Here is a 139911-nt window from a genome sequence, read left to right as displayed (position 1 = left end):
CTGGTCACACTTCCATCCTGTGATGCTGTAAAGATCATACTTGTTTTAATCCTGCACCAACCATAATTTTAAACTTGTATATATTTATTTTTTCGGTTTTGTTGATTACAAACCAGCATCAGCGTGGTGGTATTTTACCGTTGCGGTTTATCGAAAGAATAGGAAGAAGAAATGATATAAATCGGACATCAATTTGCTATTTTTTCATTAATCTCTTCCTTTATGTAAGTTTCAACTACCACATTCTTTATTTTATTATATTTAGATATTTTTCACAGAAACCCATTGATTTAGACATTTTAACTTTTTTTTTCAAATGGACGTCAAGTAGTTATCAAAGATACCAGGATTATAATTTAGTACGCCAGACGCGCGTTTCGTCTACATAAGACTCATCAGTGACACTCATATCAAAATATTTATAAAGCCAAACAAGTACAAAGTTGAAGAGCATTGAGGATCTAAAATTTCAAAAAGTTGTGTCAAATACGGCTTAGGTTATCTATGCCTGGTATAAGAAAATCCTTAGTTTTTCGAAAAATTAAAAGTTTTGTAAACAGGAAATTTATAAAAATGACCACAATTTATTAATATTCATTTCAACACCGAAGTGTTAAATACTGGGCTGGTGATACCCTCTGGGACGAAATGTCCACCAGAAGTGGCATCGACCCAGTGGTGTAAGTAGTTATCAAAGATTACAGGACTATAATTTAGTACGCCAGACGCGCGTTTCGTCTACATAAGACTCATCAATGACGCTCATATCAAAATATTTATAAAGCCAAACGAGTACAAAGTTGAAGAGTATTTAGGATCTACAATTCCAAAAAGTTGTGCCAAATATGGCTAAGGTAATTTATGCCTGGGATAAGAAAATCCTTATTTTTTTCGAAAAATTAAAAGTTTTGTAAACCGGAAATTTATAAAAATGACCACATAATTGATATTCATGTCAACACCGAAATGTTGATTACTTGGCTGGTGATACCCTCTGGGACGAAACGTTCACCAGCAAGTTACGAGAGACTTCGCGGCCGAGATACTGAGGTATACAAATATTTATACTAATATCGGGATTTCTTCACCTCCTTTATAGGAGATCGGTATATAACATTTAGTAGTAAATCGTGATAACAATCGGAAGCACTCGGACATGTACATTACTTACATCTTAAATGAACAATGAGTTAGATTATGAATTTGTATTGACCTAGGGTCATGTGCATCAGCTCCCAAAATCCATTGTACCTTACTTTTTCTCGTGGATCACATTAAAATCTTTCAAAATGAAAGTTGAAATGTCCGAATCAATGGGTCACTGTGAGAACTGTCTAAATATGAGGAAAATAAAAAGATTAATGAAAAATGAACAAATTGATGCCAAATTTATATAATTTCAAGGCCGTCATTCGGCTCCAGAAGCACCGAAGCAGCGCATCTATTCTGGACGGACAAATATCCACTAGTTGATAAGAGACTAGCTCTGAAGTCCCCCTTCCCTAGCTTGTCTGACAAAACAGCCGATGGACGTCAGACAGTGGGACAACCGGAGTCGCCTGAGTAAGGATTTCGGTGCTCGGTGATACGGTTCACTAGACGACGATGTCAACACGTAATGACGGCCATTATTTGACGTTGGAAATTTGCATAATTTTTTCACGCTGAAAAGTTGCATTTATGACATTCTTGGATGCTTAAAATTTTTGCTAAACAACACAAAAGGTAAAGGTTTATTTCAGATATTTAGGTAGTTATTATCAAATAAGTCGGATCCAAAGAAATGATTTAAACGGCAAAAATCAAGTGTAAAATAATATAAAAAACATAAAAATTGAAAACCAATATTTCATCATTCCCTTTTCATATATACTATTATTGAATCAACTATTTACTGGTGAATTACATTCGAACTTTGGTCTAAGGTATCCGCCGATGTCTCCGGAAAAAATTATACCTACACAAGTTGTCAACATCGGATTCCGTTTTCAAACTGGGCAAGGTGTTCATCACGATTTCCATGGAAAATATTCACGCTCTCACTTTTTGCTCTGATAATAGAACATTGTAAACCTCTAACTAGAAATACGGACCAAAATGAATCATATTTGAAAGCACGTATGATCACGTTTCATGCCGATTGTAAGTTCTCTAAAACGATGGTAAATTCAAGGCCCTAAAAGATAGGCTACTGAGGCTACACGAATTTTGCTGAACGTCTCATGTTCAACTCAAATGTCCATGTACGAAATCATTGGAATGTAAGACATATTCACTTTGACTGTTGGCTATTTTATACCTGGTATAATAATTCATTTGGAAAAAAAATATTTGTTTCCCTGATTTTATATACACCAAAATTTGATATTCATAAAAATTAAATCATTCATGAACATAAAAAACAAAGACAAAGCGATTATAGGCACTTGTTTCATTATCCATACTCCTCTTTCCCATATAAAAATAAATAAATTAGATAGCCATCTTATACATGCTCTAAATTCATATCTCTGAAATTTTAAAAGAAATTTTAACACATTGAAATTAACCACTGAATCACCCACTAATTTGAGAGCTTGCACATGCATTAACATGCATCCCCAGAAACTATTACAAATTTAAAATGCCTGTACAATTTACTTATATCCTTCATGTTATATTATTCCTATAGGTTATAGTCATATATATATATATATATATATATATATATATATATATATATATATATATATATATATATATATATATATATATATATATATATATATATATATATATAGTACGTCTGAGTCAGTGACAACTCTACAACAGATGTATCCATCGGATCGCCATCAATGATGGTGATACATGGCTGTGTACATAATGTATATACAACTCGTCTAAACATCAACCCAACAATGTTAGATCTGTAAATTTGCTTTCGCAAATATATATATAAACTAATTAGAAATGATAATCCATTGACAATATTAATTATTTCCAAAAAATGTACTCCAACTTTATCAATATCATAATATTATCAAATTAATGGTGTCATGACAGTGGTGGTTAATGAATTTAAATAAAAACTAGGTTGTGAGTGCCCCCAAAATATATAAAATTTCAGCTTGCATTGTACAATGGACATGTAAGATATTTATGTACACTATTATAATATGTTTTCTATGCCTGTAACTTTTATGTATTGAGTAGAAATGGTAGAAGCATGATTATTTATAATACAATAAATATATAACATTGAGAATGAAAATGAGTATAAATGTGTCAAAGAGACAGCAACCCAACCAGAGAGCAGAAAACAGTCGACGGCCACCAATGGGTCTTCATAACAGAAAGAAAATATGTATTTTCTTGGTAATTTATTTGGCAAATTTGTTTTCCTGTGTTGATAATAACAATGCAAAGTTTGATTTTGCCTATAATAATTTAGTATATTCAAATGATTTAGTAATTGTATGTACATTTGCTTTATGTTTCCCGGATGGAAAAGGATGCTCACTATGAATCAAAAATTCAAAACAGAGGACTTTAATATATCAACAAAACACTTGCAGTACATGATATACATACAGCAAGAAAACAGTAATCAAATGGAATGTCAACGACGAGTAATGTTGAAAGCAAAATTTTTTTATACAGAAAACAATACTAGAATATATTCAGGGTAAGTAATCCAAATGTGTCTGTTCAGGGTAACAACAGTGGATTATTTACAATCAGTTATGATTTCAATCCCACAAATATGAAACAAAAACATAATAGAAATGGTACTAAAACTATTTTCATAAAGAAATAGACTGAAAATATTCTAATTTAACAGTCAATCAAAAATTGCCATGGGAGTAAATTTGAAATGGAAGTTAAAATTTATAGTTTATAGGTCAAAGAATCATACACAGACTTTAAGGCTAAATGGTATACGTTTAATAATTTAAAGATTTCATTCAATTATCTATGCTGTATAATTTGAAGAAAATTTCATTTGGATTTAAAACCGAATTTCAAGAATGAAGGGTACAGTAATTTAAAATTAATTTATAAGATAAAAAAAAAAGAATATAAGGGAACTCACTCTTTTATGATGTGCATCATATCCATGAGAATGAAGTGTTTTTATAAACTTGACAATTTTTCCAGATTAGAGAATGAGTTAAGCAAACCGTGTTGGGATCATAGTTTGCAAAAACAATGAAATATAATATATTATAATTATCATTCATCATTACTTTTTGATTTAATAAACAAACTTAATTTAATAACAATTTATTTTTTTAATTTTTAGTACAAAACATATCCTGTCAGAAGAATGTTTTTCTGGAGGATGAACATTTTGATACCTGGAATCAGCTATTTATATGACATTTGTTACGAGAGATATATTCATGTACAGAACGGTAACCGATGTGGTTCAAATGTATATTAGCAGACATTTTTGTTGAACTTATGCAGGATTGAATAAATGAAACTTAAGCTGACTATGGGCTTAATATTTAGTAAAAAGAGGATTTTTAAATATGCAAGACTCATCAACATTAAAATGTGCACATATATGATGCACAAGGCTAAATTTGATCAAATAAGCTCACTTTTGTTCATTATGACACATCACATACTTGAATAATCTATAAAATTGAAAATGGAAATGGGAAATGTGTCAAAGAGAAGACAACCAAACTAAAGAGCAGAAAACATGAACAGAACCAGAAGTGTGCTTAGATTGAGTTCCTTCATTTTTGCCCTGTTGTTGAGATTTAGTGAAAGAATTTAATTATTTTATTCCCTATCAATTTAGGTAGAGGGGAACCAGTATTTAACACTGCATTACTACATGTATATCCTATCACCAGTTACAAATGTATGATACAGCCAACCATACAACATAGCCCCTGTGGCTGAAAGGAGAAACGAGATGCACAACATACAAAAAAAATTTCCATATGGCTAGCTACATTGTATCATTTGAAATATTTAATTGATTTTTTTTTTGGAACAGTTTTTTTGTAAGAAGTTATTTATTAAAGGTTCTACAGTTCCCTTTCAATTTGCCTGCTTAATGCTTGATAACAGTTCAAATATGCTCAACATTTAGCAGAACCAATAACGTATAGTAAGCTACATGTACAAAAGACCCTCAAATAACATGACACAAGAGAGGCTGCAAAGGAATATTCTGCATCTGTATGCAAAAGTGGAATATATTTAGAAATAAAAGCATATAGAGCAATGGATTCAAATTAACAAATAGTCAATACAGAGAAAAAAAATCCTACTATAGATCTCCAATGTTATGGTTTACGGTTTATTAAAAAAAATGGCCACAAACGTTTCCATACTTCATTCAAATAATTAACTTTAAATAAAATAACAAAATAAAAAAAAGAACAGGTACCGTTGAATGGGTATAAAGGTAAAGCACCAAGTACTAGTACGATCATACCAGGATATTCTTCGAGTTCCCACCACCTAATCCTACCTAGAATATCAAATTGTCGCCCCCTTTGCATAGATATATTACTATATATGTAAGGCCAACTAAAATTAGTTAGTAGATTTTCATCCAAATTTTTGAAAAAAATGGGGCGGTTGGGGGGATTTTATTTTTTTAATTTTATTTCACATGAAACCCTCGTCATGAGTTCTCCATACCGCGGGGTATATGCTAGTGGAAAGCAAGCTTGTATAATGTATATACATGCTGTATAAGGAATCCTGCACATTTTTTTAAAACTTTTAAATAAAAATCCCTGATTGGCAACCACTGTTATACATGTAATTACCGCTTTAGAAACCTATTTATAGTATACATCAAAAAGAAGAGAAATGCTTCTCTTCAGTTGGACTATATCTACACCAAATTTATTTTGCTTTCTAATCAATGGTTTGTAGTCCCCATAAAATCAATAAAAATGTATTGGTACAATTGTATGCAACACAAGTATTATGAGTACAGAATAAAATGTAAACTCAGTGTTGAAAGTAAATTATGATGGTAAACATGAACTTAACCAAAAAAGAAGTTGTTGTTTAATGACTAAATTTAGGGTATTGGGACAGTTACAGAGGGTATTTGCTGTTTTTCAACAAAAACAACAACTATGTGAAAATATAAGGGCTTGTTATAATTAAAATGCGTGTTTGTCAACTTTTTTTATCAATATACGGTCATATAAAATCAAACAAGTTCGTGCTTGTGTCAATTTCTTTAATCCAGTTATATTTTTTGTACCAAATTGTTCTACGATTCTTGCGCTCTGGATTTCATTCACAGTCCAAATTTCCTGACACAAAGTCAGTGTATAAATAAAGAAAAAAACACGGTTTTCGATTCACTTGTGACTACCGCAATTTGCGTTCAAGGACAAGGCGTTTTACTCGTACTCGAATATTTCATGCCCTTCTCGTTATCAATCTCTATTCTCGGTAGATGATGTTGTCATCATAGAGAGCAGCAGAATATGTCGACTTAATCATTTTCGTTAGATTACTCGGAAGAAATACAAAAACGAAATTTGAAACAGGAAGTTTTGAATGAAACGAAAGTATCGATGGTTCCCGGTAACGGACATGAACAAAATCCGGAAATGTTAAATAAAAAAAATCGGGGCGGGACGATTATAGAGGGGCGGGCGGGGATGAAAATCTAGCAATTAATTTTAATTGGCCTAATACTAAATATAGTAATTATATCAATGCCCTAAGAAAATGCAAATTTTAAATAAGTAAAGTTATCAAGAGTTTGAACCTTCACTGCAAACCAGAAATTGAGAACCATGAGCCCTAAAAATGACCTAAAAATGACGCATGCCTTTGACAAAATTAAAAGAGCCGCTCCCCCTCCCCATTTTTTGTTTAAAAAAAAGAAACAAAATAAAACAAAACACATAACGATAATTGTATTAACGAAAGGAAAATTATGAAAAGAAATCGATATGACCTTATCAGATGGTTGTTCATTCACTCAGCGGCCGGTTACAATTTCAGCTATAAAAACGATGTCAACAAGTCAATATGATGATGATGATGATGATGATGATGGAGGCCTACATCTGTTAGTTTACCAAGTAAGGCCTGTTTTGGTATAACGTTGATATGGATTCAACATATCGCATGGCTTTCTACACATTAAGATAAACAAAATTGCTACAAAGAAGAAAAGAACTTTTAATAATTTTTTTTGTTGACATTTTTGGCGCCGGAAAATGACAACGTTGATCTATGTATTGACACAACATCGGATGTTGTCGATTCCGGCATATTCTGTTAAAAAAATTTGTAGCACTTAAAATTTATTGATCTTTTAAAATATATTAAATACAATATTTCAATGATATTAAGTTGATAATCAATTTCGAGAGATGAAAAGCTATCGTGTAATTCAGGAACGAGATTAAAGGACGACGTTCCTATAATTCGTCATTCCCAGGGTCACCAAATTGATATGAATTAGCGACGCCTTGGAACTGACTATGCATACCAGTCAAATCTCTGTGAAATAATGAAAATAAAAATACATATCGGGTATGTTTTATGAGTAGATACATGTATCCTGACCATTTTCGACATATTGGAACAAATTCAAATGACAGGGGTTGCATTCCCCTTGAAATGTACCCTGAATGCCATTGAAATAATCGTGGCATGACAAAAACGAGTGAACATGGTTTAGGGGTGGTGGTTGATACCATTTACAAGATATAAGAATATGGGGGGGGGGGGGGGCGGGTCTCCTGGGTAATGACCCTATATATTATTCAAATCTTCAAAACATGACGAACAGGAATATATATGATATAGGGATGAGGATGTAAATAATTTAAGACAATATTATAACATTGAGGGGTGGGGAAAACATGTTGAATATTCCTATGCATCATAACGATATTCATGACAGGCCGAATATTACCGTTAACATATATATATGATTTAGGTGTGGAGATCATGAACATAAGCAAGATATTTGAACATATTCAGATGACAGGGAGTGGGGATTACCATGTATATCAGTTATAGCATCTTGACATGACTCACCAGAATATATATGGTTCAGGGAGATCTTAACCACTTGCAATATATTACAATTTTTCTCAAATGGCAAGGGTCCCTGACGACTAGCCCTTATATCATTCAAATCATCTTGGCATGATAAACCAGAATAAATAGGGTTAAGGGTTAGGATCTTGACAACTAACAAGATATAAGAACTTTCTAAAATGACAGGGTTGGGGTTACCAGTAGGGACAAACCTTTAATTTAATTTGATGTGCTTTATTATAAAAGATGTTTTTTATTTTAACTTTCTCAATTAAAAAAACTGTATATATATATAATTAAAACTCGTCTAAACATCAACCAAAGGGGAGCTTGACGGCAGGCCGAGTGAACTTCTAGATTTAACTTTAAAATATCAAGAACTCTCAAAAACAAACATTTCTCAAGCCAAAGGATATATTTGAAATTACTAATTAATACATACATGTAGATTAAAAAAATCGCAAGTTTTAATATCCCGCGAGACGAGATTCTGAAGACTGTCCTGTGTGTTTGCGTTCTTTTTTGTATTAATCAAGGTAAAGTGCTTTTAAAATTGTGAACGCGTTGCACGAGAGAGTGCAGGCAGGCGATATTGTCACAAACTGCTCGATATCTTTTATGAATTAATTTCAGATGTCGGGTATAATCCCCAATTTTATCTAAGGAAATGCCTGAACCAAGTCAGGAGTACGACAGTTGTTTTCAGTTTAATTGTTTAATGGGTTTGGGCTTGGGTTTGATAAGGGAATTTCTGCTATACATTTTCATTGGATCTCTGTATTTTTGTTAGGCCTATTTTACCCTTTGGTATGTTGTATTAACCCTTGGGTTGCTCTTTAATAATGTCATTCACAAGCAAAGGATAGATTTGAATGGTATATTACGAACAAACAAAATCGAAATTGATAAAGAAAATGAAATCAATTCCGCTTTTCACAGACTAAATTGTAAGGTCGTCCGCCAGGGTCAGACGGTATCATTCTGAAACAAAAAATATAAAACTGTAATTATTGATGAATGACGGAAACTGTTTCAGGGGTTGAACATGTTAGTTTTGGTGTCATGTAAAATAAAGTCCTGGCTCTGAGATTACAGAAACGCATATATGGATTGTATTTTACACGGTTAAATAATTCAAATACGAAATATTCATGTTGTTTTGGTTTTGTTAATTCATGTATTGCCTCAATTTATATTTGTTTCTTGTTAATCTTCATCTTTATCATTCTTTATATACTGTTCTGAGACCAACAGTTATCACTTGAACCCACGATAATGATAATATACAAAAAGAATAAAAGAAATTACCAAAATTATTGGACAGCAAAACAAACCACACCAACTACACGTACTGCCACTCGACTCCTTGAATTTAACTTTTTTTAAAAGACAAGCAGCAATGAAGAACACACGGTATGAATAACCTGTCACAATAAGTATACATTTTTTTTTTTTATAAAATTCACCATTCAAGGACAGCAACCCTATTTAATGGTTTTACTTTTATAAATTGTGACTTGGATGGAAAGTTGTCTCGAGCATTGACACTCATACCACATCTTCCTATATCTATTAGAATGTCGTCTTACAGTTCTGACATATATGAACAATAGGTAGAGCACATGTTTGCCCGTGACCGATTTTCTCTATTTGTACAGATTTTTAAAATAATAGGCAACACGTGTAATTTACTCTATGTTCTTTTTCAAGCCATGTTAGGCATCTGAGTTGGCAGGTGAGGTCTTTGGAATCATTTTTAAAACAAGATATCCCAATGATGATTGTGGCCATTTTTGGCTAAACTAGGCCCGGTAGTTTCAAAGTAAAAGATTTTTTAAAAAGTTAACAGACAGCGACCGATGTGATTAGAAACGTTCACTTATCCTTTAAGTCCAAGCGAGCTAAAACACCGAAATAAAACACACTATAGGTTTTATTTGTGTCATTTAAAAAAATGCGAAAAGAGTTTTTGAATATAATTTTTATTGTAGTTCTCTAAGTGGAATAATATGCAAATAATAAAGCAATTACAGATACATGTTATTAACAAATTAAGATGTGTAATGACCAATAGATTAATTTACATTGCACAAATTATTAACATAACATAATCAACCAATGATTATAAAGGGGAACTAACTGGCAAAATCTTGTTCACTGATTATCCATAGTATAAACAATCTATAATAACCAATTAACAGGGCACGGGCTCGAGAATATGTAAATTAGCCTCTTGTGTATCTTAGTCATGACGCCATCTAATTAACTATCATGTTGAACTCCGAAGACCTCCGATGGTCGTATAAGCGATATACACATTATAAATACAAATAGAACATGAACTTGTGCAATTGGATATTTCTAGGTAAGTTTAATTTTATATTATAGATTAAAAATATATGTTAATAATCGTTTTTACCTGTCTAAATTGATGTTTTGTGGATTGCATCAGTCAATCAAATTATTTACCTTGGTTAATCTTTCAATGTTGGCATTACTTTTTTTTTAAATAAATCAACACGCACAATGTATGCTTTATTTATCTCTAACTAAGTGGTTGAATTGAAGTTCACATGAATACAGATTCAATGAGGTCGAATCATTCACATGGAAGTGAATAATTCATCATCAATGTTTCATGGCTTATTTAAAAAAAAAAAATAATCATATAAGTCGCTAAAAGCGAATTATTATTTCACTATTTCACTTTCATTTAATGATTAAACAACACAATCTTATTTTTATATATATCTCGTAGCTTTTGTTTATTCGTTGCGGTCACATGTTTGGTTTTAGAGAAAGACGGAGTACCAGAAAAGAAGCACGCAGTCTCATTCGTGGAGGATAACTAAAAAAAAATTCTAGTCAATTTAGATTGAAATGTGGGATTCTAACTCGCCCTGTATGCTAACATTGCCCATGTGAAATTTTTAAATTGTTTGTATATACATTGAACGACAAATGTATGTGACGTGTAAAATTTTCTGACGTCAGACACGCAAATCAATGAATGTCTTGATGATAGATGTTTTTGTGGTCTGTTAAATTGTTCTTTTTAAAATTGTTACACGATGATGACGGCTGTACCCATATTTTGACTATTTTATTTATTATGTCTGTTTATTTCACTTATCATTGTAAATATAACTGAATTTGATGAGATTTTCCTCTAAGTTCAGTGATTTTTGTGATATTACTTTTCACAACCTTAGTGTTAATAGGCTACTTATACAGTATTTGAACAACTTAGTAGACCAGTCAATCATTCATGCTCCTTCAGGTTCATAAAGAAAAAGAAAAAAAAGTTTTGCACCATATTTTTTTCATTTTGATTAAAAAATTAGAAGATAGAAGCTTAAAACTATGCAGTTTTATATAGAAATTAAAACGATCTAAATTGACAATTTAACAACTGTTCACAAGCGAACAAAATGCTTAGAAGAGGGACAAGAGATACCGGTAACGATGAAGTGTTGAGCCTCATAAGTCGAAAAAAAATATACTTTTAATACCCCAGTCCCACTAGGCCACGATCGCACTACGATCTGTGAAAAAAATGCAAATTTTGATGATCGTAGTGCGGTCGTGTAGATCGCAGTAAAGTCGTATCACGGTCGTGGTGAGGTCTTCAAGATCGTGAAGAGCGTGGCCAACTTTGAACATGTTCAAAACAATCGTGGTGCGGTCGTGGCGAAATCAGATCGTAGTAGAAGCGAAGTGAGAGCGCACTAAGATCGTAGTAAGATCGCAAAGGTCGCTGTACAATCGTAGCGAGAGCGTAGCGAAAGCGTGATCCTATTCTGAAAATCTGTGCTACGACCTCACTACGACCATCACGTTCTCACTGCGACCCAACTACGCTTCCACTACGACTATAACACGCTGTTCACGACCATAGTACGATTCTAGCACGCCCTTGCCGTCCTCATCACGCTCTTCTTACGACCTGACTACGTTCACACTACGACCATCATTCTCATTGTCATTTTCACATAAAATATATAAAAAAGCTCCCTAGATTTTGTTTGTTTGAATGTATTTATCCATTTGCTCTAACGGCTCAACCATGCTTCTCGTTTTTATATAGATTAGACCGTTGGTTTCCCCGTTTAAATGGTTTAACACTAGTAATATTTTGGGTCCTTTATAGCGTGCTGATTGAAGTGAGCCAAGGCTCCGTGTTGAAGGCCGTACCTTGGCCTATAATGGTTTACTTTTATATATTGTTACTTGGATGGAGAGTTGTCTCATTGGCACTCATACCACATCTTTCTATATATATATTGATACATCTATGTCATCTCTGCTATCGTTCACTAAAATATCGTCATTGAGCTTTATGGACCAGCAATAGGTTGTAATTTAAGTTGGATTGGTCGGTCCGACATCTCTGCTTGATCAGGATTTGTTACTTTGCTCCCTCTGCCTCTACATAAACTCCTACCACCATGCCCACGTGTTCTGGTAGATTTTGGTTGCATGACTGTATTGTTTCCGAGAAATCTACGATTTAATCAGAAATAGAAGGAATTGAACTGATATGGAACACGATGTTGACGTTATTGCTGAGAACGTAGTAAGATCGCGCTATGAACGTAGTATAATCGTGGTAAGAACGTGTTATAATCGCAGTAAGATCTTGTTGCAATCGGATAACTTGTGGTATGGTCGTAGTGAGAACGTGAAGAGCGTAGAAAGATCTTGATAAGCGTAGTGAGGTCGCAGAATAAGCACGGCGAGAACGTGGTATAATCGTAGCGGGATCTTTGTAGAAGCGTAGAGAGGACGCAGTAGCATCGTGAAAGCAACGAAAATTTACATTTTCATGCCACTCATACCGCGACCTCACCACGATCTAAATTTATCTTAGATCGCGGTGAGCGTGGTGCGATCGTGATCTAGTGGGACTGGGGCTTTAATGGCAAACACACGAAGTTGTTAATAATAGGTAACGGTAAGGCCTTCAAAGATGAGTAGAACCAATACCACAAAGCAAGCTAAAAAAAAGTCCGGGAAATGGCAAATGTAAAACAATTCAAAATTTTTAAAATTTCTAACGTCTTGATTACATACAAACAATAACACGAATGAACGAAAAAACAAGGTTGTTTTCGTCAAAAATTGTAAAGAATTAATCTTATAGAAAGTTTTGTTACGTTTTTTCATTCAGCTGCATTATTTTTCAATCTGCAACAATAATTCATAAAATGCTAAAACAATGATGAATATAAGAACAAACAATAGTAACGTTGATTGAATCGACGATCATGTCAAAAGTCGCGAAAATTAGCGCGGTTAGTCTATATAAGACTCGTCAGTGGTACAAGAACAGTTAAAAGACAAATGAAATAAGAAGTTTCAGAACATTGAGTCGATACAAGGATATATTGACCTGAAAGAAGTATATGGACTGAGGACGAAGTCCGAGGTCGATATACTTCTTTGGGTCGATATATCCTGTATTGACCTCATACAAAGGCTATAGTTGTTATATTATTAATTTAAGACCATTATGCATATTTGTATCAAAATCGTCATTTGATTTTGTTTGAAAGATGTCATATTGTCTCCTTGACAATAACCACATATTAGTTGCTTTTTATTTATTTGTTTTTGTTTGTTTGACATCTTATGTATTTGAAGATTTTTTTCGACAAATAATCGATCACAGATATCATTTGTTTCAAAACGTTTAACGATATCCTGAAATTCATTACATGACGTCAAAAGTAAATCAGTTTTTCAATATTCTAAAAATAACCGTGCAATATGCTCTGTGCAATATGCTTTTTGCTATTCGCCGTTTTCTCTCTACCTTCGAAAATAAAGTTTAACATGTGACTATCACTAAACGAATCAATTTTGTTAAAATATACGAATTAATGATATACATAAATATACATATTGTTATGCGTTTAATTTTCTACATTGGCTAGAGGTATAGGGGGAGGGTAGATCTCATAAACATGTTTAACCCCGCCGCATTTTTGCGCCTGTCCCAAGTCAGGAGCCTCTGGCCTTTGTTAGTCTTGTATTATTTTAATTTTAGTTTCTTGTGTACAATTTGGAAATTAGTATGGCGTTCATTATCACTGAACTAGTATATATTTGTTTAGGGGCCAGTTGAAGGACGCCTCCGGGTGCGAGAATTTCTCGCTACATTGAAGACCTGTTGGTGACCTTCTGCTGTTGTTTTTTTTCTATGGTCGGGTTGTTGTCTCTTTGGCACATTCCCCATTTCCATTCTCAATTTTATACATATTATATATATATACAAATGTTATTAGTTCTAATATCAATGCGATACTTTTAAATAAACTTATCATAGATACCAGGACTAAATTACAAAAGACTCATCAGTGACGCTCGAATCCAAAAAAGTTAAAAAGGCCAAATAAAGTACGAATTTGAAGAGCATTAAGGACCAAAATTCCTAAAAGTTATGCCAAATACAGCTAAGGTAATATATGCCTGAGGTAGAAAAGCCTTAGTTTTTCAAAAATTCAAAATTTTGTAAACCGTTAATTTATAAATATAACCATATCAATGATAATTCAGTGCTGACTACTGGGCTGGTGATACCCTTGGAGAAATAAACCTCCACCAGCAGTGGCATCGACCCAGTGAGTGTAAATAAACTCATCATAGATACCAGGACTAAATTTTATACGCCAGACGCGCGTTTCGTCTACAAAAGACTCATCAGTGACACCCAAATCCAAAAAAAGTTAAAAAGGCCAAATAAAGTACGAAGTTGAAGAGCATTAAGGACCAAAATTCTAAAATATCATAGCGGTGTTTTTGTTATATCAATATTAGTACTTATTAGTATAAATATTTGACTGCTGTATCCATATTTTGACAATTTTACCTATTATGTCTGTTTTGTTTACGCATCGTTGTAAATATATGACAGAATTTTATGAGACTGTCATACACGTGAGAGAATTAGCGCTATAAAACCAGGTTCAATCCACCATTTTCAAAATTTAAAAATGCCAGTACCGATGGGGTTTAATAAACAATGTCGTATTCAAAACGCTAAGTATCAAAATTGTTGTTCACATATATAAAATTTAGCAAATTTTATAATTTAAGTTTTTAAGAACTTAACCTGAATAAAAGTTCGTCGATGTGTTCATAAAAGTTTTCGTCTCCAAATTTCAACTTTTGATTTTCAAGTAACCTTCCTGGAGAAAAACACAATATATTTAAACCCCCCTTTTTGATGATAAAACGTTATTAGTTTGTATATACCGACTGATAAATAATTTAGTATTCAGTTTCCGTTAAATGTGTTAATTCCGTAAACTAAGTTATCAATTAAGTACTAGTTCGGTAAAGTTTTCATCTACGTTGTTTACCTATTATCTCATTTTTTTATATACTTTTCGCATAAACAAAGGGGGGATTCCGAGATTTAGACCGGATATGGATCAACCATTCTTTTATTTTTTCTCTAGATTTATTCATTTTTTGGTTATCCAATATCTAGTTTCTTTATTCCATCCCAGAACATTGATTAAAAATTAAATCATTTGTTTTATTTTCTATGTTGAATTAATGTTGATTTCTTTTTTAGATAGAAGATCAAGATAGAATAACGTGTGGACCAATTAATGATCAAATATCTATCTTATCTGCCTACAAACAGTTAAATATGATACACAAGATGATTTGAGGAAGATAAATACCACTAATGGACCTCTTTGTCTTCTTTATAAGGTCTCTTTTGGTCAATTTATACCTCTTATTTCCTCAAATTTCAACTTTTCAGGCCAATAAATAAAAATAATAGGATAACTTTCACTCATTTATGGTAGAAAATACATAAATAACATCAGACTACTAGCAGTTAACTGATATGCCAGCTCCAGACTTCAATTAAAATGATTGAAAGATTATGTCTTCATCATATGAATATCAGGCACAATCCTTCCCGTGAGGGGTTTAGTATCATACCATCATAAAATATATGAGAAGAACATAACCCGTGTCCTGCTATATCCCTTCTTAATAAGTCTATTGAAAGGTTTTGTTAGCTTCTGAGGTGAATGTTGACATATTTGTGCTTTATAAAGAATATTTCCATAACATATTGGATGTGAAATACCTGAAAGTATAAGAAGTCTGCATGTTGAGCTATATTTACGAATGATGTCCTTATACTGATGATAACATTTAGTAAATGTTTTGACTAGTTTGTGATATCGAAAACCCTGGTGTAATAATTTTTCAGTAATACATAAATTTCTCTCGTTAAAATCTAAAACATTGTTACATACACGAGCGAATCGTACAAGTTGAGATATATAAACACCGTAAGATGGTGACAAGGGAACGTCACCATCTAAAAATGGATAATTAACGATAGGAAATGAGAAATCATATCTTTTATCATAAATTTTAGTATTAAGCTTTCCGTTAATGATATAGATATCAAGATTGAGGAAAGGGCAGTGGTCATTGTTAGTATTCGCTTTATCTTAAGTAGGTTCAACGGGGTAAATTTCTATAGTATACATACTGAAGTCGTCATTATTGAGAGCCAAAATATCATCTAAATATCTAAAAGTATTATTGAATTTGTGAATCAGATGTTGTTCGGATGGGTCTTTGCTTATTTTGTCATAATTTTTAACTCATAACTATACAAAAACATGTTTTCCTTTTTGTATTTATCTAATTAGTTAGGCCTTTTTCAACTGATTTTTATAGTTTGTTCTTACATTATACTGTTACATCAATGTCCAATGTTAGGGGAGGAATTTGCACCAAGAACTGTTTTAAACCCAACACATTCTGTATGTAACACCACTGTCCCAGGTTATGGGTGGTTGAGCTCCACATTATGTATGTGCTTGTCGTAAGAAGCATGCAGAGCAGCGGTTGTCGTTGGTTCATATCTGTCATTTCTTTTTCGTAAATTGTTTATTTATAGATAAGCCTCTAGTGTCTTAATTGAATGGTTAGATTTTTTTTTCATTTACAGAAAACAAGCAAATCACTTCTGTGAAAACATTTTACTGCACATGAACTATAGCACATATGACATTAGAATATAGGTCCTTGCTTATAAAAAAAGGACGATGTGGTATGATTGCCAAATGTGAAAACTCTCCACAAAAGACGACACGACACTAAAACTAACAACCATAGGTCACCGGACGGCTTCAATAATCCTTGTACCTTTGATAAATATTTACACCACTGGGTCGATGCTACTGCTGGTGGACTTTTCGTCCCCGAGGGTATCACCAGCCCAGTAGTCAACACTTCGGTGTTGATATGAATATCAATAATGTGGTCATTTTTACAAACTTCATGTTTGCAAAACTTTGAATTTTTCGAAAAAGTAAGGATTTTCTTATCCCAGGTATAGATTACCTTAGCCGTTTTGGCACAACATTTTGGAATTTGGATCCTAAATGCTCTTCAACTTTTTACTTGTTTGGCTGAATAAATTTTTTAATATGAGCGTCACTGATGAGTCTTATGTAGAAGAAACGCGCGTCTGGCGTACTAAATTATAGTCTTTGTACCTTTGATAACTATTCAACCATGAACAAATCCCATACCGCATTGTCAGCTATAACAGACCCCGAAATGACAAATGTAAAACAATTCAATCAAGAAAACTAACGGCCTTATTTATGTTTAAAAAATATGAACCGGAAACAAATGTGTAACACATCAATAAACGACTACCCCTGAATTATAGGCTCCTTACTTGGGACAGGCACATAATTACAGAATGTGGCGGGGTTAAACATGTTATTGGGATCCCAAAAAACCCCCTTACCTGAGACAGTGGTGGAACAATACAATATAAAACGAACTTTGCAAATCCGTTCAAAATGCATATTGTTTCAAATAAGGTTACAGGTTTGGTACCATTAAAACGTTTAAACCCGCTGCAATTATTTGCACCTGTCCTTATATAATTGGTCAGAAATATGATGTTCAGTAGTTGTCGGTAGTTGATGTGGTTCATAAGGGTTTCTCGTTTCTCGTTTTTCATACATATTGGACTGTTGGTTTTCCCTTTTGAATGGCTTTACACTATTTTTTTTGTCGGGCCCGTTATCAGTTGTCTTTGATTGACTTAGATCAACTTCATTTAATCTCTGCGAGATACTTTTTTCATTGTCAATCATGCAAAATATCCTTATTTCATAATGATGTGTTTTGTCGTTTGAAAAAAACATACACATATAGGAGAACGATTTAGATTAAAACAAAAACTGTTATAATGCTGAGAAAAGACATGTTTTTTTTCCTGCGTTTGATGTGTTTGAGTTTTTGCATTTGCCATTTAATAAAGGACTTTCCATTTTGAATTTTCCTTAGAGTTTGGTATTTTCATTTTTTCTATTTCAATTAAAACAGACGTACCAAGAAATTGTGTAAATACGTCGTGTTTGAAATAACGTACTATATCATCAATGCTTATAAAGCCATCTTTGGTAGATATGCCTTTCTGAAATAGAAAATAAAAACATAATACATGTTCAAACTATGTTTAAATCTTAAAATTTTCAGACTGTCACAGTTAGTGTTATAGCCAACCCAGCTAAGTTATACGACAGGCATTATTAAACGTGTTGTTTTCATTTTTTATATAGTATTAGAAGTGGGATATTTAAAGACGTATCGTATCCGCTTCTGATACGTTGACGGATCTGAGACAATATATATGTGTTATTGTGTAATAGATTATTTTCATGTTTAAATATGTGTTTTTCTATGTTAAATATCCTTCTGTCATTGATACCTATTGATCCGCTCTTTTTATTACATGATAGTATTCACTTTATGAATACTCGTTTATTTCTAAACACTCGATATCTAAACCATCACCACTTTTCCGTCATGAATTTAAGATTAATGTGTCCTTCTGTAGCCATGTGTAATATGAAATTGTGCAATCAAATCAAAACAGCAATAGTACAATATAGATTTGCCATATTATGCATATATACAAGGAAAACTTTATTTAGAAAACCGGTACTTTGTGGCAAATATAGTTAAAATCTACAGACTTTAATAAAGACATTTTTATTATTAAATTTAAAACCTAGTTCACTCACTTCTTATTGTGCTAGTGTTTATTGTTAACAAAAGTTCATTAACAACTATATTCAAAAACAAAACTCGTATAAGTATTAAGTCAATAAAGTCGGGTGCACCATAGAATGTGTACTTTGTTACATATTTGAAAAATGATTGCCTGCTTATTTATAAATTTATTATTATTGGTATCAGTAATCAATTCGACTTATATGATGCGGATGGTTCAATTCCTTTTAATTAGCAAATTTAGAGTACGTGTATGGATCTAGTTAACGATAACTTTATTTGTTTTATAATTCAACTTCACGTCTGGGTAGTTCTAATGATTTAAATATCAAGTTTTAAAACATAATTATACAAACATATATGTTAGCTTCTGTTGTCGTCCATGCAATGTTTTCATAAGTGTATTATAAGGACTTAAAAAAAATGAGGAACGTCACGTTAAGGGCAATAAATTCATATAGTACAGTCCAGATTTTGACATACAAGAAGCAAGTAACTATGTAAACACAAATAATACATAAATTAAACAATAATTCAACATTATTAAACGAATAGTTTATACATTAAAAATGAAATCGATCAAAAATGTGCATCGCCCTTTCCTTTTCCCCTTCTCTTTTCACTTTTCTCGATTAATATTTAGCACGCAAATAATCATTTGAATAATAACCAATATATACGTTTAGATACGTCAACGTATCGGATACGATACGTCTTTAAATATCCACTTCTTATAGGTCATCGATATAAGTGCTTGGTAAGATAACAATATGTTATGTTAGAAAATATTTATAAATGTTTACTCATCCAAAGAAAATTAAACCCCTACCATGGAAAATATACCCCCTATAGACCTCAGATTTTCAAATTGTCATGATTTTTATTTTTGTTTTATAATATAGTAATGATGCATTAATATGTACATGATTAAAAGAAGACACGTTTGAATACAAAACATCCCATATACAAAATGATATAGTAGATAATCCGACTTGTCCAATTTTTAATATTTTATATTGATTGTATGTTTTTTGTGTGCTGTTGCCGTTTGAGATATAATGGCATATAAGACACAATACGTGATATGTTAAATCTGTGTTCATATGAATGAAATTTTTGAACGCAATTACATGTAGCTTCACCTCATTTCCGTGACTCATAATTACACAAATAAAGCAATGGTACTCTGATGAATCCCTGCTCAGATAGGTATGTCGCACATGTTCAAAATACATTTTGAGTTCATCTGTTGTCAAATCACTTCGGCAATGAATGTCATACTTCAGCTTGGTCAACAATTTACACAAGTTCCCGACGTCTTCATCTGAACCTTTAAAGAAAAAAGTTCATAATTATTTTCAGTGAAGTTGTTGTATAAAGACAAAAGAGAATCGTCAAAAAGAAGATATTGATGAAATTGTGTTTCGTTTCTTTTGATATTGAAAAATATTCTATGTAAAATTATACACATCTGAAAAATAGTTATTTTCTCATTTGTTCGATATATATGTCGTGTACATGTTATTATTTTGTACAGGTTATTACTTGTACAAACATTTTATACGAGGTATTACTTGTATGAAGCCATCATACAAGTTATCACTTGTACAAATATAATTGTACAAGTAATTACTAGTACAATTTTTACTGTGAAAAAGATAATAACTTGTACAAATCATTATATTTGATGTTCTCAAGAAATCGTTTCCCTTTATGACTTAGACATAAAGGTATAAACTTTCAACATGTGTGTACTTTTTGAATAACAAATACATAAGAAAAATTAAAAAGTGTAGAAAAAATATCAAGAAATAATTTACTCTAAAAATTCGCTTTCACACGCGTAAGATAGTACAGGGAGAATATTAGTAATGTAAAAGAAGCCAAATTAAGTTCCGAAAAGACAGCACTTCAAAGATATTTCTTACGGCAGAATGGTGTTTTGAATGTAGCAGTAATTGAAAAACACATTCGTAAAGGAGACAAATTGTTTATAGTGTGCAGTTGATGAACTTTATCCTTTGATAAGAACAGCATATGACAAAAGATGAGTAAAAGATTCAAAAATTCGAGACAATGTTACAGTGAAATAGAAGATTGAACTATTCAAACGAGAAAACTAACGGCCTTATTTATGTACAAAAATGAGGGAAAAAAATGTAACAGAACGACAAGCGACAACCACTGAATAACAGGCTCTTGACTTGGGTCAGACACATATATAATGTGGCGGGGTTAAACTTGTAAGCGAAATCCCAACCCTCCCTTTTCCTGAGACAGTGGTGTAACATTACAACGTAAGAACTAACTATAAAAAACTGTTTAAAAAGGCTTAACTAATTAGATGGATACAATCAGAAATACTACCTAGGATGGACGTGGCCGGGTACTTGTATATTCAATGCAACAACCAAAACAAAACCCCACTAAGATCAGAATACACATTTGAAATAAGAAAAGAAAAACAAACACAATATAGATTTCAAAAATACCTACGCTCTATGACAAGAAAAAATAAACAAACAAATGAATAAATACGAGAAAGCAGTAAAAGAAAAATACTACCAGACAATTGACAAACAAATCTTAGACTCAAAGAAAGGAGTTTTTAAATAAAACATTTTTTGTTTAAAGAAAAGTAGACGTACATACAACTCAAAAGTATTATGTTTTACAAGTTATTATCTTTTTCTCAACAAAAAATGTACAAGTAATTACTGGTACAATAATATTTGTACAGGTTATAACTGGTACCATTTAAACGTTTAATCCCGCTGCAAATGTTTACACCTGTCCTAAGTCAGGAATCCGTTTGTTTATGTAATTTATACGTGTTTCTCGTTTCTCTTTTTATATAGATTAGACCATTGGTTTTCCCGTTTGAATGGTTTTAAACTAGTAATTTGGGGGCCCTTTATAGCTTGTTGTTCGGTATGAGTCAATGCTCCGTGTTGAAGGCCGTAGATTGACCTATAATAGTTTACTTTTTTAAATTGTTATTTAGATGGAGAGTTGTCTCATTTGCGCTCACACCACATCTTCCTATATCTACTCATACAAAGTTTTTGTACCAGTAATAACCTGGACAAAATAATAAAAGGTACACGGCATATATAACACATTTATATCTGAGTACGTTAACGTGAACTTGAGGAGGCTCGCGGGTACAAAAATGTCGGCAAAAAAATAAACATTTGTTTTTTCATTACAAATTTTATTTATTATAGTTATAACTTTATGATATGGTACAAAAATCAACCCACAAAATCGATTCGGTTTGGCCCCAGATGACTTTAAAATGTTATATTATTGAAAAAGCTCCAAATTATCCCCCTTTGGTGCAAAAATGCCATTTTTGGGCATTAAAATTGAAATATCCTTTTTAAGTTATCGGTGACCTAAATTTTTATTTTTGTTTTTAAAAAAAGCTTTACATAAACTAAATAATTGTAAAATTTTAACGATTTCTGTAATTAGCTTGTGTTTTTATTTAGATATTACCTTTATTCCTCCTATTAGATCAATAGAAAACAAGGAAATTAACAAAAATGTATGCTTCTTTCGGGGGCAGATTGTGAGCTTAAATGAACGGGGACCCCATACTTTTATTTCATTTTTCTATTAAGTATATGATAAAGTTCATTTATGAAAAAATATAGGACATCCTGTATCAGGAAAAAAATATTGATTTTGTCCCGCGAGCCCCCCTTACTTGAGAGTTTTTTTTCTTCATTATTTCATTATAATTAGGAGCTCTTTTATATATAAATATTTTCAGATTAATAGTAAGGAGATTGAAAAGAGAGACAACAACCCAACCAATAAGCAAAAAAACAGCTCAAGGATACTTAAAGGGAAACAATTGAGAAAATTCCTCACCTGGAGACAAGTTTCAACTAGGAACGGAACTAGTTCATAAAATTAGATAACAGACGAAACTCCGAACCATACAAATGAAAAAATTGACTTACATAGGCAAGAGATTCCTGACTTGAGACAGGCTTAAAAGTGCGGCTGTAGTAAACATGTTTTGCGAGATTTCAACCCTTCTCTCTCACCTCAAGCCTGTGTGGAATACACAGATATACATCAATACGTACAGGCAAGTTTAAAAGAAATCCAAGTCCGATGTTAGAATAGGTTACAGAAAAAAAATTAAACAAAATGATAAGAATCAATACGGATTAACAAAGGACTAATAGCAGTTACTATTATGACAAATCCGTGATTGCTTTTTATATGATGAAGACATCACTCAGTTTAATTGAGGCTGGCATGTAAGTAACTGCTACTAGTCCTTTGTTAGTGTATATACTATTGTCGTTTTTGTTAGTTTTGTCTCGTACCTTTCCTGACATCAGACTTTTTTTGAACTAAGTTTTACTGTACGTATTGTTTTGTTTTGTTTATTAACATTGGCTAAGGGTAATGTTGAGGGTTGAGGTCTCACGAAAAATGTTTAATCTCACTGCATTTTTTACGACTGTCTCAAGTCAGGAGCCCCGGTATTTGATAGTTGTGTGGTTTATTTAAGTTTTAATTAAGGTATATGTTTCAGAGTTTAGTGTGACATTCGTTTTCACTTCAATTTTTGGTATAAAGCGCAAGCTGAACCCTACCTCCAGGTGCGATATTTTTGGGCTGTGTTGAACACCTATAGGTGGCAGTTTCTGCACTTGGGTCAAATTATTGTGTCTCTGACATTTTCTCAATTTCCATTCTAAATTTTTTGAGTCGTAACTACATCCCTTCTGAATAAGTCTGTTTAAAGGTTTTACCAGCTTTTTTGTCGAATGACGACATTTTTCCCTTTGTAAAGAATGTTTTCATACAAGATTGATATGATTTTTTTGCATAAAATGTTCGATTACTGATGAAACAAGAATGTGTCCAAAGTACACGGATGCCCCACTCGCACTATCATTTTCCATGTTCAATGGACCGTGAAATTGTGTAAAAAAAATCTAGTTGGGCATTAAAATCAGAAAGATCATATCATAGGGAACATATGTGTACTAAGTTTCAAGTTGTTTGGACTTCAACTTCATCAAACACTACCTGAACAAATTACTTTAACCTGAAACTCACACTTTCATTTTTAAGTTCAGTTCAGTAAAATTAGGGTCTAAAGTCTAATTTGGCTTACAAAATTAGAAAGATCATATCATAAGGAACATGTGTACTAAGTTTCAAATTGATTGGACTTCACCTTCATCAAAAACTACCTTGAACAAAAAATTTAAACCTGAAGCGGGACAGACGGACGAACGAGCGGACGAACGAACGGACACACATACCAGGAAACATAATGCCTCTCTTCTATCGTAGGAAGTCTATATAAAAAAAAAACATTTAGTGAATTAGAAAGTAGACGATTTGTTTTACTTCATTTTTAACACATCTCTGGTCAAGGTTTAGTTTGAGTTGCCTTTTAATTTACTTTAAACACGTTTTAAATGTTTTATAAGTCACTCAGTACATATGGAAGCACGACCTCTGTTGGCCAAAAAATACTACAAAGGGCAAGTTCTCACTTTCACCATTTTTTTGGCAAATCGGTAGAATCATGTTGTAACACACAATATCTCAGTTGATAGTTGTTGTTCTGGTTCGAAAGGAATACTTGTATCATAGTATTTCAACCAAAATATTTACAAAGATTCGAATGAAACTTCGCTTGGAAGCAATATCATGTAAAGGAACATCATTAAAATAAGTTGGTGTAAACTAAAAACAACAATTGAATTTCAAAATATATATCATCTTAATTATGAAAACAGATTAAGTTCATTGGATTTGCCAACCTTGGAATATCGTTGGGATAGGAATGATATGATACAAGTCTACAAAGCGTTGCATGGTATAGATGAAACTAACTGGATGAGCCTTTTTACTTTTTCACCATCTGATAATACTAAAGGTCACTCATTAAAACTTAAAAAACAGCGAAAGACGACTCTCAGACTAAATAAGTTTTCAATTAGAGTAGTGGATCTGTCAGATATAACTGTGACGAAAAAGACTTTGAATTCTTTTAAGTCTGCATAAAATTAGAAACCCTATAAATTCATATGTTCGTGTTAAGTGTTCAGCTGCGCACACCTAAATATGTTTTTAATACGATTCAGTAAACTCTCATTCTTCAAAATGAACCAACAAAAAAAGTTCAGTACAGAGGATATTTCTCCTTTCAGCTATGTTTTACGCAGTTTATTGTCAGAATGCAGTTTTTTGTTTCTCTCATTAATTAGGAGCACATTAAATACTCAAAATTAAGTTATGTCAGTGAGATTTGTATTACAAATCCTTTGGTTTTGAATGAAGTGAATTTGACTTTCTTTTCGTAGCTATTGTGGTATCAACTACTTTTCGTCTTTTACATTTTGTAACCCATAACTTATTTTTACATATCATATGGCTAATTGAAATAAAGCATAGATTACATACCTTTTCGTTCATTTTCATCCGAAAACATGAAGTTAATGATCAGTAGGAATCCTCTTTTATTGAGTTTGTCGAATTCCAATATTGCCTATAAGACAAAAATAATTTATAATAGTTATTGCAAATTCGTTTGACGTGTTTTAGCTTTTGATTTTACCATTTGATTATAGGGACTGTCCGTTTTGTATTTTCCTCGGAGTTCTGTATTTTTGTGATTTTATTTTTTAGAATATATCCAGTCGGATATTGCGTTATTTTGAAATATGCACTACTATTATTGTAATGAAATGACAACTAATTTTACGTATGACGTATTTAGAAATAGTTGGTAAGTAGTTCTATGCTATGCTACAGTTGATCATTTTGTCTGTGTTATTTTATAAATATATTGACTATTATTTCACCTCAATTATTAAATTCCGTGAAAGTAGCGACAACTAAGAAAAATCCCCGGTGATTTTTATAATACTCAAACGGTACCAATTCTAATGGAATAGATGCGCGTTTCGATGGTTTTCAAGACTATATATTTTGTAGTTCCCTCCCTTCCTAAGTGATGAGTGTTTTGTTGACACGTATATCTGATGCACATAATGACAAGTTAAACTACTCCAGTGGGTGTTTATATCGACCAAGACCAAAACTATTCTGATCAAAACAAGTTTGTTCAAATTAGCTTAAAGACAATAACAATCAAACTTCGAGCGCTAATTTAGAACAAATAAAACGTGCATTCACGGCGGTTCCAAAACAGCTTTGTAAAAGAATCAAGTTTAAGCTTAAGTGCAGAGCTGTTTACTTACCCGTTCCCTTTCTGTCATGAATGCCCCTATTTAAGAAATAAGTTGGATTTTAACTTACATAATAACAAACTAAATATAACATGTTAAAATTACCTTTATCTTTGTATCATATAACGTGATTAACTAAATAAAAAAGACTAGTACATTTGTATTTGTAATGAGCTTCATTGGTTTTTAGAAGAAGTATTTATTTGCGCCCAAAAAATGTATATGTACTCAAACTAGCCACAGTTTTAACCAATAGTAATGATATTTTGTTTTTATTTTTTTCAAATCATTTCCCTGTCTTAGAAGAATCCAGTTTTGATAGATTGAAATTTAGGTTCATAATTTAAGTTATAAAAATCTGCAACGAGCTTGAAACAAAGTATGACACGTATATAGATAGGTACGCATACCAGCTTAAAAAAATAATTATAGGATAATTTTTTATTTTGATATAAACATATATGCGTTTAAATCTTACTCACTAGGTCTATCTACTCTTTGACGTTTCAATAATCGGTAAGTATTCGTAGAAGCAACCTGTAAAAGAATAAATGAAAAGAATAAAGTTCTCTTTCATGTCTATTTTAATTTTTTTATAAACCACAAAAATAATAATAAAAGTATAATATTTATCAGAAGATAATGCATCTTTACTTACAAAAATCAATCTGAAGATAAATAAAAAAAAATATGCGTCAATTTGTGATAAAGTCAAAATGAAAAGCATACCTAACGTCAAAAACAGTGTTTCAGGGGTGTTTTAATTATTGTAGATTAGAAAATGCTTTATTGGGTCGATATAAAGATTTCATTAACTGAGCAAAGCGTTTACATTTTATATTTTTTTTACTTCTGTTGCTTTGTTCTTTCAAGATTGGAAAAAGGCTCCATCAGGATAACCAAAAAAAAGCTAATCCGGGATATAACATCAACATTCATGTGCAGACACCCTTCCCTGGCAGCAAACACAAGCAAAAACACTACAGTTGATTTCCATTCGTTACTTTTGTCTTGTTACAATATAAAGTTATGATGGCAATGGTGTAAGTTGACCGTTGAGTATTTCGGTATTTACCGTATGCTTATTTTATGTTTTATGTTAGTGGCATCAATATCAATGTATAGTCTTCAAACATTATCAACTATACCAAATAGAACTTGAACCAGTTACTTTTAAGTCGAGAAGTTTTATATAGTTGTAGGATTTGCTAATAAGCTTTCGACTTACTGGTTGAGCGTTGACAATTCCCAAATTTGCATTTAGTCGTTCGACATCTCCAGTTAACCTACCTGAAGAAATGTTCAACACATACACTGACAAGTTTGATTCTATGCATGTAACAAGTGATTCAAAATATATGCGATAAAACAACTATTCTTTAAAATAGATACTAGATGTTTTCTAAACTGATTTTTACTTTACGTGTGTTGAAAACAAATTTCATTCAGATTGGTACTTTAGTTTTATGTACATTTACTGTAAAATGAATTTATTAAAAACACTTAGGTTTTTCTTCTCTGATATGTAGAAAATTTTAGAAAAACTTTGCGCAGTTTGTGTAATGATTGGTCACAGTGTTCTTGAACTTCGTAATTAATTTTAAATTTTCTCTTGTTTTGATCCAAGTGCTTCATTTTAGCTGCGTAACTAGCATACGTGTATTCAAACATCTGAATAATTTTGGCATTAGTTTAGCCTTTTGGATAACTTTTCTCATTGATAAATATTTCAGCAAAAACGTTTATTTCAATAATGATATTCAAGCGATACTCAAATGAAGAGTATCACATATTCATAATATGAAATATATAGGTTTTAAAAGGTCGCTGGTTAGTTTCAATCTTTATCGCAAGAAAACATGGAAAAGAAGCAATAATTCACTAATTGTCAAAATATGCATGATATGTAAAATTAGTATATGAATATACCGAAAAAAAAAATTCTATGTAAGTCTGATAATTGCAAATAATCGATGTTTGTTGAAAGATGAAAATAAACTAATTACATGAAAATTGTTGTTAATCTGAAAATAAACACAAGGACTTACCATGACTATTTCGTTTACGAAGGTTAGGTTTTTTTACTATTACTAGCTGATGTTACCTGTCAAATAATCAATAAACATCAACATGTTATGAAAATGTCCATTACTAATTTCCAAAGATACAATTAAATTCATATATGCAGACGTCTTCTGTGGAGATATTGTCTTAACAGGATAATACACTTGAACAATAATTTTTGTCAGTTTGTTTCAATAAATTGTACATGTTGTAATACCATAAATTATTATACTTATTCACAGCTGTAATAGGTATGACACTAAATGCGGCATATTTTCGACATTTGATTGAGTTTGATATTTTGCTTTTACCATTTGATTAGGAGTTAACTTGCCATTTTGAATTTTCATCGAAGTTTTGTATTTTTGCAATTTTACTTTTTTAAAACTGCAATTTCATAATTTTGAAATCACGTGATCCTATATCTAACTGTACATAGATGTATTACAGACATTCACGCATCATTGTAAATAAAACGGAATTTGATGAGACTGTCAACAAAGTGAGAGGTTTAGCGCTATAAAACTAGGATAAATACACCATTTTCTACCTTTAAAAATGTCTGTACCAAGTCAGGAATATGACAATTCTTGCCCATTCTTTTTTTATGTATTTTTGTCATTTGATTTTGCCATGTCATTATGGACTTTTTCGACTTGATTTTCCTCTGAGGTCAGTATTTTTGTTTTTACAGTTTTGATCAGGACATGGTATTCAAAAGATGTTTTGAAAACAATAAAACACTTTTACAGCAATGTTCTAAACAAACTCTGCCTTATATAAATCTCCAACAATATGAGAAAGATATCTAGTATGTGAAAAAAGTAATGCTATTTGATGCAATTACTTGGAAAATGTAATGCATTACCATGCATTACAATTACAAATTTGCACTACCCCGGCCCATACCTGTTATCTTAGACTTTAAATAAATGTCTTTAGACATTAATTCCTCATTAAGAAAGATATTTTGCTGAAATGAAATGGATATAAGGCTTTATTCCCACCCCGAACCACGATGGTCCATATCTGTTAGATCCATTCTCATTTAAGTCTATTAAGGTTGAACTGTCCAATATGCTTGGACTCTGAAAAAAAGTATCTGACTTAAAGAAGGGCCTTTCAATTTAAATACATTTGACAAGTTGTCCTTGTTATCACTTTTAAATATATCCTGGCGATTTTTTTGTAAGTTTTCTTCACGCGTCGTTGTAAATATAATGTAATTGATGCGATTGTCATACAAGTTAGCAGTTAAACGCTATTGAACCAGGTTCAATCCACCATTTTCTACATTTGAAAATGTCTGTACAAAGTCATGGAATATTGTATTTGTTGTCCATTCGTGTGATGTGTTCTATCATTTGATTTTACCATTTGATTAGGGACTTTCCGTTTTGAATTTTCCTCGGAGTTCGGAGTTCAGTATTTTTGTGATTCTACTTGTTTTTATAAAGACTTTAGAAATAAAGAAAATTATTAATTTACCTAATCTCATCCTTCCATTAATCCTCTTGTTTAATCGTTGTCTCATAAGCTTGTCTTTCACATCTCCGATTTTATTTTGTCATACCTGTATTAGGTTGTACTATTTTTAGGCGGTTTATAAACTCAGAGTATAAAAATTATTAAAAGGACTGTAAAGATAGCATTCCTGATAAATTAAAAAAAATATCAGGCTAAAATATAGACTTATCAAATATGTTAACGGTTTCGACTATCAAAAAAGATGCGTTGAGGAAGAAAACAACAAGAGTATAACGTTTCAATATTCATATTCAAATGCAATCCAAAAAAAAGTTAATGATAACAGATGCTAACCTTCATTAAAATTAATTTTATTACTGTTTATCAAGTAAAACAGAAAACTCACCGATAGCCTTGATGACGTCTCGTTTTGCCTTATATAGTCACTTTCGTTTGTGTCTGGTGGACGGTTTCTTGTCCGTGTGGTGTGTGCTGCATTTTCCTTTAGTATATTGCTCATCTAAATGAAGCGTTCAAAATATAAACAATGTGTATCATTAAACTTAACTTGAAACGTTTTTATCCTTATCTGATTCATAAATATGATGGATGATTAAGAAGAGTTCAAAATCCATAAATGAGAAAAATGATTATATTTTGTTATTCTTATATCTTTTACCACTCAGATATATTCACTCATTTTTGTCTTTCTTCTCATCTTCAAATACTTAAACATAAAAGTTGAAATTTGGTAAGTACATTTAGATTTAAGCAAAAACGTTATTTATACCATATAGAATGTATACAAACTCCCCTGAAATTCCAGCTCCGATCCGCATACAACTCTCGAAAATAGTTCCATTACGGGATACTATCACTCCTCAGAGGTTTGGATGTATTTGAATAGATATATGAATATCATATGTTGGGTAAATATAATAAATTGTACTTGCATTTGGCATTTGATATTATCCAATTGTACCAAAAACTGTAAGATAGTTGAATATGAAAATTGTAAACTGTATTGGATGTATAAGATATCTGAAGGTCAGTCACTATAAAGGATAACAAAACAAGAATACAAAGCATAACGCAATAAAAGTAGCTTTTAATCAACAACAAAACATGCAAAAATCAATACGCCAACGCGAGAGCATTCCAAGTCAGCAACAAATGTGTACTGAGTTGTTTTTAAAAATTATAAAACAAATGGCTTTGATTAACATGAAAAACAGGACTAGTAATTACACCTTCATTGTATTTAGGGCTTAAGAAATCCTTGAGATGTTGGATGATGAAACCATTTATAATTGTCAGTAATTAAGAGGTACTTATAAAGTTATGTTGTTACATTCTCTCATGAACAAAAAATCGACACCTTCTAATAAATTGGTTCTTATTCGAATTCATCTAAGCTACTTCTATCATGAGCTGTCAGTCATTTAAACAAAAGAAAAAAATTAAAATGTGGTAAAATAGCCAATAAGATAACTCGTCTTCACAGACTGTATGACACGAATGTTCACCAAGATATATACTGTTGTTTAACATTGCCTTTAAATTGGGAGGTTTGGCATGCCACAAACCAGGTTCACTCTACCATTTTTATCTTTCAAAAATGTTCTGTATCAAGTCAGGAATATTGCCATTGTTATATTATGGTTTCTTTCTGTGTGTGTTACATTTTAACGTTGTGTTTCTTTTGTGTCGTTTGTTTCCTTTTATATTTGAGTGTGAATTCACATTACTATAAGACGTGTCACGGTACTTTTCTATCACAAATTCATGTATTTAGTTTTGATGTTATATTTGTTATTCTCAACGGATTTTGTCTAATGCTTAGTTCGTGTCTGTGTGTGTTACATTTTAATGTTGTATCGTTCTTCTCCTCTTTTAATTAATGCGTTTCCCTCAGTTTTAATTTGTAACCCGGATTTGTTTTTTCTATCTATTTATGAGTTTTGAACAGCGGTATATTACTGTTGCCTTTATTTATGTATCATATGAACCGAAAATATAAGAGACCGATTTAAGAAAAATTGGGTCAAAGTTATGGGGTTTTTTTTTTTAATTTTCACATTTGCTTTTGTTAGTATTTTATATTAGACTTTTAAGATACATCATTCGTGTAGTATCTGGTATAAAATTTTTAAAAAAATATAGATTTTAGCTGAAATGATTGGACACGTTTGGAGTGGGAACTCACTTTTGTCCACTGACTGTGCATTTGGTCTAAAACAATTTAATATCATCTGATATGATTATTCACTGTTGAACAATTTAAATCTGAGGTTCATAGATTATTACTTCAATCTTGTATATAATAAACTTTTATGGTGTTTTGTAAAATATGCGGCAAAATATTTTATTATACTTCATGTTAAAATGTCAGATTTTGATTCGCTGATTCGAGGACAATTAAAGAGATACAGCCTCTTTATGTGGTCACCTAAATACTAGTATACAACGAGGCTGGGCTTCACATATTGAAAGGCGCTCAATTCCTTTGAATATCTTTGAATATTAAATTTTCTACCATTTACACCAGCAAGAACAGCGTTATACTACTATTGGCTTTATTTGTGATGTTACAATTTTCGCTTAAAACAAGGGATTACAAATCAATATATATAATGGAGGATGCGGTATAAAGTTCGTATTCAACCAGGTACTTACTATGTGTTTTTGCTCTTCAAACTATAAACTATTCTTTACCTCTGAGGAATAAAACAGTTTGCTTTACCTTCTGAAAAACAATGAATAACCATGAAAAAATCAAATAACAATACTAGTTAACATTTTAATGAAATGCAAAATTGAAAAAAAACCATTAAGGGTTGGATGACAATACCTGACCGCTATCCTTACATGCCTTAATTGAAGTAAAACTACTGATTAATAAATCTTTGATATCAGCGTTGCCAATATATTCATAAATTCAGAGAAAACATTAAAAAGGGTATTACTTTGGTGGCCAAAAACTATTCCATTTCATTCAGTGAGATTATTAATCTATACAAACACAATCAATTATCTTTTTTTCCTTTTTAGAAATCGTTGTTTCATCCCCCTTTTTCGATCTGAAGACTCGCATGTTTGAACTTGTTCACTATGCTCGTGTCTTTAATGATGATAGTTACAACACATTAAGTCGTGGATTCAGTTTGAGAGTTGTATCGCTTTAAAACCAGGTCCAATCTACCCTTTCTATAAGTAAATGCCTATACGAAGTCAGGAATATGGCAGTTGTCTATACGTTTGATGTGTTTGTGCTTTTGATTTTGCCATTTGCATAGGGACTTTCCGTTTTGAATTTTCCTCGGAGATCAGTATTTTTGTGATTTACTTTTTTACTACAAATCACTGAAAAAACTGTAAGGAAGTTCGCTTCTCAGTTTCAAAATAATTAGGTTTGTCAAAACACTTGTTTATATTGATAGGGAATTAATAAGGGAATCAAATGAGCAAAACAAATATATAGGTCAGTGTGCTTGTTTTCGAGATATAAGCCATTGAAATTTTGGCGGGATAATATTTCTCTTGGCTTTTCATAGCTTTATTATTTACAAGTATAAGTTTCTCAAAAACTATTAAAAAAAAATAAAACTTTATAAGACTTTTACAGAAGGCTTATCATAATACACGTAAAAGATTTATAAAAAGATAAATAAAGGTCAATTGGCAAATATTTGTTAGTCATTTAAATGGGTAAAACCAATGGATTCCAAAAAACTGACAAAAATTCCAAAAAATGAGAAGCGAACTTCCTTAACTGAGCATTTTTATAGATGGAAAGCTGTGAAAATTTGGATGTGAATACCTGTATTAAACATAGCATGACACACAGTATTTTCCAAAGGGTACTATTTAAACTTTATTTTTAAAACTATTTTGTTCAAGTGAAAAAAATAACAATTGCAATTAACTCCTTACATTGATAATGATACCATGGCAAATTTCATGACAGCAAGACCGACGTCGGAACAATATAAGCTTTTTTTCTCTTCAAAACATACGTTTTTCCCCTACTTAATACACTCAACATCAAGGATATATCCTACATTTTTTACTATGAACTGATAAACTGGGTTGCAGATAAGTTCGTTTTATGTTTTTGTATTAGATAGAAAATATGTCAACTTCAGAAATAGGTTAAGAGTCAAGAGATAAAAGTCCCGTTATAGTAAGAATTTAAGCGGTTAAATTGTACGATATCGACAGTTGCCCTTCACTAAGGCTAAACAAATAAGAAAGGATATAAAAAAACTCATCATACATACCCGGTATGAAATTTTGTATTTGTCAGGCGCGCGTTGTATCAAAAGACAGTCGAATAAAAAACGTTAAAAAGACGAAACAACGTACGAACTTAAAAGCATTGAGGACCAAAAATTCCTAAATGTTTTTCCAAATACAGCTCAGATAACAATTGTTCGAGAACTTCAATAAAAACATACCTTCAGATTATTAATTATTACTCCAGAGCCAACGATAGTTATCGAACATTGGCGGATACCAATTTCTGATATGTCTATACTAAATTTCATTTCAGCAAGTTTAGTTATGAAGAAAATATTAATGTAATATGGTGCTTTATTTTAAAAGATATTAACAATTTTATCTACATAATGACGTACATTCATAGACACTGAGTTTAAATCTCAGTTCATTACAATTTCCATACTAATAAATCAAAATGGTTTAGCATTTTTCATAAATTACCTCTTTCTCGTTTTGTCTTTAAAAATATTGTCTTGTTATATAGAATTAATTATTACGTTGAATATAAGTCTCTAAAAAACAGATTATAAAACAAAAAAGATAGCTTCAGTAAATTGAATCAATGATACTCACACACAGTATAGTTGCATAAATAAATTTCAGTTCCCTTTTTTAATTAATACCGCCGCTTAATTTTGAATATTCCTTTCAATAATTTCAACCAAATATTATTAGTGAAAATAAGTCTTTAGCAATATGTTATTTAAGACGACTCCTTATTTGAAAACTGATAAAATTTTAAATTCCGTCACTGTCATTGGTGTAAACCTGATTGTATAACGTATTTCTTGAGCCAAACTTTACGTTATCATAACAAGTTTACAACCTACAACATTTTGTGTGTCCAAAAATATTTCCCTCTCAAACTGGTTACATTTAACATTCGAATAAGCACTATAATTGTTCGTTGGCTAACCAGAAACATTATCGATAGAATGTGGATGTTTCGTCATCTTTGTCATGTATAATGTGTTATTATTAAACATATTTAACAATAATAAATGTGGTTTTGGTTTGACAATGTCGATATAAATTTTTTAACGTTTGTGGTTTTGAACATTTATTTGACTGTAGGTATTTATTTTTGAATTTGTTTAAAAAAATATATAAGTAAAACTGCCAACCATCCAGGTATCACCAAAAATGAAAAGAATACAATTGACATTGATGAAAAACTAAAAGTAGGAAATGCGACTATCGATGGCATATTAGAAGAATTATATATAAGGAAAGGTTTTTCTCTTTTGTATTCCACAATCTCTGGAAGGTATATTCTACTCCAAAACTGACATATGGGTTGGAGGTCATGCTATTAGGAAAAAAAATATATCCAAATGAAACCATGCAACGGAAAATTTTAAAGCAGCGGCTGTCCTCTCAGTCAGGTAGCCAAAACATATATTTGTTTTTCGTTCAATTTTTGTACATAAGGTATGCCTTTAGTTTTCTCGTTCGAATTGTGTTACGTTGTCATTTCTGGGTCTTTTACAGCTGACTTTGCGATAGTTAGATATCACCAAAACAGATACTTGTATGAAGTATTCCTTGAAAACTTGTCCAGAAAAAGGAAATTTTTATACCCTCAAATGAAGAAAACCCATCATTTATACCGCATAATATCTGTCATTGTACAGGAAACAACCCAACAAATTTTAAAGCATGAAAAATAAAGAGCAGACTACTGACACAGATATAAATGAAACAAATAGTTAGGTCTTGACAAGTTCAAAATATATCAACAATATGAACAATGTGTAATACAGCAAATGAAGACCGAGAACAATTCATACTATCTTGCCTGGTAGAGCAATATCGCATAAGTGATAATCGTGATCTATATTTTTAGTTACATGCCAATCGAACTCTTATCTAACGGTCAATACAATAGATAAGTTATGTAATAGAGGCCGTCTGTGATTAATGTGTGGGAAATTTGAATCGCCTCAAGAAAACTAGTACTCATTTGAAAGAGTCAGACCTTGTAACGGAACACCCACAGATTTACGAGAGTTACTGCAGAGTGCTTAACGTGCAAACTATCGTGGTTCTGTATCAACACGAGGCATATAAATCAAGAGTGAAAATATTTCTGTTTACCCGGAAACCTTTTTTATTTTTTATTTTGAGGGGGGGAGTTATAACAAGAACTGTCCAATACTCAAATATTATTTCATGATGTAGGACCAAAATGTTCGTGATTGTATACAGTATAGCAATTTGTAAATTAGCAGTTGTAACAACCCAGAGTCAGTAAACAATTATAACACCATATCCGTTTTAGGCGTTTATTTGTATCATATCAAGAACATCGTAAAGTCATTTTAAATAACCTCCAAAATGGCAACTTGTGACAAAACAAAAATCTAAATCACGACAAAATTATTTTTAACGAAGAACAAATATTAAATATATTAACCAAGAACAATCAAAGCGTTACAAGCTGTTGACTATGGTCGTTAACATATACAAAAAGCGGGGTTAGACATATGTTTGTGGAATCTCCATCCATTTTCTCATAACCTGAACTTTTTTGACTATACACCTTTCTACCATTAAGATCAGCAAGAAATGTAATGAACAACGGTATACTACTATAAACAGTATTTATGATGCTGAAATTAACGCTCTGATATCTATTACCTGTAAGGGATTACGAATAAATCGATCTAAAGGAGTATGTGGTATAAAGTTGATATTAAAACGGGAACTTACTACATATACGTATATCTGCTCTTTAAACTATTCTTTACTTCTTAGGACTAAAATAATTTGCTTAACCATCAAAAAAACAATGACCATGAGCAAAATCAAACGTCAATGATAGTTCATCTTTTTCAGTAATTGCATTGTGATGTAATGTACATTCAAATTAATATAAATTGTCGGATAACAATACCAGACAGATAGAAGTAAAACTATTGCTTCCTAATTCTTTGATATATACGTTGCCAATATATTCCCATTCAACTAAATTCAGAGAAGTCAAAAATAAAATGTATTACTTTGACAACCAAAAAAAAAAATAGTTCATTTCTTTTAGTACGAAAAAAGTTTCTCCTTTTGTTTTTCCTACCCTTTTTTGATCTGTACACATGTATCTTTTTACTATGCGCGTAATAAATCAAGTCAATAGCATCATTATAAAGTCATGGATTCAGTTACTACAGATCTCTGAAAAAATCTTTACTGAGTTTTTCATGTAAAGATTAAGATCTGAAATTTGGATGTGAGTACCTGTTTCAGTAATTGCATTTAAATGGAATGTAAAATATATTTTTTTACGACAGGCGTATGAATTTTCCAGTTCAGGTAGCGGGCTAATTGTAATAACAATAGAGTAAGAAGTTCCGTTAGTATTTAAAGTCGTGCGTGCACGAGAAAAGTTATCCACAAGGGTGGAGACCATCTAACGAGTAGTGTATTTGTGTATAGGAAGATTTGTAATGTCCGACACTGAAGTACCCATACCAAGTAAGGAGTCTGTTGAACCAGATAGAAATTCCGACGAAGACGTTAGTAATGCCGATTTGTTCTCATTGTTCACGACTTACATGAACACCAAGTTGGCAGGTATCGAGAGAAACTTGGACGACAAAACCCACAGCCTTGCTAAGAAGGTGAAGAAAATGGAGACCACGTTCCGCTTTAAAGGTAACCAAATACAGTTCGAGTTAAATTCTGACACTAGAGACAGTATTGACAGAGCCGTAGAATACATTGACAGTAAAAGGCCCGCTAGAGCTACGAAGCTTCTTGAAGAGTCCAGTAGAGTACTTAAGAAGCGTAACAAGCTGATCCGCATAGCCGATAAGTCGGTGGGTGGCTGGAACACAGTGCAAGGGTATTTATCAGATGATGTTGCCAGTAATTCTGAGGATGAAAAGCGTATTAGAGCGGCGGAAAGTAGAGCAGTTAGCACAATTAAGACGACAAAGACAGAAAAAAACAAGGCCGTAAAAGACTCGCTGAAGCAGCAGGAGCACCCAGTCAAGGTACACATAATGGCGGGAGCTTTATTCCTACTATTTCTAGACAACAGCCCTTTCGTGGTAGCCAGGGCCAAGCTGGCCCGAGTAGACAAGCCAAGGCCGGAGACATGTTCTATTCATGTGCCAACTTTGGGCACTGGGTTACAGATTGCCGAGCTAAGGACAAAAAATCTGGATACAGAGGAGGTGCCGTTTAAACAGTTTGGACCACACAGTGACATTTTTCAGGTACATGATAATTGAAACTCTTATTGTGATTATGAAGAGGGTTTCAAAAATATTCATGTAAAAGGTAGATTACAAAAATCTCTTACTTTTTGGAAAAATATTGGAGCGTCTAATTTTATTCTTGATGTAATTGAAAACGGGTATAAAATTCCAATGAGAAATGAACCAGATAGTGTAATTTTACAAAATAATAAATCTGCTTCCATGCATGAAAAATTTGTTGATTCGGCAATTGAAGATCTTGTTATTTCAGGGTCAGCTGAGGTTGTTACCGTTAGACCACATGTAATAAACCCGCTAACGGTATCTGTCAGTTCGAAAAGTAAAGAAAGGTTAATATTGGATTTACGTCATGTTAATGAACATGTAGTTTTGAGTAGAATTAAATTTGAAGATTTGAAAACAGTCAGTCAATATATTAAGTCTGAGAGTTTTGGGTTTATTTTTGATTTAAAGTCGGGCTATCATCACGTAGACGTCTTCTTTGCACACAGACAATATTTAGGTTTTCAATGGAAAAACAAGTTTTATGTTTTTACAGTACTTCCATTTGGTCTGAAAACAAGCGGTTATATATTTACTAAAGTAATAAGACCGTTAGTTAAAAATTGGCGGAAAGACGGGATAAAAGTAGTTGTTTATTTAGACGACGGGTTCGGTGTAGCTGCAACGTCTGATATATGTACTTTACATTCTCAAAAAGTGAAAACAGATCTTATTAATTCGGGATTTGTACCTAACAAAGATAAGTGCAAATGGAACTCATTGCAAGATTTAAACTGGTTAGGTTTTCACTGGGACTTGAAATTGGGAAAACTTTCAGTTCCAGACAAAAAATTAAGTGATATTGTTCAGTTATATAATTTATTACAAACAGGTTCACGAGTTAAAATCAGAGATTTAGCCGGATTTTGCGGTAAGATTATCTCATTGAAGCCTGCTATTGGTAATGTCACACAGATTATGACGAGAAATATTTTCTCGATGATCAATCAACGTGAGCATTGGGATCAATTTGTAAATATTTTTACCTTCCCAGATTGTATTGAAGAGTTGAGATTTTGGCAAGAGAATATTTTATCGCTAAAACCTTCTGATTTGTTTAATATTTATTCAGATTTTCATGTATTTAAGGACGCGAGTGACACAGGCGCTGGTGGCTTTGTCTCCGATACAGCTTATGTTTTTCACAAGATGTGGTTAAATCATGAGAAATTTAGAAGCTCCACATGGAGAGAGATAAAAGCGATTCAAATATGCTTAAAAGCTCTTAATAAAGTACTTAGGAATAGTACGGTTACTGTACACACAGATAATCAGAATGCTGTGAGTATAGTGTGGAAAGGCAGTAAGGTGACCGAGTTACAGAACTTAGCTTTAGACATTTTTAATATTTGTGTTTTACATAAAATTTCTTTACACGTCCTTTGGGTCCCTCGGGAGCAAAACGAAAAAGCTGATTTATTAAATAGAATAGTAGATGTAGATGATTGGGGTGTTTCCCCTGAATTTTTTTAGATTTGTGGATTTGATATGGGGCCCACACAGTTTTGATAGATTTGCGAATACTGAAAACGCAAAAACTAAAAGATTTAGTTCGATTTATTGGAACCCTGGTACATCAGGTGTAGATGCTTTCACAAGTAGTTGGTCTTGTGAAAACAATTGGTTAGTACCTCCAGTTTCGCTAGCATCTAAGACAATCAACCATTTAGTTAAGTGCAGAGCAAAAGGCACTTTGGTTGTCCCTAGATGGCCTTCGGCACCATTTTGGCCTTTAATGTTTAACGAGAATTTATGTTACAAGGAATACGTGGAAGACGTATTAGAATTTTATGAGAACGAGAGAATTTTTGTACCTGGACATAACTTGAATTCAATATTTGCAAACGGGAAATTTTCCGGTACAGTTCTAGCAGTAAAACTAAATGCTAATGTTTAAAAACTTTTTTGTAGAAAACGTTCGTCACTGGACATGGTATTATTTGGTCATCGGACTATGTTTGTACAGATGTACTTTGTCACCGGACCTACACTGGTAGTGTACTTGCCTACTTGGTCACTGGACCCCTGAGAAGTATTTTATTTGGTCATTGGACCTTTTTTGTGTTCACCACTGGGTGGTAGTTGGTCACTGGGCCACATCTGGCCATTAGAGGTAATTATATTTATATATTTAAGTTGATTCAATGCTTTCCCTTTAAATAATGTTAAAAGAAGGTTTTGTTTGCCGAAAATCTTTTCATCCGGATTTTGGAATGACAGTGACCGTGTACAAAGTTCAAAATTGAAAAGACTTTTATTTCATTTACGTTCCACAGTACTTGATTCGAGAGCAAAGCCTACCGTTTCCAAGTATGCTAACGGTTTTAAAAGATTTTTAGCATGGGCACAAAAATATCCAGAAATAGATTTAATCCTACCGGCAAGTGAATTGTACGTAAGCCTTTATTTACAACATCTCATGCAGACAGTAAAGCATAATAGTTCAGTTGAAACGGCTTTCTATAGTATAAAGTGGGCACACAAGTTAGCAACTTTAGTTGATCCTTGCGAATCTGATTTAGTTCGTAGTATAGTAGAATCTTCGAAACGGATTTTGAATAGGCCTGTACAGAAGAAAGAACCAATAGATGCTACTATTATAAAAACTTTGTTTAATAGATTTTGTAATCCCAGGACACTTAGAGATTTGCGATTATTATCTATTTGTACGGTTTCATACGCAAGATTCTTGAGGTATAGCGAACTTTGTTCAATTAAGGCCAATAATCTTACTTTCAAACTAGAATATTTAGAAATTTTTATCTCTAGCAGCAACAGACTGTTACAGGAAAGGAAAAAGGGTTGTTATAGCTAAAACGAGTACACCATTTTGTCCTGTAGCAATTTTGTTACATTACATAAAAGCAGGTGATATTGTTTTGACTTCTGATATGTATATTTCTTTTAAGAAAAAATAATGCAAAACTGTCATATACACGTGCAAGAGAAATTGTTAAGGCAGCACTTTCTTTCATTGGTCTAGATGCCAAATTATTTGGCCTCCATAGTTTCAGATCAGGAGGTGTTTCTGCAGCCGCAAATAATGGAATTTGACAGACTCTTAAACGCACGGTCGTTGGAAAACCGAAAACGCAAAAGATGGATATATTGCTGATAACCTTGATAAACGTTTGTCTGTTTCTAGAAAACTCGGCATCTGACATGCTGTCTTTGTACACTCGAAGATGGTCACCGCACCTGACAGTCTCTATATGATGTTTTTCTTTATTAATACAGAAACAATTTCACTGCAAATAATTGAGACATGGGTATTATTTTTCGTCGTTGGTATTAGGATGTCGTTAGAAAATAAGGAGCCTAGAGTATATAAATAATTTATTTTCGGTTGAACAGAGTGAATTGAGAAACTAAATATATCTATTTACGACAGGCGTATGAATTTTCCAGTTCAGGTAGCGGGCTAATTGTAATAACAATAGAGTAAGAAGTTCCGTTAGTATATAAAGTCGTGCGTGCACGAGAAAAGTTATCGACAAGGGTGGAGACCATCCAACGAGTAGTGTATTTGTGTATAGGAAGATTAATCTTCAGTATAACAGTTCAAGCCTTATATATATGTAGAGTTCATATTTTAATTATGCGCTTTTCTTTTGTGGATCGTTTGTTAATTGAATGAACTGATGCGATTGTTTATTATTTGAATGAACTGTCTGATACCATTAGTTGGGAAAACTATTTGAGGACATTTGTCTTGTGTTTTATGTGTTTAATAAATTATGCAGATGATCACCGCACCTGACTGTCTCTATATGGTGTTTTTCTTTATTAATACAGAAACAATTTCACTGCAAATAATTTAGACATGGGTATTATTTTACGTCGTTGGTATTAGGATGTCGTTAGAAAATAAGGAGCCTAGAGTATATAAATAATTTATTTTCGGTTGAACAGAGTGAATTGAGAAAATAATTCAATATAACATAAATTGTCGGATGACAATTCCAGATAGTTGTCCTACATGGAAGGACTACAAATATTAAAAAATCTTTTAATATCAACATTGAATGTATGTTCCTATACAACTAAGCAAAAAGAAACATTAAAAAGGGTATTACTTTGATGGCCAAAAAATAGTCCATTTCTGTCAGTAGGATAAATAAATCAATACAAACAACATCAATTATTATTTTTTAAACTCCTTATAATGATACCATGTTGTATTCATAACAATAAAACATACAGGGAATTTCCCTTTGCGTGTTTTTTTTAATGCAATGTCCTTTCTTTTACTAGTAATAGATAAACATTGTTCTATCTTATTGTATTAGATAGAACCTATGTCAGTTAAGAGCAATAAATGAATCTCCAGAGATAGATTTCCCCTTATCCTTATCCACTTCTCTAGACGCAATGCTTATTTAAGCGCTTGTATTGCACGATATCGAAAATTGGTCTTTGCAAAGGCTAAATAAATAAGATGGGTATAAATAAACCCATCATATATACCCATAATACAATTTCTTTTTGCGTCAGACGCGCATTTCGTCTACAAAAAACGCCCAATGTAAAAACAAATAAAAAAGGCGAAATAAAGTTCTAAGTTAAAGAGCACTGATGACCCAAAATTTGCTAACAATAAAAACTGGTTTGAAATTTTCATAAATAAAACACAGGAGTAGGTCCAGTTTGACCCTTTTTTGGCCGCAAAATATATCAGATTTCCAAATTTGTTAAAATGTAAACTTTTATTTATTTATTGGAAATTAGAATGCTTCTGCTACATAAGTATAGTCTGTTTTTGACAATACAATGTACATATATCGGTAACTAGCATCATTAAGTCATTCTAAATTACTGAAATCTTATTATTTTTTTACATTTTTTTCAAATTTTAGACGGTTTCCGTCTTGAATGAAAGTGGCTGCATTTGTGCTCATTCTTGATATTGAAACATAAGTTGTATTTGATGATAACACATAACATTTATAAAGGTTGAGGATGAAGACGGGTGCGGCCACTTTCATTTTTGACAATAACCATCTGAAAAGTGACATTTTCTGGCAGATTTGATAGATTTTTAATATTTAAACTAAAATCGGAACGTTTTTCGAGTGAATCAGTTGACATCCTTAACATAAACTAATTGTATCAATTGAAATAGACACTTAAGTGTTTAAAAAGTGTCAAAATCTTTCGTCAGATGAACCTGAAATTTGAGGTCAGAATCGGCCCTTATCGGACCTACTCCTTTCCTGCTTTTTATTTGTATTTAAAAATATTATCTTGTTTTTTCACACATTGTAACTTTACAGTTCCTTTTCCAAAACCAGCAAAGTTTCGTTAAATAGACATACAATAATATTACATTAAAGATAGGCTAATTTCTAAAGGCTTTCGAATCAATAATACTTACAGAAAGTTATCAATATATTTGCATACATAAATGTCAGTTAACCTCAAAATTAACACGTCGTCTGAATTGTTATACATTCTATTGAATAATTTCAACCAAATTATGTTAGTTAAAAACAGTTTTTCGTCAAACTTTTACGTTATCCCAACTAGATAATTTTTTAATGATTACAACCTAAACTTGCGTGACCAAAAATATTGATCACGTAAAACTATCGTTTATGATGACTTTCAAAATTCAATGACAAATAACTGAACTCATGTCATATAACATTTGTGAAAAGCACATTCCATTTCGATTGCCCCATCCTGTCCATCTCAATGGCTAATTATAACAAAATATCTTGAAAACGATTACTTTAACACTCTCTGTCAGCAGCCTACAATTTTATATTTTTGTAGTCTTTTTTTTTCTTTTTTTCTCAAACTTGTCACATTAAAACTTATTATAATTGGTTATTGCCTCACCTGGAACATCATCAAAAGTCTGACATGTCGACCATGTTTGATATGTTTATACATGTATTTAAAAACAATATGTCCATAAGGTATTTCAAGAACAGTGCAATAGTTTTTGAACTAAAATCAAGACTATATCATAATCAAAATCATATCTTTCTTTTTGTTAAAAGATGAAACACAATCAGGACAAAACTTTTCATGCAGTAGTTTTAATTTGTGCATTTTGTTTGTTCGTCGCTTGTTGTTTTTACCTAAATTTAACAATTTATTTGTTTGACATTTAAAGCAAGTTATCATTAGACTCCTTTACTAAATAATGTTTGACCGTTTCGTTACGCCAAATACCATGTCACTTAAAAAGACAGAGCACACCGCAGTCCTGAAATTGTGCAACATCAGGAACATAGGCTTGAAAATGTTTATAAAAGATCACGCAGCTTAGACTATGATAACAGTGTAACTAATAATAAAATATTAGGGACAAACATTACACTTGTTTGTTTGCTTTTTGGCCTTGAATGTTTGTCCCTATAATATTTCATTAACTGTATATGGTACGATAACCTTTACTAATATAGCTTTAGACGGCGAAGTGCCTTTGGCTCCATCATACGGTGTTTATATATCCCAACTCGTTCGGTTTGCCCGTGTGTGTTCGGATGTTCGGATGTCATGGATTTTAACGAACGTCATCAATGCATCACTGGGAAAATGCTGTGTAAGGGATTTCGCTACCATAAATTACTTAAAACTATTACTAAATTCTTTTATAGATACAAATATTTGATTAGTAAATTTGGCTATACCTGTAGAAAACTTATTAAAAATGGTATTTCACATCCTAAATTTTATGATAATATTGTACTTAAAGCAAGGAAATCACTATGTGAACCGTGTTAACTCATCGAACCTTTAAACAAACTTATAAGTAAAGGTTATCGTACCAATATTGTAATTAGATCTCTGAATATAGTTTACATTGGCACTAATATCGATTTTGTCATTAGCAAATTAAAACATAACTAAAATGTATCTTCTTTTCAGGCGGGATGTATAGAGACACAGACACTTTATTTTTTGTTATCTCTATAGAAGTCGCTTCTCACTATCCTACTACCTGTCGATATATTCATTTTTGGCATTGCACAAGTCATTCTTCTCTGACTGTTCATGACCTTAAAGTACTAAATCCCTGTGATGTGTTTTAGTTGATTCAAGTCTCTGATGCATGATTTTTTTTTATTATTAATTGGTTTTGGCTTTCAACTAGCTGTCAGTAACTGCGAGTACTCTCAAATCGTGTTTACTTGTTAATTCGACCTGTTGATACTGTATATAATGCTTTTTTGTTATTCTATATTTATATGGATCTTGTCTATATACCAGCTTTGATTATTTGGAATATATTCTAAGTTTCACTTCTTCTTACTACATTTGTATAAACTTCAAGATTTACCTGTATTATTTTAAAACCGTTTTTTTTTCTAAAGTGAATATTTTCGAAGGGTTAAATATTTCGCAGTGGTGACTTGCCATGGCTTTGTTTGGACTTGTTTGTTTGCTTTTTGGCCTTGAATGTTTGTTACTAATATTTTATTAACTGTGCATTTGCATTCTGATATCGCAGATGAATTTATTCGTTTATAGTGTATTAATATACGTTTTTTGATGGAGTTAAGCCTGCCAATTGATATTTTAATGTGTGTTTTAATATGTTGTGATGTTATGCTATTGTTTCAGAAAAAGGGAGAAGGTTTGGATCCATTAAAACGTTTAATCCCGCTGCAAATGTTTGCACCTGTCCTAAGTCAGGAATCTGATGTACAGTAGTTGTCGTTTGTTTATGTAATGTATACGTGTTTCTCGTTTTGTTTTAATTTTATATAGATTTGACCGTTGGTTTTCCCGTTTGAATGGTGTAACACTAGTAATTTTGGGGCCCTTTATAGCTTGTTGTTCGGTGTGAGCCAAGGCTCCGTGTTGAAGGCCGTACATTGACCTATAATGATTTAATTTTTTTTTATTGTTATTTGGATGGAGAGTTGTCTCATTGGCACTCACACCACATCTTCCTATATCTATCTAGATACTGATAGTATTTCTGGAAGTTAATTCACTTTGCTATCTATCGAAACAGGTCAAATTTCAACTGAAAATCTCACTGATTTTTTTTTTAAATTCTTGGAACGCTGATATTATATATCAAGAGAGCAAGATATATCTATAAAAATGTTAAAATCAACATAGCAAAATATGGCCCTACTATTAGTTATATATGCGTTTTTGTAAGCGAGAAGATATATACAATTTGTCACCTCAGAAATGATATACTATATAGGACAAAGCATTGGCAAATAACTGGCAGAGGACTAGTAAGGTAAAACTACAGTAACGACAGTCTTACCCTGCTGCATATACTTAATAAGCGTGGGTTGAAATAAACCGGTGGAACGAACAACGCGTTGATTCCTCGCCAGTCAACAACTGATGAATTAACATTAAAAAAGTAGAATAAAAAAAACTATCATTTCAAAATTGTTATAAGAGGCAAACCAATCAACCTCATGAGGTCCTAAATGGAATCAATTATCTAAATTAACACTTCAGAAATAGCCCAACCAATAGAATCCACAACCTGACTAAGATAATCTGCTCTCGCATTCTCAGTACTGTTAATTAGTCTGTCTCATATCTTGACTTATATTTAGAAATTGACAATGACTGATGAGGGTCGGTTAAAAACAAAACGTGTCTACAAAAGAGATGATTACAGCTTCCTTATTGTGAACTTTCCATTTCTATGTAGCAGCATTCCAGCAAAACTTGCATACGGAGTATATATCTTCCAATTAATACGATATTCCTGGGCTTGTTTTTCCAAACATGGTTTCCTTGATATAGGATTGCTGCTCACAAGGAAGCAATTAAATCAAGAGTTCCAAAAGGTGAAGTTGAAACCATCCCTTCGTACATTATTCGGATGCTATCACAATTTAGTTGACCGTTTTGAAATAACCGTTTCATAGATGATATAGGGTATGTCGTAACTACAATCTTCTTTCCTTTTCACAACACTGAGGTTGTAAATTTGAACCCCGCTCGTGCGGGTGCATTCGACTACAATCTTAATTCACCAGGATTGTCAGTTTTCCTATCGATGGTCGGTGGTTTTCTCCGGGCACTCCGGCTTCCTTCACCAACAAAAACTGGCGTTTAAACACCAACAAATCAATCAATCAATCTTCCTTTTTCACGAATGTGACCTACCGAATAATACTATTTACCGGGGTTGTTGAGCAACACGACGGGTTCCACATGTGGAGAAGGATCTGCTTAACCTTCCGGAATACCTGAGAACATCCCCAGTTTTCGGTGGGGTTCTTTGTGCTTAGTCTTTTAGTATTTTATGCTGTGTTTTGTGTATTATTATTTGTATTTTTTAACCATGGCGTTGTCAGTTTATTTTCAATCTACGAGTTTAACTGTCCCTTTTGGCATCTCTCGGCCCTCTCACAATACTGTTCATGTGCTCTTCTTACTAACAATGCTAACAACATTTTGATTGCAGTAAACCATCATATTGTCTTCCCAGCTAAAACGATTATCAACGACAAAAATACATGTTGCACTGCAACTAATTCCTTCTATGTAGAACTTGTAGAAACTTTAAATTCTAACAACGTACCATGACCAATATTTTTAGGATTTCCACAATATAACAACCGTATGTCTTCACTATACACATTCGTCGCCCAAAAAAACTCAGACTTAAAAGGTTTTACATTGGAGTCATTTTGATTAAACCTTCAAACACTGATGTATTCAATACTGTCTACAGATAACTGTATATAACTGTTGGATGAAAGAACACTGTTTATGTCATAAGACAAATGTTTTTTCATTAAATATACTATATTGCCAATACCAAGAGACGACGATGTAACCTGTTTTTACAAAGTAGCTACATTCCATTACACATAATTTCCTGTTTTTTGCTGAACACAAATCAATGTTTGAAATAGTATGCATTATCTTGTGTTAATGATTGCCAGGAATAGTAAAAACTCCTTTATCTGTTTCGATGTTAGTGCCAAAAAAATATGAGGCCTTTAATATGTGTGCACAGAGACTCTCGTCCTTGGGTACAAATGGATACTAATGATGTCTTGTTCAACCGGCATAACTATTTGATTCCTCATCGGTATGTACACCACGTCTATCATCTAAGTACATGTATTTCTGCTTGCCTTCTCAACTCCGTTTGTTGATTAGTGTCCGAACCGATACACGTCATCTATGTTCAAAGGCGGAAAATTCGTATTGTATTTGAGATATCTAAGTCATTATTCAAACCAGAAAATGAATTGAACAGTTTTTACATTATGTAAAATTAGAATTATGACAAATATTTCAAAATACCAACTGCAAATCACTGTTTACGGATATAATTGAATGAACATACACCAAAGAAAAAAAAAGATAGTCAATTCAAAAGAACAACATGTTACCTGCCCTAGCATACGAATTTTTATTAAAACGAAGGGTTATAGATACAACATATATGTTCTGCGGATTCATAATAATTTGTTGCATACCAATTTTCGTTGGTTTCGTGGGTACAGTTGAACCACGAATTTAAATATTGAATAAAATACTTATTTTTATAAAGTTGTATCAAGACTTTTGCTGAACTACAAAATAACATATCCACGAAAATGCAAAATGTCCACAATCCTCGAAAATTAGAACAAATGAAGGTAAATGAATCCGCAGTATTGTATTTAATTATTAAAATCTAGTAGGCTTATTAATATTAAGTCAATATCGTTTGATCATTTGTGTAATAGACGAACTAAATAACAAAAAAAGGCAATTTTTTGACGTATCTAGAAATTTTTCATAGGTTTACCTAATCTATTTCTTATGATAGAAAACATTATTGTTTTGAATCTCTTAACACAATATGGACAATGCAATGAGTAATAATAATTTTAAGATGGTTGTCGTCTTTGATCAATATATAATGATATAGATAAGATTAGAACGATGATTTGTATTTGTCTTCTATATTTAAAAATACAAAACACTAATACACAATTCCATTTAATTTTTGCTCGAGCATATAAAACAAACTATTCATATCAAAACAATAGCAAACGTTAAAATATTATCTAAATAACTTAAACATAAGCGGCATATTATAATTGACTGGCGTCGCAATAAGAAATGTCAATGAAAAAATTTAGACTGACTAAATTAGATTTTAATTACCCTAATGCATGTCTTCGTTGTCCTATGCCATTAAAGACGCAGGTTAAAAAAACACACACATTCAAAACTTTTATAAATAAAATAGTTTCGAAAGGGTATTTTCTGATAATGCCATTTGACAAGTTTCGCCGTGTTTTTCATATTCCGGATTGTTAAATAGTTGATCTTTTACAGCAGTCATAATTTCATCAATGTGATGTTCTGAGTGCATTCCTTTTGCCATGTCTAGAAATGCATGTATTAACCAAGATCCATTCCATGACTTTGAACCAGCTGTTCGGTAACAAAGGTTTCCTATATCAAAATATGAAAAATAATTTAAATGTATATATTTGATAATAAAATAGAGAAGTTAGTGAAATATTGCAGTTATCGATAATAAAAAAAGGTTAAGAAAATAGAAAATGATATGTTGAAGAAAATCTGACAACGCCATGACTTAAACAAAAATAAAACTCAAAAACACATAACATTGAAAACTAGAACATGCAGAATACGAAAAAAAAACCACACCAAAATCTGCTGGTGCTATCACGCATTCAAGAAATGAACCCTGCTCCAACAGTGTAATTCCTTAACAATTCTCATTCACTGATGTCTCATTCGACATTAACAAGACTGGGTAACGACATTTGTGTGATGTGATTGAGCTTTTGAATTTGCCATTTGATGAGTAACTTTCCGTTCGCTGTCTTTTTTAATTTTTTTTTTTTAATTTAATTTTTTTGCAAAACATCGATATATATCTGTCTCACAATCTAACGTCCCATGTTTTATTCATAGTTATGGAAATAATAATTTAAATTGACGATAGTTTAACTATCAACCTTTCGGTTTTATGCTTTTAAGAAATGACATTCCAAACAGTAAGAATACGTTAAGTTTTAAATGACATTGTGTTCAGTTTACAATTTTGCACTGTTACTGTAAATAAAATAATTTAATATGTATTTAACAAAAAACATTGCTTTCCTTTCATGCAGTTATGTTTGGTGAAGTGCTTTTCAAGTATTTTTGTTCCAATCAGGATATAACGAGTAACATGTTTAAGAAAATTGAGGATGAAAATGAGGAATGTGTCAAAAGACAGCAACCCGATCAAAGACCGAAAAACAATCAAAAGGCTACCAATTGGTCTACAACACAGCAAACATAATCGCAACCTGAGGCGATCTTTAGCTGGACCTTTACAAAATGTGAACTTGTTCAGTAAAAACGGACGTCATACTCAAATCCGATTCATATAAAAGAAAAAAAAAGAAAAAAATCAAGACTCGCAAATGCCAAAGGATTCTGACTTGAGACAGACGCAAAATTGAGGCGGGGTTAAACATACTTTTAAAATATCGATCTTCCCCCTACACTTTAGCCAATGTTGAAAAACAAACAAATTGTAAATATTACTACTATAAAAGATTGAATGTGAAATACCTGAACGTATAAGATGTCCGTATATAAAACAGAAGATGTGGTATGATTGCCAATGAGATAATTCTTCACAAATAACAAATAAACAAATAACACATAAAATAACAACTGTTGATTAATATTTACGAATGATGTCCTTGTACATGTTGTACTTATAATCTAACTCAGTAAATTCTTTGACTAGTTCTCGATATCAAAAACCCTAGTGTAAAACAAATTAATTATACATAGATTTATTTCTCTACAATCTAAATCGTTGGTATATATACGAGGGATCGTCCACGTTGAGATATATAAACACAATAAGATGGTGATAAGGGAATGTCACTATCTAAAAAAGGATAATTAACAATCGGAAATGATAAAGTATCTTTTTTTATAATTTTGGTGTTAAGCTTCCCTTTAATGATTTACACATATACATATCCAGGAAAGGGCAGTGTTTATTGCTAGTATTAGCTAGTTTACAAAACTACTGACCTCAACTTCAAAAAGGAGATTAAGAAGTTTCGTATCAAATAGCAAAGTAGCTTATATATAGGAAGACCCTTAAAACTGACTTACTAAAAACGTTATCAATCAACTGACCAATTTAAAAACATCTGCGATATTCCTGAATTGATTTAGTTATTTTTCTACAATTATTCATAGTTATAGTGTATATAATCGTATTAACAGAACACTTAACCACCTAGACTGAACAGACGTTAAGCTATATTTTGTCACAGATATATAGTCATCAAAGGTACCAGGATTATAATTAAGTACGCCATACGCACGTTTCGTCTACATCAGACTCATCAGTGACGCTCATATCAAAATATGTATAAAGCCAAACAAAAACAAAGTTGAAGAGCATTGAGGATCCAAAGTTTTAAAAAATGGTGCCAAATACGGCTAAGGTAATCTATGCATGGGATAAGAAAATCCTTAATTTTTAGTCAAATTCAAAGTTTTGTATACAGGAAATTTATAAAAATGACCACATTATTGACATTCATGTCAACACCGAAATGTTGAATACTTGGCTGGTGATACCCTCGGGGACGAAACGTCTACCAGCAGTGGGATCGACCCAGTGGTTTAAATAGTTATCCAAGATACCAGGATACAATTTAGTACACCAGACGCGCGTTTTGTCTACATAATAATCATCAGTGACGCTCATATTAAAATATTTATAGAGCAAAACAAGAACAAATTTGAAGAGCATTGAGGATCCAAAATTCCCAGTACGGCTAAGGTAATCTATGCCTGCGATGACAAAATTTTTAGCTTTTCGTTTCGTAAAATTCAAAGTTTTTTAAACAGGAAATTTATAAAAATTACCACATTATTGATATTCATGTCAACACCGAAATGTTGACTACTGGGCTGGTGATACCCTTGGGAACGAAACGTCCACAAGCAGTGGCATCGACCCAGTGGTGCAAATAGTTGTCAAAGGTACCAGGATTATAATTTAGTACGTCAGACGTGCGTTTCGTCTACATAAGACTCATCAGTGACGCTCATATATAAAAATATTTATAAAGCCAAACAAGAACAAAAATGAAGAGTATTTAGGATCCAAAATTCCAAAAAGTGGTGCCAAATACGGCTATGGTAATCTATGGAAATCCTTAGTTTTTCGTAAAATGTCAAGTTTTGTCAACAGGAAATTTATAAAAATGACCAACTTATTGATATTGTATTCGTCTAAAATTGGTTTAGCTCCAAAAAGACAGATCTTTAAATTTGTGTTATCACATTTTCGTTCTTCTTTAAATGGGATTCAAGACCTTGCGACATCTTGGCACCGTGTTTAGTGTCGTAGACCACTCGTCAATGTAGACTAGCTCGTCTGCTTTCGTAACAAAGTACATGATGGATAGTGGCAAGCGGGGAATTCACCTTTCAGACCAGTAGCTTGTCTGTTGTAAAGGATGATAATGTTAATTACGATACTGCGACATCAAACTTTTAAATTCTATTTTACATATATTTTAAAATATGTGACTACTGTATGACATTCATTCTTCATCATATAACACGTGATTCTTCAGGCATAACACCATTTATATATAAGGTGTCTCAACTATATTTATCGTCCTGTTCATTGACGTATAAGTCTTTTTTTTTTGTTTTACACCCCAAATAAACAAGACTAACCATATCTGTATGTGAGTACATGCATTATTCAGTTACTGATGACAGTAATTGGAAGTATGATAAAAGGCATCAACATGCATTAAGGTTTGTTTCGAATGTCTACTTTATAAGCAAACAAAACGTCAGAACCACTTTAGAATTAAACTTTACAAAACGAATGAAGTGATTAACAATTATGCATATCATGCCTAAGTATTTCAACACAGGAAAATATATATCCCAGTTAATCTGCTTCCACAGAGATCATGTGAAAAAACTGTAAACAATGTCCTTTGTAATCTACCACTAACATATAGTTTGTGTCCTCAAACATGTTTAACACACCACATTTCACATGTGCCTGTCCCAAGCCAAGAACCGCCATTTCTAGGGTTATCATTTGTTTGTGTAAGTCATATTTTTTTTTCATAACCTTTGACTTTTACATGTTAGTTTTGTATAAATTAAAAGAGAATTATCGGATTTTCTTTATGATGTGAAAGTGTCTTTACCGGGAGTGGTAGCAAAAATCTTAATTATATCAGCTTCTTTTGGTAACTTGTCTAATCGGCATCCAGAATCATGTTGAACCACTCTATGGAAAGCTTCATTGTTTTGTATCTGTTGAATATCCTCACCTCGACATGCTTGGAATATAAACATTTTCGGTTTTCCTAAAATTAATTGAGTTAGTGAAAAGTTATTTATTTACTAATGGCTTATTATTATTTATATATGACTAAAACTGAAATAGTAGTCGAGTCATGCGCGGAAAGGAATTTAAACTGAAAGTTGAAGAAATACATGAAATAACTCAGATTTATCTCCATTAGGAATGCTCAAAGCGGAACGATTAATTCGCTTGACTCGTTTCCTTAATTTGATGATTTTTTCGTTGATTGGATTATACTGAAAAAGTAATGGTAAACACACTATAATTTGTTTGGTTGTGTTCCTATGTACAAGCAAATTGTATCAAACACAAAGGTCTCTATTCCTTAAAAATACACGTTGTATGGTATGAGCAAACTGTTTATTGTTTTTACACCAAGATATTTGTCTCTGTATTCTCTCTGACTTTCTTTTATGTATTTACCTGTAGACAGGTTTATGTGTACTGAGTATTCAGTCAACTAAATAGTCCCGTTCTGTCTGTATTTGTTGGAGTGATTGGAGTATCAGGGACGTTCAAACTGATTCTGAGAATTTTGTTAAGTATTCTTCATTCAACGTCCACTAAACACTCAATAAATGATTAGTCAATATTGAATATGCCATTTTACGTTATGGAAATTGTCAGTCAATCAATTTTTGTTTTTAAATTTAATAATTTATTTGTTTCATCATTCAACCCACCAACAAACCATTCCATCTCTATAAAGAGCATGTCATTTGATATTGTACAAACAATTTATTAATGATACACAGTTGTAGGAGAAAGATCACTCAACGATAGAATAAATGAACATCTAGCAGATATAAGAAATACCAGAGAAAAAATCTGTAGCTGAACATTTTAACCAAAGGATATGACAACATGCAAAATCCGCAAATAATACAAGATATATTGAGACGCAGTTGATGCAAAAACTTAATACAGTTATGCCATTTAGGAGCAATATTAAATAAGGACTTTAATTAATAAAATTTTCTTTACTTCATTTTTTATTTATAAAAAGATATTATGAAGTAATATTAATGTGATATCAAAGTTTGTGTAGTAATTAAATTATCAATGAGAGATATATATATATATATATATATATACAACTCGTCTAAACATCAACCCAACAATGTTAGATCTGTAAATTTGCGAAAGCAAATTTTTTTGTTCTTCCCTCGCCGGGATTCGAACCCATGCTACTGTGATATCGTGACACCAAATCGCCTGCACTGCAGCCGTCCCGCTAGACCACACGACCACCTGGGCTCTCAAAAAAGAGCTTTCGCTGGCCGTGTGTTACCTTTCCACGTCAGTTTTAATCTAGCGGCGTACTGCAGTACATGATATATAAGGCATGAAGATGTTATTGTTACAGATCAGCTAAATTATCTATAGTAAAGGATCCTACAAATTAATGTAAGATACAGTCACAGAAAATAATTATATTTATAAGTACGTCTGAGTCAGTGACAACCCTACAACAGATGTGTCCATCGGATCCCCATCAATGATGGTGATACATGGCTGTGTATATAATGTATATACAACTCGTCTAAACATCAACCCAACAATGTTAGATCTGTAAATTTGCTTTCGCAAATTTTTGGTTCTTCCCTCGCCGGGATTCGAACCCATGCTACTGTGATATCGTGACACCAAATCGCCTGCACTGCAGCCGTCCCGCTAGACCACACGACCACCTGGGCTCTTAAAACAGAGCTTTCGCTGGCCGTGTGTTACCTTTCCACGTCAGTTTTAATCTAGCGGCGTACTGCAGTACATGATATATAAGGCATGAAGATGTTATTGTTACAGATCAGCTAAATTATCTATAGTAAAGGATCCTACAAATTAATGTAAGATACAGTCAAGATATCACAGTAGCATGGGTTCGAATCCCGGAGAGGGAAGAAACAAAAATTTGCTAAAGCAAATTTACAGATCTAACATTGTTGGGTTGATGTTTAGACGAGTTGTATATACATTATGTACACAGCCATGTATCACCATCATTGATGGGGATCCGATGGACACATCTGTTGTAGGGTTGTCACTGACTCAGACGTACTTATAAATATAATTATTTTCTGTGACTGTATCTTACATTAATTTGTAGGATCCTTTACTATAGATAATTTAGCTGATCTGTAACAATAACATCTTCATGCCTTATATATCATGTACTGCAGTACGCCGCTAGATTAAAACTGACGTGGAAAGGTAACACACGGCCAGCGAAAGCTCTTTTTTGAGAGCCCAGGTGGTCGTGTGGTCTAGCGGGACGGCTACAGTGCAGGCGATTTGGTGTCACGATATCACAGTAGCATGGGTTCGAATCCCGGCGAGGGAAGAACCAAAAATTTGCGAAAGCAAATTTACAGATCTAACATTGTTGGGTTGATGTTTAGACGAGTTGTATATACATTATGTACACAGCCATGTATCACCATCATTGATGGGGATCCGATGGACACATCTGTTGTAGGGTTGTCACTGACTCAGACGTACTTGTAAATATAATTATTTTCTGTGACTGTAGCTTACATTAATTAGTAGGATCCTTTACTATAGATAATTTAGCTGATCTGTAACAATAACATCTTCATGCCTTATATATCATGTACTGCAGTACGCCGCTAGATTAAAACTGACGTGGAAAGGTAACACACGGCCAGCGAAAGCCCTTTTTTGGGAGCCCAGGTGGTCGTGTGGTCTAGCGGGACGGCTGCAGTGCAGGCGATTTGGTGTCACGATATCACAGTAGCATGGGTTCGAATCCCGGCGAGGGAAGAACCAAAAATTTGCGAAAGCAAATTTACAGATCTAACATTGTTGGGTTGATGTTTAGACGAGTTGTATATACATTATGTACACAGCCATGTATCACCATCATTGATGGGGATCCGATGGACACATCTGTTTTAGGGTTGTCACTGACTCAGACGTACTTATAAATATAATTATTTTCTGTGACTGTATCTTACATTAATTTGTAGGATCCTTTACTATAGATAATTTAGCTGATCTGTAACAATAACATCTTCATGCCTTATATATCATGTACTGCAGTACGCCGCTAGATTAAAACTGACGTGGAAAGGTAACACACGGCCAGCGAAAGCTCTTTTTTGAGAGCCCAGGTGGTCGTGTGGTCTAGCGGGACGGCTACAGTGCAGGCGATTTGGTGTCACGATATCACAGTAGCATGGGTTCGAATCCCGGCGAGGGAAGAACCAAAAATTTGCGAAAGCAAATTTACAGATCTAACATTGTTGGGTTGATGTTTAGACGAGTTGTATATACATTATGTACACAGCCATGTATCACCATCATTGATGGGGATCCGATGGACACATCTGTTGTAGGGTTGTCACTGACTCAGACGTACTTGTAAATATAATTATTTTCTGTGACTGTAGCTTACATTAATTAGTAGGATCCTTTACTATAGATAATTTAGCTGATCTGTAACAATAACATCTTCATGCCTTATATATCATGTACTGCAGTACGCCGCTAGATTAAAACTGACGTGGAAAGGTAACACACGGCCAGCGAAAGCCCTTTTTTGGGAGCCCAGGTGGTCGTGTGGTCTAGCGGGACGGCTGCAGTGCAGGCGATTTGGTGTCACGATATCACAGTAGCATGGGTTCGAATCCCGGCGAGGGAAGAACCAAAAATTTGCGAAAGCAAATTTACAGATCTAACATTGTTGGGTTGATGTTTAGACGAGTTGTATATACATTATGTACACAGCCATGTATCACCATCATTGATGGGGATCCGATGGACACATCTGTTGTAGGGTTGTCACTGACTCAGACGTACTTATAAATATAATTATTTTCTGTGACTGTATCTTACATTAATTTGTAGGATCCTTTACTATAGATAATTTAGCTGATCTGTAACAATAACATCTTCATGCCTTATATATCATGTACTGCAGTACGCCGCTAGATTAAAACTGACGTGGAAAGGTAACACACGGCCAGCGAAAGCCCTTTTTTGGGAGCCCAGGTGGTCGTGTGGTCTAGCGGGACGGCTGCAGTGCAGGCGATTTGGTGTCACGATATCACAGTAGCATGGGTTCGAATCCCGGCGAGGGAAGAACCAAAAATTTGCGAAAGCAAATTTACAGATCTAACATTGTTGGGTTGATGTTTAGACGAGTTGTATATACATTATGTACACAGCCATGTATCACCATCATTGATGGGGATCCGATGGACACATCTGTTGTAGGGTTGTCACTGACTCAGACGTACTTGTAAATATAATTATTTTCTGTGACTGTAGCTTACATTAATTAGTAGGATCCTTTACTATAGATAATATAGCTGATCTGTAACAATAACATCTTCATGCCTTATATATCATGTACTGCAGTACGCCGCTAGATTAAAACTGACGTGGAAAGGTAACACACGGCCAGCGAAAGCCCTTTTTTGGGAGCCCAGGTGGTCGTGTGGTCTAGCGGGACGGCTGCAGTGCAGGCGATTTGGTGTCACGATATCACAGTAGCATGGGTTCGAATCCCGGCGAGGGAAGAACCAAAAATTTGCGAAAGCAAATTTACAGATCTAACATTGTTGGGTTGATGTTTAGACGAGTTGTATATACATTATGTACACAGCCATGTATCACCATCATTGATGGGGATCCGAATGACACATCTGTTGTAGGGTTGTCACTGACTCAGACGTACTTATAAATATAATTATTTTCTGTGACTGTATCTTACATTAATTTGTAGGATCCTTTACTATAGATAATTTAGCTGATCTGTAACAATAACATCTTCATGCCTTATATATCATGTACTGCAGTACGCCGCTAGATTAAAACTGACGTGGAAAGGTAACACACGGCCAGCGAAAGCTCTTTTTTGAGAGCCCAGGTGGTCGTGTGGTCTAGCGGGACGGCTGCAGTGCAGGCGATTTGGTGTCACGATATCACAGTAGCATGGGTTCGAAGCCCGGCGAGGGAAGAACCAAAAATTTGCGAAAGCAAATTTACAGATCTAACATTGTTGGGTTGATGTTTAGACGAGTTGTATATACATTATGTACACAGCCATGTATCACCATCATTGATGGGGATCCGATGGACACATCTGTTGTAGGGTTGTCACTGACTCAGACGTACTTATAAATATAATTATTTTCTGTGACTGTATCTTACATTAATTTGTAGGATCCTTTACTATAGATAATTTAGCTGATCTGTAACAATAACATCTTCATGCCTTATATATCATGTACTGCAGTACGCCGCTAGATTAAAACTGACGTGGAAAGGTAACACACGGCCAGCGAAAGCTCTTTTTTGAGAGCCCAGGTGGTCGTGTGGTCTAGCGGGACGGCTGCAGTGCAGGCGATTTGGTGTCACGATATCACAGTAGCATGGGTTCGAAGCCCGGCGAGGGAAGAACCAAAAATTTGCGAAAGCAAATTTACAGATCTAACATTGTTGGGTTGATGTTTAGACGAGTTGTATATACATTATGTACACAGCCATGTATCACCATCATTGATGGGGATCCGATGGACACATCTGTTGTAGGGTTGTCACTGACTCAGACGTACTTATATATTTAACATCTTAATGATTGTGAAAGGAAAAATGTCTACCATGTAGATAAGAAGAAGGGAAAAAAAGAAACTGAAGAGGGCCATTGACCAAAACGCCTTTAGTAGTAAGAAATTAGTATTCTAAATTTATTAATTGATTAACAATAATATCAACAAAGCAATCCATCAAATAACATATTTAACTTACAAAACGAAATTTCCTGAACAATTGTTTCCCTATCCGGCTTGAACAATTGCTTTAATTTTTAGTACATCTGTGTGATGGGATGTATTTGGAAGGGGTAGCAATCCGTTAAAATGATCCGGTATCTAACTGTTTCACTCTATACAACTTCGACATTCAATTGTCATGTCTTTTGAGGTACGTTTTACAAAGCATATTTAGTGGTCTAAGAAAACAACATATGTGTACCATTATTGTCAACGAAATTAGATTGTGTGTATGCTCATTCGACATGATTTATTTAGATTTGTTATTATCCATATTTGATATAGCAAAGTGTTTCGTAGTGTTTTTGCAAAGCTGGTAGGTAAAGCATATCTTGGTATCCAGTAGATTGATGAATTGCATATGGCGTCTGGTTTAATTTATAATATATTCCTGCTTGTTACTCTCCTTACAGAAATATGGTTAGATTATTTGGGTTTTATTTCTTTCATTGCAAATATTAATTGATTTTTAAATGTACATACCAACGAATTTTTTCATTTTATCGTTTTTGAAGTAGTCAACTATTTCATCCATTTCTATAAAGTCATCTGTGGTTGCAATGCCTCGCTATAAAAGGAAGTGCAAGAGAACATGTAAATCCCAAATTCTTTATATAATATATTTGATACCTTTAAAGTGCTAGTCTCGGACATATACTAATAGTGATTTTGGGAGTTTTACATTACCCGTTTGATATCAATCTTTTCGACAAAATAGTTCTTGATGTAATGTAACGAGATTTGGAAGATATAACATGGCAGAAATTATTTACACTAATTGGTTTCAGTGGTATCTGTAAAACGGCAAATGTAAAAATGATATGCGTTGATATAAATACCACCAGGAGATTAACTGTTTTTATCATTCGTATTCGGATCAATGGCGGAAGTGGCTGATACTTTTTGTTTGTTGGTCTGGTTCTATTTATTTGGGAGTAGGGCAAAACGTTTATTGAATGCATTTTGTCATAATATGTTATTTATCGAAGATAATTGCTTGCTTCATGCAAAATTTAAAATATTTTATTTACATTCATGTAGGAATACATCATAAGTTAAACGAAATAACTTTCGTAAGATTTTCTAAATTTTCTGAGAGAGGCAAATGCAAATCATAAAAATCAAAAGCAAAGATTCTGCATTTTCCAAGCCTTCATGTAAATTAAATGTTTTTAAGCATGTTACGAATATGATCGCATATACTCATTATTAAAATGGTACATTAAGTCAATTGTAGACTCATGCAAAGACGGATAAATTGACATTTGTTTTGAATAACTTTACTGTCGATCAAATAATTGATAACAAATGTATTCATGTAACTGTTGTTCATCTTACCTCACTTCCGTGGCTCATGATAACGCAAATAAAACAATGATATTTTGATGAGTTCCTGCTAAGGTAGTTATGTCGCACATCTTCAAGGCATGTTCGAAGTTCCTCTGTAGTCATATCGACTCGACAATCGATGTCATACTTTAGTTTCGTGAAAAATGTACACAAATTTCCCACATCCTCTTCTGAACCTTAAATCAGATTGAGTATAGGTTTACTACATGACCACATAAAAGAGAAAACAAATCCGGGTTACAAACTAATTCGGGAGGAAAACACTGAAGTGCAACATATAAACAAAAGGAGCCTGTAATTCAGTGGTTATCGTTTGTATATGTCTAATATTTTTGTTTTTCGTTCATTTTTTTTATGTAAATAAGGCCGTTAGCTTTTCTCGTTCGAATTAATTTACATTTTCATTTCCGGGTCTTTTATAACTGATTATGCGGTATGGGCTTGGCTCATTGTCGAAGGCCGTACGGTCACCTATAGTTGTTAATTTCTGTGTCATTTTGGTCTCCTGTGGACAGTTGTCTCATTGGCAATCAAACCACATCTTCTTTTATTTTTATAGAAATTTCAACATACATAAAAGGTGTGTGTATACTACAAGAGTAGTTAAGTTGTTATTTAAGATAATTAAAAATATCCAGGGGCCTCTTTTATTCTAAGGACAATCTTCTCGTTTGGAATGTGAACATAAGGTAATTGATTAAAGATAGGTTGAAAATATTATAGTTAGAAATGGTTAAATAATAGAACACGGGTAAATTATTTTCGCCTGCGACCCAATGTTTGATTTATTAAGATGACGATTTGGTTGAGATCATTACTTGTTCTTCGTTCATAAATTTCCGTGTTAGTTAAAGTAATCTTTTATTTCTCGATTTTAGAATTGTTTAAATCGTAAACATTATTGTCTTGTCCGTCCAGTGTCTATTTTAAAAGAGGGTTTCAAGATAACAGAGGGACAGTCAAACTCATAGATCGAAAATAAACTGACAAAAGCTATGTCTAAATAAGAAAAATACAAACAGACAAATTATAGTACACGATACACAATATAGAAAAATAAAGACTACGCAACACGAACCCCTACAAAACTTGGGGTGATCTCAGGGGCTCCGGAAGGGTAAGCAGATCCTGCTCCATATGTGGTTCACATCGTGTTGCTCGTGTTATTACTAACCCGGTAAATAGTCTAACTCGGTAGGTCACATTTTCAATTCAATTTTATGAAAAAACAAGCAGAAATGCATATGCTTTTTTTAACTATTAATTGTGTAATTTCTATGCTTTCATATCTGACGGATTGAAATTTTCCTTTGGATCAAATTCTTTAGACTTTTGTGAAATTTCCACCTCTCATCCTTTTCGCAATATTCAAATTCTGTATCAAATATATGCAGATTATTGCCATGGATACAACAGAAAGAGATTATATTTCACTATTATAAATATTGTAAATCAATTCTTATAAATATTCTTTTTCCATATATACGCACATGTATACCATGTATTACACCAAATATTTAGTCTTATTTGTAAGAAACGAAGGGAAAGAACAATTATTAGTGTAAATTTGAAGTTGTTTTTCTAACTGTGTATTGCTACCTATACCTATATGTTGTGAAGCATAATATACACTTCAGGTAGGAATAAAGAATCCGTGCTCCAAAAGGCATTGTTTTAGTGTAGTGTTTCTATTATCACTCACAAAGAGCATGGTAACTTTAATGACAAAGGGGCATCTAGAGCACTGAAAAGATCAACAAACGGGCACGTAGATTATATTAAGAATTAGAGGAAGGGCAATGAATGGTTATATTGCATTGGTAAAGTATGGCCTGACAGTTATTGATAAAATCAGAGTTTAAGATAGCAATCAATAAAATAGTAATGTTTTTAAATTTCCCGCCTGTATTTGTATTTTAAAAGATCCCTGCAAAGTAAACGTGTCATGCATGGCACCTTTATCGTTTATGCTGTGCATATGATACAATGGATATAATGTATTTCTATTTTTTTAGTTAAGGTATAACTCCATATGGATGTGCTCCTAATAAAAGGAGGCCAATACTATAAAAAGTGTACTTCAGGTTTACTGGTTTACTATTTTGAATGCATTACAGGGCTATTGATCGAAGGACCAGTTTGATTTTTTTCCCCGCAAAATGGTGTCTTGTCAAATTCGAAACATTAATAGAATTTATTTTTTTCACAGCTTTTGTTTATTTAACAGAGTAAAACGGTGTCGATCTAAAAAGAGTCAAATTTTTAAACAAGATACCCGAACTGTGATGTAGCCAAGTTTGATTAAATTCTTCTCAGCAGTTTCAGAGGAGAAGTTTTTTGTAAAAGTTCACAAAAATTTACGAAAATGGTAAAAATATGAGTTTAAAGGGCAATAACTCCCGAGGGGGTCAACTGACAATTTTGACCATATTGACTTATTTGTAGATCTTACTGGGCTGAACATTATTACTGTTTTGTGATATAATTTGTTGAAATAGAGCTAGTTAAATATTATTTAAATATCACCTGAATTTAATCAATAAATGTCAACTCGATGAGTTCTTATCTGCACATGCAGCTACTGTACTCGTAAACAGTAAAACAGATGTTTTTATCCTCATTGTTTTCAACACTTTAAATATCCAGGTTTAAAAAGTTATGTGATTGACAACTTGCAATTGGTCATCCACAACTCATAACTGCAGCAAGATGGCAGATAATCAGCATGAGAGAAGCAGTTATGTCGATGTGACAATTTACGTATTGGTTGTCAACACCATTTCACTATAAGTCGTTTTGAGAATAAAAATCAGGCAACAAACTGTGTTAAAGACCTTCCGAGATCAAGAAGACCCCCGATAACATCTGCTAGGGAAAATGAAGCAAAATGAAGGTTAATCAGAAAAAAAACACCCATTGCAAACAATACAATCCTAAAAAGAGAGTGATGACCATACAGGAGCCTTTAAACAAGAACTGTTCGAGATATGCTCATCGCTACTGGTTATCGTGCGATAAGACCATTCCGGGAACCTTTGCCTACAAACAGACACACAGTTTCCCGTACCCAATATAGTGCAGAGCTCGCCAAAGTTGGAAATTAGCATCGTGAAGGACGATCCATTCTTCCAATGGAAGTCAGTTTATCTTCCTTTGCCCGATCGTAGCCCAAATTTGAATCATATCGAGCATATAGGGGACACTATTGGTCGTAAAGTGATCGAATGACACCCCAGTTCAAACACGTCATGCAATAAACAATGCCCTTCATCAGGAATGGTTGCTACTACCTACGCAAAAAATTAGTCGACTTATGGCAGGAATTAGAAGACGTAAAGATGCGGTTATCCGTTTGAATGGAGGCTGCGCACAAAGTACTAATTCTTTGGCGTTTAACGATCAACCATGATGTGAACAACCATCTAAAGAAGAATTATTTTGAAATGTCTGACATTGTAAAATTCGACTACAGTACAAGTTGTAAAATTCGACTACAGTAAAAGTTGTAAAATGCAGTTTTTTGTACAAAAAACGTAATTTTGTTTTAAAAATTTTGGGTGGATAAAACATTTTTTTCATACATTTTTTGTTCCTTGTAATGCCAATGTTATCATTAACTACTTTTCAATATTATTTTACAAATATATTATCATATTCCATTCAAAATAAGAGGCTGATTTTTCAAGTTTTAAAAAATCTAGGTGTTGCAATACTTTTTTCCATGTGTATATATAATAATATTCGAGATATTAACTAAAAAGAGCAAAATTTCCTTAAAATTACAAATTCAGAGGCAGCAAACTAAGAACGGGTTGTCTGATTCATCTGAACAATTCAGGGTAGATAGATCTCAACCTAATAAAGGTGTCACCCTGTGTCAGATTTGCTGTCAATGCTTTTGTTTCAGAGACTGCATTTTACCCCTATTGTTCTATTTTTAGTCATGGCGCCAATCTTTTTTGGTCGGCTTGGTCATATGAAACACTTTTAAAACTAGATACTCCAATAATGATTGTGGCCAAGTTTGGTTAACTTTGGTCAAGTTGTTTCAGAGGAGAAGATGTTTGTAAAAGTTAGGACGACGGGCGACGGACGACGGACGCCAAGTGATGAGAAAAGCTTAAGTCGCCCTTTGGGCCAGGTGAGCTCAAACGGGCAGAGCTTCTTTCCTTTTAAACATGCCTAGGTAAACACTATAGTGTCATCATTCCTTACATTCTGTTACCAAAGAATTCTACTTAGAACTTGTGTAACCTTTCATTTCCCTTGGCATATTTTCGATCCCTGAAAATTTTATATCACTACTGTACACAAGATGGACGACATTGTTTCTTGTCCTTTTTTTATTAAGTTAAGCAGAATATTCAGATACATAAGTGTTGATTTTGTTTTGTTATTATCAGAACAAAACATTACTTTCCAATATTGTTATTTATTCTTTTATTAGCAGACTCAATAAAGTAAAACAAGACACGCTCACATACCGTGAAGGGAAAATGCATATTGCTCTATTGAACCATAATCTCAAAATGATTTTGAGTAAGAAATTTTACCTTTTGAAAAGTAAATTCACAAAAATACCGAACTTCGATGAATACTTTAAACAGAAAAGCCTCAATCAACTAACAAAATCTAAAGCTTGGTACAGTCATTGTTTTATGTATGTAACTATCGATATAAAAATATTGTTTGGCATAACGGACAGAAGAAAAGAGAGTGAACTTGTAGTCCTTAAAAAAGCGTTTTTAATGAATGCACTAAGCATTGAGCTATAATAAAATATAGGCTCTCAAATACACATATAAACTCTATATATATTCTATAATAGTATCAAATTTACTTATTACTATAGCTAGGCATATTAATAAATACCACATACTATTTATAGCCGATAGACCAGCAATACTGGTGGACCCTATATTTTTTTAATATAAATATAATTGATATACACAATATACATGAAGCATAAAAAGTAATGCACGATCAATAAACTTTCATTAAAAACATCAGTAGAAAAAACTAGTAAATTGTGTTAAAAACAATGTGGGCTCTGTTATCAACGATCCCGCCGGCCTGGAAAAACCAACAAAAACGAGTTACCTCGGTTGAAACTCCATGTAAGCTGCAGTCAAAAGACTACATTTTAAATAAAGTGGAAACATGTGGGAAACCTGTATCCAAACCAAAATGCTCGGAAGACCGTCTCGAGAGTGACACTTGAACTGTATATAACTGAATTAAATATACTGTATGGAATAAGTAATACATCAAGTTACTTTCTAGTAAGAATTCCTTCATAAATACAAATAAGAATGACAATTCAATATAAAATGAAATTTATTTCACTGTTGTCCAGTCTGATGCTTGGCTAGAAATGACGAACAAGGGAACATATTCCCGCTAACTATTAGTATCAAGTGATATGTATATATACGTGTACATAAGAAATACCCGTATCAATAGTATTCACTTGTCCCGTTATTACAATAATTTCCAACTATACTATCGAACCGTTGGAAATTATAAGTATCAACTTTACTAATTACTATAGCTAGGCATATTAATAAATACCAAATGCTATTTATAGCCGATAGCCCAGCAATACTAGAACCACAGAGAAAAGGCAGTTCATTTTACAACCCAAGTGTTTGTGAAACTGACATTATCTTTTCAAATGTATCATCTATGTACCCGTTCTTACTTGTGTCGGACTTCAACCTCCCGTGTCTCTAAATGCAACTTTCGTTCACATCAGACTGGGCAGCAGCGGTAGCACCGCCTGAACTAAGAGAATGTAAACCTAGATTAAGATTAGGGGCGACAATTCTAGTTCTTTTTACAATATTATTTTAGCTGATGTGTAACTCATCTTCTTATTCTTATGTATAAATTTTGCTATACCCTTAGATCTAAATATAGGTCTAAAAACAAATAAATTAGATTTCTCATCTAAACTAGCTAACTGAATATATCTATTGTACATATTGAATGGACAAGCTAAAGTGCTACCTTTTGAAATCAAAATTTTATTACCCTGTCGGTATTGATCAATTTTAGTACGTGAAATATGTATCTCTAAAAAATCATCGAAAACTGTGATATCTTTACATTTTAAAGAGCTAAGCTCATCGTAACGCAAAAACCCTGAATAACCTATCAAAACCATGGTCAAATCACGAACTATCATTAAATCTTCTGAACTTTCGTACAATGAACATAAATCAATAAGAATAGTATTGTTAATTGGATCCTTTTTGACTACTAGTCTACCGTTCAAACGTTTTGTAGATTCAGTCAGAGATTTAACATACGAATTGTTAGTAGGATCATTGAAACCATTAAGCTCATGGGCCAATTTGACAGCGGAGTCTATTGCACTGGGAGAACAAAGTTTGTCAATACGATATGTCAAATAAACATGAACTGGGTTAGCATGTAATTCTGACATTTTGTGTTTATTAATAAAAGTTTTCCATCGTTTGAAACCATAAAAGTACTTTTTACTGGTATTTTCGGGTTAGGATTCCACAATAAAGCTCGACATCTTGTTTGTTGTCCGGGGATATACCACTGTTGTATAAGGCAGCCTGGACGTTTTGTTCCAATCTTAAACCTGCAAATAATATTGATTACATTAAAATTCTAGTTTGATTGCTAACATATGAAATCTCAGACTACGTTCACCAAATACGCCATTTTTACAACTACGTTTAACGGCTGAGTGCTCTTTTGGTAAACATTGTGTACCTTTAATAAATTTAGTGAGATTGTTAGATACGAATAGCAACGGCCAGCATGGAGCTGATTTTCATGCCGGTATAACAAGCGTGCTGTTGGCTTTGTCGTTTTCTACTTTACGTACGACCATGGAAATGAGTGATGGTGGTGGACCTAAACAATTTGTTTCTGTGTTCCAGTTTTGACTTAATGCGTCAACTGCTTCCGTACGGGGATACCGTAGTTAAGAGTTAAATCGTTCACACTGTGTATTATAGTGTGTGGCGAATCTGTCTATTGTATATGGACCCCATAAGCTATTGATTTCATCAAATATATCAAAATGAATAGCCCAATCATCGTGATCAGTGTGTCAACTGAGCTTGTCTGCGTGTGTGTTGTTCTCTCTCGGAACCCATTTTGTAATTATGTTTATATTGCTATCAACACAGGTTTGTTTAATGTCAATAGCTATATCTTGTAATTTCTGTTTCTTATTTCCTACTCTCTGTATAAATTTTGACGATTTTGTCACTAAATGTATTATCAAAAGTGTGTACAAATCTATTGACGCATTCTATTTCGCGCCATGTGGAACTTTCGTTCCTTTCTCGTAATGTCCAGATACCGGACATTTCCTTGCAAAAAGATTTGCATGTAAATCTGAGGTTGAATAACCACCAAAGCCTACATCTGAGGCGTCACAAAACATTTCTATATCAATAGTATCAAACTGATCGACTTTACAAAAGTCGACTCAAGCATCATTTAGCTTTTGCAATCAAATGGACCAAAAATGTATTTCATCAATTGCCTTTTTGCAAATCTTGCCTGGTGTATCCCAACTTGCTCTACCTATGATACAATCATAAAGGTATCTAGTGTTCAATCTAACTAAATCACCAATAACTATCTGATATATATATATACTGACCTAAAATGCTAGCTAAAAATCTAGATCCAAAAAATTCCACCCCTTCGTTTGTTTCTTCTATTAAAAATCTAATCTTTTTCTCAGTTTTCGTAATTCTTTCTTCATAAACAAATAGTTTACCTATATTTGTATCCCAAGTATACCCTAGCCATTTTAATCTCTGGCTTGGTAACCAAAAACACTTCTCATGTGCGATCAAAAATCCCAAATTTTCTAGTTTATATATAACTATTTGACTGCTCTGAATGCATTTTTCAAAATTGCTATCTCCAACCAACCCATCGTCTAGAGACATTATTATCCTTTTGCCTTCTGATCGCAAATGCTTAACTACTTCTCTAAGTACTTTTGTAAATATGTACCCTGCAGTTGGTATACCGAAAGGAAGAACATTGAAAACTAAATATCTCGTATCTGCATCAAAATTCCAAGAAAACCCTAAGAAAGTTCTGTGTATATCTAAGATTTCCAAATGATGATAAGCAGATCTGATATCGATACTAAATAAATAGTATCTTGCTATCTTGGTGGATGTGAATTCAAATGCCTGCAATCTAGTACTAATCTTGGTTTATTTTTAAAAAATGCTACTGTAAGTGGATTTACTACAGTTGGTTTAGAATAAACCTCAGAAATGAAACTTGTTTTAAGAAGTTTGTAAATCTCAAATTCTGCATTGCTTAAAGATGATCTGGTTTTTTTTCAAATGTTTAACCTCTGGTCCAGTTTTTAACGGTAACTTATACCCGTTTTTAATAACATCAATAATATATGTAATAGTAGTAAAAGCTTTCCATTCATATAATTTTGACCTCAATTTACCTACTGGCGAGACTTCTAGTTAAAAGTGATCACCAATGACACTTGGTTTCCATTGAGTAATTTCTATCGTATGTTTATCTTCTGCTTTGTTTACATTTGCATTGAATGAATTTCCAGGTTGACCAATATAACATTCTTTCATATTATTATACAAATTAGTACATTCAAAATTTTAAATATACTTATCTTATCTTTCTTTTCAGGACAATCATTCGCCCAATGGTCCTTGTTGTCACAATTAAAACATCTCCCTGTCCTCCAAGTAGGGATTAGATCTCTCTCTTTGGTGGAATATGGCACTTTCCTGACTGTCTTCGTTGACTGTTTAGCTTATCTGACTTGATCCTACGTTCAGCTCTATTTTGCGCTCTTATCATCTTATTTTCATCTTCGGAGTCGTCGTCAATTGGATTAGTTGTGAACTCCTTCGCGACTCTTAAACACAATTCGGATGAATCAGCGAGTTTAATGAGTTTCTGTCTGTCTCTTTCAATGGCCACACCTTTAACAATCTTGTCTCTAGCTGGCTGAATTGAGTCTACGGATAAATCTGGTCCGTCTACCTGTCCTTTTGCTTCCGTTAACCTCGTCAGGACTTTAACCTCATGCTTGTACTGGTTTGTGTTCCCCTTCCGTTGGAAAGTATACTTCTCCGACAAAGTCTCCTCAATCTTTGAGATCTGGGATTACCTGATATCTCGCTGAGACTGCTAGATATTTCTCTCGAATGTGGATAGCCTGTTATCTATCAAAGCTGTGATTTGGTTAAGGCTATCTTGTTGTGAAGCAGATACTGCATTTTGTACTTCTTGGACAATTACTTGCTTTACGGAAGTATTTAAACCTGGGTCCGTCATACTTCACTGTTGTCCAGTCTGATGCTTGGCTAGAAGTGACCAACAAGGGAAAATATTCCCGCTAAATATCAGTATCACGTGATATATATATACGTGTACATAAGGAATACCCGTATCAATAGTATTCACTATTACCGTTATTACAATAATTTCCCGCTATAATATCGAAACGTTGGAATATATAAATATTTGCAGGTTATCAATATCCGTACGTGACTTCTTTTTCGCATCTTCATAAATATTACTAGAACACACCCGTGATATCGCGGGTTCTAGACTGATATATAACTTTGCGTATGTCTTATTTTAGTATTGGTATTGTCATCTGATAAAGTCATGCCGATAATAACATGTATAAGGTGCAAAGTTTTTAATTTGGAAAACAAAAGGGCCTGGAATGGAGAATTTTTACTCAACAGTATACAGCAAAATTCTAAATACACTGTTTGGAGGTGCGCCTGTCAGATGCGGAACGTACATATAAGGTAATAGGTAACAGGTAAATATACTATTGGTATCAGTGTCGGACTCGATCCGGAACTTCTTAATTATTGGCAATATTAATTACGTGGAAAACAAATGGGCCTAGAGTGGTGTAATTTTTAATCAACACCATTGTACTATATTAGTTATATATAAAGAAGAATTCTTTGATTCATCGTTTTTACGTGATGACGGCTGACAAATTGGACCTCGTAATTTTAGTATTATAGATTGTGTTATTGTATGTACATGTATCAGTGCATTTTATCAAAAGAAATATACCTTTCCGTTCTTTTTCACCAGAAAACATGAAGTTTATTATCAACAGCAATCCCTTTTTTTCAGATTTGTCGTATTTATTAACCCACTGTAAAAGGAAACAAATAAATGATAGGTTTACTACTCATTAAACATGTTTTCTTGCTATTTTAACTTAACAGTTTACTGTCAAACTCAGAAAAGAAGCAACCAAAGTCTATTGCATTGATCAATTCAACAACTATATCGTTATTTTGATGATATTTGTTTTAATAAATTAAATAGTATTCCTATTAATATACCAGCGAAATTTACACGAAGCAACTGTCTTTGAGTAGGCCGAATATAGATAGACATTACTGTCTTTTCGTAGATTAAGTATTTAAGTTTTACAAGGGAAACTTCTCACAAAATATTATGAAAAAGGGACTTCCCTATCCATCGGTTATTGACGATTTTCTTTTGGCATCATTTAAGTTAAAAAAAACTCGCAAACAGTTTGCTTTACTTGTGTCTGCAGTGATGTTTATTTAGCTAAACTTCTATATTTATTAAGAGTTAGTTACTTAGTCAAGGATAACATTATCATGCATGACATATTTACTAAATTCTAAATTCCTTCTTTACTTCAGAGATTTGATTGCAAAGTTTTGCCTTACTTATAGAAACATGCAAAAAATAAAACAACACATCAAAATTTTACAATGATGCTGTTGATCGAACCCTAATGTGAGACACGATCCGGGTACACGATCAACACAATGTTTATTTTTCAAAAATTTATAAAACATTAGATATCAGATGGAAAATACAACACTATTGTATTCGTTAATAAAATTAAGTATATTTCGTAAAAGCGCAGGCTACTGTCGCTACAAGGCATCACTCGCACCAGCAAAGTGGAAAGGGATAAAAAGTATAAACTTGTTTCCCAATCTTCTATAAATGAATTGTGTTGTTCCGCAAGCAAGATTTTCTTAAACATAGTGCGTATGGACATCGTGATATTTTAAAACACGTAGAATAATGATGCTAGCATTCTATATACTGGGAAGGACACGTGACTGTCACAGTTGCAACCCAAATCATTAGATAGTTAAAATGTAACCAGTCAACCTGTATGCAGCAGGGGACTATGTATTACCGTTGTAACATGTGTATTTTTCTCGCTACACTGAAGACCTGTTGGTGACCTTCTGCTGTTGTTTATTTTCTATGGTCGGGTTGTTGTCTCTTTGGCACATTCCCCATTTCTATTTTCAATTTTATGTAACATATAAAATAAGAAAAAATGGGTAAAGTTGTTTTACCGTGTAAAAGAGTCATGTATTTTTTTGGAATATTAAGATGATTTTCTGATGATTTGATGAGATGTTTTTCCGTAGCCTAGTCAATTTACCTCTAAAATCACTCAAACTACAACTAATTGCAACACAAGCTTTTTTAGTGCAAATTATAATATAGACTTGTACTAACAAAGTAACACACTAAAACTATAAAACGATATAATTTGCGGAAAAGGTTATTTTGGGTGAAATATGTGTTTTTTTAGGGGGGAAATGCTGAAAACTTGAAAAGAAGAAAAAATATTATTTATTGTTGCATTTATTTACCTAAATCTTGTGGAAGAGAGGAACCTTATTTTAATAGACTATTATGTAGTCCTCTAGCTAGTATTATTCATGTTGAAGTAATTTTGAGGTAAAATGAGTGATTTTTAGTAAAAAGAAACACGTCGAAAACTGGAAACGCAGAAAATCTCTGTGGTTAATGGTTAATATTTTTTGAAGTTTGATCTATATAGAAAAAAGAACATTCTATTTTTTGTTTATTTTGCGAAGTCCTTTATTTTTTAATTTTAATATTTGGGTTATTTAGTTGAATGTATGTTTTAAGACAGAAAACCAAATAACTGGAAACGAAAAAAATCTTGGTTATTGGTGGTTAAAACTTTCGAATTGGGATATAAATAGAAATAATTATACTTCCTGTAAGAAATCCTTCTATAGTAGCATTGCTCTATTTTTGTATAGTTTTTTGAAGAAACAATAGCGTTAACTGATCTATGCGCAAATAGTATGTCTTGCTGTTGCAACAGACTATTGATTATCACGTCGATCATAGTCAATTTCACGTGAAAAGGCGGAGCTTAGTTGCTTTGACAGAGAAGTGGTTTGAATTTATTAGCCTGATAATGAATTAACTACTATATGTAATATTACAATTGAACAATATGGGAAAAGTAGATATCATTTTCATTTTTCTGAAATTTTAAGAGACTTAAAAATACTGGTGTTTCAATGTTTTATTTTTTGTTTCATCTGCTGACTGCCGTTGAAGCCAAAATTGTTTGAATACTTTAGAAGTCATTTGTAACAGATACATAGTTGTGATAACTGTTTTTTAATGTTATTGAGTACTATAGAAAATGTTAAGGGGAATGGAATGGAAGGGGTAGGGTATGGAGTAAACCTCGTTTAGACAAACTCCAAAACAATACAGGACAATTAAAGCTATGACACGATGCCTTTTTGGCACTGCTTCATCTTACAGTCAAAACTGAATTCATAACTTCAACAATGAGTAAAATATGGGTTCCTAATAGCAAGTTAAAGTCTACCACCAGCTTAGGCAGAACTCTACATGCTCTACTTGTTTAACTAGTCAATAATGATTTATATCAGATAGAGTTAAAAATCCATCATTTCACCTCAAAACACGTACTTTTGAATTTACTTGTAACTCTCTCTAAAAGAGGGACGAAAGATACCAGAGGGACAGTCAAACTCATAAATTGAAAATAAACTGACAACGCCATAGCTAAAAATAAAAAAAGACAAACAGACAAACAATAGTACACATGAGACAACATAGAAGAATAAATAACACGAACCCCACAAAAATCTAGGGGCGTGCACTATTGTCTCTCACCATGGCTACTATTTTCGCATAGTCATGTAAAATACAACATTATGATATAAATACTATCTGGTGTTTATTTCAAGAGTCCTATAGTTATACGTATAAAAAAAATGTAATTCTTTTGTAAAATAGGACGTGTACAGAAAAATTGTGAAAATGGAAATAAAAAGCTCGGTTATTCATGGTTAAAACTTTTAACATAGGATCTTTATAGACAGACTTAATTACATTATGTCTATATGGATATGTATTCCTCTTGTTATTGATAATTTTAAAATCAATAATTACCAATTTGTTGTGTGAAATATTTCGTTTTACGAACTAGTAACAAAATAAGAATGTGTCCATAGTACATGGATGACCCACCGCACTATCATTTTTTATGTCCGGAAATTGGTATCAAAACTTTTGTGTGTACCCCTGAAAACCTGAATGTGGTGGTCTGAAACATTAATCAAAGGATTATGACAAAGAACTAACATGGGTTGTCTGTTATATGAAATATTATGGTCAAAGATATATATGTATACATAAAGAAGCATTACCAAGTTCCTTCTTTCAGATATCTCATTGAATTAATTTAATCAAAGGAAATCAGCTTTAGCCTAAGAACTTTAAAAAGTAGGCGACTTATGGCCAATGATAGTCCTGTCTAATCTGAAATTTTTGTTAGTTGTTTGGGTTGCTTTCTAAGTGACTTTAAAAATCTCAAATCTCTCTTCATTCATAATTATACTATATTACTCATTTGAACGAAATAAAAAAATACTTAAACAAAGTACATGTTTAGCTTTTAAGGTCCACTAAACTAAACACATCAGTGATATTTTGGTAGTATGTTTGAAACCATGATTTATTGTAAATTCTCCCAAATCTAAAAACATAAGAAGATGTTGTATGATTGGCAATGACAAAAATGTCCACAAGACTTGAGATAACAATGATGAGGGTGTGGATGTTAACAACTTTAATAGCTCATCTTTAGAATATAAAAATATTAAGACAATAAATGAAAAAATAAATATGATAGAGAGCAAACAATAACAACTTAGTTGTGATAATCATATTCATAGTGTGAAGGGTTAACCATGTTTGCTAGCACTCAGTCCTCTCATAGTTAGGAGCAGTTGTGAAAGAGCAAACAACATAAGTGCAAATTGTAAAACTCAGTGGGAAAGGGCTCTACTCAAAAAGGTCGGCACAGCGTATATATTAAACCAATTAACAAAATGACAATGAGTTCTAGTAGCTAGTTGAAAGCTAATTATAGTTGATGAATAAATACTCTTAGCACCGACTAAAATATAAATCAGTACACATCCGATTAGAAACCAGTGAAAAGTGGGTTTAGTGTTATCATTATATATTATATTGATTTTTTGAGAGGCGAATTTCATGCTATGGAACTTGCGACCTTGCGGGTTTAGTGTTACAGACAAAGCCTTATTTATATACTGAGATCGTCGCTAATTACATGAGTAGTTATTTGCTTCAGGAGCCTGGAATTTATTTGTGAAAACATATTAAACACTCATCAGTCTTTTTTTTCTGAAAAACATTGTTCTATTCTAGATCTTATTATGTTTGTTCAAGTAGAAAAATAAAAATACATGTTTTCTTTTAAAAGTTGTGGAAAAAAATAAATTAAAAACTTTGAATTTTTAAAATTAAGTCTTTCAATTTTTAAAACAAATTTTATTGGCCTAAAACATGTGTTTCGAGAACACATTCCCCAACTTAAATTAACGTAAACACAGGGGCAGATTTCTTTGAAAAACCTAGTAAGATTGTGACTATGTTGGTAAATCTAAATCAGAATAGTCTTCTGTAGTAGGTTACATACAATCATTATTGTGGAGAATTAGATCTTTGAATTGAAAAATAGCAGAAAACAATTTCGGTCTTTATCTTTATCTAAATATTCAAATTTTGATACAGGAAGGTGATGCATTTGTAATTTTATTCTTGTGAATTGAGATAATTATGCATTGTATTGTATTACTTGAATTGTTTTAAAAAATACAGAACATCTTTTGTATAATTTTTTTTCAACTTTTGCAAATAAGGGGAAGCAACTCATATTACCTTACTTTTACTACCAAATATTTTCATGAATTAAACCACTTTCCGCAAAATATATTTTTGTATAGTTTTAGTATGTTGTTCATCAACAGTAATAGACTTGTTGTTCAGAGAAAAACTTTGTGTTGCAATTAGTTGCAGGTTGTTCACTAAATTGACTAAACTATTAAATCATTTTATGTTTTAGTCTAATGTGTTGTACTAACTTGTGATGCATTGCTTACTTGCTTTTTTCTTGAAGGAATAACTGGGGGTCTTATTCGATCGGCATGTGTAGAAGAAGCACCTATCAGAAATAAAATTACATTATGAATGAATAAGTTGTATGAACATAAATCATAAACAATTCGAATACCACTACAAATCAATAACTAATTGTAAAGTGTCTAAAATTGCTTACTTTAGTCTGCTTAATTTTTTAACTGATATTATCATATATATCATTTTGATGACGTGTTTAACAACAATCAATCACCAAATTTGTCAGAACCAACAAAATACATTTTTCTTTCTAACATGTTCATTTATTCATATGAACTATTAGAAAGAATTGCAAGCAGCAACGCTATCATTTAATTTCCCATGATTTGTAATGTACCTATTCAAAGTTTGGTGATCTTTCAAAGTCACATATCAAATCAAATTGATTTGAATTATGCAAATGATACAGACAAGTCTGCTCCTTATCTTAGTTTATATTAAACAATTGACAGTAATGGTAGGTAAATAACAACACTATAGGAAAACGAAGATGATTTAAGCTTTCTGAGCTTTTAACGTCAATGTGGCAACATTTAAACAGCACCTTCAAATGATGTATATTACTTCCACATACGATATTCTAGAGCGTTTGTGTAAATTCGCGATTTATTGGTAAGGTTAATTGATAATAATTAATTTATTTGTGTCTTTAATTTAGTATCACTGAATTTGTACAATACTAATACGACGGGTGTCATATAAAAAGCATGATAAGTTTGTTCTTCCGCAGCACCTTATATCTGCTCTGCTGTTTGATAGGAATGTATTACACTGTTCACTATGTTGCTCATGATTGCGTTTTCGTTGTCGTGTTCAGTAAACATTGTATGTACTTCGATGTCGGTACAATTTTACATGGCAATCATACCAAATCTTCTTTTTATAGTTACTGTTTATTTAAAAACAATAATAAATGGGCCCCCAATGGCTACACTCTTAGGATACTTGCAAGTTGGTATTAAATTCTGTATTCCTTCTTCCAAGACATTAATCTAAAAGAAATGTTTGATGTATAACTTTAAAAAAAAGAGTATCTAAAATAAAGTTTTTCTCATTTATATGTTTTAAGTCCTCTTTTTTGTTTGTGTCTTAATGATGATAAATTGTCTTTAGTCAAACTGTAAATATAAGCATTGTAAATTTGTTTCTTTATTACTATGAGGATGACTTCATACACAGGAACTTCTTAGGAAGACATATACAAAGTTGTCAATATCCTTTAACTTTATTTTCCGCAAATATGGGTGATGTTCTTTAACTTGATAGTTCAAAATTTGGTGACTATGTTAAACACGTCTATTTCATGGAACAAGATATAAAGGATCGACCATTTAGGTTAAGTCTGCCTCATATCTTGACCTACACCCTGAAACTCAATGAGGGTCGGTTGAAAACAAAATTTTACGACAAAAGATATGATTTAAATTTCCGAATTGGAAACTTTTAATTTCTATGTAGCAACGTTTCAACAGCGCCTTTAGATGGAGTATATGTCTCCCAGTTGATACAACATTTCCGGACTTGTTTTTTCTATCATGATATACTTGATAGAGGGTTAGCGTTGGTGCTCACAAGGAAGCTATAAAACGAATATTTCCAAATGGAGAGGTTAAAAATATTCCTTCGTAAATTTTTAAAGACGCCATTACCAATTGGTTGACCGTTAAAGAATAACCATTTCACATATGATATCGGATATGTTCCTTATGTCGTAGCTACAATCCACTCACTTTTCAACACGAATGTAACCTTCAGAATAAGATTATTAACCATGTTTGTAATAACATAAGCAACATGACAAGTGCCACATGCGGAGGAAGATCTGCTAACCCTTCCGGAGCACCCAAGGTCACCCCCAATTATTGGTTGGGTTCGTGTTGCTTAGTCTTTCTTTTTCTATATTGTGTCTTTTGTACCATTATTTCTCTGTCTTTTTATTTTTTAGTCAGGTCGTTGTTATTTTATTTTCAATCTATGAGTTTGACTCTCCTTCTGGTATCTTTCGCTCCTCTTTTATCTTGAGGTGAACAATCATGACAATACTACTACCAAGTGTGTATAAATCTTCCGACTTACGTTTTTTGGCATGCTGAAACGATTCCTTCTTGGCGGATTACTGTTTGACGAAAAGGCATTTGTTAATACACCACCTGTCAACGTTAACAATCATTAATATCATAATTCAGATCTACTTACATACACTATTAACTATTAAAAGGCGAGCAAACTCTCCGACAAAATAACCGTTTACATGAGCATATTACTTGTTTCAAAATTCTATAAGTTCAAAGCCTGATTCAATGAATGGCAGCCGCTTGTTGATAACGGAGACATCCGTACAAACATTGTTTACTTACTAACTCATAATGTCCCCCCTTTAAATCTGTTCATAAAAAAAGCAAATATAAAAATGAGAAATGTGTCAAAGAGACAACAACGAGACCAAAAATTTGAAAACAGCCGATGGCCAGCACTGGGTCTTATAGACAACGTTGAAATCCCGCACACGTAGATGTGCTTCATCTGGCCCGAAAACAAAATGAACACGGTATTAACACGTTTAAATATTTTTTATTAAAATTACAGACATGGTATACAAGACGCACTTTATTTTTTTTTACTTTAGTACATGTGTATTTTACATGTGAAAAGAAAATCTTATTTTCTAAAACTCATGTACTATTTATCTAGTGAATACACAGGACATGCGATTTGAGTTCAGAGTGTTGCAATTTTAAATGAATCATACTTAGAATTAGTTACTCTCTGACCAGGTGTGATCTTTAGAGACTTTTGCTAAGTAGAAGGCACTACTTTTTACTTCACCACAAATTAGAAGAACAATTTTCTCTATTAATTTCTTTGAGGTTTTATCCCTTTTTGATATATTTTATAAATAATATTTTGCAAATTATGATAATAAATATATTTCTAATATAATATGTAAAAAGTTAAACCATTTCATTGATTTTTTTGGATGTTGTTACTTCATAAAAAGATAATTATATAACTATTGTATATAACCATGAAACCTTTGTAGTTTTTATTAAGGAATTAAGGAAAATTAAGTTAAAACATAAAAATAGCATTTGGTTTGAACTTTCTCTAATTAGTAGATCTTAGAATCATGTAAGGATGCATAATCTATATATCTTAACTTTATTGTAGCTGTTGTCCACGGGTTCCACATGTGGAGCAAGACCTGCTAACCCTTCAAGAGCACCTGAGATCCCCCTAGTTTTTGTTTGGGTTCGTGTTGATTATTCTTTAGTTTTCTATGTTGTGTCATGTGTACTATTATTTTGTCTGTTTGTCTTTTTTTTATTTTTAGCCATGGCGTTGTCAGTTTATTTTCGGTTTATGAGTTTGGCTGTCCCTCTGGTATCTGTTGTCCCTCTTTTAAAGTAAATGTTATGCGGTTCAGACTGGTCGATTTTTGTTCAGAACGTTGGTATTGTATTGTTTATATCGAACTAATAGGTCGGATACAGTTCAAAAATGTGTTAAGATTGATCAGAATGGTCAAGTAATAGTTCAGACTATTTTGAATGGCAAATATAAGGGTCAATTGCAAATCAGTATAGTAGGTTAAATTAAGAATGGAAATGGGGAATGTGTCAAAGAGACAACAACCCAACCATAGAAAAGACAACAGCAGAAGGTCACCAACGGGTCTTCAATGTAGCGAGAAATTCCCGCACCCCGAGGCGTCCTTCAGCTGGCCCCTAAACAGATATATACTAGTTCAGTGATAATGAACGCCATACTAAACTCAAAATTGTACACAAGAAACTTAAGGTATAAAAAAAAATTACAAGACTAACAAAGGCCAGAGGCTCCTAACATGGAACAGGCGCAAAAATGCGGCGGAGTTAAACATTTTTATGAGATCTCAACCCTCCCCCTATACCTCTTCCCAATGTAGAAGAGTAAATGCATAACAATACGCACATTAAAATTCAGTTTAAGAGAAGTCCAAGTCTGATGTCAAAAGATGTAACCAAAGAAAATAAACAAAATGACAATAATACATCAATAACAACAGACTACTAGCAGTTAACTGACATGCCAGCTCCAGACTTCAATGTAACTGATTGACAGATTATGATCTCACTATATGAATATCAGGCACAATCCTTACCATTAGAGTATAGTTGAGACCAATTCAAACTGGTCGAGTAAAGTTTCAATACAGTCGAATACAGAGATAGGCAATTTAAGACTTTTACTGTTTCGTTGTGTATTTGATATTAAAACATTGCATACAACAGTATCACATAACAAAAGCGTTCATGTCCGCTTGGTACGTAAACAGAAACATAAAAATTGACTGACCTGGTCTTGTGTCTTCAGGAAGGGAAACTTTAACTTCTTCGGTGGATTTAGTCTTCAATAAATAATGTAATTTTTTCTAGTATATATTGAGAAATTGATAAGTTTCAAGTTTATTTGTTAGTGAATGTGCATCAGTCAGAACTATGCAGTGCTTCTTGGTCTGTTTTTTTTTGTGAATAAAACAATTTAAATAATGTATGTTTTCACTGCTTCCTGTTTAGCTTGTATTGATATAATGAAATAAATTGCTATTTTTTTGTTAACGCAAAATAAACCGTCACAAGAGTATTCTAACCTGTAAGTGTTAAATCACGCAGTAATCTTTAAACCGAGTCATTAATGAATCAAGCATTTGACTTACTTGTTCTGAAATTAACAAACTTTTCCTTCCGGTTACAATGTTCTCAGGTCTAAATCGATCGGCATTTACATCACCTGTCAAAGTAACCCAGCATTTATCTATCAATAAATACAAAGACATAATAAACTTTCTACCATCAAACGGTCAGCAAACGACAGGAAGATTTGTAATAAAGTTATGACCAATTGAACAATGTAAGCAATATTATTTATTTTTAGTTCCTTTGACCACATTAGTTTGTAAACAAATAACATATATGAGCGTGTAAGAATGTGCGATTAATGTGTTTCGTCTATACATGTCTTTTTGCCTTTTCACCTTTTTTGTTGTTATAGTGATTCAGATTATAACACAAATTTGACTGCTGTTCTGCTATTTTCTTCATTATAAATGCCTGCACAAGTGGGATTTTTTTTATTTTGCTACTTCATTATCGAAATTTCGTTTTGAACGTTCCTCAGAGTAAAGAACATAAACATAAACTGACCAGGACTTTTGTATTCAGGAGGGGTAACATTTACTGTTCTTGTGGATGTAACCTACAACAAATAATGTAAAATATTTAACTGTAAACGAAAAATGTCAACTGTCCAAAATTGCAAAGAATATCTATAATATTTCTTACTATACATGTTATAGTTTGCTAATTAAAATGATTCAATTGATGCGTTCCTGTGTTTTCTGTTTTCTGTTTTAACAGTTTTGTGTAAATTGTATGTTGATATGCAGATATCTATATGTTAACCGCTATTAAAAGGTGTTTATAGATTTAAGGAAAACAAATCTGGGTTACAAATTCAACCGATGGAAACACATCAACTTTAAGAAGACAACAAGGAAACAACAGAAACGCTAAAAAAATTAAATCACAAAAATACTGAACTCCGAAGAAAATTCGAAACGGAAAGCCCCTAATGAAATTGCAAAATAAACTGTTCTTACACATCAAACGGATGGACAACAACTGTCATATTTATTATTTGGTACATGCATTGTCTTCAGAAGAAAACGGTGAATGAAACCTGAATTTATAGCTATCTAAACCTCTCATTTGTATTCAATTATACAATATTGACAACGATGTGTGAACAAACAAACAGTCAAAATATGTATTAATGTAATAAATATGGGTAAAGCAATCAACGTTGTGTCATTATCTTAAAAACAAACAAATATGCTAACAGACATTGGCAACATAACATAATGATTGGATGTAAAAGTACATAGCCACTTCAAACTGCCTTTTGATGGTCTAAACTTACCAAAAATACGTGTATGGCATCTGGTGCAATGGCAGAAGGTTTATGGTGCTATGGTGTGTGTAATGGAAACTGCGTAATGGTGTATAAAGAATGGTGTGATTGTGTAACGTGCAATCGGGCATGGTGTGAATGAATGGTGTACACTATTTCATTGGTTGAAACCGAATTTCGTTTAATTCTAATTTTCGGATTGTAAACATAAAACAAGATGACGATAGAGAGCGTTAGACGATTATCGATACGAATAAGACATTTAATGTTGCAATCCACAGCCGTACTTTTATCAAAAGTTAGCATTCACGTGTTCTGTAATGCATATCAAATAATTCAAATAACAACAACCTCATCAACAAGACATCATGATAATGACCAGATGACCCCTCCAAGATTCATCACACAACTAGAACTTTCTGTTTGTAAATTATCGTTCGTCAATAATTTATGATTATCGAATGATCACTTCCTAATGCCACCTTCTTTGTTATTTATATGACACATTGTCTTCATAAAGTAGGAACAGGTACTTAATACTATCAGATTAACTAAACAGTTTGAATGCACGACATTTCCCTCGATTTGGGAACTAATACTAAACAGAAAAGACACAGAATAAATAACGGATTTTTTTATATAAAAAGTGTTGCTATAAAAATTTATGCAAATTACTATGCAAACTATTGATAAGAACTGATTTTTAATCATGTTAATTTTATACATTAATTTACCCTGTCTACATCGGAAAATCACTTTTCAAATCAAGAATAGGACAGTTGTTGTCCATTCGTTTGATGTGTTTGCTCTTTTGATTAGCGACTTTCCGTTTTCTCGGAGTTCAGTAATTTAGTATTTTTGTGAGTATGCTTTTAACAATATTGTGATCAAAATTCGTTTTTTATATATAAATAATTTTGAGGTCGCACGCTGTATTTAAAATTAAATTGATTGCATAAGGTAATATCGGATGGTTTAGATAAAATAGGGAATTGGTGTAATTTGTAGTGTGTATGTTGTATGATGCAAGGTTGTGACGTGTATCGTGTATTGGTACAGGGTGCATGGTGTAATGGCAGAGGATGTACGGTGTAATATAATGGTGTATGGTAAATGGTGTAATGGCGTATGGTGAACGGTGTAATGGTGTATAATGTTAATGGAAAGTTTTCAATATCCTACGACTGTATGTATCAAAGAAACACAAAAGGGCATATAGATAAAGCATATTAGCACAAATGAAATATAACAAAACAAAACGTATCTTAGAACTGTAACAATGACGGGGTGTTAAAGTGCAGAGCCACGTCATTTGCAACACAAACATGATTAAACACTGAGAAGTAAAGTGTAAAAAAAAAAAAAATGATAATTCAACATACATAGAAACGAACTATAAGATAACAACTGCGATATTCCTGGCTTGGCACAGGGCATTTTTAGAAAAAATGGTGGTTTGAACCTTGTTTTGTGGCTAGCACATTCTCAAGATTTTTGTAAAAGTAATGAAGCTCTCTTCACCCTGTGAGCCAGGTGAGCTTACAATTATGTGAAAAAGAATTTTATCTGAAATAACCAATAACAACACAAAAATTTCGAACAATGTTAGATCTATAAATTTGCTTCCACACATTTTCTGTTCTTTCTTCGCCAGGATTCGAACTCATGCTCCTAAGATATCATGGACCCAAATCGCCTTGCACTATACCCGGCGCGCTAGACAACTCGACCACCTAGGCTCTTGCATATATATAAAGTGCCTAGAAAATCAACCTAACGATATTATAGTAGATCTGATTTGTAACTTCCTCCCCGACCAGGGATGGAACGTGTACTTTTATTTCTAATTTCTACAACAACACTGCCTAGCATTGCACAGAGTTTTTATCCCCTCCTCTAACTCAATATATTATATATAAATATATTTATACGTCTGAACACTGTTAGGTCTGTAAATTTGCTTTCGCATTTTTTTCCTTTTTCGCCGGGATACAAACTCATGCTACTGGGATATAGTGGCACCAAATCGCCTTGCACTGTACCTGACCCGCTGAAAACTTGACCACCTAGGTGTCGCAATGATAAAGCTTTCGGTGGCCAGGTGTTACCTTTCCTCGTCAGTTTTAATCATGCATTTTTAAGATGACGAATATTTGGTTATAATTCAAGAGGGGATTTTCTGCGGTGGAGTATTCTGGATAGAGGGCAGGAAATACGCCCATCTATTTATTTCGTAATACAAAATACATGATTATCTTCATATTCACAGCCTCTAGTAAACTCAAGTTATAAATGCATCAACCGTATGGGAAGTTAAGATTTATTGAGTTCAGTCCGTTAAAAGCTATTAGCAAAAATACACAACTAATCATGAAAATGTACTTTGAATCTTCTGGGAACATACGAAAAAGAAGAAATGCATATGTGACGGGTGTCCTCATTGCAAAACCCAATGCTGTTGAATGTAAGTGTTTTATCAGAAATGGTTATTGAAGTGCCTAATTAGCGATAATTCAGGTTACTCCAAATGTGGTCGAAGTGCTAAAACAAGATTTTTGCGTCAATCAATGTACTTGCATAAAAGCAGGACAAATATTTCAATTAGTTCTATCATCCAAACATTTTAAGAAATTATAAATAATTGGTCTGAGTTTGTGTTAATTTAAATAAATCAGCAAAATTTATTTGTGATTTTTTAAACTCTTCTTACTCAATCATTGTTTCACAAAATGCCTAAATTTAGAAAATGCAAGTAACATATTTAAATATATGCATATTAATGTTTAACAAAAAACGTGATTACTGATGTAGAGTAGGGAAAATAATCAACTTACCGATGTCCCTGGAAGTTCTTTTTCTTCTTCGTCTTTCTCATAAGAAATTATGGGTTTATTGGTGTTTGGTAACGTAAGGATTTCCGGTGTGCCTTGTTTTGACTTTTCTTCGGGTGTTTTACTCATCTGAAAACATCAAACAGTTGGTATGGTAAGAGGCGTTTTTGGCCCCCTTCCCAAATAAGTTAATATATACATCATTGATAGCCTTAGTATAGAAACTATTCAAAACTATGATTTTTTTTATGTTCCGGTGAAAGGAAGGTTGCCTAGCAACGGTTTAAATAAATAGCCAAAATATCACATATGCATTGCTTTCTCATTACACATTAGTATAATTCAAAATAATATTGTTTGTTTAACACTAACTTGAGTTTGCAAATGAAAAGTTACATCAGTTTCAGTTTAAAAAAATGCTTAGCAACAACCTAGCAATTTTTAAATAATTTTTTTTTTTAAACCGAAGTAGGTTTTTGGCATTATTATTATATCTTGATGATGTAAATATTAAATCATATGCTTTACCAAAAACAGGGTTGAGATCTAAAAAAAATGTTTAACCCCGCCGCATGTTTGCGCATGTCCCAAGTCAGGAGCCTCTGACCTTTGTTAGTGTTGTATGATTTTTAATTTTAGTTTCTTGTGTATATTTTGGAGTTTAGTATGACGTCAATTATTACTGAACTAGTATATATATTTGTTTGGGGGCCAGCTGAAAGATGCCTCAAGGTGCGGAAGTTTCTCGCAGCATTGAAGACCCATTGGTGGCCTTCGGTTGTTGTCTGCTCTAAAGTCGGGTTGTTGTCTCTTTGACACATTGCCCATTTCATTCTCAATTTCAGTATTAAATAAAAGATAGCTATCAAGGAAATGGTCGGTTTATTAAAAAAAAAAGGATAAATACAAATCATATTGTCACATAATAATTATTAAGTATAATTATAATTATAAGTAACATTAACAAGTTAATAGGTAAAATAAACAAGAATGTGTCCATAGTATAGTATACCGTAAACATGGGGCAACATCTCTAATTTGCCATTAAAATTAGAAATATCATATCATAGGGAACATGTGTATTAAAATTTCAAGTTGATTGGACTTCAACTTCATCAAAAACTACCTCGACCAAAAACTTTAACATGAAGCGGGACAGATGGACGAACGGACGGACGGGCGGACGGATTAACAGACGAACGAAGAGACGGACGCACAGACAAGAAATCATTGTGCCCATAACTTGAGCATAAAAAAACTTTAAGTTATATAAGAAGTGGCACACTTATGATTCATAAATAATAGTTAAAGTTATGAATATAGCATTTCACATTTACATGATGATTACCGGTACATTAAAAAACGCAAATGGACTAAAACTACTATTGAAGATTCAGTATCAGATTTATACAGTATGTATAGCAAATATGCATAGCCTGTACAATGTCATTGTTTGTCACTTAAAAAATCGTACACTGTGAACTTTTTAACACTTAACACAATATAAGACTGAAATGCTGAAAACAAAGTTCAAAGTTTTCGATGAGGTCAGGGTTTAAGACGTTAAAAACCCATTAAAATATGTAGACGAAAGAGGCATGAACATCTTCAAGCTTCTCTAAAAATTCATTATTTCTACGATATATATCCTGAAATTAGCACATTGATCGCCGGTGTATAGTATCATGTGCAATCATACCACATCTCCTTATCTTATTCAAAATGTTTTGCTTTTTTTTTAATGAAACAGTTGTTGGTAAGTAGTATTTCATGAAACCCCAAAACATTCGAATTTGATTAGAAACGTAGACATACTTCATGAAAGTTCATTTACAACTTGCTACTTAAAAAACAATTAGGCTGGTTGTTGAATATTCACAAAAACGGTAGTTGAAATTGTTTTCAAAAAGGTTGAACTTGGTGAATACTACAGCCGATTTCGTTGAGCGTAAAGCCAAAGGTAAAATCTTTGGTAAGCTTGCTTGTTAGCTGAACCGTGAAGTCATTATTATGTTAGGTTTACTACCCTCCTTTCGAAGTAGCATAGTCCATCAGACAGATAGATAGGTAATCTGCTGGACAAGTGTATTCTTAAAGGAGGGTAGTTAACCGGACCTAACACTGACTTTGTGGTTCATCTAACAAGCAAGCTAACTAAAAATATTATATATACTTTTTGATTAAATGATTTTCTTCAGAACTACAAAAAGAGTTTGAATATATTGAGAATTTATTATAAAATTCATTTGTTAGATTTCGTTGAATATTTGAAAATTATAATGGATAAAAATCAATTCACCATATTTCAAGGGACACAACTCTGTATTTGGCTGCACAGTGTTAGACTATTTTGATCATTACGGGTCTAATTTCACGTAAAACATATTTTTGAAGAAAGTGACATGTCTTGATGACTGGATACGACATAAAACAATCCGTACGTGATATTCTGATCAATTATGGATCCCGGAATAATTTCGTACCCTTGCCGTTCACTTTGACGTATTATAATGACTTGTCAAAATATGTAAACAATCGGATTATTTTTCAAATTTTTAGACATGAGCGCCAACGTAGACCACCATCATATTTTATTATGTGAAAGATACATAAGAGTACAGTTGATTGTTGAAAATTTCAAGATGGTCTACGTTGGCGCTGATGTCAAAATTTGTCTCCGAACATGACGAAATTGTAGATTTTTTACACTTTTCGTCGTTTAGGGCTTTTCAAGGTCTCAGTTTGAACGTATTTGAGTACATAACACCTAAAAATAAGGTTCTACATGGACGATCAGACACTGAAGTTCATTACACAGGCGTGATGGGCTTCAACTTCAAAGTTTAAAAATTCGGGAAAAAGGAGGGCCAGAAACGGCCCTTATCATACCTTGTCCTTTGTTACTTTCGAAATATACTTCATATAAACACAATTATGACTGGGTCAACATAAATTAGGCCGTAAGTTTCCTCGTTTGAATTGATTTACATTGTCATTTCGGGGCCTTTTATAGCTGACTATGCGGTATTGGCTTTGCTCATTGCTGAAGGCCGTACGGTGACTTATAAGTGTAATTTCTGTATCATTTTGGTCTCTTGTGGAGAGTTGTCTCGTTGGTAATCATACCACATCTTCTTTTTTTTTATATTGACACTGATGAAAATGCACAACAAAGTTATCCAAATATAAGTAACCTTAATAAAATCTCCATTCAATGCATAATTTATTAAGAAAAAACGTGTTGTTAAATCCCATAATAGAAGAGAAGTAAAAATCTTCATTATCGTACCCTCACTGTTTGGTTTATATACGTCAGTATGTCAGATAAAAGAAATGGTGAGCTGATTTAAAGCATCAGACCACAAAGGTGGTGTCATGTTTTCTAAAAATTTTATAACGGGATTTCGGTTACCGGTTTGCGATATATGAAATCCTCTTTTGTTATTTGTAGTTGTAAATATTCCAAAAAAATGCCTATAAAAAACAGATATACTATTGATAATAATAATAATAGAAATATCGTTCCTGGGGATTTTAACTATGCTATTATAAAAAATTTAACTCAAAAACCGGTGCCTTTTTCAGACGCCACAGGATCGCTTGAATTAACATTTTGTATGAGTAAAAGCATTTGTCGAGCATAATGAGTTAAAACACGTGTGGAGAAAGCAACACACTAAAGACAAACAATATACTTTTTGACGGGTTTCTTCGGGGTCCCGAAATTGAATATATCTTAATAAGTAGTGAGCTTCAATATGAACCGCAACAGGTAAACATAGTTTATTTTCCCGTTCATTGACCACGACGGGGTGTTCATGAAATTAAAAACATATGAACCAGAACGCGGTACCGTAACGTTGAAAATGAACTCATCAGTTATTCAATCGGATTTATTTAGAAATACCTTCGAAAGCTTTTGTGGAAACTTGAAATGAAAACAAATCAGTTCGAAAATAATCTTGAATTGTAGGGGTGGGGGAACTTAGATAAAAATTATAGGTATAACTATAGAAGTTGCAAAGCAATTAAAAGTTACATTGTACATCTATCAATCGGGATTAGGGTTATCAAAAGTGAGAACTCGAATTGTGTTGTTCCACAATCAAGCTTTCCTCAACATAGTGCGTATGGACGTCGTGATATTTAACACGTAGAATAATGATGCTAACATTCTGCAGACTGGGAAGGACACGTTACTGCTACAGTTGCAACCTAAATCATTATGGAATCGAAACGTAACCATTCAGCCTCTACACAGTAAAAGACTAAGTATTCCTGGTGTTGTCGCGATATATTTTAACACTACACTTATTTGCTAAAGTACCTGACCAGTTAAACTTTGCATGAAATCCCTTTTCGTTCAATCGCATGTTAATTTTTTTTTATCTTACTCCTAAAAAATAAACATGTTACTATCTATTCACTTTTTGTTGTGTTTGCTGAACATTACTTTGGGTATAGTTCAATCAAAATGATAATAGTGTTTGTTTCAAAGTACGAAATCCTGCTGGCAACCATTTAGCTGCCCTTTCGATCTATCGTGCTATAATCTATACGACAATCAGTCAGATCATGAATTTTTGATAATGACTCATGTCAATAAAGATAGATGTATTGTGCTATTCGCGTATTATTACGGCAATTTTTTTATTTTTGGAATTGATCAGTCTGTAACATTTAAAAAAAAATGTAACGTTGTTTTGGCATGGAAAAGAGTCCGAATATGAGTACATTCGTGTATTTTTTTGGATTAGAAAGATAATTCTCTCATGCATTGATGACATGTTTTTTCGGTTCCTATTTTGTGGACATTATATTTGCCTGGTTTGTTGTTGTCTTTTATATCACTAAAGGGATCATTTATACCTTTGGAAAATCTCGCATTTTCTTAACAGATACTCAATTATCTCTTGAAACAGTTAAATTTGTGTACACAATAACTAAAAGGCAGTCTCTGTTAAAGGCTTATAACTGTTTAATTGTGTTGAGGTTGTGTGTAATGTTTTTTTACTAACTTGTAATTGTTTCCTTCCAGGAGGAATATTTTTACATCTAATTCGATCGCCATGTGTAGAAGAATTACCTATCAGAAAGAAAATTACATTGTGAAGGAATGAACTGTTTTAACATCACTCATAAATAACAATATAAAACTTTAAAAATCAATAATTGGTTGTAATGTCGGAATGTCTTAATTTAAAGTGTCTAAAATTGCTTATTCGAGTCTGCTTGATTTTTTTAATTGATATTATATTTATTACAATTTGATGCGTGTTTATTAACAACCAATCAACAAGTTAGTCGGAACCAACCAAACACCCGTTTTTCTTCCTGACTTGGTCATTTATTCATATGAGCTCAAATAGAGAATGACGTGCAGTAACATTATCATTTAGTTACAAGTTATGTGCTATTACTATAAATTCAAAGTTAGGTGATCTATCAAAGTCACATAGCAAATCAAGATTGATTTGGATTAAGCAAATCATACTGCTTTCTATCTAGACTAACATTTAAATATTGACAGTAAGAGTAGGTGATTAACAACTTTGAATTACAGAGATGAATTTCGGTTTCTGTCTTGAATTAAGTATCATTGAATTTGCACAATAGCCATACGACAGGTGTCATAGAGGAAGCATAATAAGTTCATTCTGTCAAAGCACCTGAGATCCATTCTTATAAGAAAGTCATGATCATCAGGAACATCTGATAAGCGTTTATAACAAACTTTACCCGAATTTCCTTTCATCATGTGTTCATCGTTTAAAATGAAACATTGTATAAACCTCAATATACGTACGACATTACATGTTAAACAATATTACATTGGCAATCATAACACATCTTCCTTTAATAGTTACTGTATATATGATAAAAAAATATATATATAAATAGATAAATAAGACTTCGAATGCAACGATCTCAGGATACTTGCAAGTTGACATTAAGTTCTTAATTTCTTCTGTCATAGTAGTAATCTAAAAAAAATGTTAAATATATAACTTTATTCTTAAAAAAATAATAACATCCAAAATAAATATTTTATCATTTATATGTTATAAGTTCTCCATTTTTTCGTACGACATTAAGCTTTAATCAATTGTTATATACATACTCTGTATCAATATTAAAATGCACAAAATCGTTTCTACTGAATGCATTTAGAAAAAAATTCACAAAAGCACTAAACTCCGGGGAAAATGCAAACCGGAAAGTCCTTATTCAAATAGCAAAATCAAATGATAAAACACATCAAACGAATGGAAAACGAGTAGAAAATGGTGGATTGAACCTTGTTTTATAGCACTAAACCTCTGACTTGTACGACAGTTGCATCAAATTCCATTATATTGACAACGATGCGTGAAAAAATGACACCAATAGAGGTACAACAACAATGCGTACCCCACCAAAAACTGGTGATTTAAGGTGCTCCGGAAAAGAAAGCAGATCCTGCTCCACATGTGGCACCCGTCGTGTTGCCCATGTTATTAAAAAGCCGATAAATAGTCTAATTCGGTGGGTCAATTCGTGAAAAGGTAACGAGATTGTAGTGACAACATTAAGACCATACCCGATTTCATATGTCTAATGTTATATTCAATAACGGTCAACCAATTCGTGATTGCGTTCGTAACATTTACGAAGTAATGATTTCAACTTTACCATTAGAAACTTTTGGTTTAAAATGAAAAGGTCACAATTGGGATCTGAAATCATCTCTTTTGTTGTAATGTTTTGTTTTCAACCGACCCTCATAGTCAACTTATACATACAAGTCCTAATCAAATGGTAAAATCAAACGCTAACTATACATCAAACGGATGGACAACAACTGTCATATTCCTGACTTGGTACAACGCGTTTTCTTATGCAGAAAATGGTGGATTGGACCTGGGTTTATACCGCTTAACCTTTCACGTGTATGACAGTCGCATCACATTCCATTATATTAACAACGATGCGTTAACTAAGCAGACATAATTAGGTAAAACTGTCAAAATAGGGATACATCAGTCATCACCATGTCACAATCTCAATTAAAACAGAAACAAACAAATATTTAACAAAGGAGCACAAAAAAACCATCTATCAAGTTTAACAACCACATTCATTGCTTACTAGCATTCCTTTGGTAAAACACTTAGTTTTGCCGCTTGAATGTTTAGTGGTTGTATTTGTTTGAAGGTGAATTTTTGAGGAAAAAAAACAGCTACAAATTTTTTTATATGAAACACATTAATACTGGTTTACAAGATATTATATTTGAATGAGAACTGCCTCACACATACTCTGTTCTAAATCGCATCTAACAATCGGGATCAGGATGGTCAAAAGTAAGAACTCGAATTGTATTATTCCGCAAGCAAGTTTTCCTGAACAAAGTGCGTATGGAATGCGTTATATTTAACACGAATACTAGTGAAGTTAGCATTCTGTATACTTGGAAGGAAACGAGGTGATTGCTTTAAGTGCAACCCACATTATTATTTAATCGAAATGTAACCAGTCATCCTGTGTGCAGCAAGGGATGAAGTATTCCCGTTGTTGTCTGCAAAATTAGGTTCTTCCGTCGACACGATCAGGAAATGAGATCTCAATACATTTTAAATCAACACTACACTAATTTGGTGAATTGACACAATTCAATATGCCGCTGACAATACCGACTAGAAAAAAATTGCATGAAATCCATCTTCGTTTAATCGATTGTAAATGGGTTATTCGATATCTTACTCATCATGGAACTGAATATTCATTTCTTGTTGTGTTTGAGGAATATTTATAAAGTTGAATGGAATAAACAGTATTAATTATTGAACACCGTTTTCTTAATTTTAAAACATATCAGTCTGTCAAATTTAAAATAAGAATAAGACAAGATGATATGAATTCATTCATTAATTTATTTGGACTGTGTGAAGATGATGCTCTTATGAACTGATATGATGTTTTTTCCGTTTCTATACTTTTTGAACTGTATATTTGCTTGGTTTGTTGTTGTCTTATATAATTAAAGGAATATTTTATACCTTTTTAAAATTTCATACGTCTTTTGTTACGAAATATACCTTTATATCTTGCAATATTTTAATCGTTTACAAAATAGCTACTTATCAGTGTCTTGTAAATGCTTATAACAGTTTAATCGTGTTGATTTTGTGTGTAATGCTTTTGACTTACTTCTGATAGAATGTTTGATCGCTTCTCTTTTTGATACATAATAAATGCAGGTATATTTTTAGGTCTACGACGTTTCACAAAAGTACCTATTAGAAATAAAATAACATTGTGAATGAATGTATAAAGTTATACTAAAAATCAATAATTGATTGTATTGTCGAAATAAATTAACTCAATGTATCTAAAATTGCTTATTCCAGTCCGCTTGATTTTTTAATTGATATCATATTTATTACAATTTGATGTCGTGTTTATTACCAACCAATCTTAAGTTAGTCGGAACTAACAATACACCCTTTTTTCTTCCTGACTTGGTCATTTATTCATATGAGCGCAAAGAGAGAATGACGTGCAGTAACATTATCATTTAATTACAAGTTATCTGCTATTACTATAAATCCAAAGTTAGGTGATTTATCAAAGTCACATAGCAAATCAAAATATATTTATATTAAACAAATTATACAGTTAAATTTCCTTTATATCTAGACTTACATTTAAACATTGACAATATGGTTAGGTGAATAACAATATTCTAGAAAAACAGAGATAAATCTAGCTTTCTGAGTTTTTAACGTCAAAATAGCAACATTTAAACAGCGCCTTCATATGTAGTATACAAAATACTCCTTGATACGATATTTCAGAGCGTGTTTACACTTTCATTATTTATTGATATTACACAAAGTTTACTGCTGTATTGCTATTTTTTCTACATTCGAAATGCCTCACGAAGTCAGGAATATGAAAGATTCAATCTAATTTTTGAGAGCTTAGAATTATTTATTTTGACACTTCGTTAGGGAATTTCCGTTTTGAATTTTCCTCGGAGTTCGGTATTTTTGTTACTTTACTTTGTAGAATAAAAATTAAACTGCATATACAAATTAAAAAATTGTATAGATTCATTTTTCAGGGTACATGTTTGTATATTTTGTACATTTAATTTGGCTGCAGGATATATTATCATATCAATGTAGGGGCACCTAAGATCACCCACACAAGATGCTGCTCATTATTAAAGTGGTATACCACCAAATCATAGTACGTCACACACTGTTGCATTCGAAAAAAAGGTCGACAAAAATATGCCCTTGAATTTAACAGTTGTAAGAAATTAATCTTGTCCTTAATTGTTGTAAAAGATTTTTATAAATATATCTTGTGTGTTTCAAAGCACCGTTATTTTCTGTTTCTGATTAATAGGTCTTTACACTTTTCTGTGAAAAAAAAACTATTGTATTTGTACTGATTATTAGGTCTTTCCACTATTCTGTGGAAAGACCTATTGTATCTGTTCTGATTAAAATTGTTTTTTTTTCTTCCACAAAATTTTGTCCTTGCGATACATATTTGTTTCGCAATATGTCGCTTAGATATTTCTCAAATAGTATCGTTGGTCCATGTCAAAGGTCAAGGTCAAGTTCTTAATTTTGACTTTTCCTTGTTTTTGCATTTTCTCAAACATTTGAAAAAATATGTATAAAAGAACTAGTGCAAAATGATTGCTTAATGGTAATGAAGATATGTTACATTTAGTCCTATACAATCTAATGGCATCATATAGGAGTAGCTTTTTTTGCACTTTTTTCATGAAAAAGTACTTAGAATCCATACATTTAGTAATATAGATACAGCAACTTATCACTTAAGACTAGAAGTGACTTTCGATCAACCGGAAGAGGCCAATTATCTCCTGGTTTACAGGCAAAAGTATATAGAAACTATATTTTTTTGGAAACAGTGTGAGAGAAGCTATCATATGAGACCGGAAGTGACATTCACTTCACCGAAAGTAGCTTATTATCTTCCATATTGTACTCAAAAGTAAATAAAAACCACTTATTTATCCCATCAGTATGAGGAAATTTGTGATTTGATGCCAATTTTGACATTTATTAAGCAGGAACTAGCTTCTTTTCAATAACTTTTAAAATTGTGGGAAGGCCTTGAATTGTTCTCTGAACAATTTGTTTTTAACTATTAAGTCTTTCCATTTTTCTGTGGAAAGACCTATTGTATTTTTTCTGTTTATTTTTTTTTCTTCAGCCAAATTTTGTTCTTTGCGATAAATGTTTCTTTTGCAATTAAATATGTCGCTTAGATATTTCTCATATTGTATCGTATAGTTTATGCGCCTTTAAGTTCTTAATTTTAACTTTTCCTTGTGTTTGCATTTTCTCCGACAATTTGAAAGATACATATAAAAGAACAAGCGGAAAATGTTTGCTTTATTGTAATGAAGATATGTTACATTTGGTCTGTTACATTTTAAAGTCATCGTATAGGAGTTAGTGCCCCTGAAATATTTTTTAATATAAGGTTATTTGATTATAACTTCAACTAAGTTCATTTTAAAGCCGTATGACCTTGTACAAAAGATAAAGTGACATATGCCCTTGAAAATTTGCAACCGAAGTGACCTTAAGAAAACCGGAAGTAGCTAATTTTGCACTTTTTTCCTACATAAGTATATATTTTGTAATTTAAATACATTTACTTATCACATAACACTAGACGTGACTTTCTGTAAACCGGAAGTGTTCAATTATATCCGGGTTCAAAGGCAACTATATATTTTTAGAATCACTGTGAAAGAATCTATCATCTGAGACAGGAAGTAACATTTATGTAACCGGAAGTAGCACATTATCTCCTTTAGTTCACTTTAAAGCATATCAAAGCCATGTTTTTATTGCATCAGTCTTAAGAAACTAGCTTCTCTTCAAATTTCTTTGATGTGGAAAGACCTTCAATTGTTCTCTGAACAATTGGTTTTTAAATATCAGGTTATTTGATTATTACTTCAACCTGGTTCGCTATAAAGCTAAATTACCTTCAACAAAAGTTCAGTAGATATATGACCTTGAAAAATGATTACCGTAAGTGACCTTGATAAAACTGCAAGGAGCCATTTTGGAACTTTTTCATGAAAAAGTACTCGGAATCAATAAATTTTGTAATGCAGATACATTTACTGGTCAATTAAGACTAGAAGTGACATTCGATAAACCGAAAGTGGCCAATTATCTCCTACTTTATTGGCAAAAGTATATAGAAACTATATATTTTTGGAATCAGAGTGAAATAGACTATAACTGGAAGTAGCAAATTATCTCCTTTTTTTAACTTTAAAGCAGATCAAAACCATTTATTCCTAGCATTAGTCTGAAGAACTAGCTTCTTTTCAAAGTTTCTTTGATGTGGAATGACCTATAATGGTTCTCTGAACAATTTGTTTTGAATTATTATTATTTTTTTATTTTTTACTGACAAATTTTGTTCTTGTGATAAATAATTGTTTCACACTATGTTGCTTAGATATTTCTAAAATTGTATCGTATTGTTTTTGCGCTTTTAACTTTCGCCCTGCTAAGCCGAACCATTATCATCTGTGTGCATCTCCTTCATAACAAAAAAAATATCGACAAAATTTTTTTTTTCAATTTGTTAGCTATATCCTCAGGAATTTTTAGCTAATTCGAATCGAAGCGATTAGATAAATTTTATAGGAGTTATCTACATTTTCACAATTAAATTGTCAGTATGTGCTTTCAATTCATCAACCATTAACCGTATAACCCTGGAACAAAATTTTCGAGACACCTAAGTGCTTACTTAGAAAATGAGGTCAAGGTCAAAGGTCAAGGTCAAGTTCTAAATGTTGACTTTGTTTGTTTTTGCATTTTCTCCGAAAATTTGAAAGATACCTATAAAAGAATAAGTGCAAAATGTTTGCTTTATTGAAATGAAGATATGTTACATTTGGTCTCATACAATTAAATGGTATCTTATAGGAGTTAGTGCCCCTGAAATATCTTTATATTAGGTTATTTGATCATAACTTCAACTTTGTTGATTATAAAGCCATATGACCTTTTATAAAAGGTAAGTTGACAAATGACATTGAAAAATGACAACCGGAAGTGATCTTAAGAAAACTTGAAGTAGCCATGTTTGCACTTTTTTCATACAAAATCACCTGGAATTCATATATTTTGTTATATAGATACATACACTTATCACTTAAGACAAGCAATGACTTTTGATGAACCGGAAGTGGCCAATTATCTCCTCTTCTACATGCAAAAGTATATAGAAACTATATAATGTCGGAATCAGTGTGAAAGAAGCTACATCATATCTGACCAAAAGTGACTTAAACTTCCCCGGAAGTAGCACATTATCTCCCTGATTTCACTCAAAAGTATATATAGAAACCATTTATTTATCCAATTAATAAAAAGAAACTTATAATTGGATGCCAATTATAACATTGAGTAAAGCGGGACTAGTTTCTTTTCATTATCCTTAAAAACTGATGTGGAAATAGTTATCAAATGTACCAGGATTATAATTTAGTACGCCAGACGCGCGTTTCGTCTACATAAGACTCATCAGTGACGCTCATATCAAAATATTTATAAAGACCTTCAATTGTTCTCTGAACAATTGGTTTTTAACTATTATTAGGTCTTTCCACTTTTCTGTGGAAAGACCTATTGTATTTCTTCTTCTGATTATTATTTTTTCTTGCGATAAATGTTTGTTTAGACATTTTTTATATTGCACTAGTAACCCGAATTTAACTTGATCGGACAAAAACGTGTTAACGCTATTTAAATGAGATTGATCGTTATTTGATAAAGATTGACAAAAATTAAAAATTATATTTAATTCATTTCAATTCATATCAATTCATTTTAACGCCAGTCAAATAGATTTCTCTGCAGTCGATCAATTGAAATCAAGTTAGTGGTTAGTTGCGTCAAACTAATAGGCCACGCCCCTGTTAAGCTATTTCAAACATGCATTAATTCGTTTTAAACATGGATGAGACCCGGGCGTTTTACAGGTAAATCACTCAAGCAAAACGACCTCGATGTATCTATCGTTTGGGAAGAATCAATTTGCGCCAATTGCAGTTTTTTGTTTCAAACTTTAAATGCGTACAGTCTTAGTAAAGTCGCATGTTTCACAATTTAATCAAGCGAATGAATAATAGGGCGCCCGAATAATACACGTAACATGTTCATATATAAGGAATTAAAATAAAAACATTAAAATATATATGCACACGCGGTTTAAAAATGCAAAACTTGTGAATCTGTTGAAAATAAAATAGTTAGATATATAACATGATTTTGATTTGCTCAAGTGCACTAGATCTTTATCGCATATATACATGCGTTTCAAAAATTGCCAAGTTCTATGAAAACTCGTGGCATGTAAGTTACGTGTGGTCATTTGCAACTATTTACAAAACTTTATGTATTCCTGTATATTTACCGTTTCTCTTTTTTCTGTTTTACTATAATAATTCTTTATTCCGTAAGAAAATATACAGCTCATAGGATCAAATACATACACAAATTATACAGTTTACTATATTGTACTCGTATGTAAATGTTGACACGGAAAACTACACAGAAATTATTTATTGTGTACATAATTTAAATCGATGTATTTCATATTTTCGGTATTGACTGTAAAAAGTGCTTGAGTGCAGTATGGGTGAAATACAGAATTAACTCTACCTTTTTTATATTTCTTTATTTGAGAGGTAAGCTGCTGGCCAAGTTTCACTTATTCTGTCGCAAATCATTTACTTCAATAACCAATCAATTGTATTCTGAAAGAAGTTGATTTGTTCTCTGTACGAATACATGAAATATTTCTCACTGAACGTTATGTTTGCAATCGATGATCAAATACAAATCTACAGTATTTATATGAAAGAGACTTAATAATATATTTTTTTTATTATTATTCTACATATATTTGAAGGATCGAAATAATCAGTTCTACAAATGGATGTTATTTAAAGACTTGAAATTTTACAATTATCAAGTGCATCCATGAAATTTTTATCGACGCACCAACCTTTTCCCTTTCATCGTGCATAGCTCATTTTCCGATTCACTTAAGGTTTCTAACGATCTTCTTACTTGTTCATTGCATTCTAAAATTAAAATCCTACACAAATTGCAAAAAAATTTATTCTCCGGCTAGACTGCGTAAAAGATAAATATTGCTTTGTTTGTGTATACACAATGTTTTGAAGGCCGATATCCAGTTTGACTAAAAAAGAATAAATTTGCGCCACAAGTTAATTACGCGAATTCTTTTTTTTTTTTTTTTTATCACTTTATCATAAAAACTGCAACATTCATTTGCGCCAATAAAACACTCATTTAATTGTGCAAATATTATAGACTTGTTTTCAAATGTTTCTTCTTAGAGCATTGAGGAGGTCCTTTTCGGTATTTACATGTAGGTTCAGAATTCGCAAACTGAAAGGGCCTCCTTAGTGCACTTAGACTGACAAAAAAGTGCATTAGGGACCTGGTGGAAAGATAGAATTGACACAAAAAACATGGCATACGGAAGGAGAAGTACATAATTCCGAATTTTAGTAATCATAAAGTTATTTAACAGTTGAAGTAAGTATTATAATGTTACATGTACGTGTAAATATGTTAATAGTTTGGGCAATAGTTTCGAGGTAAATATGACACAATTAATAAAATTGAGAATGGAAATGGGGAATGTGTCAAGTTCCATTTATTGGCGCAATTAATATTATAAAACAGAAGAGATGAGCGCTATTCAAACGTTTACAATATGACAAATTACACCTAACCGTTTTCACAAATCAGTAATTTTTTTCGCCCGGGGATATACACCTGCCAGTAATCTACCTTCAGTAACTTGACAATACCCAGCCGTGTCATTTCCGTATATTGTACATGTAGATATCACGTGTTATACATGTATATACACCAGAAATACCCATTCAAGTGATTTTTAATTTCAGAAGAGCTCCATATCGGGTACATCATGTACATAAACATAAAATTACAATAATATGAATAAAAAAAAATGTTGTTTTAGTAAATGCACCTAGGTATGTATTTGTACACTTATGTTAATTCGTTATTTCATATATCTTTTTTTTGCTTCAATTACTTTTTTGTATCTTATTGACTTATTCGTAAATCGAAAAAAACGCACAAATCTGAAATGAATCGTAAGCATGGCATTGAACATGTTGAATGATTTCTCTAACTCAAAACTAGTTATACATGTACATGTAGATGCCTCTGAAATTATATTTTTCTCGTTGGGTTGCTTGTCCATTAATTGACGTTTACGCTATATTCTTATGTTCGGTATTTGTGAAAACCGCTCATCTATCAATTTTACAAGAAATATAATACTTGTAAGTCATGAACATTGAAGTTGAACTTGCTATCATTTTTTCGTATACGCACAAACATAAAATAAAATGAAACACCTTAAGCTGGGGTCACACATTCACGAGTTTACTACCGTCCTCGACAGGACCATTCCCGATTAAAATTTATCAAAAGTCTGATCAAGATCCTGTGAATCGTGGATGGAAATTCAAACTTAAATCAAAATTTGTAAAAAAAAAAATAATTTGATCGCGACAACAATCAGATAGTGTTCAGGAAGCGACGATATTCAACCGTTTCTAAGCGAATTAGTACCGACAATCCCGTTCTGATTCCGCTTCTAACCCGATTTGTATTTTTCGCCAGGTAAAATTCGACCGTGTATGTCACGACTTCGTCCCGACTCTACCGAACGTAATCCGACAGAGATCAGACAGTGACCAGACAGTGAACCGACGCTGACGGAAGATATCCGTTAGAAAACTCTCGGCATATTCGGGATGATCAGGTACTGACGGAACGTAATCCTATCACGGTCCTCTCTATCGCATTGCAGACGGCTTTGTCTGGTCTCAGTCGTATTGTATTCTGTAATTATCGGGACTCTGACGTGGGTATCATTGATTAATTTCGTATCAATAACGGGACTGTTTCGGAACGGTTTCGGCAAAAAACGGTTCGCAATCGACAAGATCTGGATGCAATCTGGACTCAATCGGCAGAAAAACAAATATGAAAAATTACTCCAGATCATTCCCGTTCCACAAGACACCGTCCAGAATACACAAGACATTGTTCGGAATTCGATCCGATACAGCAGAATCTGTCACGACATAGCCACGATTGTAATCCGACTAGACAAAATCGGCTGAGTTGTCCCGAATGTTACGGGACGCACCTAACTGTCGGGGTGCTTTGCCGAACTATTCGGACCCTTCCCGACCCGTAAGAATCTGTTACGAACTAACACGACTGTGTTCAGACAATGATAGGACATTCCAGATAATTGAGGATACTAATCCGACTTTTTCACTTTTCGTGTCGTATTGCTGTCTGATCTCAAACGGGAGCAATAATCGGCAATGTGTGAACCCCGCATTAAAGCGGTTTAAATTATGCAGTGCATTTTGAAAATATAGTTTTAAAAAACCGGTTATTTTTGTTTCATACTTTTTCTATCCCTTTTCTTAAAAATTAGGACACGTGTCACTGGTTAATATAGAATACAATTAACGGTACGAATTTTCTTGTACCAGATGCGCATTTCGAAAATACATGTCTCTTCAGTGATTAGAATTTGAGCTGTTTTATAAGTATATATGATGGTGCCTCGTTTTAAGGGATTGGAATTCTTTAAAATAAATTTATCTATTCATCCATAATTATTTTTTTGTTAAAATACACTATAATTTCACTTTTTTTTAAATGACAACTTGTAATTACCGGAAGATTTGCAGATATTGACCCCCGTGCGTTTGGATTAGCATTAAAATGTTCCTGTATTTTTATAAGAAATACGTTATAACACAATTTGGACTTGTACACGTATATATATGCATCTATAAGTCCAAGCATGTGCATACAATAATGCATGTATGTATACGCATGAGTTTCTCGCTACATTGAAGACCCGTAATATAGGCCGTCCTCTTTTGTCTGCTCTATAGTCGGGTTTTTGTCTCTTTGACACATTCCCCATTTCCATTCCTAATTTTGTAATATACGACGGTATATTGGGGAGCGTCTAAACACCACCTAGGCCGCTTTGGTGCACTAAGCTCAAGAAAGTGCACTAAACCTATGAAGAGATGGTGCTATGAATGTAAAAAAGATACCATCGGACGCTGTTTTTCATGAAGATAATGTATCTGATTTTTTAGTCATTAGAAATTGTAGTTAAGCCGTAATTTTGATTTTTTCTGTCATCAAAGGTTTTGTCCGACGACACGTGCCAGTAATTAACCAGGTAATAAAAACACTGATCCATGCAGAAATAAAGAAACATAACAAATACACGGCTTCCACCCTTTTTGTTTGCCGTGTTATATAATTGTTTGTTTTTGTAGGATTTAAAACAAAACTTTGTATTTCTTTCTTTTTTGTGTGTATTTTTTTATAGGTTAATTATTTTGACTTTATGATACTTTTTTGGGGGTTTTTAGTCAAACTTCATTGTAATTCGAAGTTGATGATTTTTGTAAAACGATTGTTTTAGGTGGTGTGTTTCGTTGTATTTGTAAAATTGTATGAAAGATTGGTTTGTCCTATAATAGAATACGGAGCAGGTATATGGGGTCAAAAAACATATTCCTGTATTAACTCTATACATAATAGGGCTTGTAGATTTTTTTCTCGGAGTACGAAAATATGCACCGAATGCTGCAGTTACGAGAGACTTAGGAATACCACCTATTTTTGATATAAACAGTGGAAAAGTATTATTCGTTTGTGGTGTAGATTGACTAACATGAGCTCAAATCGGTTAAATGCAAAAGTTCACAAGTGGGCTGATAGTGTGAGTATTAAGCATAAGTGTGTTAAAAACTGGATTTTCTTAGAAAAAAAACCTTCTAGCTAAATTCAAGTCATTTATCGTGTCCTGAAAATATGGACACTAACTTTGTAATTTTTTTTTATGTCAAAATTGTTCCTGTAACAAATACCATGTACATGTACATATATGAGGCTATGAAAGTAAATAAATGGAGTTTACAGAAATAAAGATGATAATGGGATAAGCACTTTTAATTACAGAATAAAGAGATGAAAATATAAAGAATAGATTAAATGATTCATGGTTGCTTAACGACCAGTTACAAACATTACATTCTACCCCTCCATGTTTTTGTCCATCTGATTAGTTAAGCCTATTTAAACTGATTTTTATAGTTCGTTTTAATGTTGTACATGTACTTTTATACTACTGACCGAGACTAGGGAGAGGATAGGGAGCCCGCTAACAATTTTAACCCCGCCACATCATTTATGTATGTGCCTGTCCCAAGTCATGAGCCTGCAATTCAGTAGTTGTCGTTTGTTTATGTGTTACATATTTATTTTTCGTTCATTTTTTTTTTGTTATATAGGATGAAATTCAAAACAGTGTGGCTGTGGCCATTGATTGACACATTAAATTCATCCATTGACTGGGACAATTTACGTGAACGTTTGTCTGTAACGCAGTTCACGACGTACCTACGATAGACATTTAAACTGTGGGGTTACCAAAGGTTTCTTAACGTCTTTAATTATAAAATAATTCGAAAAATTAACCAGGAATAACCTTTATGTTTTTATTTATATAATTTATATATATCAAAACATCGTGTTATTTCTGATTAATTTTTCGAATTTTCGTTATTAAGGTGTTGAGAACCTTTGGTGACCCCATAGTTTAAATGTCTTTAAACAGTACATAGTGAGCAGTGGTCGTTACATACAAACGTTCACTTAAATTTCCCAGTCAATGGATGAATTAAATGTGTCAATCAATGGCCACAGCCACACTGTTTTGAATTTCATTCTAAATAAGGCGGTTAGTTTTCTTGTTTGAATTGTTTTACATTGTCATATCGGGGCCTTTTATAGCTGACCATGCGGATTTGGCATTGCTCATTGTTGAAGGCCGTACGGTGACCTATATTTGTTAATGTCTCTGTCATTTTGGTCTCTTGTGGACTGTTGTCTAATTGGAAATCATACCACACCACATCTTCTTTTTCATATTCCTGTGCTTTTAAAATGCCCATTATAGACATATCATGCTACATTAAGCTTAACATTTTAATTTGACAATTTATATATTTATTCAATAACGACAATGTTGCTGCAATAGGTAACAAAAACATCAACAATATTTTATTGAAAAGAAACGGCATTTTATTTCACTTGTTCTTAAAGAAAAAGATGTTTAATTTCATTTAGTATACGGACACTGTAAATTTTCAATTTAAATGAGTAAAAATTTGTTTATATTTATATATTGTGTCTTATACGTCTCTCATTTATCTTTTAAAGATTGATGCATACAACACAAATGTTTAAATGTTTTGTTCAGTTCTGTGATTCTCATTTTATGTTTGTATGTGGTGAGACTTTGAAATAATAATAATGATAAAATATTGAATCTAAAAATATTCAGAAACTATACACTTTTCTTAAATTTATACTTGAGTCAGAAAATTAAAACCAGCAGTGTCAAAAATATTTTTTTAAGCTGACAAATATTTTACACTCAGCGGCATTCAATATCATTGACATACTATATAGCACTAATCGCATTATACATGTACATATATTTTGGAAATCTTATCAGTAATCTCTCTATTGAAGATGTTGAAATCTATGTATTATAATTATACGCTTGTTAGGCAAATTCATATTCTACAAAGATATTTTCAATCATTTTAGTTTTGATAAATACCATTACAAATAACATATTTGTCTCAGTCTCCTGTGTGAGGTTATTCGATTGATATAAAACAATAAACAATTTAAGGTCGTCAGGTAAATGTGGATTACGGATTAAGATGTTATATGTCAAACTTGAATTAACAAACTGAGGTGAATTTAACCCGAATATGTAGTTTCTCTTCAACAGTGTTTTAATTCCAAGTTCCTTATTTTCATTTAAACTAAATCAATTATATAGAATGATAGAAAGATTCGGAACTAAAGATAGTCACAATTAAAAATATGTATTTTGAAAAAAAGACAAAAACCGCCAGATCATATCTGATTTAAATCCAGGGTCCGTATATGCATCTTCTGACATCAGACTCAGACTTCTCTTGAACTGAATCTTAATGTGCGTTTTGTTATGCATTCACGTTTCTACATTGGCTAGAGGTATAGGGGGGGGAGGGGTTGAGATCTCATAAACATGTTTAACCCCGCCGCATTTTTGCGCCAGTCACAAGTTAGGAGCCTGTGGCCTTTGTTAGTCTTGTATTATTTTAATTTTGGTTTCTTGTGTACAATTTGGAAATTAGTATGGTGTTTATTATCACTGGACTATATATATATATATATATATATATATATATATATATATATATATATATATATATATATAGTATATATTTGTTTAGGGGCCAGCTGAAGGACGCCTCCGGGTGCGGGAATTTCTCGCTACATTGAAGACCTGTTGGTGACCTTCTGCTCAATGTTGGTTTTTTTCTTTGGTCGGGTTGTTATCTCTTTGACACATTCCCCATGTCCATTCTCTATATTACAATGGTACGTAAATTCAGATTTTATCCGAAAAGACGGATTTTTCTACATGTTCTACAAAAAATTTGTACAACTATTGAATATTGTAAATGTTTAATGCATAAATGTCCAGATCTAGATCGAACTTGCTTTGCTTCGTCGAAAGTACGAATATAGAAAAATCACAGATTTATATTACAACTAAAAGGTCCTAGAACAGTTGCAGAAATCATCAGAATTTGTTTATTGTTAGTTATTTGTACATGTATAACTATAGTTGTGAAATAGCAACTAAGCGTGAATTCTTTGGAGAAGCGACGGTTCTATGAAAACCTATTGTCAATTTCAAGTTCTGTTTCGACATCATTATAATATATGTCACTGGACGTTAAAATTTAATCCTTTATTTCGTCTTCGTCTTCGTCAAATAGTGCTGTTGGTTTCTGCCGAAAAAAATCTTTAAAAAAGTTGTAACCTTTGTAACTTTTTCAGATAATTTGACCACATGACAAGAAATTATACAATAAACATTGGTCACGCACGATAGATTCTGATGTAAGACACGTACCGTTACAATACCCAGATTACATGCATCAGCGCACACAGGTTTGTCGAATAGGCCAGTTGATTGGAGGAAAGTTACCAACAACCACGCCTACCTTTAACTATTATCCAATCAAACGCCTTTGACATAAACATAAATAATGCATGGGTAATATTACAGAGATTTTGAAAAAAGTTGAGACTCTAAATTCTAACTTAAAAGTATAGATTAATGCTCGTAATGCATTTTCGCAATTAATATTAAATTTTAAACATACTTTCACCTATCTAGTGAGGAAAAAATACAAATTTAAAACAATTGCAAATTACAACTATTTTAAATTATAATGCACAGCAAGGACGTATATTAGTTATCCGTCCGTCTGCACTGTTTGTGATAAATGGGTGTCAAAATGTATTAAACAAAAACCTAAAAACCAGTTTCAAGAAGAATTCTTTGCTTTTATTGCAGAATCGCATAAAACATAATGTTGTCGTATTTTCAAAAAGAATCATCAATTTGAAAACTACTTTTCCTTTTTACCTTTCTAAATTCATATATTACCATGATTACGCAGATATAGATGTGGTAGTTGCCGATTGAGTCTAGAAGGTGTCAGGATTTACACAGAGAAGAGAGAATATGCCGTCTCTGTGACTCAAACAACATTGATGACGAGTACCATTACATTATGAATTGTAAAACATTTAAACTATAGAAAAAGAAGGAAATGTTTAAGGAACTACTGTTAGTCAAACCCTTATATCTTTAAAGCTGTTCAACAGTTAAACTCATCAAATATTGTAATATTAGAAAAACTATGTAAAAGTTATAAATGTGAAAGTCAGTCCTCCAAGTTTATTTAATTGTATCGTTTACACATGCATGTAATAATTTTACCTTATAGTTATGTTTATGTATGTTATTGATAACTAGCAATTGAAGTTTTATGAGAAATAAAGTATTCGTATTCCTTTAAACCATAAATTACAGTACACGAAGACAGCCTACGGGTAAAGTACAAGTGAATATATCACAAAGATCATCCGTACGCGTCCCTGTAAATGCAAAACTCTGGATTTTCTATGATAATTACCCGAGAGGTTATAAAAGATCTAGAAAAGACTTCAAAAGGTGTTTGCCAAAAATGAATTGAAATAAAAGATTTTTGTGTAGACGAGTTACAACATTGCATAAGCATGATTAGAAAATTTGAACAAAAAATGTAAGTGCACATCTTTCTAGTGGCGAAAAACACGCATATCGAGTTACGTAGACGAAAAAGAATAAGTACATTCATAATGATTATGATGTAAATTCACGAAATTATAAGGTTATAATTAGAAAACAATCTAAAACACGATTCGTCATTCCCCATGTTTATAGATTAAAACAGAAGTATAATTTTAATTCTTAAATTAAATTCTGAAATTCAAAAGGAATGTTTCTGATACTTGACAGTTCAGCGAACACTATTACATGAAATGCACGATGATATTGACCGCAAACAAAGGTGAAAGATTCAAATTGTAAAATCAGCCGCTGAACGGTAGAATTTCTATCAATCATTCAACGATAAAAAAAAAGACTATTGAGTGTAAAAGTATGATAGAAATACTTTTAATTTATTGAAATGCCTGTTAAATTTTTCCAGTCATTGGTTACTAGTGATTGTCAATCCATATCGATATTTCATAGCACTTTTACAAATTCTGAAAAAAATAAAATAAAAATATAATATTCCCATGGGAAAAGATATCTTCCCATGAGAAGAAATTTGTCCCGCACAGTGTTTAACTCCCAAAAAAGGGAGTCTAACCAGCAAAGAAATGCTTTATCATCTGTAGATTGATTTTTATTCGGTGTTGACATGAATATCAATTATATGGTCATTTTTATAAATTTTCTGTTTACAAAACTGAATTTTTCGAAAAACTAAGGATTTTCTTACCCCAGGAGTAGATTACCTTAGCCGTATTTGGCACAACTTTTTGGAATTTTGGATACTCAATGCTCTTCAACTTTGTATTTATTTGGCTTTTTAACTATTTTGATCTGAGCGTCACTGATGAGTCTTATGTAGACGAAACGCGCGTCTGGCGTATAAAATTATAATCCTGGTACTTTTGATAACTATTTACACCACTGGGTCGATGCCACTGCTGGTGGACGTTTCGTCCCCGAGGGTATCACCAGCCCAGTACTCAGCACTTCGGTGTTGACATGAATATCAATTATATGGTCATTTTTATAAATTTTCTGTTTACAAAACTGAATTTTTCGAAAAACTAAGGATTTTCTTACCCCAGGAGTAGATTACCTTAGCCGTATTTGGCACAACTTTTTGGAATTTTGGATACTCAATGCTCTTCAACTTTGTATTTATTTGGCTTTTTAACTATTTTGATCTGAGCGTCACTGATGAGTCTTATGTAGACGAAACGCGCGTCTGGCGTATAAAATTATAATCCTGGTACTTTTGATAACTATTTACACCACTGGGTCGATGCCACTGCTGGTGGACGTTTCGTCCCCGAGGGTATCACCAGCCCAGTACTCAGCACTTCGGTGTTGACATGAATATCAATTATATGGTCATTTTTATAAATTTTCTGTTTACAAAACTGAATTTTTCGAAAAACTAAGGATTTTCTTACCCCAGGAGTAGATTACCTTAGCCGTATTTGGCACAACTTTTTGGAATTTTGGATACTCAATGCTCTTCAACTTTGTATTTATTTGGCTTTTTAACTATTTTGATCTGAGCGTCACTGATGAGTCTTATGTAGACGAAACGCGCGTCTGGCGTATAAAATTATAATCCTGGTACTTTTGATAACTATTTACACCACTGGGTCGATGCCACTGCTGGTGGACGTTTCGTCCCCGAGGGTATCACCAGCCCAGTACTCAGCACTTCGGTGTTGACATGAATATCAATTATATGGTCATTTTTATAAATTTTCTGTTTACAAAACTGAATTTTTCGAAAAACTAAGGATTTTCTTACCCCAGGAGTAGATTACCTTAGCCGTATTTGGCACAACTTTTTGGAATTTTGGATACTCAATGCTCTTCAACTTTGTATTTATTTGGCTTTTTAACTATTTTGATCTGAGCGTCACTGATGAGTCTTATGTAGACGAAACGCGCGTCTGGCGTATAAAATTATAATCCTGGTACTTTTGATAACTATTTACACCACTGGGTCGATGCCACTGCTGGTGGACGTTTCGTCCCCGAGGGTATCACCAGCCCAGTACTCAGCACTTCGGTGTTGACATGAATATCAATTATATGGTCATTTTTATAAATTTTCTGTTTACAAAACTGAATTTTTCGAAAAACTAAGGATTTTCTTACCCCAGGAGTAGATTACCTTAGCCGTATTTGGCACAACTTTTTGGAATTTTGGATACTCAATGCTCTTCAACTTTGTATTTATTTGGCTTTTTAACTATTTTGATCTGAGCGTCACTGATGAGTCTTATGTAGACGAAACGCGCGTCTGGCGTATAAAATTATAATCCTGGTACTTTTGATAACTATTTATATATGAAACGATGTGTATTGATTTTACTTGGTTCAATGTTCAGTGGCAAGTATTTTATATATGCGCAGGTCCTGAGACAGAAAATCCAATTACTCATTCACTTATGGTCTTCAAAAATAACGATTGCGGGATGACGGACAGGAAGACTTCAAACGTAACAGTGTGAACTAGCTGTCAGAAACTTAAGTACTCTCAGATCCTTTCTTGCTATTGTCGTTTTGTTCTTCTGGTAAACAAGTGATTCTTTCATTGTTGAAGACTCTCTAGCGACTATAAAGATGAACAGGAATAAAACGCTGACCATTGATAATTTGTATTTTTGTTAAGCTCTGACTTTGTGTTCGATAAGGTCCCGTGCACTTTTACTCCATATTCCTTTATTTTCCATAAATGCGTCTGTCTTGACAGTAAGTTGACACGACTTAATACAAGTTAAACCCTTAAATGTAAGACACCAGATGAAAATACTCAAAAAAGAGAGCCAGTTTGGTATTCTGTAAGGTTAGAGTTCAATTCTTCATGAAGAAACGACTATATGTTTTCTGTATTCAGCATAGAATCATATCTTCTAAACTATATTTTTTCGCACAATGTCTGGATATTGGTGGACATGCATCATTACGAAACCAGACATTTACAAATGAAAATTAATACTTATACTATAGCCATTTAGTAGGAAAGTAAATGCACAAAAGACAAGTAAATCAGAAACATGCATGGATCACGCAAAGTTATGCAAGGGCGACACCGGAGTAATGGGAGTTTGCTTCTTGCAAGACATTCGCCGTGAAAATAATTTGATATGAAGACAAGCCTTTGTTTCAACTTTGTTTTAAAATTTCAAACATGGGGCTGTTACGGCCCAGGTCAATGTTCTTAAGCAACACATATTTTCCTTTCATTTTGCTGTTAGCTTTTTGATATAAATTTTTACATATTATAGACTATTATGATTCTTTTTTTTCAATTTCAGTTAAACACTATATCTGATTTGCTTTTAAATAAATTTTTACATGTTTAAATGTCTTTTTCTTTTTCTTCATCTTTTTTGAAACCCTGGTTTTGTATTACCACTGACCAGTTCAGTAAAGAAACAGCTGACTCATGTTTGCATAAATGTGTTTTTAACCAATCTAACATGCTATTTGTTCCTTATTTTTTATTCCGTGTCTATAGATAGTCTTCATCGGGAAGGCAAGATTTATTTTGTCTGTTGGTTGCTTGGCTGGCGTAAGCTAATCGATTTACCTCACATTTTGAAGTTGGATGGAGATTGTTTTTAAATAAATGCCGTACCTTTGTACTTTGGTTTCCTGTCGGATTTTTCTCAATTTTAAATTGGAAAGTTTTAACATTAGTTTTGCATAATTATTATTTTTGACTTGCAAATGAACGATTAATAATTCTATTCCCATGTGTGCTAGCGAAATGTCTTTAGTGTAATCTCGGAGTGTAATTTTTATTTCAACTTTTACGTTTGCATCAGGACGACCTAAAACACGAAAACTTTCTTTTTTTTAAGAATGACATTCGTTACTTCAAACAAAGATCGCTTTTATCTTCTTTTTTTTGCAGTAAAAGACCGGTTTCTTTAAAAAAATCTTTCATACAATCGACTGAACGAAGTATAAGCTTCGGGAAGGTCAAGGATTATAACATATTTTTCGTAATTCTGAAAAATTCAATGGTCGAATTGAACTACAAAAAAATTTCAATGAGCGAGAAGACTTTCATTTTAGTAATCTCTGGTGTATTTATGATGGCTTGGTTTGAAGCGAGAACAGACGAACTATGCTTACTAGTGCTGCATAAAAAAACATGAGGATATGGTTTGTCCTTTATTACAAATTTGACTCCAATAAGGATAATTTTTGTCTCATAGAAAAATCGGTATTTTTTACCGATAATTTATTTTTCGATTTTTATCGGATATAATAGTTATTTTGAAAAAAAAAAACGGATAATTATTTATTAAAGTTTCGTATGCATCATAAATCAAGCTCCGGCAACTTTTGACTTGTTCTAATGTAAATAGTAATGATTTTCATCGGAGAAAAAGATAGATATTTTTGTCGTGATTGGAAGAATCGTAAAAGTGTTATTTTTCTAAATTCTGTTTGTTTAATCGGACATCGTAGAGTTTTACTTTGATTTCTTTTTGCCGAACTGGACTTCATATTGTGTATTGATTTGAAACATGAACGCGGACCTCGATGAGAACACCTGGATTGAAAGTTTGCAAACGTTCCGACCAATAAAATTCATTTTAATATGTAACGAGAGCACCTAGATGGAATATTTTATCTATACTACAATCAGTTTTAACTTAGAAATTTTCGCTCAAATATATAGGAAATAAAATTATATGAAAGCAACAATGCAGAATGTTTCTTTTCCATTTTTTGTTTTTTTTAACAATGTTTATGTTCATTTCAATTTGGTAAGTAGACTTATATTAAATGCCCAAAACGTAAAGGTATGTTTTCTTTTAAAACATTAAAAAACGTAAGAGTATGCCGACAAATAGCCTGTCAAGGTCGTTAAACTTAAATCAACTTACCCATCTTTATCGCAGACTAAAATTTATCTCATATATACAGAATACATGTTCATTTATTACAAGTACGTCAGGGTGCATGATAGCACAATAATCTTTTTACAGAATCGTAAGAACAATATTTTTGTTTGATATTTGTTTCTCTTCCACAATTAACGCCCGATTTGGCAAGTGACCGGTATTACAATTTAACACAGTTTTAAAAGTTCAGTGGGCTGCTACTTCATTTAGAATTTTGAGCATGCCTTTCTGTTTATCATATTCAACGTCAACATTATCTTCGTCAATTTTATTATTCAACAATATCTTGTTTTTCATTACAAGCTTTTCCAAATATCAATATACAGCAAGAGAATGACTATATGTTGCTTCCCGGAAATATAAGACACATCAATTTAAATTATGTACACAATAAATAATTTCTGTGTAGTTTTCCGTGTCTAAATTTGATTTACGAGTACAATATAGTAAACAGAAAAAAGAGAAACGGTTAATATACAGGAATACATAAAGTTTCGTATATAGTTGCAAAGGATCACACGTTACTTGCGATAGATACATCGAGGTCGTTTTGCTTGAGTGATTTACCTGTAAAAAGCCCGGGTCTCATCCATGTTTAAAACGAATTAATGCATGTTTGAAATAGCTTAACAGGGGCGTGGCCTATTAGTTTGACGCAACTAACCACTAAATTGATTTCAATTGATCGACTGCAGAGAAATCTATTTGACTGGCGTTAAAATGAATTGATATGAATTGAAATGAATTAAATATAATTTTTAATTTTTGTCAATCTTTATCAAATAACGATCAATCTCATTTAAATAGCGTTAACACGTTTTTGTCCGATCAAGTTAAATTCGGGTTACTAGTGTTGTATCGTATAGTTTATGCGCTTTTAAATTTCACCCTGCTAAGTCGAACCATTTTCCTTGTAAGAGTTATCTCCCCATTCACTGTTCATCATCAGAGTGCATCTCCTTCGTAACAAAAAAAGATATCGACAAAACTCTTTTTAAAAAATTGTTCGTTACATCCTCAGGAATTCTTGGCTTTTTTGGATTGAAGCGATTCGATGAAATTTTATAGGAGTTATCTACCTTTACAAAATAAATTTGTCGGTATGTGTTTTCAACTCATCAACTATTGACCATATAACCCTGGAATGTTTTTATTTGAAGCCCCGAGGTCCTTACTTAGAAAATAAGGTCAAGGTCAAAGGTCAAGGTCAAGTTCAAAATTTTGACTTTTCCTTGTTTTGAAATTTTCTCCGACACTTTTAAAGATATACATTGAAGAAACAGTGCACAATGTTTGTTTTATTGTAATGAAGATATGTTACATTTGGTCTGATACAATTAAATGGCATCTTGTAGGAATTAGTGCCCCCGAATTCTCTTGATATAAGGTTATTTGATTAACTTCAACTAAGTTCATAATAAAGCCAAATGACCTTGTACAAAAGGTAAGGTGAAATATGACTTTGAAAAATGACAACCGGAAGAGACCTTGAGAAAACCAGAAATAGCTATTTTGCACTTTTGTTAATATCAAAGTACTAAGAATCCATATATTGTGTAATTTAAATACATATACTTATTACTGAAGACTAGAAGTGACTTTCTGTAAACCGGAAGTGGTCAATTATATCCCGTTTTACAGGCAAAAGTATATGGAAACTATATATTTTTAAAATCAGTGTGAAAGAAGCTATTCCATGAGACAAAAATTAACATTTACTTAACCGGAAGTAGCATATGATCTCCTTTAGTTAACTTTCAAGCATATCAAAACCATTTGTTATCGTATCAGTCTGAAGAAACAAGCTTTTCAAAATTTCTTTGATGTGGAAAGACCTTCAATTGTTCTCTGAACAATTGGTTTTTAATTATTATGAAAAAAAATTCCGCCACATTTTAAAAATTTTGTTTCGCAATATATAGCTTAGATATTTCTTATATTGTATCGTACAGTTTATGCGTTTTTAAATTTCACCCTGCTAGGACGAACCATTTTTCTTTGTAAGAGTTATCTCCTTAATCACTGTTTATCAAATGTGTGCCTCTCCTTCAGTTGGTAACAAAATGAGATATCGACAAAATTCTTTTCACAAATTGTTCGTTACATGCTCATGAACTTTTTACTAATTTGGATCGAAGCGATTCGATTAAATTTTATAGGAGTATCATACCTTTACCATCTAAATTTGTCGGTATGTTTTTTAAACTCATTAACCGTTAACCGTATAACCCTGGAATCTTTTTATTTGAGGCCCCTAGGTCCTAACATAGAACATGAGTTTTTTCGCCGATTTTTTCGCCATCGCATTGTCATTTTGTTTTCGACTTATTAGTTTATAAAGGTTACGTCCCATGGGCTGTATGGACGTGTTATTTGTCTGCCTGAATATTTTGGTTTGTTTTGACTTACAACCGATTGTTGCTAATTTCATGCTACGTCAACAGAGGGACAAAATACAAATAAATCTCCTAGGCTAAAGGATACAAATATTTTATTATCAGAGCATTTTCCAATGCAAAGTATGTGCATAAAAAACGTAAAACTTTGATTCCAATTTACAAAAAAGCAAAACTTGAACGAAAATCAGCATTTCATACAAGGGATATATTGTATATAGAAGGGGATATAATTGTGAATACAGATGAACAAATAAACAAAACCAGACGCATAAACATTCATTAGCATTGACTCCAAATTGTCGCAAATGCAATCTGATGTCGACTGTCTCGATCAGCATGTGGGTGACATTGAGGGAAGCCAGGAATTTATTACTCAGAGTTTTGACAAAAATAAATCCGATGTTGAAAATATTGCTACTGAAATGGTCGGTTCCCAATCCGTTAACATGGAAATTTCAGACCAACTTGAAACCCTTCGTTTTGAAAATTAAAGAGACAATTTACTGTGTCTTGGTGTTGAAGAGGGGGAAGGTGAAGAATGTGTTGATATTATTAAAAATATTTGTTCAACAAGGTTGTTTATTTCTGAACCAGTGTAAATTTCTGCTGCTTATAGGATGGGAAAAAGGTCTCATAGCACTCAAACTACCAAGTCACAACCGATTGTTGCTAAATCCATGCTACGTCAACAGAGGGACAAAATACGAAATACATCTCATAAGCTAAAGGATACAAACATTTCATTATCAGACCATTTTCCAATGCAAAGTATGTGCATGAAAAACGTAAAACTTTGATTCCAATTTACAAAAAAAGTAAAACACGAAAGGGATAAATTGTATATAGAAGGGGATCTAATTGTGAATACAGATGAACAAATAAACAAAACCAGACGTATAAACAGTCATTCGAAATCGAGTAGGTTTACAAAAAGCAGTCTCAAGTCAGATAATTTGACAACAGGCGTTCAGTCAGCTCCAGGATATTTTAGGAACCAATAAGAAGGCACCCAAGTCCAGACTTCCTTCCAAGATTGGTAGTCCGAAAGCTAGTTCTAATCCTCAAGTACCAAAAGATGTGACAATGTGTGGTCAAAATTATTATGTTAGTTGTGTGTCTATTTACCACCAGTTACATTTAACTAAAATTATTATAAAATCTATGAATGTGATATATTTTATGAACTGATTAATTGTGTTGAAAAATATTCAACTGAGTCTTATATTTATTCGGTAATATGAATGCTAGAAATGCAATAAGTAATGGTTTTATTAAACACGATAGTTTGTATGGACCAATTTTTGACGATTTCAATCACATTTTAACTGCATGAGTGACAATAATCTACCTGTACGATGGAATCTGGACCAAGGTACCAATGAGTACGGAACAAAACTGTTAAATTTGTGTAGAAGTACTGGACTTCGAATTGTGAATGGTCGACACAAAGATGGAACGGTTTACGATTTTACTTTTTGTGGTTCGCGTGGTATGAGTGTTGTTGATTACCTGATAGTACCGTTTGACTATTTTCACATTGTGGAACAGTTTATAGTTTGTGACTTTACTGCGTTCAGTGATCATGCGCCTCTTCACACACGTCTACAATGCAAAGCGGTGTCTTTAACATATGAACAACAGCACCGTTATGTATCTCCAAGTACTTTTGACAGTTTTCGGTGGAACGTTGGATGAAAAGAAGTGTTACGAATCCTTAACTTTGAATAGTGGATTACTCAGCCAAATAGTTGTTTGTGATGCTCAAAAATCACAAGATGGTATTGACAATTACATTGAAACGTTTACTACTCAGTTAACGGACATTGTTGCGCCATTTTTTAGAAGTACAAGTAATAAATCAATTGACTCCCAACGTACTAGCTTTAAAAAATATGTATGTAAAACTATTGATAAGCCATGGTTCAATTGTGAGTGTAGAAGGCTTCGGCATATTTATTAAAGTTCGTTAACTATGTTTGATTAAAACAAAATAGCCGAAAATCATCGTAGATGTATCTCTACGCAGAGACAATACAAAATATTCGAAAATAAGTTAAAACAAGCAGTATAAACGTCACGAAGGTGACATGCTGGAGCATCTACATGAAAGTTTTATAGATTGCGACAAAACTACAGAAGTCCCCCTTTCTTCATTTTTTTTTTACATTTTAAAGAGTTATCATCAAGTAACACTCCAATAGTCAATGACACACAGAGTATAGAAGACACTACATATGAAGAACTTGACCGTGTTATCACACAGGAAGAAATTTTGAAATATATTTCCAAATTAAAACGTGGCAAAAATCATGGAACTGGCAGGATTCTGAACGAAATGTTAATTGAATATAAGAATGTGCTTATACCTTCACGGCCGACACTCGGCTAACCGAGAGTTTGGTCTGTTAATCTATATTGAGTATGCGGCTATATCGGCGGTTGGTCTGTTAATCGGGTTGGTTATGCGTCTGTTAAGAGTAAAACTCACAATTTAATGTTAAACTCTGTTAAATATACAGATTTTTGCCGTATTATGAGAACCACATCAAAAAAAGAAAAGTGTCTGACAAAATGATATCTATCATAGAACATTTTCCACCAGTAAAAAAAATGCATAGCCTGCGCAGTTTTAAGTAAAACGAAAAGGCGTCTCGCAAGTATGTGGTTTTTATGCTTGTATGCATAGCAATATTTTGGATAAAAGGCTCAAAAACATTTTTATATATGATTTAAAGGACACAAAATAGTACTTTGGTTCTAAAAAAATAATTGTCATTGATAAATATTTCATACTTGTTATATAAGTTTAGTAATACCACATTTTAATGAATATTAGGGGAATACAGTCTGTTAATGGGTTGGACAATTTAAATCGTGTCAGTTAAGAGTTATTTAGCCACGACAATAGTCTTATTACCTTTAGTCTATATTTTCACATTGAAAAAAATGAGATGTACTTGTGACGAAAAAATTACAATACGGTGCAACAGTATCCTTATAGAAAGAGAACTTTTATTTTAATTTTACTTCTTTGCATTTCATTGAAGGGTGTGTCAATGCCGCTCGAATTCGCACGAATTTATTATTTACGCCAAGTTATCATTCAGCCTTATTTTTTTTGTCTGTTCAAAGTCTGTAACATCTATGAATCTGTCATGTGTTGCAATGCAGCTGGTTAAATTCCATGCGTTTTCTTTGAAATATTAAGGCTTTTCTACCTCAGGAATAGATTACCTTATGCCGGCGTCACACATTCGCGTATAGACCGGCGTGCACCAAACGTACAGAGAAAATTGACAAAGTCGGTATACGTTAGTTGCATGCCATAGGAACGCTTAGCAATAGTTCAAAGCGCGTTGCATAAGTTTTTAGTACGTCGAAATACAAAGGTAAAATTGAGAAAGGAAATTGGGAATGTTTCAAAGCGACAACAACCCGACCATAGAGCAGGCCAAGGCCACCAATGGGTCTTCAATGTAGAGAGAAACTCCCGCACCCGTAGGCGTCCTTCATCTGGCCCCTTAAAAGATATGTATACTAGATCACGCAAGACTAACAAAGGCCAGAGGCTCCTGACTTGGGACAGGCGCAAAATTGCGGCGGGGATAAACATGTTTATGAGATATCAACCCTCCCCTATTCCTCTAGCCAATGAAGGAAAGTAAATACGCTTGATGAACACTACAATCACAGGAAATTTGTATGCAGCATAAAAAACATACAACATACGCCAACATACGTTTCTAGTACGCCCAATACACGCTTAAAGCTCGTTTTGCACACGTTACAAATATGATTGACAGGTTAAATGCATCCAAAATTACTAGCGTATTGGCAGCCTAAATGATTTTGGACACGCCAGTGCTATACGCTGATGTGTGACGCCGGTATTAGTTGTGTTTCCTCAATGCTTTTCAACTTCGTATTTTATTTGGCCTTTTAAACATTTTTTTCGTAACTGATGAGTTTTTCGTAGACGAAACGCGTGTCTGGCGTAAATATAAGGCGTAAATATAAAATTTCAATCCTGGTATCTATGAGGAGTTTATTTCCGGTATGTATTGTCTTTTGAAATTAATATTACTTTGATATTACACTTTTTGAAACCATTTCTATCAATTTTCAGATTCCATTGTGTAAACTTATGTTTCATTTTTCATGTGTTGTTTCCATATATTCTAGCCACTAATCTTTTGTCTATCCCTTTATTCAGATAACACCCCATATAGCATTTAAATTATGCTTGTAATGTCATTCATAACTCTTAACAGACCAATTAACAGACCGAGTTTTATACATCCGACCTATTAACAGACCACATTTTTATTAAAAATTTATTTATGTCACCAAAATACAGTTTTTCGTGTAGATTTTTTACATATTGATGTTAATATGGTAAACAAACATAATGCCTGGCTTTTTTCGATGTTCAAAATATTGCATGCAAGTCAACTCAACCAACTTGTCATTTTTGTGTACATTTTGTGCGTGTAAAATGTGTATAAATTTACTGATGAGTAACTCGCCTTTTCATTTTATAGATCGTTTATTGAAGCTAGAAAAAAAATAATTACACCACTGGATTCAGTACTCCAAATCGTTTTGTCAGACATGAATAGTTTTTATGATATAAATATAATTAAAAAGTTATACAATGAAACGTACTAACCTTGCAATGATTTTCTCGATAACACCTGATTAACAGACTTTAGCCAACCCAATTAACAGACCAACCGCCGATATAGCCGCATACTCAATATAGATTAACCGACCAAACTCTCGGTTAGCCGAGTGTCGGCCGTGACCTTTCTTAGGGGAAATGTTCAACATGGACATGATCCGTAATTTCCTGTAAACTATCGCGACATTGGTTTAGTAAGTAATTTGGCCAAATTATTCATTTCATTTATGAATATGAGATTATTACTTTGTCCGATACCTATGACATTATAACTGATGCACAGTTTGGATTTCGGTCAGGCAGCAGTACAGTTGATGCGATGTTTAGTTTATTAACTGTCATTCAGAAAACACTCTCAAGTACAAATCGTTTATATTGCTGTTTTGTAGATTACAAACAGACGTTTGATACAATATGTAGACTGAATTTATGGTTAAAATTGTCAGAAATTGGTATAACAGGGAAACTTTTATCATTACTAAACTCAATGTATTCAAATGGGAAATTATATGTGTACGAATTGATGGTTTTTATTCAGTGCAGTTCGCTAGTACAGTTGGTTTAATGCAAGGGGAAGTACTCTCTCCAATTCTTTTTTCATTGTACGTGAACGATTTTGAAATGGAATTTTTAAGTAACGGTAATGTACCGTATGAAGTACAGGAATTGTATTTATTTTTGCTTATGTAGGCCGACGATATGATACTATTTTTTGTTTCGGTAAAAGGCTTACAAATTATGTTAGACACACTTTTATTGTACACTCAAAAAAAGGGGGTTAACTGTGACCAATGCTAAAACAAAAATTATGGTATTTATAAATGGTGATGTGGGTTGAAGAAAAGTGGTATTTTGATGGTAAGATTAATACTATTGACATGGTTTATGAATTTTGTTATTTAGGTATACTGTTGAATTATAAAAGAAAATTTTTAAAAACTCAAAAATAATTAACTGAGCAAGGCAGGAAAGCTGTATTTGCCTTGAAATCAAAAGTATCATCCTTATATTGGAATGTCTTCACATACCTTTTTTATTTTATGATATGACAGTGAGATATGGGGCTTTCATAAAGCTCCGAATAATGAATAAATTCAGTTAGATATTTTCTTAAATATTTTTGGTGGCAAACAATGTACAACGAATGTTATTATGTATTATGAGCTTGGTAGATATCCATTAATATGTCTTAGATTGTATAATATTATAAGATACTAGTTTATACTTTTATCAACAAATAATTGTATTCTTGATAATTGTTACAAAGAACAGGTACAGAATCAATGTAATAATAGAAATAGTTGGATTTATCAGCTGAAAATTTTATTGTTTAATTTGGGTCTGAATGAATTCTGGTAAAACCAAGATAACGTCGCTGGGCTTCCAAAATGTTGTATATGACTTTTTTGGCTAAAAATACTTTTTGACACCAATGGTCTTGGTGGGAGGAAATCTTTGCTAATACAAAATAGCATACAGTTAGACCAATCAAAACGTTTGAAATTAGACATATTACAAAATTGCAAATGTCAGTTGTTAGAAAAGTTTGCTTCCAAAATGTATGAAAACTTGAAAATCGTTGTATAATTGATTTGGGAATAAAATAATTGTACATTTCTTTATTTCAGTGAAAAGAATTTCAGTTCTCAGATAATCCAGAAATGTAAAATATTTTATTTCACTGCTATTCACAAAAATGTTCAAGTTCACATATGACATTTGAAAGCAAGCATTTTATCAAAATTTTCAAAGCCTGCTTGTGAGATATTTTTTTCTTGAAAAATTTGTAATTAACAACATCTTGGTAGCCCAAAATTAGAATATTTGATCAAGCTAATCAATACTGGAATCAATTATTGGATGGCTCGCCAAAGTGTTTTTGTATAAATACTGTGTAAATAATGTTTGTTTACAATTTTACCTTCCTAAACATGTGAATTTTAGAGTGTATTTAACGAGGATAAGATAGTCTTCACATAACTTATTTGTTGAAACAGAACGATATCACGGTGTTAATAGATCAGAAAGAAAATGCACTCTCTCTACTTTAAATATAACAGAAGACCAGATTCGTTTCATTTTACAGTGTGATTGTTATAATATGCAATACGGAGATAGTATATTAGAGATTTCCAGAAAAAATGACTTTACTCCACATAACCGACCTAACTCATGACTGAGGGGAGCATACACTGCATGCATGTTTTGGTCTTTGAACACGCATTATTTTCTGGAATATACTTTAAGTAAAAATTAACCCCATCTATTTTTTTAAAACTTTTACTATTTTGTCATTTAACTTTGAACGATTTTATTGCCACAAAAATTATAATAGAATAAGCAAGTTAGGAACTTGTAATCAAATACAACCTCCTATTTCTTATCATTTCACTTGACCAATATATGTTCTTCTCAAATTATGAATTTAAAAACTTCCAAGACAAATTAAAATTCAGCATTAAAATATCAAAATAAAGAGTTCCGAAGCGAGATGTTGACTTTTTATTGTTTTAACACGTTTTAACAAGTTAAAGTAGATTCCAACATACCCGACTATTTCAAAAATAAATAAAATGTTATTATTTAATTGAAAATATTTTGATGTGGGCAGCTATTCATTTCATTGATATATTCATCAAATAGTACTATTTCGTATTTACCTTTACTAATGTTAGGGAGAAGATTGTTGTCCATGTATACCTAAACGTGCATTCGAGGATACAGGGCAAAGGGCGTACTTCCCCTTTCGATCGTCAAATAACTTTGAAAATCTCATGTTTTCCACAATTTCTATACAAAGTTTTAGCGTATAATAGTCCAAATTATTTTTCGCATCGCTCCGCTTGACAGTATAAATTCAATTATCGGGAACTACACCGTCTTTCAAATATCTTGGATGCGGCCATATTCACATATTGTATTGCACGGAGAAAAAATGATTTTCTTTCGATTTTGATAAATACTTTTTAAAAACAACAATGTCTGTACAATAGGCATCTCACATGAGATTTTAAAGTTTAAGACTACATACTGAAGTTTGTTCGTGATTTAGTAGTTCACTGAACACAGAAATGTGATACTGACGTTTGATCTATTGGACAAATGGAAACGACGTATATTCTGCTATACAGTTATGACCACTAATGGTCCTACAGAAACTCTGTGCTTTTATTTGACATGACAACAGGTCTTGCTTTTCTAGACTGTCTATGAATGTACAAAAAACAAGGTGTAGTATGATTGTCAATGAGACAACTCTTCACAAGAGACCAAATGACACAGAAATTTTAACAACTATAGGCCATCGTACGGCTTTCAACAATGAGCAAAACCCAAATAGCATAGTCAGCTATAAGAGGCCACAAAATGACAAATGTAAAACAACTAAAACGAGAAAACTAACAGCCAAATTAATGTTAAAACATTTTAACGAAAATTCAACAACAAACAATAAGCACTGATTGACAGGCTCTTAACTCGGAACAGGCACATCCATACTGATTCAATGATATAACAGTACGACATAATTGAGCAATATTTATCAAAGATACCAGGATTATAATTTAGTACGCCAGACGGGCGTTTCGTCTACACAAGACTCGTCATTGACGCTCATTTCAAAATATTTATAAACCCACACAAGTACGAAGTTGAAGAGCATTGAGGATCCAAAATTCCAAAAAGTTGTGCCAAATACGGCTAAGGTAATCCTATGCCTGGGATAACAAAATCCTTAGTTTTTCAAAAAATTCAAAGTTTTGTAAAACAGGAAATTTATAAAAATGACCACATTATTGATATTCATGTCAACACCAAAATGTTGACTACTGGGCTGGTGATACCCTCGGGGACGAAACGTCCACCAGCAGTATAAACTGGATAATTATTCTTTATCTATTAGTTATAGTTGTTTTTAAGATAGTGTTCAGCAGCTGTGGATACTATCAGATCGGTATATGGATATGATTCAGAAATTTTGTAAAATAAAATTCCCGTAAAGACTGAAGAGATATAATAGTTCTCATTCACTTTTAATCAGAGATACATGGGGACAGGAAATGTTTAGGCAATTTCTATGTACTATAAATTGTGGTTAACCATCCACAGTGGTCAATGTGTATATGCAGATTATTTAGCATCAGTTGCTTATCAAGTACACCTTCCAAATTACAATCTATACCACGAATTGGTGTACACATTTATTTACATACATTATTATCAATTTCAATATTCCTTTTTTTAATGTTCGTTGACTTTCATTTGAAAGAAAAGTGTGTGTCAACTATTAAAATTTAAAGAAGAACAAGACCTGTTTTAATTTTTTTTAATATAAACTACCCGTTGACGTACGTTTTCCCTGTTTAAAAAAAATATCTGAGATTGTTAATTAGGGAGATTAACTGCAAAAGAAGATGACGTTTGAATGATGCTTAATAAAGTATGATGTAATCTCAGTTATCTACTTTAACAGGGACACATTCTGATTAACATTTGAGTTTATTTTTTTTCTGATCTTGGTAAAAAAATCTATCTGATAATAAATACCCATGAAAATCAAATATAATAAATCATTAAAAAAACGAAAAGAAGAAGAGACATTAAACTCAAAACGACAAACAAAATCAATACAAATCTCAAATACTAAAAGGTTCATGAAGTTACCAATACTTAATATAGATCATTATTCTTCTCGGATGTATTCATTTATCAGTTATGTATGTCTTGTATATTTATTTATAATATATTTGTAATTGCATATATAATTTACTTATACTAATGTTCGATCGAGCATTATTGCTCAAAGTAATAAAAGCATTGAATTAAATTGAGTTGAAATATTCTTTCGCCTCTCTCTTATGGCTGTATTATTTTATAATGCATTCAGGTTGGCGCCACGTTGTTTATTTCGCTACAATATTCTTAAATATATATGTATTTACTTTTAAACCTAATCATGGGTAAATGAGCAAGTGATAAACACAAAGAAAAAGGTTGAGAAAGTAAACACAAATCTAGAAAAGGTGCAATACATGAAATGTATCGCTATTTCTAACTAACAAATTTAAAATGACTGTAACTGTATACCTTGTTTTATCTTACTTTCAATAATCAAACATTAAGCAGTACACATATTTATAAATAATTGTTTTTGAAACAATTGAAGTTTTTAAAACTTCGACAAGGTTGTTCATTCGGGACTTCTAGCTTTTCTCTTTTATATAATAAGTGAGTTTAAATATTTTACATTTAGCTTATCTAAAAGTTCAATCTTTAACTTTCAATCTTTACAAAAATGCCTAATTCTTTTGATTATTAGCTAAATGCCTTAACGTCTTATACTATCAGCAAAACATAACAGTTTTAACTTGTACTCACCATTTACTCGACCAGAACTTAACCATTTTATACGCGTCTGAACCATGCTCGACCTAGTTTGGACAGTATTCTGAACCATATTCGACCTAGTCTGAAACATACTCGACCTAGTCTGAACCATACTCGATCTAGTTTGAACTATACTCGGCCAGATCTTAACCAAACAAAACATATTGTTTTGTATTTATTGTCTTACATCAATTTAACAACAGCTATTTCCCCTGGCTAGAAATTGAATGAAAATTTGAAATTAGTGTATTCAATATCGCATTGAAACAAAAATTTCACAATAAACATAATATAACTCCAACATCATATCCAGCAACATTTACATATATATATATCACTTTTAAAATAAAAATAAAACAAGGTGATCAAATAATCTCCCAAATGAAAGTTTCAGATATAGTTTATGGTTACTGGACAATATTTGCAATTAATTTAAACGTAGTAAGTTAGATGAATGTTGTTAGTGTAGTTTAGTTATTAATGCAGTGAACATTTTTTACTGAAATATATAAATTTATTTATTTATTTTTTTTATGTTTTAACGCTACGTTTAAGCAACGCATTTCGGCTATTTCGTGGCGGCCAGTCTTTATTGGTGGAGGAACTGAAATATATATATAGTAGTATATTTTAAAAAATGACACCTTTGTTTTTTATGAAACCAAGAACGTAATATTATCAGGATAATAAAGCTTAGTTACCTCAGTACATGTTTGTTTTACAGGTTAAAAGAAAATCATATTTTCTTAGACTCATGTTATACTTATCTAATGAATACAACGGGTCTTGCGATTCATATTAAGGATGTTAGCTACTCTATTAAAAAATAACAAGCCTTTTTAAAGACTGTTATGAATTGATAGTATATAGATAAAAAAAACTAAAAAAGTAGAAAAAAATGGAGGGTCTGTGTGCTCGTTTTCGAGATATAAGCCATTGGAAATTTGGCGGGAAATAATCATCTCTAGATTTTTCATACGTTTAACATTGGCATCTTATTTGTATCAAAAACTATGAAAAAATAACAAGAATTTTATAAAATTTTGAAATATGGCTTTTTAAATTTTATGTAATAAAATTATGAAAAGAAAAGTAGGGGTTAGTGGGCAAAAAGTTTTAAGGACAATACATGGATAAAACCAGAGGATCTCGAAAATCTGGCAAAAAATCCCAAAATAGAGAAGCAAACATCCTTAAACAGGATGTTGTAATTTTGAATGAATGTAATTTAGAATTTAATACTCACTGACCAGGTAATCCATTTAATGAGTTTGCCCCAGGCAGGCGGATTAACTTTATTTTTTACCACTAATCAGAAGAACAATTTCATTAATTTCTTTGATTTTGTATCCATTTTGATAATATATTTCAAATTATAATAATAAATATATTTATAATATAAAAGTAAACAATTTCAGTAATTTTGTTGGCTGTTGTTTCCTCATAAAAAGATAATAATGTAACTTTTGAATATAACCAAGAAACCTGTACTGTATTAACATGTTTAGGGAATTAAGGAACACTAAGTTTAAAAAAGTATGTCAAACAAGAAGCACCTTAATAATAAGGTTAATTTATCCTTAGTATAGGTGTGGTTATTAGGTAAAAGAAAAGAAAATGTTTTAAGATAAATCTGAGAATGATGAATGGATGTACAAATCAGTTTTTATATAAATCTTTGTTTTATTGTGGCTGTTGACATGTCAGCTGAAAGTAGAGTTTTTTATTTGCAAGTATGTTTCAGACTGGTCGAAAATTGTACAGATATTTGGTTGAGTATGGTTACGACTGAAAGAGATAAGCCGAGTACAAGTCGGTAATGGGTAAATACTGTTTCGGACTGATCGAGTTATACTGCAGACTATTTCCAATGGCAAATATAAGGGTCAAGTTAAAATCTGTACAGTAAAGTATGGTTAAGACTGGGATCGACTAATGTTGAGTAAAATTAATACTAATCGAGTACAGAAATATGCCATTTTAGACTTTTCCTGGTTAGTAGTATATTAGATAAGGTATCATTGCATAATAACGGTACCACATCACACAAGTGTTCATGTCCGCTTAATCAGTAAAATAGAACAAAAAATGGACTTACCAGGTATTCTGTCTACAGGGAGGGTAACTTTAACTTCTTCAGTGGATTATACCTACAACAAACAATGTAAAATATTCAACTGTATATTGAGAAGTGTAAGTGTCTAAATGTGCATAATATATCTAGTAAACTTATAATTATCATGATTATAATTTGCATATTAAAATGTTTCAATTCATATAAAAAAAGAAGATGTGGTATGATTGCCATTGAGACAACTGTCCTTAAGAGACCAAAATGACACAGACATTAACAACTATAGGTCACCGTACGGCCTTCAACAATGAGCAAAGCCCATACCACATAGTCAGCTATAAAAAGCCCCGATAAGACAATGTAAAACAATTCAAACGAGAAAACTAACGGCCTTATTTATACAAAAAGATGAACGAAAAAGAAATATGTAACACATAAATACACAAAAACCACTGAATTACAGGCTCCTGAATTGGGACAGGCATATACATACATGTGGCGGGGTTAAACATGTTAGCGGGATCGCAACTCTTTCCCTAACCTGGGACAGTGGTATAACAGTACAACATAAGAACGAACTATAAAAATCAGTTAAAAAAGGGTTAACTCATCAGATGGACAAGAAAACAGTGGACGTGGTTGTGGTCTTGTACATCCCTACAACAAAAAGACACTAGGAACAGATCTTGGAGTACTTGCAGTTAACTGACAGCTAGTTTAAAGCCACTAACAATTGATAAAAAAACATGCCTCTAAGACTAAATTATCAATCCGTACACATCCAACATCCAATGGATTTAGTGTAAAGACGTCAATAACAATCAGAGAAATACATGAATTTGTGCAATGCCAAGATACAGGTACCGACAGATTGTAGGTTCATGACTGGTATATGTATATAACATACTAGTTATATTAAGTTTGCTTTTTATCTACTGATAACAAATCAATATTTATACCAATAAAAACAATATTCAATGATCTTATTACAGTGTTGAATTGGTAACCTTTTAGAATAAGTTTATTTAAAGGAGCGATAAGTTTACTAGGATCATTTCTAAATTTCAGGGCAAGGTTAACAACATTTCTGTTAAAATGAGGATATGCTATACCGTTTGAAATTAGTTTTCTACAAGTACAACCACATCTTTATATCTATCAAAACATTTAGTAAAGGTTTTAAGAAATTTATGGTAACGATACATCTGGTTTAATAATTTACCAGTAATACATAGATTACGTTCGTTAAAATCAAAAACCGTCACAACAGACACGAGCATAGAAACCGAGCGGTGAAATGTGAATACCGTAAGATGGTGCCAAAGGAACACCACCTTCTAAAAATGCAAAATTAACAATAGGGAACAAAAAATCGTCCCTTTTGTCGAAAATTTTAGTGTGCAGATTCCCGTTTCAAACAGAAATTCCTAAATCTAGGAAAGGACAGTTATTACCGTTTAAATTTGATGTATTTTAAGTAAGTTACTTGGGGTAAATGTCAACAGTATATTGAAAAAATTCTTGATTATTTTACGAAAAATATCATCAAGATGACGGAAGGTGTTGTTGAATTCATCAATCAAATACAATTTCGACGGGTCTTTACTGATTTTAGTCAAACACTGGGATTCGTAACAGTAAAAAAACAAGTCTGCTATTAAAGGTGCGCAATTAGTGCCCATATGAATACCTACAACTTGTCGATAAACTTTGTTACCGAAACGTACATACATATTATCAAGAAGAAAATTAACAGTTTCAATCATCTCATCAAAACTCCAGTAAGTATATCTAGCATATTTACCTTTCTCATTAGAGAAGAAGGCTTGTAATGATTTGCAGCAAATATATGTGCATTCAGATTACAAAACGACTATTTAATCAAATAGGAACATTTTTGTTTGATAAGATAGTTTGGCAGTGTAAAAAGTAAAAAAATCAAAACTTGTCAACAGAATCAAAAGGACCATCAAAAGCACGTTATTTATCTAAAACATCCAAATATTTTTTACACTCCAAAAATAGTTTATTCCACTGTGTTCATATATTTTATTACAATTATTTATGATAACCTCTTTAACAGTAGTTAGTGAACTTGTTCAGTGCTTAGAGGACGAGATGAAACGATATATAAATGTTTTTTTGTGTAGTTTACATATGTTTGTATTGATTAAGATTAGGAACAAAATGTTGACTGCTGTACGCCTATTTGTGACATTTTACCTATTATGTCTGTTTGTTTTGTTGACACATCGTTGACAATATAATTGGATTTTATGCGACTGTTAAAATAGATATAAAACTAAGTTAAATCCCCTATTTTCTACATTAGAAAATATCTTTACCCGGTCAGGAATACGACAGTTGATATCCATTCGTTCGATGTATTTGAGCAAGTGATTTTGCCTTTTGATTAGAGACTTTCTGTTTTGAATTTCAGTATTTTTGTGATTTTACTTTTTAAGTACTGACAAATAAACATGATAAAAACAGATGTGGTTTTATCTATATCATGTATATGTTGTTACAAGTTTCTCAAAAAATCATTCTTAAATCACGCTATGTATACCCCTCTCATATTGTTCGGATAAATAAAGGTAACAGTAGTATACCGCTGTTCAAAACTCATAAATCCATGGACAAAAAACAAAATCGGGGTAACAAACTAAACCCGAGGGAAACGCATTAAATATTAGAGGAGAACAACGAAACAACACTAAAATGTAACACACAGAAATGGGGCAAGCATCAGACAAAATCCCACGAGAATAACAAATATAACATCAAAACCAAATACATGAATTTGGGATAGACAAGTACCGTGACACGTCTTATCGCAATTTGACATTGTGAAAGGATTTGGCCTTATTGTATGTGCTATTCTGTAGGAATAGGTTTTCAACAACTTCATTTGGCGAGGATTTAATTATGTGGTTGTTTTCAGCATTGAATAAGATAAACGGTCATCAGTTTAACCCTCTTTCTAATAAAGTATTCCTCAACATCAAATCAGTTCATAGCAATATAGATATACTTCTATAGTGAACGAATTCCAAAAAACCTCCATTTCATTTATTGTTATGATTACTTTTTTGCAAATCTTGTGATGCTGATAATGTTTTGCCATTTATCTTTTTTTATCTGTTATTTTTACAAGATAGAAGCCTAAATCAGTTAAAGACAGCATAAACTACATGAAACGTTATCCAACAGTCTTATACAAATAGGCCACATAGACGATTGGAACCCAAAACAAGAAATGTGTATCTACGATTCCAATTTCTATAGAAAAAGCTCTGTTAAATGAGATGGCGAAGTCGATCTCTCAACTGAGCATTGGGAATAGTAGTGCAAAATGTAGAAAAATCAAAAGTCTTTATGTTGCTGCAAAATTTCAAAGATTGTGATCGAAGATTTAGCAGCAGATCTTTCGATTTTTTGAGAATCCACATCTGGTTAACACCACTGGTAGAATATATCTCATCACAATATTTTTGAATCCCATCTTTATCTGTAGAAAGAATAGCAGTCAGTAGTTTAGAAAGATGTTTAGTCGAACATTTTGAAGTTCCAGCTATGTATCGTTCTTTATATTGAGTTTTGGGAAGTGTTGGTATCCAGTATAAGGACGGTAAATTTTCTTCGTTTTTTTTATGCTAATACCAAACGAATGAAGGACAAATTTGTTATTTTGTACAATTTCGTCCTTGGTAAATGATGTTAAAGTTCTATTTATTCCAAGCTCTGTAGTGAAAAATCGCACATAAAGCCAACCAAGAAACAAACAACTACTACCCTTATTATGAATATCAACATAATCTCACCAAATATCAAGTTATTTCTTGTGCACTTCTAGATTATACATAAAATTTGATGCAAAACAGTGAAAATCAAGGAATGACCAAATAATATGCACTTTTGTCTTGGTTTGTTGCCATCGTAACTCGTTCAATGTGAAATTTGTTTTCATTTTCTAAATACACTGTACATATTCTAGTTTGGACAGATTAACTTTTAAATTTGCAATAATATTTTGTATTAGTGTTTCAACAAACTAAATAATGTTGAGAACAAGTTAGATGAAAAAAAGAGTTCTTACTACACAATATGTTTTGCAAACTTAATTAGAATCAACTCAAATACAATACAATAATCTCATATACGTATGCAAACATCATATATTACAGGAATAGTATGGAAGCCAACACTGTCTTGTTGTGACCATTTTCATTATATGATGTGCATTTACCTTTAAATGATGTGCATTTACCTTTAAATGATGTGCATTTACCTTTATAGTATTGCACTTGTCATTATATGATGTGCAAACACCTTTATAGGATGTGCAAATATCCTTTTATGATGTGCAAACATCATTATATGATGTGCAAACATACTTATATGATGTGCAAACATACTTATACGATGTATAAACATTCTTATATGATGTGCAAACATTCTTATATGATGTGCAAACATTCTTCTTTGATGTGCAAATGTACTTATATTATGTTCAAAGGTCCTTTTATGATGTGCATTTACCTTAAAATGATGTGCATTTACCTTTATATTATTGCACTTGTCATTATATGATGTGCAAACGCCTTTATATGATGTGCAAATATCCTTTTATGATGTGCAAACATCATTATATGATGTGCAAACATACTTATATGATGTGCAAACATACTTATACGATGTATAAACATTCTTATATGATGGGCAAACATTCTTATATGATGTGCAAACATTCTTCTATGATGTGCAAATATATTTATATGATGTGCAAAGATCCTGATATGATGTGTACATTTCATTATATGATGTGCAGTTTCCCTTATATTACGTGCAAACATCTGTATGTGATGCTGTTGTGTCATTATATTATGTGCTTGTAATCTTATATGATGTGATTAGGTTTACTTCATTATATAATGTCGAAACGTCAGTATATGATGTGTTTTTTATCGTCGTTATGGTCAATGAACATGGTTACGATTAGAATGATTACTGTCTACGTCATAACTGATTCCGATCTGCTTCTGTAAACTATTAACCCGGCTCAAATATGTGTCTATCGCTAGCGAAATTGCAATTTATATGGGAAAATGAGACAATGCAATTTAACAAAATCAACGTTTCATACATTTCGGAGGAAGATTAAGATCAGATAATACAAGAACTAGTTGTAGAAATTCTCGGCTGTGGAGAAAATATGAAAAGCATAGGCTCCGTGTTGAAGTTCGTACTTTGACCTATACTTGTTTCCTCTTACAAATTATGACTTGGATAGAGAGTTGTCTCAGTGGCTCTCATACCACATTTTCTTATTTCTATTCATTGCAAAAGAAACCATTGAAATCACAGTCAGTTTTAAAAATATTTCATAACAATAGCTATGAAATTATTTACTCATGCATAATATGGCAAGATGGTTTGTTTTATGAAATGTTATTAAATAATATTAATCTGTAAATTAAATGGTAAGATGTATAATGTAGTATTGAATATGTAAAATGATATTAAATCTAGTATATCATATATAATCTATGGTACTAAAGGAAGAGACCTATTTCATTGAACCGCAACTCCTCTAAAACCATACAAAGTCGGAAATATTTGTGATATGACGTATAAATGTAGTGTTTTTTACTTCTTTAATTTGTCTTTGAACCAATCTTTTTTTCCACAGAACACGCCAATTCTGTGAGAAAATACCCTATTTTGGAGACCGCAAGCTTAGTCAACGTATGCCCGCGAAACGCGAAATGACCATGTTGGGTTATTATAAAAAAGAAGATGTGGTATAATTGTCAATGAGACAACTCTCCACAACAGACCAAATGACACAGACATTAACAACTATAGGTCACCGTACGGTCTTCAACAATGATGACATATTTGCATATATACAGATTGTTTATTTTCAACTTAGATTTTTTAATTGCTAACTTACGCATGTCAACAGATTTGAAGTAGCTTTAACGATTTCTGAGATACAAGGGGTTTATTCCTGATGAAGTGTTTTAGATTTAGTTTTCGTCCGATTAGATCGGATTTTTCCCATTGTGGTACTCATTTGGAATATTTTCGGTAATGTCGACGGATTTTACGTAGATGATACAGTTATTGAGTTAAAAGGACAAAAAAAAACCACTGAAAGTCACACTTTCCCACACTTTTTCCAATTAAGGGTATTTAATATTTTTATTTTCCAACCGAGATGAATGGCGTGACGCCCGTCTTTTGCATTATGTCCCTCGTTTTCGTCTCTTAAAAAAATAGAATAAAAAGCATTAACCTTGTCATTACTGTGTCCACCTTATTACTGTGTCTTGTCATTACTGTGTCCATCTTATTACCGTGTCATCACCCTTTGTTTCAACACTTGCCCACTCGTTGGCATCGGATATAGGTACTAACCAAACGGTCGTGATCAATTTTTCTTCTGACACGGTACGAATATCTTTGTTTTGTTTACAATATCAATGTGTACTTCAATCTTTTTAAGAAATGATTTGGTCGTAGGTTGGTGATTAGAGAAGTCTCATTATTTCCCCAAAACAAGAACGCTAACTAAAGGTATGTGCAAATACTTGTCAAAGAAATTGGCGCTCGTCTCATCCGATATGAATCTATATTCATTGCAACTCTTTTTCTGATAGAAGGCCACTGTGTGTGCGTAATAAGTATAGCTGTTTCAGTAATTGGCATTGAAATCTTTTATACATATGTTATTTTTCGATATTTTATTCCGACAAGAAGCGTTATGTATGGTGTATAGCTGACCACACCAATCCTTCTGTACGGTGCATAGTTAAATGAATGTACGGTATATGGGTTTTTTTTTTAATAAAAAAAGTACTTTCTTTTCCCAGCCACTTTACAAAAATTGTGTTTGATCTTTGCAAGTAACTTTTTGTGCAGTCAGTACATTGAATAAGATTTAACATTTTTAAGCAAAGTAACAGTTTATTTCTAGAGGGATTGATAAGATATTGATTCCTGAATGGTCCAAAACAACCAAAATGGCATGACCCTGGACCGCCTGTTCAACATTCATACTCTAAAATATCGTAAAAAAATGAAGAAATAAATGTTATTTTTACTTAATATAAGTTCTTTAATGATTCAAAAGTATGTTCAGAGCCAACATAGTTTAATAAACAGCTTTCAATATAGGATTTTTAATTTCAGAAGGTGTGTCCCTGACAAAATTTCCACTACGAAACGAAGTCATTAAAATTTGCCAATAAACAGTTTTATAAAATCAATGTAATTTTTGTTCGCAAGAGATATAAACATTAGGGTCTTACAAAAGAAGTGAAGCTTTTATAACGGCAATTTAATTGTTGGTAAGAACAATTGAGCACATCAAATGGACCAGAGTGATACCGTATTGTTGTTAATGTCCACTACGAAACGGGTCAAATCTCCTTCAGTATCTGGTTTAAAAGTTATGAAAAAAAAATAAGTGTACAGCTTAATACATGCTTTGATGAATACCATCAGTTTCTTTAATATTACAATATAGGGATTGTGGGGAAAATAAAGCATGCGAATATGTCTTTTACGAAACGGTCCCCTACGAAAGAAGTATGGGAGAAACACGTTTCGTAGTGGATACTACCACTACCACTACCATGCAGTCTTTTTTAAATCTTTTTTTCAATTATATTCGTGCAAAACAAGGATGAGTTTCGTGTGATTTTAATTATGTTTTTATTAACATTATAATAGGGTTGATGTCAACTACAAAACTTTTTGTCCACTACGAAACGGTTGTGTCAACTACTAAACGCATCAAAATGTTCACTACGTAACATGAGTTGTACCTTCATATGTGAAGTACTGTCTAATCTTTATCGATAAAAAATGGTTCTCCAATTCAGAAAAAAAAAATGAGATTTTTCTAGTATTAAAGGTAAACAAACTGGAATTTCTATAGGAAACATTTAAAATTGAGAAAAATATGTGTGTTTAGAAGTAGTTTCAGTACAATAAATTATGAAAATAATATCATTTTAAAGAGTATTTAAGATTGCACTTTTTGTTTACAAAATAACTCTTGAAATTATATTTTAGACAAGTTGATTTTCCATTTTTTTAAGGTCTGAAAGTTACGCTTTTATTGAAAAACGCCCATATAGTTTTTCGCGCTTTGAAGTACGTATAAAGCAATATACACTGTACCGATTATACACGGTGGTAATTATAATTCGGAATACTTTGCTTGCTTGTGACAATGGTGTTCGACAAGGAGAAAACTTATCACCATTCCTATTTTATTTACTTTTGATTGACTAAAATAATTTCTTAGTGTGTAAACATATTACAGGACTTAACAGAACTTAACCAGGAGATCTGGAGAGAGAATTAGAAAAACATCTTAAGTGTTTTGTTATATTGTTTGAAAATGACACGGTTGTGTTGACTGAAACAGCACAGGACCTTCAGACTCAACTCAATGCTTTCCATGATTATTGTTAGGCTTGGAACTTGAAAGTACAGTTGACAAAATCAAATTCTAAGTATTTTGTTTTGGACGGATTTAAAAAAAATCTCCGATTTTCATACAATGATTCTAACATTGAGATGATAAAACAATATAGAATCATATTCAAAACAGTGTAGCTGTGGTCATTGATTGACAACCTTAAATTATCCCATTGACTGGGGCAGATTAGGTGAACGTGTGTCTGTAACAACAACTGCTCACTACTTACTTATTATAGAATTTAAACTGTGGGGTCACCAAAGGTTCTAAATGCCTTTAATATTAAAATAATCCGAAAAGTTAATCAGGAACAACTTTATGTTTTGATTTATATTATTGATATAAATCAAAACATCGTGTTATTCCTGATTAGTTTTTCTAATTTCTTTATTTAGGTGTTGAGAACCTTTTGTGACCCCACAGTTTAACAAGTACATAGTGAGCAGTTGTCTTTACAGACACATGTTCACCTAATCTGCCCCAGTCAATGGGATAATTTAAGGTCGTCAATCAATGGCCACAGCTACACTGTTTTGAATATGATTCTAACTATTTGGAAATTGTTGTTACTAAAACAGGAAATTTTATATGACATAAACATTTTTGCGATAAGGCATTAAAGCCATGTACGAAAACATGAGAATGGAAAGGATGTATCAGCTTTCTGTAAAATGTCAACTTGATCTTTTTGACAATCGACAAATTGGAGACGAATATCACTATAAAAACGTAAAGAGTATTTATTCTCCAATTTTATACAACGACATGATGCACTACAGTTCAAATTTTTAATTTTAGTTTGTTGTGTATAATTCGGAGTTTAGAATGACGTCCATTATCACTGAACTAGTATACATATTTGTTTAGGGGCCAGCTGAAGGACGCCTCCGGGTGCGGGAGTTTCTCGCTACATTGAAGACCCATTGGTGGCCTTCGGCTGTTATCTGCTCTATGGTCGGGTTGTTGTCGCTTTGACATATTTCCCATTTCCTTTCTCAATTTTATTTGAACTTATGTCGTGTACTCGAAATCCAGTCCTTTAGAAGCTTTGTTCATTTATAAAAAAAAATATAAACACGTGCGTTTGTCCTCTAGCTGGCTTAGTACCTCTCTCTCTTGTTTTGTACATATTGTAAATAGGTATTATTGTTATCTCTGTATACTGATTGACTTTGTGAGAATAAAAATATAGATTTAGAGGCCATAAGTATACCGGTATGGATGATTGAGTGACTGTTATTTAGCGCCACTTTCAACACTATCATGCTATTTCTTGGCGGTGAGTTTATATTGGTGGAGAAAGCCGAAGTGCCCGGAAAGATCCCCTGACCTTCGTTTGGGAAACAGACAATTCTGGTCAATTAAGATTGCCACGTGCGGGATTCGAACTCGCACACCTACGTGTTGACATGCTAGTGATACAGTAGTTCGACTACTTATGAAAAAGAAGATGTGGTATGACTGACAATAAGACAACTCGCCACAAAATGACACAGAAGTTAACAACTTTAGGTCACCGTACGGCCTTCAACAATAAGCAGAGCCCATACCGCATAGTCAGCTATAAAAGGCACTGAAATGACAATGTAACCACTCGACCACGGAGCGCCCATCCCTTTCATCCAAAATGGATCAAAGGAGATATGGAATAAACCTGAAGTCGGTGCATTACATTTGCGTGCAGCTTTTTATTATGTTTTTGTGCACATATTTCACAGTTTCAACTATAGATGGTTATGGGTCTTGACGTCCAGCGGCAAGTTGATATGGATATTCGTACAATAACATCTTAATGTGATAGGAATATTAACCCTGCTTTGTACTAGTCCGACAACCTGAGCCGGATTTTAACATGTAAGTTCAAACGGTAAGATTCCGAAAGAAGACATGTCTCCTTACCCGGACACAGTATTCTGATTCCAAGCAGACCAGCCTTTGCTCTTAATACTTAATCCCGCGTGCTTAGCAGGGAAGAAGCATGCAAATATGAATTTTTATTCTTTGGTTTTAACCCTGCCGGGGTTCCAACCCACGACCTTTCTCACTCAAGGCGAACATGCTACCACGAAAGCACCACCACTAGACATGCAGTAACTTGCAATATAAAAGGTTTCGTGGGAAACCGCTCATATACTAGTATACACCTCTAGACTCAACTAAACAGGACTATTGATTGGTGTTTGCGAGAGGGGGGGGGGGGAGTTTTTTTTAATTGTTTGATTCTAAATTTCTTGAAAGGGATTTTATCCATTATAGAAGGGAATCGAGTTTGTTTCCATTTTAAATGAGGGAAAAATAAAACAATGATGAAATTTGAAAACAAAACAAAAAAAAAACATGTCAAACAAGGAAATACACGTGCTCCTTCCCACACTAGACTCGATTAATATATAATGTACAGATCATCTGTTTAAGATTTGAATACAAGGATCTGACAACACTTCATTTTATTTTCTGTCCTTGTATATACTACATCAGCCAATGAAATTTCAGTCTTCAAATTTTCGAAGGTGGGTATTAATCTGACAAAACTAGAGAGTCCCAATGGTTTTGAATTGAGCGTTTTTAGATCGGCGTAAGCAAAACTTGAACACACAATATCTGTAATCTAATCTGATTGGTGTCAAAATGAACTTACAACACTGCATTTATTTATTGTTTACCGAGACCTGTTGTTCTCTTACAGATAGAGAGTTGTGTTTTGAATTTTTCAAAGTGAAGATTTACTGCAGCGGCCGATGAAGCTAATTTGTTTAGCGAAATATTGCGTGAATAATATATAAAATATAACATCTAATTTTATAACACTCATTAGTGTGTTAAAGTTACATTCTTAGACACTTATATAAATATAAATTGTTTAAATATACTTTTCCACTTTTTTGGTCTTTTGGAAAATGTTGTTTGTGCTGTTTTTAGACCCTTCTTCAACGAAATTTGTTTTACATGCACACGTATAAAAATTGCGGTTTTTATCCAACGCAATCATAGGTTTGAACGTAGTTTTCAATTTAGACTCTTTTATATTTTTTCGTTTGGGCTTGTATCATATTTTTCCTCCGGTTTATATGATCCGTTCATCCTATATTGACTCTTAAAATTTAAGAGTTTATTTAAAAATGAGGGTACTTTTTCTAAAAATGAGGGTACCTTTTATATGGCCTTCCAAATACCGTTTCGATGCCTAACATCACTGAAGAGACATTTATTGTCGAAATCCGGATCTGGTGTACTAATATAATATTGACACCTTATGTTTGTGGCATAACATCGTGGCCACAAGTAAATTTCTTTCTGTTTAGTATTAAATTTATATTAAGATCCATTTTACTACATCTTGTGATCAATTTTATTTGGCAATTGCCAATGGCAGTACTTAGTAGTTAACAAAGTTGGCGAACTCTTTAAAAATTCTGCAAAAAAAGTTTTTGGATCTAATGGTAGAAAAAGAAAAACAAATAAAAATAAAATGTTTCAAATTTGGTTTGACAACAAGTGTTTTGAAACAAGGAAAATATTCCACAAAGCACGTAATAGATACAGTTTTGTAAAAAACAGAGAAAATAGAGATGCTATGAGAAAGGCAAGCAAACAATACAAGAATCAGATGAATGCTAGCTACAATAAATTCCAACATAGCTGTGAACAAGATCTCAGAAATACATCAAAACAAGACAGCAAATAATTTTGGAAAATTTTGAATCGCTTTAGAAAAAGGGAAACAAATAAAAATATTGATATAACTATAGAACAACTGTATGAATATTTCAGGTCTCTAAATAAAAATGATTGTGATGATGATGATGATTATGATCATCCTAATGAAAGTGTCAATACTTTAGACAATCAGGTTATTATTGAGTTATTAGATTGTGAGATAACTGGTGAAGAAATATGTAAAGCTATAAAAAGTCTAAAAAATGATAAAGCACCAGGTGATGATGAAATTGTAAATGAATTTTTGAAAAGTACTGTTGACAAGTTATTGCCTATATATGTGAAAATATTTAATACTGTATTAGATACTGGTATTATTCCTGATGCATGGTTAATTGGTATTATAAAACCTGTATATAAAAATAAAGGAGATAAAAATGATCTTGATAATTATCGAGCACTTTGCTTGACTTCAAATTTGGGCAAGGTGTTTACATCAATTTTAAACACAAGACTTAATAAATTATCTGATGAAATAGGGATTATATCGGACTCACCGGGTGGATTCCGCAAGGGATACTCTGTTCATGATAACATGTTTGTTTTACATTCTATTATTACATTATATTTATCTGCCGGAAAGAAATTGTTCTGTGCATTTGTGGATTTTAAACGGGCGTTTGATACCGTTTGGAGGGCTGGGCTTTTCCAAAAACTTGTAAAAAATAACATCAGAGGGAAAATGTTTACATTGATACAAAATATGTACACTGATATTAAGTCCTGTGTTAAACTTGATAATTTGAAAACTGCATTTTTAAAAAAACTGCACTTGTAAAAAATAACATCAGAGGGAAAATGTTTACATTGATACAAAATATGTACACTGATATTAAGTCCTGTGTTAAACTTGATAATTTGAAAAC

The 139911-nt window shown here is 32.6% G+C and overlaps 1 protein-coding gene and 1 long non-coding RNA gene across 2 annotated transcripts; both read right to left on the bottom strand.

Annotated features, from left to right (window-relative positions):
* Nucleotides 1-53601: 53601 nt before the first annotated feature.
* On the bottom strand, nucleotides 53602-76262 carry LOC143043566 (uncharacterized). The gene is made up of 5 exons (XR_012968471.1): nucleotides 76201-76262; nucleotides 70997-71081; nucleotides 60890-61077; nucleotides 60035-60119; nucleotides 53602-53757 (listed from the first exon to the last, which is right to left on the bottom strand). It is a non-coding gene; the product is annotated as an uncharacterized LOC143043566 (long non-coding RNA).
* Nucleotides 76263-77130: 868 nt separating this feature from the next.
* Nucleotides 77131-85309, bottom strand: LOC143043797 (uncharacterized). Its single transcript, XM_076215978.1, has 6 exons — nucleotides 85021-85309; nucleotides 81421-81472; nucleotides 80934-81007; nucleotides 80573-80624; nucleotides 78314-78387; nucleotides 77131-77229 (listed from the first exon to the last, which is right to left on the bottom strand). The coding sequence occupies exons 1-6, from the start codon at nucleotides 85144-85146 to the stop codon at nucleotides 77131-77133; spliced, it is 477 nt and encodes a 158-aa protein (XP_076072093.1). The 5' UTR covers nucleotides 85147-85309.
* Between the last annotated feature and the right edge of the window lie 54602 nt (nucleotides 85310-139911).

The sequence above is a fragment of the Mytilus galloprovincialis genome, chromosome 8, assembly GCF_965363235.1.
Source record: "Mytilus galloprovincialis chromosome 8, xbMytGall1.hap1.1, whole genome shotgun sequence".
Classification (NCBI taxonomy): Eukaryota; Metazoa; Mollusca; class Bivalvia; order Mytilida; family Mytilidae; genus Mytilus; species Mytilus galloprovincialis.
This window is presented reverse-complemented; position numbering and strand designations above follow the sequence as displayed.

What these genes read in the sequence shown, in the direction of transcription:
- LOC143043797 (XM_076215978.1), bottom strand. Translation starts at nt 85,146, where the DNA reads ATGAGTAAAACACCCGAAGAAAAGTCAAAACAAGGCACACCGGAAATC. An exon ending in TCCTGAAGACACAAGACCAG is followed by an intron (nt 78,388 to 80,572) that starts GTCAGTCAATTT and finishes TAACGTTGACAG; the next exon opens with GTGGTGTATTAACAAATGCC. An exon ending in GTTTCAGCATGCCAAAAAAC is followed by an intron (nt 77,230 to 78,313) that starts GTAAGTCGGAAG and finishes CATTTCTTTTAG; the next exon opens with ATTAATGTCTTGGAAGAAGG.